This window comes from Buteo buteo, chromosome 2 (genome assembly GCF_964188355.1).
Source record: "Buteo buteo chromosome 2, bButBut1.hap1.1, whole genome shotgun sequence".
Classification (NCBI taxonomy): Eukaryota; Metazoa; Chordata; class Aves; order Accipitriformes; family Accipitridae; genus Buteo; species Buteo buteo.
The window spans coordinates 49,241,961-49,372,089 of record NC_134172.1 but is presented as its reverse complement, the minus strand read 5'-3'; the positions used below and the strand labels follow the sequence as shown (position 1 = coordinate 49,372,089).

The 130,129-nt window shown below is 37.9% G+C and overlaps 1 protein-coding gene across 2 annotated transcripts; it reads left to right on the top strand.

The window, feature by feature from the left end:
- Positions 1-20,286: 20,286 nt before the first annotated feature.
- VPS41 (VPS41 subunit of HOPS complex) lies at positions 20,287-129,748 on the top strand. Of its 2 annotated transcripts, none has more exons than XM_075054169.1 (29): positions 20,287-20,352; positions 24,348-24,386; positions 41,780-41,887; positions 44,839-44,916; positions 63,500-63,574; positions 68,192-68,254; positions 69,382-69,447; positions 79,723-79,842; positions 82,949-83,095; positions 84,289-84,355; positions 92,618-92,715; positions 95,124-95,253; positions 96,971-97,086; positions 98,608-98,664; positions 100,965-101,026; positions 101,800-101,881; positions 106,071-106,163; positions 106,664-106,791; positions 107,571-107,715; positions 108,965-109,006; positions 109,133-109,183; positions 110,441-110,578; positions 113,505-113,559; positions 114,635-114,775; positions 116,305-116,441; positions 124,646-124,745; positions 125,551-125,595; positions 127,042-127,121; positions 128,442-129,747. In XM_075054169.1, exons 1-29 carry the CDS (start codon positions 20,332-20,334, stop codon positions 128,520-128,522), a joined length of 2,565 nt encoding a protein of 854 aa, XP_074910270.1. In that variant the 5' UTR covers positions 20,287-20,331; the 3' UTR covers positions 128,523-129,747. The 2 variants fall into 2 exon arrangements, with proteins under 2 accessions (XP_074910270.1, XP_074910282.1); XM_075054181.1 differs by lacking the exon at positions 20,287-20,352 and adding an exon at positions 21,626-21,645 and having other exon boundaries at positions 128,442-129,748.
- The last annotated feature ends 381 nt before the right edge of the window (positions 129,749-130,129 follow it).

The window sequence follows — 130,129 nt, the reverse complement described above, 5'->3', positions numbered from 1 at the left end:
TTAAAAAGAGCATGTAATTAAATTATGAAACTCTCTACCACAGGATTTTATGAAATCCAAAGGTACAAGATGATGGGTATGGAACACAGTACTCTGGTTGCAAAGCCTGACCAAGTTCTTCATTGTAGGAAGTCAGAAGGATCACTTTATGTGTACCTTATTTTTATACTATTTTGCTAAACACCTAGGAGCAACCAATGCTGAAAACACCTGTGGTGTGAACTAATATGGCACTTACTACGTTCTTCAGGAAGGCAGAGTGGCCCACAGACAAATGTAATTGCTGTCTTGCAATCATTGGGTTTTCCTTACAATTCCAGGAGTCTTTACTGCATGGGAATCTCAGATTTCATCTGAAAACTTAAACTTCTAATACTGATATGTGTAGAGAAAGCTTAAAAATATGACTTCACTGTGCTATATGGCCTGAAAAAAATGAGAGAAAACAATCATATGCACATTTCCTTTCCGTAATTTAAGCCAGTCTTATAGTCCTGGCTCATGATTTCAGAACATTTTGGGGACTTGCAGTTTTGTTCATGCTTCAGACTTACCAGTAAAGTAAATATTTAGGCAGAACATTATCAGAAAATAATATATTTCCAGCACCTAGTTATATAAAATATCACGTTTTTTTTCTTTCAGAACTTCAAGTAAGCATTGTCAAATTCACTGAGCACTCACAACTTTTATGAAAGTCTGGTCTAGGGTTCCTTCATGAAGAGCCTTGTGTGTAACCATCCTCAGTTTTACTGTGTACCTTGAATACCAACAACCTTATAACAGGCCAAGAAACACATAGATATTCAGGGTTTGAGCAGAAGCACAGAACTGTTCATTTAGAACTTGTAATGGTCTGGTGGACTCACGGGCTGGCTGAGCGGCAGGGAGAGGAACTCAGCCCTTGTTTCCTGAACAGGATCTGTAACCTGTGTTGACAGCACTGCTAATATTAGTCATCTGAAAGATGGGCTGCTAATGACTGATTTTGAAACACTGCAGCTTTGTAAGTCTCCTGGAGTAGAACTGAACTCTGGTCTGATTCAGAAAAAAATGCCAAAGGGGGTAAGCTGGGACTTTTTTGTTGGTGTAATTTCATGCTTTGCAAGACAAAGAAGACAGCATTGGCATCACTTAAGCAACAACAAACTGTGGCCCACCTTCTAACTATTTTACAGGCGATTTAAAAAAATATCCCAACATTTGATACTGTAGTAAATAAAGAAGGAGAATGCACAGATGATCTTTTCTAAAATTTCTGTTCCAGTACTGTCCTCAGCGACGGGTTAAAAGAAATTACAGCTATCCAGTCTAGTTACTGTCCAAGACACCTGAACTGAAAGGTGGTATTTGTGATCACAGTCAGTGTTGAACCAGTTAAAAGCTTTGAATCTAATCATGCCAGTTGCTTGGGAAAGATTTAAGTTATACAAAAGCACAACAGAATAACAACAGTAAAATAATATCTCTTGACTTTATATTGCTGTCTTGGCTGCAGTATTTAAGCATTAGCAGAAAGTCAGGTAAAGTAACAATTCAAACCCCAAAAGCATTACTGAAATTAAAATTGCAAAAGTCTTACAGTGAAAACATCAGAACTTTTGTTTTCTAATTCTTACCAGCATTAGTGAAATATATTCACTTTCAATTGCAGGATTTTAACTTTACTGAGTGTAAAATCTACTTTAATTTTTTCATTTGTTTGTACTTTTTTTTTTTTTACTTTTCAGTGATCATTTTTTTCATGATCTTTAAGTGAACAAGTTTCTATGCTTGCAAGATAAAGTAATTATTTTTATCAAGGAAAGAGGTAAATGGCAGAAGAAAAATTTAATTTCTTTCTACAGGCAGAACAACTAGCTCATATAATTGCTTCTTTTCTCTGTAACAGTTTAACAGCAAGATTCATAATTATTTTAGCTTTTTTCACATTCTAGAATTTGGTTAGATGTTGCAGAAAACACCATTATCAGCACTGTACCAGTTCTGCATTTAGTACACAGTATACCAAGGGAAAAAAGGATTATAAAGTGGATCTCTGAAGTCAAGTTGCAAATGGTTAGAAAGTTGCTATTGCCACTTCAGAAAAAGAATCATGATTTTTTCTGTCCTGTGGACAATACCCATTTTTTAGCTGTAAAAGAGTTTTAGTTTTAGTGACTACCCAGGCTGCTTCCATAACATAATAGTGAATTTCATTTTGTCACTTCTCATTTTCAGAATCAGAATTTTGGTTTTCTGCTTCTGCTCCTGTGTTTGGTTAACACATACAAACTACAGTATCATCAATGACATCCTGCAATAAAGCTGTGTTTACAGATATAGAGGCTTAAGAACTTCCTTTGTTTCAAACATGGCTTTTAATTCTCACAGCAGTGCAAGTCCAGGGATCTAAGAATCACAGAATCATAGAATTGTTTAGGTTGGAAAAGACCTTTAAGATCATCGAGTCCAACCATTAACCTAGCACTGCCAAATCCACCACTAAACCACGTCCCTAAGTGCCACATCTACAAGTCTTTTAAATACCTCCAGGGATGGTGACACAACCACTTCCCTGGGCAGCCTGTTCCAATGCTTGAATCTTGTACCTGGCACCAGGCTACTAAAGCTAATATTTCAGCATTTTTCACAGATTTTGAGTGTCACCACGTAAGCATCTAGAGAGATATAGCCTAAAGCTGAAGTCAGTAGAAGTTCAACATCTCACAGTAGTTCAGATCAATGGGCCCAGTTAGCCACCCAACCCACCAGTGTAATTGTTTCACTCAGATGTGGTCTCCTCTCTCCTAGGTTTCATGAAGCTTGTTGAGTAATGATCAGGGAAAGAATATGGGTCTCCTGCTTTTCTGAAAAGGAGAGAAAGCATTCCTCTGGCTTATGGGAATAATATTTCCCCAAAGTCCTTCTGCTTCTTGAGCAGTGTGGGAAGGGCTTATGCTTCAGCAAAGCATACTTTATTCAACATATGATACCACCAGCTCACCTGCTGACAAAAGCCAGCAGAGCTGGCTTGATGTAGAGCACAACAGATGGAGCACAGACTGCTGCCTACAGTTGCCAGGACTGTGCTTTGGTTTTGTTGCAGCGGAAAGGCAAAATAGAGTCCTCAGTTTAAAAATTTATCTATAAATTGCTGAGACCTATGGGCAAAGAGTTCTGTAGAAATGCCTCTAGATTAATAATGGTGTTATTTCTAATTCAGCTGCCATTAGCCACCATCTGTTTTCATAATTCATCTGCACTGCAATGTTACTCTAGTGAGACTCTCTGCTAGTCAGTATTGCTGCAGAGCTGTTCCTTCTCTCTAATCTAAAATATCAAAGGGCCAAAGTGACACGGCACCAGAAAAGGTATTTAAAATAAATTAACAAATGAGTCATGCATTTTAAAAGTGTCTTTCTGTAAATTTTAGCACTTCCATGCATGAAAGCTTAAATTGCATTTTGCAGTGGTGCAGAAAATAATGCAATTTTAAAAATTAATTCTCAAAATCTACCTCATCCCGTTGCATTGGGAACTTTTGAGTGGGAGAAGAGTAGAAGGGAGTCACACAAAGGTAGAAATTTTCTGCATAATTCAATTGTTTTCAGGGTTTGTTTTACTTAGGTTAAAAACCTAATGAGTTAAAACTTTAGTCAGAGTGGAACTTGATGGGAGTTATTTCTATTGACTTCAATAGACTTTAGATCAGACCCAAAGAAAAGACTCATCTAGCTAGTCTTACTTGACTAATGAGTAGAAAAAAGAATACCACAGCATGATATCAAAGTAGGGCAGAGATCAATGGTCCTTGATCAGCAAAAGCACAAACCTTCCCAGTCTTTCACAGCTGACCTTCTCTATGCTCAAGTATACACATCTGGATTACGTTATACTGGAACATACTCCTACCTGCACTTATCAGACCTGGGTTGGAAGCTGGTGGAGGGATGGGGTCCAAAGTGTCAGAAGCAGCACAATACTCAGGTGGGAAGGAGGCAGACTGAATGTTTCAGAAAGCCAGGAGGTGGGAGAGTTTTCTGCCTGTCGTGGTTTAACCCCAGCCAGCAACTAAGCACCACGCAGCCGCTCACTCACTCCCCCCCCCACCCAGTGGGATGGGGAAGAAAATCAGGAAAAGAAGTAAAACTTGTGGGTTGAGATAAGAACGGTTTAATAGAACAGAAAAGAAGAAACTAATAATGATAATGATAACACTAATAAAATGACAACAGTAATAATCAAAGGATTGGAATGTACAAATGATGCACAGTGCAATTGCTCACCACCTGCCGATCGACACACAGTTAGTCCCCAAGCAGCGATGCCCCACCCCCACTCCCCCCAGTTTATATACTAGATGGGACGCCACATGGTATGGAATACCCTGTTGGCCAGTTTGGGTCAGGTGCCCTGGCTGTGTCCTGTGCCAACTTCTTGTGCCCCTCCAGCTTTCTTGCTGGCTGGGCCATGAGAAGCTGAAAAATCCTTGACTTTAGACTAAACATTACTTAGCAACAACTGAAAACATCAGTGTTATCAACATTCTTCTCATACTGATCTCAAAACATAGCACTGCACCAGCTAGTAGGAAGACAATTAACTCTATCCCAGCTGAAACCAGGACACTGCCTTCAGCCCTGAGCAAGGCAACGAGAAATACCTCTGGAACCTCTACTAACCTGTGGATTTGTCTACATTTTCTGTGTATGTTTAAACCAGAACATAAATACTGAAAGACATTTGGCTATAGCACAAAGTTTTTCTTAGGTCTGTGATCTCCCCTACCTCCTCTCCTCAACCTCCTATGCATACACAATTTTCTTCTGGGAAAAAAAGATATTGATATAGAGCTTTTTAGAATAGCTATTCCGTAACATCTATTTCAGAAAATATCTAAGTTTAGAAAAGCCATAGGGATGTCTTCCTTTGAGGCCCAACTCTGTGAGGTGCCAATGTCCCTTAACTGCTCAGCATGTCAGGAGTCTCTTCATATGCATCTGCATTGCTCAGTCTCTGTTTAATATACCACCAAGACACAGAAATAGCCTATAATTCCTGAGAAGCTGAAACAACAGAAGCTTCCTGTGGTCCTGTATTAATGCTTCAGAGGGAAAAGCTGCAGGTGGATGTTTGCTCATTGCAGATTCTCATTCTCCAGCATGTGCCTGTATCAGTTATCCTAACACCTCTGTCGGCTGGAGATTTCCTGCTATTGAACTTGACCTTGGAAGGTACTTTGTACATTGTTTTGCTTGGAAGGAAGGTCTTAGAAGAAAACATAGATGCTAATCTCAGTAAGCTTGTATCTTAGGTATTCATTCACTAGCAGACATGATTTGGTGCTTTAGAAGAAAACTTTCAAAGGATAATAGTGGTGTTTATTACACATTGTTGTGATCAGTTTGACACTAGAAGTAGTACTCTTTATATGAGCAGAAATAAAGCAAGTAGGATGCAGCAGGAAAACAGGAAAAAAAGATAATCATTAAATTATCTGTTAATCATTATGACTATGGCTATAATGGAACCTGTGCCTACCTGGCTAACATAACCATGTGTTTGCAGCAGATGCAGTACAAATGGAAGGGTAAGTACCATATAAGAAAAAACCAGGGGTTGCTAGGGTAGTGCTGCACAGTGCCCTGGGAGCCTTAACCTTCATAATGCTAAGGGCCTTCCATTTGTATTTCCTGAGCCATGTTTATTACAAGATGAGAAACTTAATTTCTGAGCCATTAACCATGATGTACATAATTTGTTTTGTCAGTATTGCAAAGAAGTGAATCTAGCATATGACACAGAAAGCATGGTAAGAAGGATTCTGGAATTATCATTTTTTTGGTAAATTTTAGAAGCATGAGGTTCACTAAGATATTTGTTGATATCTCTATCACATGTTTTCTCATCCATTTACTTGCCTTGGAGAACCTATTCCACTACAGATTTAATTATATATTTAGAAAACAAGGTCTGTCATTACCAGTTTTCCTTTGCTCAATCCAGTGATGTGTTCAACACACCATGAACAGGAACGATACTGTACATTTTGCTGACAAAGCTATTCTGCCCCTGACGTTAACATTAGAGATACTTTCTTCCTCCCTGATGATTTATTCAAGCTCTAAAAAATTAAGTAACCTTAAGGACCTTTTGAGTGAAAAATGAATCCACTGAGTATTTTATTATCTTTTGCTCTGATGCAACATCAGTTGAAATTGATGGGAATGTTTCTAGTACTTTTAATAGCATCAGATCATGTTCTTAAACATAACAAAAAGTGCCAAAATCTTACATACAAAGAATTCTGAAACAAGAATCCGAAGTAGAGAGGGTTGGCCCCTAGTTTGAAAGGCCTCAACTTGTAGAAGAGTTTGGATATAAAGTTGGAATGTCACATTCTTCCCTGCAGTGCCTGCGACTTCCCCCCCATACTTCTGTCAGCTCAGATCTCACAAAAAGAAATGTACCTTTATATCATTTATGCGTATATTTTAAAGCAAGATTGTTCACTTTGGAAAAGTCCCAAAACTCATAAAATAATTGAAAAATAAAAAAAACAGGAGAAAAAGAAAAAACCCTCCTGTTTACATAGCAGATACACTAGGAAAGGACATCTAGGATCAAGCCCAGTCTCATGATACTACATACTACTATATCATGTATTCCCACTTATATATTCATCTTTATTCTACTACAATCAGTTTTCTGGACTTAGCTTGATTAGTAATTAAAAGTGGGTCCAGTGCAGTTAAGGACATGACTAATTTAAAAGTGTTTATGAGTGAAGTGAGAACTGGATTTCTATCTACTTTTACATGAGTGATCAAGTTCGTGATATAGGCTCAATTAAAACTGTGCACCCAAACTCATGTGGGATAGAGAGTGTAGCTTATAAAAGGATTGAGATGCAGGGGAAGAGTGCACAAAGAACTTTGATAACGTGGGAGCTGGATGAGAGAGAACACTGAAATTTTGCAAGTGTGCTGGAATTGAGCCCAATAATCAGGCAACAGTTGTCCAAGTTTCTCCAAATAAGAGAGGTGACAGACATAGGAAAGAAAGTGATCATGATTTGCCATTTATTATAAAATCTTGCCTTCAGCTTGGTAATCAAGTAAAAAAGATAGCAAGAGATATTTCATTGTAGGGTTTTTCAATAGCATCAGCAGTTTCAAACACAGTGTTCATCATGCTGTTCTGGCCAGAGCTCAAGAAATAATAAAACATCTAAGGCTCTATTTTGATGTACGGTCTACATCTGGTTAGAGGGTATACACTCAAACCTGTTGACTAGTATTAGATCTGGAAGCAGGGCTCCAAAATAAATAGTGTTGGGTTAATTCCAACAGCTCTTGAACAGTCAAAGTTCTGACGAAAGTAAACTGGAGTTTTGTACTCCTGAGAATTTAAGCTTCTTTGTGATGCAAAATAATGACCTGGCAGGAGAAAAGGAAAGGCTTCTGGAGAATGACTAGCTGGCATAATGCTTTTTAGATGTAAATCTCTTCTTATACTCTTTGTGTATTTTCTATTCTAAAAGTGAAAAAAAATAAGAAAACTGAAGAGTTAAATTATTTTTCATCACAGGAAGTTTAATAAAAATAAATGTAAACGTTTCCAGTAATCACCAGGCTTCTGAAGTGGTCAAGAAAGATTCATAAATGTCCCTATGGTATTAATCCCATTTACCAGATACCTGAGCTGAAGCAGAAAGAAGCTAAGTGGCGTATACAAGATGCAGGGAATATGTGGCATAGCAAGAACAGAATGTGTGTTTCCTGGATCTTTGACTTTAACCAGTGCGTGGATATTTCTGCTTTGCCAACAGCTAATTCTTTCCGCTCCCAATTATATATATACACACACATACATCCCAAGAACGTGATACATTACAGAAAAATGTGCTGAAGACAAGTAATGCCCCATCACAGTTAATAACCTTTGAAAGCTTTAATGTGAACAATAGTATGTGTCTGTTCTGCAGATTTTTCATTAAAGTACATAGACCAATCTTGAGGAAAAAAATTAAAAAGAGATTTGAGGAAGTAATAACCCAGAGGTTAAAAAAATATTGATTAGGAAAAATATTTTCTTCATAAAGATAATACTTCTCTTTTAGCAAAAGGAAGCTGCTTAGTCTCCAGAAAAAGAAAATAAAGTATGTTCTAAAGGCACCCATTTCATTTGTTGTGAGCTTTGTTGAATAATGAGCAAAACTGTCATTCGTCTTACAACCTTCTCTCACCTTACCTATCATGCTGAAAGATTTAAAATTCTTCTGGAAAGTCTGTGCCACTTCATTTATTATTTTGAAAAAAAAAATAAACACCAACTTTTAAATACTTTTAGTGGGTTTTTTTGCAATCTAACTACCTGCCCTTTGGTGCCTAATATCTTCTTAGAAGATACAACCTGGTAAATTTAGTATGGATTACCACAGACTGCATTTACTTCTAATGAGACATAGTTTCTCCTGATCTTTTTCATCTATCTTCAGAGAAGAAAGATAAAAAAAAAAGCTTGTTTCTGTCAGAGTTCGTTCTTTGGTGTCAGGGAAACATGCTGGGTTTTTTCCTTCTCCATCTTCTAAGTTTTCACCTTGATCTTGTAAAATATTACAAATAATCCAAATGCATATATTGCACTGCTGTTTTGTAAATTCAAACTGAATAGTCAAATAGTCAAAGATAATGATAATGATTACTTGAGAATATATTTCTCCATCTTCAAGAAATGTGTTGGGTGGTACATTTCCAAATTTCAGGAGACTGGTAGGTGACTTGCAGACTAAGGCAAATGCAAATTAAGATAGCTGAATCAAGGGCCTTCTGAGGACTTCAAAGGGCTTTGGATTGAGCCTCAAGTTCTTAGGACTTTTCATCTCTAGATATCAAAATACTTCACAACAATCAGTACATTTCATTACTTGTATTTCATTGATGGGGAAACTGAGGTATAGAACAGTGAAACAGTTCTCTGCCTATCATTTAGTGAGTCTGTGGCACATCACAGGATAGTAGTCAGCTCCCATGACTTTCCCTTTCTGCCATCTCAATCAAGTTTTCTCACAGAGATTGCCTTAGGAAATAATAGTTAGGCTTGTTACCCCAGTAATTTTGCCCCCCTTCTGACTAAACTCTGAAGTAACATGTTATGTATCACTGGACAGAGAAGATCTATATACTGATCCCTCAGGATTAGTGCTAAATGTATTAGTAAACCTCCAAAATCCCAGTGTGCTGTGCCTGCCACCACCAACTCTCATCATAGCAGTTCACTTGCATCTTTTCCTATCACCCTTTGATCCTCCCCATCTCTTACTAATCCCAGCTACTTCAAGGGATTAGACGGAATTCAAATGAGATCCTGTGTTGATTTAGAAGTCTGTTCTTTCAGACAGAAATTGTATCCTCTCATCTATGTTCAAAAATAAGTAGCATGCTATCGTCAACACCACAATATAAATGGCTAATTATAATAAGGAGTCGGATGCTCATAAAATAAATAACAAGATCTTTGAGTACCCCGTCCTGTTTCTTCTAAATCATATAATCTGTTTTATATGTCGAGGGCTGGACTGTCTGCATGATGTTAAATAGTTAAAGGGAAAGCCTGGGACTTTGTCACGGAGGAGCATTCTTAATAGCTGCTGTTTAACACATACCATGGGAAAAAAAGGTTGCAAGTGCCCATTGGATGAGCAACAGCAGTTAACTAATAAATACTATTCCCAAGTGATTCACAAACAATGAAGTAACCAAAAAGAGCCATGTTAATTTCTATTCTGTTTTCAAGCAGGAGAACAAAATCAATATTTGCTTAATGGAAAAAGGCAATACTTGAGGCAGGCCATCAAGGGCGGAAGGGCTAACCTGTAGCCAAAACATAAGGCTGGGAATCAGGAGACAGAGATTTTCCTTTTGAATTGCTTAAAATGAGTTAGTATTGCTCTTTGAGTCACTTTCTCCACTTGAAAAAATGGGAAGTTGCTCCTCATGGGTGCTGCATGAAGCAAACAGGTCATAACAGTTTTCAAGCACTATGGGTGTTTTCTGGCTTGAGAGTGAACACTGTGGAGAAGTGTTGCTGGTGACCTGTCACTATCACCACTGACAGAAATCCAGGCACAGATAAAACTGAGGCTGCTTCTTAGCACTCTACTAAAAATCTACTTAAATGAAGTGGGAAGGTAAGGACTGGCATTCTACTGCTGCTATGCACACTTAGCATGCAATGGGTAGAGCCCTTCAATATCCGACCCAACAGCTCATAAAAGTGTTATTATCCACAAAATACCTTCTTGGGGGCTAAAGAATGAGAAGAATGGAAAGAATTTATTTCAAATTCAAAAAATGGCTTTTTGGGCAGCTGTATTTATCCAGATCCATTGTTGAGACTGATCATCTTGTTAACATTTTTATACTATAACCACATGCTGTAGGAATGCTATGTATAAAAGCTGTGTGGCCTTTTCTTCTGTGAAATACTCATATCTTTTAAAACCTTTGGAGTTGAATCACTTCCTCAGTAGGGACCATTGACTTCAGCAGGACTGTTAATGTTTCATTAGTTTTATTTCCATGTCAGAGGTTGGTGGATTGTACAGCATTTTTTAAATATGCAGCCTTTGGATAACATAATTTCAACAGCCTTAGACTTGAATTTGCTGAAATCTGCTGATACATTACCAGAGCTAGGTATGTTAGCTAGACATGTTTCCCACATCAAAATAAAACTCACTGAGAATGTATTTGACTAAAAAGGTATTCCACTCCAAGCTGAAGGGAGATAAGAGGAGATACTTAAACAGTCTATATTACCTCAGGCACCACTTACAGGTACTACCCTACACCCCAGGGACCTGGATTTTTACTCTGACATTGCTTCATAATTAAGGATTGTCCCAGGGTGAACTGTCAGACTTCAGCTACGTGTTCTAGGGTCAAATCCTGAGGGGATGTAAGAGGATGGGAAGAGATGGCAAGGAAAACATGGCTGTGCAAAGAAGCGGGTTGATACACACAGCTAAAGAAGTAATGAAAGAAAGAACTGGTTTTAAGAGTTCTTTTCTAAGCTAGGTGATGATTAGAGCATCAGAAAACAGAACACACAGTGAGGATTGTGCTTTCAGTAAATGGAGAGATTGTCTCATAGGTACAGGAATTTGTAATTAAAAGGCCCAATGGCAATAAATTGATGGCCTGATCCTCAGTTACACTGAGGTCTTTTTTTTTTTAAGTTTCCTGTGAGTGTAAAAAAGGGTGTGAAACATAAATGATTATTTGTGTGAATGTCATACACAACTGGAAAGAAAGGGGAGCTCATTGAGACAATCAAGTGTTTATTCTACTGGCCAGGATCCATTCTGCACCTCTGCTCAAACAGTGTCACATCTTGGTATGGTGGTAGCACCAGTTAGAGGGGCTGTACAGGCTTGTGACACATTTCATTTAGTGTTTTGGGCTGCAGGAAAGTTAACTGGACTTCTCTCATGAATGAAATTGCAGGATCTGTACCCAAATTAAGATGGTTCAGTTATGCTCTAATAACTGAGAATGAAGGCAAATTTACATCATCAGAAAATACATGGACATTTTTTTTTCTGTTGTAACCAGCTCTATGCCTCTAATTTCATGTCTTCATACCTACTGAATGTTTCAATCCTCTGTTTAACAAGGAATATGGAATATTTGGATGAAGTCTTAACCCCTTTCTGATGAACAGCAAAACCCTTATTCAATTTAGTGGAACCAGAAGTTTATGTCACATCTGTCAAATGGCAGTATCAGTAGCTATCTGCCTGGCAGGAGTCTAATTGTGGCTTAATTTATTTTGTTGCTTCTCCTCCCTTTTCATGTTTTTAGTTCTTTCCTTCCTTCCACTCTCTGGATCTCAGTTAAGCAGTATTACAAAACATATATACAAAGGTGGCAAAGCTGAAAATTCACTTCAGAATGTTAGTGTAATATGCTCTATGGTTATAACCAGAATGTTATGCATGGAAAGCATACAGTATTCCTGAGGTAGGAACTCTGATAACCTCATCAATCATTTCCTGTATGTTATGTACACTATTTAAGTAAGTGGAAAGCTAAGTATTTTCCCTTGAGGTTAAGTGTATGTCAAGAAGAAGAAGAAGAAGAAGAAGAAGAAGAAGAAGAAGAAAAGTGTTTTTCACTGTAAATACAAAACAGATTTTCCAATGATCTGTTTAACATTGACTCCATTAAAAACCTTCAGTAACAGAGCAGATCAGAAGAAGTGAGGGAAAATAATTATCAGAAATAACACTTGTGAAGAAAAGGAATAGGAGAGAGCTTTACTAGGCTTTGGTGATTTGACTCCTGAGAGTCAAGGGCAAGATACAACACAGCTGTAAAGAAAATGGAATTTTCCATATCTATATGCCAATATTTTAAATATTTATTTCTTATATATTAATTATTTGAAGAATAATGATTGATATTTTCAAAAGCATAAAATGTTGGTCTAAATCTTTTCCTACTGAAATCAATAATAAAACTCCTATCAACTTCACTGGCAGCAGGGATAAGCAGCTGCTTCTGAAAATATTACTTTATAGGGGCTTTTTTTGTGTGTGTGTGGAGGGAGAAGATTATTTTGAAAATAAATGTAATCTATAGTTTTTTCACCTTGAAATCATACAAAACATGACAAGTTCAAAAAGAATACCACTTTTGTTTCAGGTGGAAAAGACTTCCAAAAGAACTCCAAATCTTTAACAGTGAGAAGATGTGGCATAAACAAACTGATATACTGTGTCTTCACAACACAGCAAGTGAGGCAGCCCAAGCCTAAGACAGAGAAGCTTCATATTCCAGTGACTACTTATCTATCCACTATATATATAAATATACCATATTACATTTTCTTTGGGATTGTATTTGATGAAAATGTCGCTATTTAGGTAGTAATCTGTTCCTTCACTGTTTTTGCAAAATTCTTCTCTAAGGTATTGGAACAAATGTTGCTACTGCTGTCCTTTTAATGAATGCCTCTTAACTAACCATGGAAAAACCTTCATCAGGCATGAAATTTAAGATTAAAAGAAGAATGGTTTATGTTCTATTAATTTTGTTCTATTGTATCCTGAAACTTCCTTTTCCTTTAGATAAAAATACAAGTAGACCAATTATATCCAAGGTATGTCTGTGTATCACTGTAATACAGTGTATATAGAAGAATGTTACCAAGATTTGGAAAAAAGAGATTTTTGTGATGTGTCAGTTTAAATAACTGCAATTTAGATGCTTTTCAAATAGGTGGTCTTTGAAAGGAAATACACACTGCACAGAGCTGTTGGGAAACTTACTACTACATCATCTTCTGGTTACCCATGATCAATATCTGGAAGCAGCTGTGGTGGGTGTGAATGAAAGCAGCAGTATATTACTGAGATTCATGCAGATTTGTAACAGCCTAAGCAAAACAATAGCAAAATACCTGGGTAATACCACCTGTATCTAGAAAGACCACAGAGGCACAACAGTATTCTTCCTATGGATCCATACTGCTAGCTTGGCTCACTTTTTATCTCCAGTGCCCCGTTGCCCTGATCACCAAAACTGTTCACGTGGCTGTTCACATCCGGGCTCCCCTCTGTAGTGAAGAAACTAGTGCCTTCTGTGACAGTTTGCTCCAGGGTCTGCTATAGACTGATAATACCATGGCAGACCCCATCAAGTGTGGCTCCTTCCTCTTGAGACAGTCCTCCAGAGCTACCCCAGAAGGCTTTGTGCCTTTGCGTGTTCCTTTTTTTCTCCTTCCTGGTCATGAAAAATCTCAGCATAAAGCAAGACACCCACCTGACACACAGAAAAACTATCTTTGCATCATTTCAGGTACTTAAAATTGGAAACTCACAAGAAGCAATGCCTCAGGACAGTCTGCACCAATCACCTTGGGAACCAGGTTTCTCTTGTTGGTGGGACCTATAACAAGAATATAGACAGAAGTATCTCGATAATTCAGTAATGACAAACACTTCATTATGCCAGTAATGTACACGATAAACAGTTGATCATAATGAACATGATAACTTCTGTTAAAGTCACGGTGTAAGACAGATAATTTGTAAAAAACAACCTAGATGATTGAAGTTTTAGAAATTGGGATTCTGGATTTTCAATTTCAAATTCCAGAAATGTTAATAAAACTATAAAATCCTGGCATCAAGATTTGGGGTCCTACCTAAATATGTATTTTCTTTTAAGAATTGGTCTCACTTATAAAGATGGACAGCAGTTCTCAATACACAAGAAGGAAGTCCAACTGCTAAAAGCTAACAAAACCTAGATATGAACAAGGGGATTAAATGTAAGCTTGTTCTTGAGACTCTTGAACCAAACAGTATCTTAAGACTGTTCTAATCATTACACGTTAATTTCAAATTAGATAAAATCTTGAGTGCTTTCTTTGATGAAAAATGCTCATTACTCAAATTACATTTATGTTTCACAGTGGAATATGGCTCTTACTAAAAACAAACATTAATGCTGCTTTAAAAAGATGAAACTAATGAATAACCAGATAGGAGGAACATAAAAATGGGAAGTGGGAACTCTTAAAAGAATAGTGAGGACTCTACAAGACAACAAACCACAAAATATCCTTGAGGAAGACATGAAAGCATCCATTATAGGTTTATATCTATAGACTTTCATTTTTATATTTTGTTTCAAAGAGAAAAAATCAGTGGCAGTAACTGTCAAGTAAAACGTAGGAAACATAAAAATACATATTATAGGAAACAGGAAAAAAAATAAGTCAACGTTAGAAGAATTAAAGACAAGGAGTGTTTTGATTCTATTAGGAAGGAGAAGGAATCCTAAAAATGGAATGACAGCTAGGAGTTGTACAGTTACTCACAATAATAAAATAAATGCAAGAGGGGTGAGTATCTTCCATTAGTTTAACATTAATAAAGTCATGTCCCGCTAGGCACAAATTAAAAAAGATGGTAACAGATTGGAGGTATAGCACACAACAGTCACAAAAATTATTTGTAGGATGTAAAACATATTTTGTAAAAGAATCAGTGGCATCTTTCTATTTAACTTAACAAATAACCAGGAAGTGATTTCATGTTAGGCTACGAGTATTCACATGGGGAACAGAAATCTTTTAATACAGAACTTTCAGAAGCTGCTGACAGACAATGCCATAGTGGACATAATAGAGTGGCTCAAAGCTGAAGTAAGACAAATTTAAATTTGCCATAGTGATAAGGAAAACCGATTACATACCAAGTTCTGCAATATTAGAACTAAGGGGCACTTATGAAAACTGGTAGGAGAGCCATAGCAGACCAGTTTAAAACAGGAAAAAAAAAAGAACTTCTGTAAGCAGCAGGCAGAGAACTTCTGGGCTTCATTGCCTCAAGAGATTGTGGAGGCAAGCAGTATCAGCAGGTCCAAAAGAGACAAATTCATCAACAGCAGATTCGTTAACAAATACTAGAAGGAGCAGTCAGGGATGTGCCTTCTAACATCCCTAATTCCATGCCAGTACATGCTGGGGTAAGACAAGGGGAGTGGAGCTCAGAGGTATGTGCTCTGCCTAAATAGTATCTGTTATTGCCACTGTTGAGGACCAAGCACTGGGCTAGATGGACCACTGTTCTGACCCGGTAAGACATTTCTTTTGTGTTCTTTGTTTTTCTAGCAGTGAGTATAACTGCCCTTGAAATGACTTATCAGAAGTGCAGGGAGTTTGTGTAATTGGAAATGTTATGTCAAGGTATGTTTTCTTTTAAAAAAAATGGTACAAAGAGGAATTAATTCAGGTAAATCTCATGGCCCGTGTTAGGGAGGAGTTCAGATTAAATCACAGTGCTATTCCCACCTGGCTTCATAATCTATAGATCTATGAAATTTTCTCGTAGTATAATAATTTTTCAATTTCAGACTCCTTCTCTACTAGGCCCTTTATATTTTTAACTATAAGGTTTTTAAGAGGGTCACTTACTACCTCTCCCTTTATATATAGCCCTTGTTTATCTTTAATAAATGGATAATTGTACTGGTTTTATGTTGTTTACTGTTCTTCACATTTTTTTCATCTTCTCTGTGTGCTCTACCCAGCACAAGAAGGTATCTTTCAATAAAGACTGCCTGAGAGTGAAGATGAAGAAAGGGAGCAGAAGCAGCACAGACAGGGAGTGAGGGTCAGAGAAAGAAAAGACTAAGGGGAATGTTATTCCTGAGGGATTTGAAAATAATTCACTATAATTTGGAAAAGTCTTTATATGTCAGAGAACACAGATCAACTATTTTAAAGAATTGGTAATAATCTTTCTGATATTATTACTACTCTTATTTTTATAAAAATAGCTGACCATTTAGACTTAATTTAAATATGCTGCAGTGGTGGGACATAGTGGTAATGTATCCTTCCGTTTCTTACCTTGCCTTTTTGGTGATATCACAGGTTACACAGGGGTAATCTTTAGCACCAGTTTAAGAAGGCAGTTACCATGATGCTCATATGGTACTACTATGTTTAACGAAAAGATATTTATTTACCCTTGTTAATGATTATCCTATGAAGATTTGCATGGGAGCTTAGCTTTGTAAGCATGGTGCATCTAGCTTCAAGTCATTGAAGTATGTTATTTGATTTTTTTTTTTTAATTTATAATTGAAATGGTCTTTATAGTCATTGTCCTGATACCTATTTCAGGAAGAAATGTGATAAAAAATTTTAGAGGTGGATTAAGAATAAAAAAGTAAACAACTGCAAAACAATATAATGCTAGCAGGTGAAATAGGATCTTTTTTAAAGTATGACGTTCCTGAACATTTTCAATATTATATTTGTGGAAGCTATGGTACAAATTGAAAGCATCTTCACAGAAATAATTCTTTGATAGCAAGAGGGAAAAAAAAAGCCTTTGCGAGTTTATTTCTACAAACAAACAGAAAGAGGAAAGCCTTTGAACTTCTGTTGTTCTGACAATAGTAGCTATGTTTTATCCAGCATAGTGTTTTTAAATGCTATTAATTTACAGAAAAGACCGCCTTTTTTTTTTTTTTTTTTAACTGAATAAGTGGTGGCGAGAGTGGCGAGAGATAACCCAGCTGAATATTTTGTTGGATGAATCAGTCCTACTTGAAAGCAACTGAGAGCTCTTGGAGACTGAAATACAATAATCTCTACCAAATGGCATGGATACTTGCTACTTGTTATGTTTCACAGTAGTCAGGAGAAAGTGTGTTGAAGCAAGAGATAAAAATTCTAGCAGTATTTGGAATCTGCATGCTGGTCAAGGTCCAAGTTTCAATGATAATTCTGATTTCTATGGCAAAAGATAAATCAGAAACTCCTGACAGACTTGAATTTTAGAAAGCTGGATGGGGGTGTCAGCATCCTGTTAAAAGTGTCCTGTAGAATTCCCATCAACTGGAAGCTCTGCATTAAAGTAGACACTATGAACATTAAAAGCATCATGGTATAGCTTAAAATCTTCATTTGAAAAGACTTATAAAGAGTGCTATTTTCAGTGAACTGAGTTAAAACTAAATGATAAGGTAGAGCCAGCCTATCACTTGAGATGGATCTGAGCCAAAATGCTCTACCTAAACTTCAAAGCATTCATAATTGCATCAGGGGTCCCAAACCTCTCTCTCTTGTAAAACTGACTTAATCCAAACTTCAGATCTATGTGCTGGCAGACAGTGAGAGAGAGTAGTTTTTATGGTTAGGACAAAACATTTACTTCCCTTAGGCAGTGCTATATTTTCCACTCATGCTGCCCTAACACTTAATTTTTTTAACTCCAAAGGTTGACTGGGATATTCTCAGGCCTGAGTCCATAGGATGCTGAGTGCTTTGCGGGAGGTGCTGAAAGATTTTAAAACTCTTTGACAACATTTCTTCTTGATGGCTTTCAGCACTTTTGGAGGGCGGGTGTGGGAGGGATGGCAGAATCAGATGCCAACATATTAAATTTTCCTGACACAATAAAAACCTATAATCATGGCAGATTGAATTCATACCTTAAGTCTAAACAAGAAAAAAAATTAGGTTTGTGCATTTCTGCCAGAAGTAAGTAGCACACTGTAAGTAAATCGCATTGTTTATACCACTTATTCTATGTGCAGTGAAAACAAGAACAGCTGTTCCTTGACTGCTCTGCTTCTAACAAATGTGCACTGTTAGCTGTTATAATAGCAGAGTTTACAAGATCTGCCACCCTTTCCCTTACACTCTGTTTTTCTTGGCATTTATAAAGTCAGTTATTAATGTTCCTTCCAGTTTAAAAAGTGCCACAAAATGTCTCTGTTAAGTACAAAAAAAAAAAAAAGAAAAAAAAGAAAACCAACCCTGAAACCCAAAACCTCTCTACAGTTTTTTTTCCCCTGAAAGTGTGTGTGTGGGGGGGGGGAAGTCTTCCTTTCACTAGATATACACAGTCTCCAAGTACCAGATAAGATAGCTTGTGCATTACATACTACAGGACAAATCCTGGCTCCATTGACAGCAACAATATCTTTTTTCATTGATTTGAACAGGACTAAGATTCATGGAAGTCAGAATGGGACTGGAATGAGTTCTCTGGATAAGCAACACAGCTGTCAGCAAACATCTCTTACAGTCTTTTATATAAGTTTATTAAGTCTCATCTTGAAATCAGTTAAATTTCTGCCAACAAGGTTCTTCTGAGGACCACACATGTCTGACACATGGGAATCTACTTCTCATTTCCAGCCTAAATGCGCTGAAAATAGCTGATACGTATTTGATCTCATACTTTTTACTTTAATAGCTCTTCTTCCTCTTCAGCTCTTTTTTATTTCTAGACTGAAGAAGCCAAGCCCTTCTTTTTTTTTGTCTTCTCCAGTAGAACAGACCCTAAATTTCTGTTGACCTTTTCAGTGGTCCTTTGCCCCCTTCCAGTTTGAATTCATCTTTTTTGCAACAAAGGTGACTTGAAATTTACTGTTATATCCAGGTGAGGTCTTAACAATATATTGTACAATGGCAGCCAAACATCTCCTTCTCTGTAGGTATCTCTTGGCTTATATGGACAGAGTGACAGTTACAAACTCCTTTGCCATGGTACCCTGGTAGTCCATAGACATCTGGTAACGGACCAAAAAAAGGAGGTTTTCTTATGTCATTTGCAAATGAAATATATTAATGATAGGTTCTTGTACTGACAGTGTTAACTTTGGTAGCTCTCTCTCACGCCAGTGTCAACATCTCAGTGTGATTTTAAAGGACAGTTCTGTCTCTTCTCAGTCAAAATTCTGGCAGTTAGTTTCTAAAGGTATGGCAACGATATACATGATTTTCATATCCAAGGTAATACTCTCTGCAACTAACTTTAACCGTATGGCCTTATGGTCTTCTAGTATAATATTCTAAGATTTCTCTTTTATTGCCAAAGTTGACCTGCACATTTTTAAATTCTTGGCTTTGATCCCAAGGGTAGAGACTGGGTACATTAACACTGTAGCTCCACTTTAGATTTGGAATAGGTCCAATGGCAAAACCCAAGCGATAAAAAGTACTGCCTATTGCTTTATAGCTTTGGTTTTATTTTTAACATATATAAAGAAAGTAATTCGGGTGCAAGCAAGGCGTTCAAGTCTTGTTTTAAAGTTTTAAAAGAGAAAATGCAGCAGCTCCTATAATTGTAGAAAGATATTTAGGCTTTCTAAAATCCTTCTCCAGACACTAAAGCATGTGGGCAGTTTCAATACTGACAAAGTAAGAACTACAGAGAGAACAGAGGCTGCTACACGTCACCTGAGGATCTAATGGAAACTGGAGCTGTGCTCCACCAAGTGTGGCTCAGATGGGCCCCAATAAATGGGCCTTGTCCTGGAGAATTGGCAGTCCAGTGCACAACAGGTCGGCGGACACATATATGCTGCAAGTGGCTCTCGGCTTCAGCTACACCCAAACCCTCGCTAACCAGGGGCCATCTCCTCATTCACCACGGTGGCTGCCTTCAGTCTCATCACAGCTGGGTGTACAAAGGTCTCCCTGAGGGCATCGAAGGAATTGAGCTTAAAAAAGCTTCTCACTTGCAGCTAAGGAGGGCAGAAGGAAAACCTGACTGAGATGTGTTGTCCCTGTTGGGTCCAGCCTTGCCTCTGCCCTTGGTGTAGGTTGTAAGGCAACGCCACCATACCCACAGCTGGGCAAGAGCCACTCCCACCTCCCAAAATAATCAACCACAACAACAACAAAAAAGAAGAAAAAAAGGCGGAGGGGGGGAGAAAAAAAAAAATCCCACCCCCCCGAAACTACATTTCCCAGGGTGCCTCCACACTCGCCGGCTTCCTGCCCCTCACATGACAGCTCCCTGGCCGCGCCATGGCGGAAGCCGAGGAGAAGGTAGAGGCCGTGAGGGCACTGTCCCGCCGGCGGGGGCGAGGAGCGCGGCGGGGAGCGGGGCGGCCCTGGGGAGCAGAGGGGCGAAGGGACAGCGCGTGTGTGAGGGGGCGGAGGGCGTCAGCCAGCCCGGCGGGGGCTGCGAGGACCGGCGGCGGGACGGGAGCGGCGGCGGCGGCTGGAGCCTCGCTGCGCCGGGGCGGAGGAGAGAAGATGGAGGCGGCGGTGGGAGGCCTCGTCTCCCCCGCCGCGCTGCGCAGATGGGGCTGCCCGAGGCTGCCTGTCGGGTTTTGTCTAAAAAACCTGATAGACGAGCGGGGGAGGCGGCGCGAGCCCCGAGGGCTCCGCTTTTTGGGTAACACTCGATGCAGGAACCGGGAGCTGGGCGGGAGGGAGGGGTTTAGAAATACAGCTGGTACCGCTGTAGAGCCGGGATTCAAGAGCTGAAGGGTCCGTCTGAAATGATTGAGAAGCTATCGTTTAGCAAGCGGTACAAGAGATATGAGCAAGTTCATCTCAACAGGGGAGTTTTCTCCTGAGACAAAATTTGGGGAGTTTGGTGCTTGTGACCCGTGCTTCTCTGAAGTGGGTGTCCTCCTAAAGCTCCCCCTGCCTAGACTGCTCCTTCCTGAGGAAGAAAAATAAAGTAAAAGCAAGAAGTGAAGTTCTCGGTCCTTCCAGATACTTTCTGAATGTTTCTTTGCTGAGCCAGGATTTTGAGGCACAGCTAAGCTGTGCGATGCTTGTCTGTCTTGAATGCCTAAAGGTGGGAGAGTTAGAATTACTTCAAGGGAATTGGGCTTAATTGCAGATTGGCATCTGGTTTCCACTTTCCCTGCTATCTGGGGTTTTGTTGGGAGGGGTTGGCCTCTTTGGGAGAGGCTTCATCCCCTGGTTTGCTGAATTTTTAACTGTGGCAGCATTTGAAAAGGTTCTCAGGGTAAAACCAACTCTGAACAAGTATTTTTGTTTAATAATAGATTAAAGCAGCCTGCGTTTTGTTATCTTTGGAGTGTGGTAGGAAAGTTACCTTATTCATTTCTGTTTATTTCGTGCAGGGAGCATGCCTGCCCTTGCTGAGGGATGTGTATGTTGGGTGTGTAGGTTTCTTTGAAACCCAAGTTTCACGGTTTTCCCCTGCCAGCAGCTTTAAGTAATTGGCCTAAACATACAGTGGATAGCATCTGATGTTTGTAAAGGCAGGGAAGGGAAAACCCTATATCCATCATATTGGAAGACCAGCTTAAGAATTTATTGAGAAGTTATGTTGGATCTGCTAAGTGGGAGATTATAATGGTGAGAGATTACTTCACATTTCTGTGGTTTCCTCATCCGTGTTCCCTTTCTCCATTCTTAGGCTACTTGAGCAACAGCATTTGCCAGCTGGCTGAAGTGTACTGCTGATTTTCCCCTAGAGTCTAAGACGTACCAATGACAGCTATTCCTACATGATTTGGGATTCTGGTCATCTACAAAGCCCTGTTGAGGGATTTCCTTCTCACAGTTACAAGGCTACTAAAACGTAGAAGTGGGAGATAATCCTCTCTGCTCATGCATTGGGAGGGAGGGGAGAGGAACCTAACAAAACCCCAGGGCAGTCATAACTGCAGTTTACTCTTCCAGTTTGCCTGCGCAGGTGGGAGAAATCGGGCAAAAAACTTTTCATAGTAAGTTGCTAGCAAAGTGAGTTAGTAGGTAAGCGTCAGTTCTAAGCACCTGCAGCTAAGTTCTTGTCAGGGAACACAAATACAGTTTCTGCATTTCTTTCCCAAGCCAAGACTCCCTCTGAATTTTTGCATGTTATTTTCTGCAGTAAAACATAAAGACCATGAAGCATTTTCCTGAATTTGTATGCCGTTTATGAATTTTAGCAGCTGCAGTTGCAGTGGCTTGTGAATACATTAGGAATACCATTCTACATGTCCTAAATCAAAACAGATTGATTATTTGAATCAAATTCCAGTGTGCCCTGATTTTGTAGGCCAATATTTTCCAAGGCTGCCTTTGCACATAACAACTTGCGACTCAGTTTAATCTTTAAGTGACTCAAGTGGATGTAAAGGATCAGCTGCTGTAACAGCAAGTGGGCTGTTACTCCACCCTGCATGTGTGTGAGTCTGTCTGCATGGTGTTAGACAGTAAACTCATCCTGAAAATTATTATTGCTGGCTTTCCCTACATTTATGTTCTGAATAGCCAAAGCAATTAGAACCGGGGGGGAATGTAAGCAGTGTAGCTGCACTAGAAAGTCTTGTGTGTACCAACAAAAATGTCACTTGCTGTAATTGCTTATTTTGTTTGGCAGAAGAGATTTTATTTTTTTAAAACGAATTATCCTGTTGTTACAAACTATGTGAATCGTATCAAAATATCAAAACGGTAGTGCCAATAGTTTTGATTTATTAAGGAGTTGAGTAGGCAACTCTTGGTATTCAGGAGAGAAAGGCAGGTTTTTTTACAAGGAATCTGGTGATATTTTGCATTGGACTTTGTGTTACTCCAGCTCGTCCAATAGGCTGGCAGTGTTAAACCACAATATTTTAGTTCTGTCCTCATTCGGTTATTGCTAAGTAGACTTTAAGATGCACAAAGGTTATATGTAACAAAATTTTTATTTCCTGAAAGGTAACTGCATCTTGTGAGTAGAGACTGTGAGACTGATGGAGAAATAGTTTTACTTGCAAAGTCAAACCTAATCTTGAAAGGGTGCCAGGATTTTACTCCATCTTCTCTTGATGCCCATGTTCTTTCTCCTTGCGATTTCCCAACTCATATCATACCCTTCTATGGTATGTGTGTTTTAGAAGTGGACCTGGCTGTAGTGAGTAAAATGGAGGAAACAGATGGCAGTAATCATGGTAACACATTGCACTGAGTTTCAAGGAGCAAGTAGAAATGCTGCTTTTCTTCTTCCCCATCTGTTGCAATGGTCATTATGGTCACTAAAGGTGAACCTCCACCAATGCAAAGGAGGCATTTGCTTTTTGCCTAGAGGTCGCAATCAGTGCATTTTATGAACACAGAAATAAGTGTGATAAACTAAAAATTACACTGGTTGTCAGTGCATTAAATTTTCTTCTTTTTCCATTTCTCTTTAAATTGTTGGTAACTGTCTCTTTTTTTGCCTTCTCTGGTGAAATCCTATATCTATTTATCTTACTGTCCAAATACTACTTCATAAGATTTGAAATGCTGCCTTCTCTCTTGCTTGTTCTTTGTTTATATCATATTTTGTTGTTAAAATGCTTACATTCACTGTCAGCGTATTAGTTGTAATCTTTTATTGCTATTGATAACTATAAATACGTTAAGTAAATCTTCATTTTGCTGACCTCTTTGAGGAGGCATTGCATCAGCAGATTTTCTCAGTGGACAGGTGAGAGATTAGCAGGAGTTGACTTACAAAATTTTTTTTGTAGGACAGTAAGAATCATTGTCTTGCCAGAGAGAGATGTTTTAAAGGTACAGTTGCTTCAAAGGCAAGAGAAAGCCACATGGCTTGCATTGACGGAGAATGGGAAGGAGTGTCATTAAGTGCTGGATTTCTATGGAAAATGGTTTGAAATTATTTAAGTTTAAAATAAGCCTATTAACAGCTGGATAGTTGAATACCAAAGCTAGTTTGTGGATGACATGAGAATGCTATTCTGCCTTGCAAGTTGAGACATGGGCAGTTGCTTTGCACAACTTGCTACTGCTTCTGGAAGGAGGGAAGCTCTCACAAGGACAGATTCTCAGGTGATCCAATCATGCTTTTTAGGGTAACTGATGATAGTATCACAGTTGACCGGTGCCACTGAGTGTCAGTGTGGCACTAGATTGCAAGTGCAAGCACAAATTGGGTGTGAATGGAAAGGATGGAAAACTGAACTTTGAGTTGCTTCCACTTTGTCTTCTGTTTCTTAATAAAGGTTTAAAAAGTACTTTAAAAGGGGAAATACTGCTCAGTTATATATGTACTTAGCTAATTTCCCCTTTGTTCTTTGTGTTATTTTCAGGAAACCAGATCTAATGAGGAATCAACAGATGAATCTGAGGTAAGCCTGCTTAAAATGCTTCACCCTTTAATCTGTGTCAGTGCTGGTTCTTTGTCAGTATGGAGTGAAAAATACTACCTTGTTGGTTGTTTTTAGAAGTTTTGCTGGTACTATGTAGCAAGGAACAGTACTCTGGGCTTAAACTATTAAAAAGGAGCTGTGATTTGGTATTAGAAGCTTATTTATATTAAAAGAAAACAGAATTGCCCCATTATAGTAAAATAAATTCTGTTGAGAGGCAAATTTAAGTGCATGCACTTCTGTTTTGATCAAATAAAAATTTAATTGTCAGTATAATTATATATACAGTAATACTACATTCAGGTAATTACTGTGTTATTTTAATAGCTTCACTTCATAGTCTAGTTTTAATCATGTTCTGTAGAGTCTCTGTTCTTGAGATGACATTTTGTCAAAAATTGTCTCACGTTTTGGAGAGGTCAGCCTACCCTGCTGTAGGTGCTGGAAAAAGTGGGCTGGGGGTAAAGAGAGGAAGGGAGCTACAGAGGGTTCAACAATTTGTCCCCAAACAGCAGTGCAGTAACTCCAAACCTGCCATCACTGAAGGAACCATGGGAGATCTGGAAAGAGATAATTGACTTCACTGTGGTCTAGGGTGGCTACAAGAAGGAAGAAATAAGAGTGGTTGAGCAGCTTCAGTTGTGGGCACCAGGAAGAACAGATGACACAGAGCAGGGTATTACCTTGATGGAGTGTTTTCACCCATAATGTATCTAAGTGAAAGTGGCTCCTAGGCTTCCAAAACTTTAATGGACTTGCTGTTAGGAAGATTTTCTGTTCTTCACCTAGGGACAAATCTTCATGGTTGGGATCTGGGTTTAAGCACTAAGCAGGCAGAAGTCCTAATTTCCAGGACAGTGGGTACTGCAGAGACTGCAGTGGTGGATTCTGAAAAAATCTTTTCACAGAGGATGGTGGCTTTGTTTCTTTTGGGATAATTTTTGTCCCCTCTGCCTTTGAGTGGCTGTCTGCAGTGGCACTGCAGGGCGTTCCTGGTGAGAAGCAAGGATTTCTTTGGCCCTTTAACATTGCTGTGTGGAACAGCCGCCTGGACCAGACTTTTTTTGCCCAATGTGAAATGGTTTCATTCTGGTTGTTGCTTTGTGGTGCGAAGTGTGCATAGGCAATGACTGGGCAAAGACTCAGTATTTAGTAGAATAATTAGTAGTAGTAGAATTTAGTAGTAATCCTGTCAAGGGTTGACATTCACAGGACGGTGAACACAAATACCTACCTGCTAAGGTGTTTTTTTTTCTTTAAAGCCTATTGCAAGCAAGAACTTGTTTTAGTGGCCTTTCTAATGGCCTTTCAACATTTTAGCCTGTAGTGAATAAGTCTTTACAGCAGAATTAATCATAAATGGGTTGCCAGATTGTTGGGGTTTTATTTGTTTTTACCTTAAGTAAAAATAGGCATCATGCAGCTTTCACAAAATTGACAGTCATAAAATTTCAACATGACCTCTGTTAACGCTGATGTCTATTTTTAATGTTAATTTCACATGTGTCGAGAAGTGAAAAGGAAATTTTCATATTGAGAACGTAGATGTTGGATCAAAAGGACAATCCAATTGTCATTCTAATGCCTGTGAAAATGTTTTTCATGAGTTGTCTGCAAATAGCAAGTCCAGTCTGTAGTGTCTTGACACTACACAGGTAGCTGATGAAATGAAACTTTGAAACCATGTTTAGAAAGTATTTAAAGGAAGTAGTGAACAATTTTTACAGTCTTAGTGTTTACATCACTTGTTAGACTATTTCTAATGATCATTCAGATAGAAACAAAAAATAGTGGTAGGCTCACAAAGTCTAAATGTTGTCAGTGCTTGCTTATGTTACTTAAAGTATGGTCAGAGATAAGATTGAACTGATGGCTTCACTCTTAGCTGTTGTGATCATAAAATTGTATTATTTCTTTTGGGTGGCCCATAGTTTGAATAATCAGGGATAGATTTTTATGGTGGCAGTACTAGAATCTGAGACCCTAATCCTTGCAGCCTGTGTCCAGTTTTACCCATTAAAAATAATATATTTATGGCGTGGAATTTGTAGACATTTATCATCATAGTAATAAAGATTTTTGCATATACAATTGGTCTTGCACTTAATTTAATTTCTTCCCATAAAATGGAAAGTTATTACTATTGGTTTCAGAGGGCACATGGCATATCCAAGTTATACTATAGAAGTCTTTTCTGTTATGGAGGAACACAATTTTTAAATTCCTGGTTTTGAATAAACAATGTCACTGTCTGAACTGGACATGTAAACAAAATATGGAAACAAAAATTTTCTGTATTTTTTACACTGCTATGCCATTATCTTAGTAAAGGATCAAACATACAGTGCTTCTGTTTTGTGCAGCAGCTCTTTTAGTATCATTCCTTTAGTACCTCATATTAAATAAGATGCTAATTCTAACTTGCTGCTTGCTTGGTTTGTTTTGAATGATAGGCTCTTTAACAAATGCCAGGGTGCTTATTCACACAGACTTGGTATTAGAGCTTTGTAATAGGCCTCAAATGTGGGAGTCTGCAAAAATTGACTGTCTTGAATGTACGTCAGCTAAAAGCCCTTCATTTTAAGTTTGGTTCCAACTCATGCTTCTTGGGAAATTGAGTTCCTAAGGCTGCTTAAGTGTTTAATAGTTTTCAGCTGTTTTGTCCTGGTTTCAGCTGGGATAGAGTTAATTGTCTTCCTAGTAGCTGGTACGGTGTTATGTTTTGGGTTCAGTATGAGAAGAATGTTGATAACACTGATGTTTTCAGTTGTTGCTCAGTAGTGTTTAGACTAAAGTCAAGGATTTTTCAGCTTCTCATGCCCAGCCAGCGAGAAAGCTGGAGAGGCATAAGAAGTTGGCGCAGGACGCAGCCAGGGCAGCTGACCCAAACTGACCAACAGGGTATTCCATACCATGGGACGTCCCATCTAGTTTAGGAACTGGGGAGTGGGGGGGCGGTGGATTGCCGCTCGGGGACTAGCTGGGTGTCGATCAGCAGGCGGTGAGCAGTTGCATTGTGCATTGCTTGTATATTCTAATCCTTCTATTATTACTATTGTCATTTTATTAGTGTTATCATTATCACTATTAGTGTCCTCTTTTCTGTTCTATTAAACCGTTCTTAACGCACGAGTTTTATTGCTTTTTCTGATTTTCTCCCCCATCCCGCTAGGTGGGGGGGAAGTGAGTGAGTGGCTGAGTGGTGCTTAGTTGCTGACTGGGGGTTAAACCATGACATGTTTAAAATCAGAATGTGTAAAATTCAAATGTGTTAATTAGCAGAGGTGGTGCATATGTTCAGATGTTAAGCAGACCTTTCAGCATGGAGATAGTGGTAGTTACATGTGTCAGCAGTTGTAGAAATGTAATAGATCTTTCCTGGTAAATACATTACAACTTACACTTTTATTTCATATCCTTATATACAATAGGGGGTATTATAAGCTTTTTCTTTTCCTATAGACAGACTGCTATATATTATACCACGTTATGATGGGGAAGCAGTATATCTAACACAGTCTTTTAATTCTCAAGAAAAAACCTACTTGGTTTGCTAAGTAATTCTACTGCAATCTTGAAGCACAATTATTTTCTTTTTGTATCTTATGGTTTTGGTTGTTTGTTTTTGCTTTTTAAATTGTGCTTGTGAAGTATATTTGCTTTATTTCTACCAACCCTGTCTAATCATCAGATATGCTACATTTGGGGCTAAGCCTGAGCAGGTTGGTTTGGCTGAAAAGTCCTAGTACAATGTGGTTTCACTGGCTTATTAAAATTTATTTTACAGCACCTGGAGCTACATGTTTGGACTGTCACATTTGATGAGATCTTAAAAATAGACAACAAAGTAATCTGACTTTTGGCTCTTTGTAAGCTGTGGAGGGAAAAAGTCTGCATAAATTATGTACAGCCTGAATCTGAATTTCTGTTTTCAAATTAATTTTCTTGCTTGCAATGTGTCTATTTCTCTAAAATCTTACTTTTCTCAGTTGAGCTGTTTCTGTCAGGCAGATACTTACATTTTGCCAGCTAGTTAGCAAAAGATGATGCTACTAAATGTATAAATAAATAGTTAAGCTTTCTTCAGTAGCAGTGCAATGTGGTGGTAAGGTGAGATGCACAATGTTTTTTTTTCTTGCTTTTAAGTTGATGCTGCCGCTCAGCTTGTAATTTTGTCTTTGAAAGTTTTGCTTTTAATGAGAGAATCCTGTTATATTACAGAATGGACTGTTGTGGAGTGGTTTAAATAAATTTTTATTTTCATTTAAAACAAGTGACCTTTAATTTAAAACGAGGAATAATTAACAGTGGAGTAGCGCACACAACAGCATGTATTGTGAAATGCAAAATGCACCTATGAATCACTTGCATTCTGTGAAGAAAGGAACTGGTTTTGTATCTCTTAATTCAAAAGAAAGCTTATTAAAGAGCCAGCTTGAGTTTCCCTGAATGTCCATGCTGCTCTGCACCGTATTGCTATAGAGTGTGTTTATTTACAGTGTGTTATAATTGCACAGTATGGCAGAGTCACCATTCATTATGTTACACTGTGAAATCTTGTGAGGTCAAGTGAATGTTATTTTTGTTTTCACTATATATGTAGTGCACAAAACATTCCTACTGAGACTTAATTTGTACTGATAAAAGCATATATTGCATCCTGGAAAATTACTGGTCTGCATAAATTAGTCATGGTTATTTCAGCTAACTTGCATGTAGCAGAAAAATGTTTGGAACCATGCCTCAGTGTCCCAGGACCTACAGCTTCTGTCTCAGCCTCAGAATTCATGTACAGGTTAATTATGGTCTGCCTCTTTCTTGCCTGCCTGCCACCCCCTGCCATCCCCCCCTTATAAAATGGAGCTATAGTTTCCTACCTCTGAGAAGTAAAGAGAGGGTTTCAAACCCTATTTGTGAATGTGAGGTACTTGTAAAATTAAAGTAATGATATATCAAAAAACAGAACCTTCCTACCTGATGAGGGAATCAAAGCTAAGTTGTCATCCTGGAATTTGGTTAGCTATTCGTTAAAATTTTCTGCTCCTTTCTAATTTACTGCTGGGGATATGAGCAGATTGCCCTGATCCAGGATGCATCTTCTTTACAAGGAGCACTTTTTCAAGAAAAAGTGTCACTGGAATCATAAAATGAATGCTAAGTCCCATGAAATGTAATTATGGAAGGAGTTTCAGTGATTTTTTAATTTTATGGTTTTTTGTGGGTGCTGCACTACAGGGTAAATTTTTTGTTTTGTATTGTTGGCCTCCTAAAGGAAACCACCAAAAAAAAAAGGCAGGTGGGTGCAGTTGTAAATTTTCTGAAAAAAGTTATTAAAAATAATAACATTTTTAAAAAAAGTTGCATTAATATGTGCATTGCTGGTTTTTTTACTAGGTACCTGTGTGTGTTAGTCATCAGTGTTGCGTATGTTTCCATTCTAGCACTTCCATTTTTTTATCTCTTGGTCTTAATTTTTTTTGGCTGGTTTTCTGATCTTTGATTGCTGGTACCCTGTAAAAGGGATGTGTTTGTTCATTTAGTTTATTCTTTTAGTTATTTAAACACTACATTAATAAGTTCTACGAGAGTTTGTAGAGAGGAAAGTATTGTAGAAATTCTTCGTTAACCCAGTGCTGAAACAATTTCTGGTGGTTTAGAAATATCCCTCACTGAGACATTTCTACCACTGAAATTGATAGCGGTTTTGTTCTTCAAGGTTTTGAAAACCGATCAGAGCAGGAGCACAGTTAGTAAACATGTAAGCCTTAAAAAGAGGCAACTAAAAAGCCTTGATGTTTTTTTTTTCCTTTTCAGTGCACTCCAAATCTTAGTCTTGTTGGTTGGGTCTGGATTAGGTCAAAGCAATTAAATAATTTCAAGTAAATAAAGTGTCTGATAAAAAAGGCTCCTTGTCATACTCTGTTTCCATCAAAATGTTCTCTTAACATAGAGTGTGGAGCATTGGGCTGGAAGAGGTGAGCTCTTCTGTGGCTAGTAGCTTTTGAAGGGACATCACCATTGCAACAAAAAATGGATGGTTGAAAAGTACTTTTGGCTGGTGTACCTCAGTCCAACTTGCCTTTTTTTGATCTCCTATCTGACCCTTGGCAAAGTACTTCTTTTCATCATGCCTCTTTTCCTTATTATTGAATAGCTGTACACTAGGTTGCCATTTTTCTCTTCCAGTTGTTTTAAAAATATAAAATGGGAGGAAAATGGTCAAAAAGCATATTCTGTTTCACATACCTGAGCAATCTGAAGAGAGATTGCTTCCCCCCGCATGCCTTTAAGTGAAATTGGCCTTTTAAATGGGGAGAATGGAAGGAAAAGATATATAAATTCCAAATAGGAAGTTCTCCTTATTAATGAGAAAATGTATCATGCAAATAATTTATCAATTTGAGTCAGTAGGATGAGCATAGTAAATTATTTATTGAAGTTTAAATGGAATCTTTTAATACATTAATTTGAAAAACAAGTTTGCAGTGACTAGTAACTAACGTTATAATATACATCGTTAGAGGATTGACTTGCAGGAAAAATGGATTATTGCTATATTCTTCTAATATCTTGTGGTTTTGAGTGAAAATTAGATACTTCATTTAATGAGCTATTAATATTAACCAGAAGTGCCTGTTCTATCTGTGTGTTGTGGAATACATAAAAAGTAAAAATGCTGCTGTGCGTGCCACATAAATTAAATGCAATTGCAAAGCTAGTGTGTTAAGAGAGTATGCAGATGTGACTTTTCCAAAATACTAAATGTATTCATCTGGGTGGAATAATGCTCTGGGCTGAAAAAAGGAAAGTTGCAGGGAAATTCAGCTATTTACCATCTTGCTCTTCCACTGTGGTAAATGGGTGAACTTTAAAAACTGCTGTTCCCAAAACTGCACTGTAGGATTTTCGTATGCTGTTCCCAAAACTGCACTGTAGGGTTTTCATATGCAGTACATCACAAGGTGGCAACCGGGCTGCTCAAGTAGTGTTCACAGGGGAAACAAATGTTTGCCCAAGTTCCTTACTCAGCAAAAGGAAAATACAAGTAGAAATGTGTAGTTTCATTGAGATTTGAACTGTTTGGATTTTTCAGTGTTGGAATTGGATTTGGATGTGGAAGATAAAACAGCCTATCCTGTGCTGCCTTGGTATGTTGCACTTGATGTAGATGGACTGATCCTGTGCTTTTGAACACTGAAGTGGATTTGAAACTTTTCAGGTGTTCTTTGCCACACACAAAACTACCAGTAAAATAAAGCAAATTGATGGGAGTTGAAATGAAACCAAATTGTACTATATGGACTTCTTACTACTTTTTTTTTTTTTTTAACATGCCATTTATGATGATTGCTCATGTGCAGTATGTCATCTCTGTGTTACTTCTGCTTCACGACTTGGCTGGTGCCCAGCTCCTTCAAACCTGGAGTGAATCTTCAATTCGTGTTCTGCAAATATAGTGTGATAGTCTGTATACCACAACAGTTTTGTGAAGAAATAAAATGCTCTCTGCTTTGCCTTTCATCTGTGTGTCATTTTATACTGTGAATGCAGCCCATTTTGATACATATTCACAGGAAGCCGTATCATCTTAATTCCTTGCTCCTGGTGTATGTCTGCATTTTTCCAAAGAGGTCAAGGTATTAAATAAATCCCTGCAGAAAATGCATGGGGAGAACAGAAAACTGCTGTGTGAAATGTTACCATCCTAATCCATATTTACCAATTTTACAGCCAGGTACTGGGAAAGTATTGGTGATTTGCCTTGTGAGGAATCATAAAGGAACTGGATGGGAGGTTATTCACTTCACTTCCTTCACTGAACTAACATTACTGTATTTCCACCATAGAATTAGGGGAAAATATTTTAGCAGCATAAATCACAAATGTGTGTTCATGGTTTAGAAATTTCAGTCTTCATGCGTTTTGTTGTCTTGTGTAGCAATAGTTGCAGAAGAGAAACTAATTCTCCTACAGGTTGGACACTTGAATAGGTTTTTAGTATTTATTCCGAACGATTGTAGCATTTATTCCAAACTATATTAATTCTCACAAAACTTATGTATATAGGGTTCAAAATACAGCAGCCTGTGCTCTTTCACACTGTGTCTTGCAAGTGTTCTACAAAACTTGAGTAAATAATCAGGTCTTTTACAAAGAGAATGGTATGTCCTCCATGCCTGCCTCAGTAATTTGTTTGTGTCTTTGTTGAAATTGCTACCCAGGTGGTCACTAGAAAGCAGTAATTTTATAATGCCTCTCTTTATAGGAACTTTTTTGGTGGATTTTTTTTTTTTTTTGCCCCAAAAAATTTTGGCTAAGCAGGCTAATAAACAAGACTATTGATGTTTCTAGCTTTTATTCACTATTGCTCTGCCGGCTTTTGAACCAGTGACTTAAAGATGAAATGCTCTTTGCTATTCTTATTCTTAAACCAACTAATTTATTTTTTCTGGTTTGTTAAAATTTTCTTGTAGGAACAAACTTTTTAATATGAAAGTAACAGAGGAAAAGAGGTTTATGCTCTCTCAATAAGTTTTAGTCTCCAGAGGGTCTGGTAAAGTGCTTAATATTTAAATTCAGCACAGTAAATAGAACAAGAACTTGCAATAAAATTGTGTTCCAATTTGTGCACAATCTAGCAAACTGGGCTTTTGAAGGTTAAAGGCTTTAGTCTGAGTTTTTCTTGGCATCCCTTTAGTGTTAGAGATTTGTTTGCTTTGAGAGAAACTGAGTCAGGATCCTAATCCTGAAAACAGCATAGGTAGTCCCTTTATCATTGAGACAGGAACCCAAGTCTGGAAACCATATCCTAGGGATGAAGAAAGAGTAGTGATGAAGCTGCATTTTGTAATAGTTATGTATTCTTCTACTATAATTCTCTTTGTTTGCTCTGTGTCACTTGTTTCTTCAACACAAGTGGATATATCTGCCAAAACAGCAGAGGACAGAGTGCTTTCTTCTGGTTTGCTTTTGGATTTGTTTTTTCTTTTAAAAGAAGGCAGGGCAAGACCTAGAAATGGGAGGCAGGAAAGGTGTGGTGTTTGCATCATTTTAGAACACAGGAATCTTTTTCTAAAAAGCAAATACAGCTAGATCTATTTGAAGATCTTTAATACATGACTTTGAGGTTTTATCTTTTTAAGGACTGAATGGGCTTTTAAATTGCACTTTATGTGTTTCTTGATTATAAGAAGTAACAATCCACTACTGTTTTTGCAACAATGAAAACATAAATTTTGGCAAATCTTTGTATTGTGAATTTCCAGCTATTTCTATCAGAAATAATGATTCCTTAAATTATTTTTCAAAACCAGTGTTTAGGCTCCAGTTCTGAGGAGAAACCCGAGTTGGACTAGGGGTTTTTCTGACTCCCATGTCAGAATGGCAGGCGATAGGTTGTCCTGTGGGCAGTTTCCTTCAAAAATGGTGGCATCAGAGGCAAACACTGAAGAAGTCACATGTTACAGCAGAAGAAATTTGAGTAAATAACTATGTCTTTTACAAAGATAGTGATATGTCGTCTTTGCCCGCCTTGGTAATGTGTATCTTTTGATAAATTTGACTTCTAAAACTTTTCAAAGGCAAACCTCCCTCCTCCCACCATTTCTGACCAGAACTGGTCATCACCTTCAAATAAGGTGAGCTTTCCAAATGGTGCTGAGTAAGACTCTGCTGGCATGCACGCTCAATGCAGTTAATAGCAAGTCAGGTTACTCAAAGTTGCTGTAAGGAAACAAAAAGCATGTTTGCTTTTGGGGTAGAGGGAAGTGGACAAATGTCCAAAAATATTCTTGGATCCCTTCTTATATCAAGTAGATGATACACCAATTCCAACTTAATATGTGGGTTTCAAAGCTTTTACCTCTCATCTTTAAAGTACAAGTGATAATCTGATGCCTGTGATCTTAAGGCAAGAATAGGATTTATGAAGACTGAGTGTTTCGTGACTATTAAATGGGAATATAACAAGGAAGAGGGGGAGAAGGCTGATTGACACCATCACAGGTATAACCTAGGTGTTATTGTACTTAAAATTATGAGTATGATAAACTGTTTAGTAGATAAAGGTTAGGAGTTTTTCTTCATTTTCATGTTCTCAAAAAAAACAAAACAAAAAGCCTATTCAGTGTTATTACCAAACAATACAGGGACATTAAAATATGATCTGGAATGGAAATTGAAGGGATCTCCAAACTGTGTTGCGACATTGTGATGTTACTTCCTTAAATTCATCAACAGACATCAGCAATTTGTTACAACTTGCCTTTTAATATTTTCTAAAACTGCTTTAGGAATATTCATTCTCCTGCATGTGTTATGTCACATGCTTCTCTGGTGTGATGTTTTCACTTGCAGCAGATTTTTTGCTTAATTTTTTAATTCACTAGCCATATTCCTGTGTATTACAAATGGGCAGTGTGTTCACTTGCATATGTGAACCCTGTATTAGTAAGATGAAATTGCTTTTTCCTTCCATGTATTTGAAGAACATCTATGCTGTTAAAGCATGGAAGGAGGACACGGAAGTACAGGATGGTAATTGTCTGCATTTCCGAATCCTCTTGCTCAATGGTCAGTCTTGATCTCTGTCCCCCCGAGTGTCTGTGAGTTGGCGTGGGCGTGCTGCTGGGATGGGAGGTGCGCTCTGCGTTTCCTTAGCTGAATTTAGTGTATTTGCTGAGCTGTTCATTCTGGGTTCTGCTGTCTCGTGAACAGCTGTTTCGTGCCAGACTGTAACTAGTCATTAAAAACTCTGTATAATAGGAAAGGTGCTCTGCCATGAAGGTTGCCTGGCTGGAAGTGAGCTTCCAGCTGAGGACATGGTGGCTTTGAAGAGTAAGAAAACAGGGGTCCTGGCAGGCACACTGGAAGGTGTTGAAATTGGGATGGGAGTCGAGGCTGGGAGGATTTGGTGAAGTGTTTGAGAGGAGTTAGGGTATCAGCAAAGGTCAATCTGAAGGTTGCCAGGGGACAAAGCAGAGCAGGTTTGGAAGGGGGAGTCTAGGGGAGTGCTAGGTTGTATTTCCTCTTGCTGGTGAGGGTTCAGGACTCTGCAGTCTTAAAAGTGGAGATTAAGTGTTACACTGGGAGCCAGCACCCTCAACCTGTTGGTTTTGGATAGTTGGATTATAGGCAGGATCAACTGGTGCTTTGAAGGCAGGCCACACCCTTCAACCTTCATCTGATATAATATTGTGGCGAGCAGAGTCACTTGTTTCCTTTTCCATTGGTGTCCCAAAACCCAGAGTAGCCCACTCAGCAGACCCAGACCCTGCAGAGAATTGCTGTGCCTGCATCTTGCCTTGCCCTCCAGACCAGTCTGAAGAAACTGCTTGTTGTCCTAACTGAGTAAGGGTGCCTAAACTGAAGCAATATTTCCAGGGTGGAGAAACTATACAGTTTGTCAGGCCTAATTGCTGCCTTTAGGTACAAAAAATATGGGAAGTCTCAGTGTTCAAGCATACAGCTATTAGAAAAAGTAAGTATCTTTGTGTGAAATAGGGTAAATCAGGAAGTGAGAAATGATGCATATGGATATTCCTGGGGTGGTAGTGGGAATGTGGAGGCTTCTTTCTGGTCATCTGGATTACCAGATTATCTGGGCCACACTTAGCCTAAACACGATCTGGGTAGAGAGGACTAGAGATGACATTAATGGAATAGCGAACCTGTTTGTCTGAGGGACTCGGTGTTAGGTGAGTATTTTCTCTGAAGATTTGGAGAGTGGTGTTCAGCAAACCTAAAGTCAGGTTGATTTATAACTCAGCGCTTCAGTATCTCTTGATCTTGAATGAAGGGAGATAGTCAGGTCCTAACAAAGCTCTGGGATCTGAAATGGAGAGGTTAAAGACTGAAAATAATCATCATTTCTTTACCAGCCCAAAGGAGGCATTACAGCCCATTTGGTACAATTCCCAGGTGTGGTAATGAGGTGAAGGTTAAATAAAAAATTTTAGCTCTGTCTTTTGTTGGGTAGTACTTGCTTCCTCGTGGAAATCTCGCGACAGTTATCCTACAGTTTGTAAGGTGCTTTTTGGGCCACCTTGTCCAAACTGAGGTTTGCACCGCTCCCTGGTGCAGTTCTGCCCTCCCAGGCAATGCTGGTGATAGGAAGGGTTTGCAGATGGCCTGGGGGTCGGGTGGTGGTGTAAATCCCCACTGATGATGTGCCTTTCGTAGCACTGTGGTTAGAAATCACCTTCCCTTTCTCAGCAGGGTACCAGCCACTCGGATAAGTACTCATTGTTCCCATGTCAGTTAGGGGATTTGTAGAGGAAAGATCATTCCCAGCCCATGGTCCCACAGGCCCTCAAAACCAAAACTGAGACAACCAATCTGACCCCCTGATTAAGACATCATTTCCATTAAAAAATTAACAGTTGGTGATGGTTATGCTTTCGATCAAGCCAAGACCAAAAAGGTAATACATGATCTTGGCAACTGAGTTCTGCTGGGTATTTTGCTGCACTTTGTGCTTCTGTACATACAGAAGAGAAGTAAATAATTTTGCCTGGAGACTGCATTCTGGGACTTGAGGTCTTTTTATGTTTGGTTTGGGTTTTTATATATTTGTTGTTGAATTTCTCTAATAAGTAAAGCTGCCTCCAGCAGAGCACTAAGGATGTGTTTATTCATTTTTGCATAACTGAGGATATTCTGTGAACATTTATTTTAACTCACAAATAAATGGAGTTGGCTTCTTTGGTTCTACTGGAGATTTTCATATAGTTTGTAAACTAATAATTCTGGAGCTCTAACTAGTTATATTTTTTTTCTTCTGTGTGATGTGATGACTGTTTAAATAAATAAAAATGCTGATTTCTTAGTAGGTTCTTTCCAAAGATCTGGCCTGTATTAAATGTCAAGAAAAGTTACTCTCACAAATTGCTAAGTAGTCTCTTCTCACTTTTTTAGCAGTAATTGGGTTTGCGCTTTGGCAGCAGAGTGTTTTGCTGGTGTTTTTTTTTTCTTTTCGTTTTTTTAAATGAGATTTTAGAATACATCCTAAACATTAACTATGCAGATACACAGAGGCAGAGCACTTTTAATGGCCTTTAAGCTAGGAGGAAATGAGCTAATTTAATATTTTTCTTATAATCTCTGAAATCGACATGAACTTGAAAGCAAGCACAAAAAAAATGAAGATGAGCTGTGTGTGTTTCTTTGTTTGTTTTGTCTTTTTTTTTCAAGACATGGCCTGTTAGGAAGGCTTTAGACACTGGGGCCTTGTTGCAGTAGGATGTGGGTGTAGCTCCTTTGAAATTGCTTAAGTGATGGACCTCAGGTATCTTTGTATTTGAGTTTAAATGCTTTGCAGGGTTAAAACTTGCAGGCATAAACAAGGCTGGAATGGCCACCTATAGTAATTGGAATTCTAGCTGGGACTGGACAGAAGATGTGCAGCAAAGAGGAAGGGCACTTGCCTTATAATGTATGCACCGTTTATTTCCATAAAGGCTTTGAAGAACTTTGAGGGCAAATCGTGTGGGAAGGATGACACTTTGCTGTCAGTGCCCGTAACGTAATTAGAGTATCCGCAATCAGTAGAGCATGTAGTTCATGTGACAGACTGTCCTGTGGGCAGATCCTCTGCTGCAGGAGCAAATGTGGGCTAATGGAATAACTCCGGGAACTGCCCACAGGTTCCATCTGGAAATTTTCTTCGTGAGGACCGATTTCAGATTTTTTTTTTTTCTACTCGCGAATTCACCACAGTTGTTCATGTAGGCAAAGCTAGGAAAGATGGGGCAGAATATCTGAAAAAGGTTGCGAACCTGCATTCAGAAAGGCAGATGAGCATCTGTCGCAGTGGCCCTGGCCTTTTGAAAGCTTATTGCACATTTGCAGCTCTCCTCAGTTTTGTACTTCTGCTCCAGGAGAAGAGTTGGTAGCGAGTTTCAGACCTACTAGGTGTTAGGTTTTGGAAAAGGAATTTGTTTTCAGTTCAGGACTTCAGCAGTGACAAATGGAAGAGCTCTTAGTAGGAAAGAATTTGTATTAGTCTTACTGGTTAATTAATTAGACTATTTCATTCAATTGGAAATGTGCTTTCAATGTTTATGGATACCTGTTCTTTACAAGTTCTTTACAGCATATTTTTAGCAATTTGACTGCTAACTTCAGCAGCAAAAGGCAACTAGAAAACTAAATGGAATATGAGTTTCAAATTAGCATTCCTGTGGTTGAAAAATGGTCATTATTTATTTTATAACACTGCGAAGGTAGCTTTCTCCTGTCAGCTCTGTGGGTCTCCTTCCCTTTCAGAATTTAAGGCTACCATGTGTGGAGCGCTTTGCACATTTTTTGCAGTATATATTTCTTTTTCTCTTAATACATTTGTTAAGAATTTCAAAATTCAGTGTTGTTGGGCTTATTTTGTTTTGGGTTTTTTTTAGGAAGAAAATATGGAAGAAATGTTAAGTGGCGGTACAAGAAGCAGTGCTATAAAATTCTTTTTCAAATGTTTAGAAACCTCTAGGATGGTTTAAAGGACTTCTTTTTAATTAAAAGTACCATACACTTAGTAAAAATCCATGTTAGTTGAGCAATTTTTTTCTTTTTTTTCTTTTTTTCTTTTTCTTTTTTTTTTTCTTTAAAAAAGGAATGCTGTGACTTTTCTTGTATGGGGTAAATGTCACTCTGTTTATATCTTAGCTTTGCTGCAAGTCAGGACTTGTACTATTCCTCTAGGTTGTCATAGAAACGCAGCTAACTGTCATCTCAACTCAGACTGCTCATGGTTTTATTTGTAGGTTTTCAGGATTATTAAAATTTAACAAAAATTATTGATTTGCTTTTTATTAACACTGGCTTATGTTTACTTTAGAAGTTCAGACTGCATAAAAGCTTTTCCTGATAGAAAAATACCTTTAAAATGATTAAATTCTGATACTCTGAATAAGAGATCATCAAATGCATTTAATATATCAGGTAGAGTCTGAAGTAGTAGAGAAATCTCGCATTTTTGCAAATCACTTTTTTCACTTCATTTTGTGTACAGTGAAGTGGCCCCACCCTGTTTCAATTCACCTTCTGGCTTGACTTTTACTTAACATAAAAGATACCTGTCAAGAAAGCGTGAAATGGGTACATCATCGTGCCTAATATTTGAAGTTTCATTTTACTTACTTTTTTTGAAGCCTGGCAGAATGCTTCGGTGACTGACTTTTGAAAGTATATATTTTTTGTATATCCATGTGCAGGAAAAATTACTTAGTTTTCACTCATAAACAAGACAGGCAAAACTTATTTACAGTAACTTTATCTAATGGTCCATGGATGAATGCTTTTATGCAAACTGCTCAAGAGACTAGAATTAACTTTTCATGTTGGTTGCACATTGGATGTCCAGATTTCAGCAACATGTGGAATCTTAGAAAAACTAGATGACTGGAGTTCAGTTTTTACTTTTATGAATTTCTTCAGTGATTACCCATGCATTTCAAGTGTAATCTTTGTAAGCAATGTATAAAATGCAGTAACGTATTAATTGCTGTAGAATGGATGCATACTTCCTTATGCCCACCTTCCATCACATGTATGCTTTTTTCTTTGACTTTATCTCCTCCCTCTACCTTCTAGTCATTTATTAAGGATCTGTAGGTGCACAGAATTTGCCTGATTTATATACAGCCCTGTAATTTGACAATGCCATTCTGTCTAGTAACAACTTTGTTCAGTGTTAGATTTACTGAATAAAATTGTTTCTTGGTGGACAATTTGACACCTCACTTCAGACTGCTACGTCATGGACTGCTGACATCCCTATATTAATCTCGTTTCTATTCTGTCATAAAACTCTCAAATAACATTTTAAAAGGGCCTCTCTTGCAGCATATTTATGTAAGCATGGGGCTAAATATTGAGTGTTTCCATAGGTCTGTGTGGCTTTTATTTGTTTTGTATCAGGGTATGTACATATTACTGTGTGTGATGGTAGCACACATGGTAAATGGCCATAATATTTAACTTGGGAAAGACTGGCTTTAGTACTCCAAAGGCAATTTAAACAAAATATGTTTAATTAATATGTTAACATGTGTCTTTTTCCAAATTTATTTTTACATCATTATCTACAAGAAAATGTTGCACAAATAGTTCTTCTGCCATAGGCTGACACTGTACATTTTTATTTTCTCTTCTAGGGATTGGAAAGCAGTGGTTGGTGGGAAGTAAAGGCACTCCTTTACTAGAGCACTGCACTGGTATATTCTGGTTGCTTAGGAATGAAAAACATGTTTTATGTGGGAAACACACTCAATGTTGATGTGTTCATTAGAACTAATAGTGAGTGTAGGAGGCTATTATTGCAGGTATACTGTTTCCCGGTGAGGACCAAGGGATATATATGGGTTTGTGTATTTCTGTGCATGTATAGTATTAACTGAGGCTTACTGAAGCTTATGAAATCTCTCTCTGGCATTTTACTTCAGTAGACCATCTATTACAGATAGATGCCTATGACCACAGGGCTATTTTGCACCTTGGATTTTCTTTTCCGAAGAGATAAACATGTTGGGTGTTCTTTGATCAATGAATTTGCTGCTTGTGTTTTTTAGCTCAGTCTCCTTCCTCTTCACTCTGTTCTTGATGCATCATCTTTCTTTGCATCTAAGTAGTGATTTGGTGATGATACCTAATAGACTTGAAATGAGAGAGAAGGAAGGTTCTGTATTTACCAGGAAAAGTTCTGAACATGCAGATGATTATAGGTGATCCATAGGAACATGCTGTGTCCGGATCCTCTTCCCAGACAGTTCTGCAACAACATATTTATACTTTTTTTTTTTAACATAAACCCATTGGTGCATTTTATACAATTAACTTATTCCTAGTGGATTCTTTTGTCTCTATCCGTCCTACAGAGGTGCAGCATCTTGTAAAGGTCTTGAAGTTTTTTGTAACCTGCATGCTTCAGCTTAGAGTTAATTGTGGCTACAGTGGCACACTTTATTTTATCATCATCCGTTTTTCCATATCCATCCTTTTTATATTTTTCTTCTAAATTGTGAATTACTAACTTTAGTAACAATGTACACATGTACATTTTTTCCTGCTTTTGAGACACCAACTAAGTGCCTCTTACAGCTGAATTGATACGCTGCTATACAGTCTTTGTTTGCACCCAGAACTTTGGAGTAAAAAGAGAAACCAGTAACAGAAAAGCACAACCCAAGTCCCCTCCAATGATAAAAATGTGGAAGTTTGGCTTTTGATTGTAATGGCTGTTGTTAAGAGATAGCAGTGATCCGTCTTCGTCTGTTGCTGTGTGATAGTTTTGGGGTATCTTTTAATTTGTTTTTATTTAAAATAAACTTCTAAATGCTTGTTTTTTCTCTTGCTCCCTTTTCCTTACACTCTTAAAAATTTAGGAAGATGAAAGTGAAGAGGAACCTAAGCTGAAGTATGAACGGCTTTCTAATGGAGTGACTGAAATTCTCCAGAAGGATGCAGCCAGCTGCATGACGGTGCATGAAAAGGTACTATGTGACTTTGTGGCAGAGAGAGAACTTCTGCGTGGTTTTATATATTTCTGTGCTTATAATGCATCAGTATATTTCTGTGTAGAAGTGCTGCCAAATCTAGAGGTGCAGTGCCAGCCAACACTAATATAAACAAAATTCATGGTAAATCTGTGTTGAACAATCCACACTTTCTCAGTGAGAAAACGAGGTGAGAATTCAAGATGCAGGGATGGGATGTTTTCATAAGCTACTGGGAAAATGCTCACTCGATTTTAATTATAAACAGTATTATGAATTAGAATTGGGATACAGTCCTAACTTTCTTTTATTCAGAAAGGAAGTTGGCATATACTGTGCTTATTTGTACAGCCTGAATCACTGAAGACAGACTTGATCATGCCAGGGGCCAGCTTAGTGTATATTCAGCTGCGGAAGACAGCAGAGTTTCTGTTAATACAGTGTAGAAGAAAGTAATTACAATATTCCTTTTTTGCTTGGCTGGGTTTTTTTGGGGGGGATGTCATACTAATACTTCCCCTTTCCCCTTCCCTGATTCAATATGTTAAAAACAAGGAGATGGAATGCTCATGCTCTAATGCTGGTAAGGTTCGAGACATACAAGAGAATGAAAGGGAGAAAGTGAGTGAAGGACAATGCAAAGTAAAGAAATTTTACAAAGAATCATTCCTTTGTTATTACAAGGAAGAAACTTCATATGTTTCTTTAGTGATTTAAACAATTGCTTTTTTGTTTTCTGAGTTTTCTTCTCTCTTATAAATACTGAAGAACATTTTAGAATATTGAGGAATGCTGAAGAGCATCTGAAAGTATGAGTTAATGATTTGTCAAGTAACTATTAGTATGTAAAACATAATAGCTATTTATTGAATGTATGATTTTTCACAGCCAGTAATAGCTTCTTAACAGTTATTGTTGAGGGATCTATCTCTATTATTTGGCTATATTTTTAGATTGACTTGTGCTGTGTTTCTTTTACTCAAAGGACTGTTGCCATGGCTCAAGAGGCTCTTAAGATGAAGCTTGTGTTTTAACTGTGCGAATGAAAACAATAAGTCTTTTTAAAATGTTTTTGACAACTTAGAATTACAGATATTTGGAAAATTGGCAAGCATTTCCTCCTGGTCTGTGGCCTGTTTGTGTTACCGTTTTTTCCTGAGCCTCAGGTGAATTTTGAAAGCTGAGAGTTGAACAGGATTTTCCTATAAGGATGTGCACGGATACAGCTTTAACTATAGTGTCACAAAGAGTGGCAATACGGGAAAGCTGTTTAAGTATCTCAGCACTTTTAGTTTTCCAGCAATCTAGATACACTATTTATGAGAAGAATCAATAGTGTTAGAAGCCAGGTACTGGAGTCTTTTAGGAGTAGGTCTTTTACAACAGAGAGCTTGAAAATGGAGCTGGGTTATAGGTTTTGTGAGGGTCCTTTCTGTTTTGTTCTGGTTTGCGGGTTGGTTTTTTTTTTTCCCCTGCAAGAGCAGGAAAAGCCCTGCTAGAGTCATCGTTAGCAAAATTTTACAGTACTATGTAAAATATGCCTCTGATTAAAGCAGTTTAACTTTGCTGGGAATACTGAAAATCTGGATTCTATATTCAGACTAATTTCCCCCCAGAATTATTTTTTTTTCTTTTCACTGCTAAAGCATCATATTTTCACCAGGCTTGCTGTCTGCACTGGATGACTAATCGTCATGGCACCTGGTGCATTCAAGCAGGCCTGTGCAGTGGAATAGTCATACCTAGTTATGTCTGCACACCTGATGTTTTATTAACCAGTATTGATTTTTTCACCCGGGGGACTTTTTTCTTCCTGAAAAAAGGCAACCTTGCAGGAGTGAAAGGCATTGCAGGGGATGAATTTCTAATGAACCCCTTCTTTTCCTTTCTTGACTCCTTTTAATGTAGCTTCATATTTTAAGTGCCTGAACTGAAATTTCATTTTAAGCAATTCCATTTTGATAAATCCTTTTAAACCTTGACTTTCTGTAAGGTTATTTTTTAAAGATTGTGCTGCCTGACTGACACGCTTAGCAGTGCCTGTAAATTTGAGCATTTCATTATAGGTTGCAATGAAGCATGCTCACATGCAGTGAAATACAGAGAATTGAGGAGCCTAGACTATTTGAGTAATGCTGAAAGGAGGGGGGGAATAAAAGAAACCTCTGTCATAAATCAAATAGTACTGAAGTTCTTCCTTTTCTGTTTAGGTGTAGTTCACATGGTTCAATTAACAGCAGATCTCTCAGAATCAGTTCCCCTCTTGTTTGTATCAAAATAAGTTTGTGAGAGCATGCATTCGTGTGGAGATTTCTTTATTTTGCTACTGTTTTTTAGAATGAAACTCCTGAGATTTCTGAGGAAAAGTGTATTTGTCTTGAGAGTGTTCAATGTAGGAGTGTTACTACGTGAAGGGAAGCAAACCCAGTGGTTATCTGTGTGCTTAAATGCACTGTCAGAGACCTTCCATAATTCAGCAGTATTTTACCAATGGCTTACTGGTGGCCTTTTGCTGTGTTTGAATGTTTTGTTTTTATGTTAACGATGGAGAATTAAAATAAAGCCCAAAAGAAACCATTATGATTGAAAAAAAGCTGAACTATTTCAGGTCTGTGTTGGTCCATGCTTTCACGCTGCATTTTTAATTTGCTGCCACAGTCCATCAGGCAGTGTGTACAGACTGCAGACACACCATTAGTTGTCAGTGGATGAGGGTCCTCATGACTCATTCTGACAGCTAACTTGCACTATCACAGTAATATGGGCTTGAAGCCCTGTTTTATTCTTTAGGTGCAGTTAAAAGAACCTTTGTCTGTAGAAGGTGGTGGGTTTTTTCCCCCAGCGCTGCTAATCATTAATCTGGTAAACGTCCCAGAATTCATTTAGCATTGCTGTAGTTTTGGTTGCGGTGTCTTTGTGTTTATGTAATCAGTCTCTTTCTTTTACAGTTTTTGGCTCTGGGAACACATTATGGCAAAGTTTATTTACTTGATGTCCAGGGGAACATCACACAGAAGTTTGATGTTGTAAGTATGGCATTATTCAGCACACATCTACTGGGATGTAAAAGTGCTGTGATATACTAAGTAATAAATAAGTTAATGCTCTTGTTACACCTGAAATTTTACTAATGCATTTCATGAACTCCCTCTCCATAACATAAAAGGCAGTATGTGGTCCTCGCAAAAAGAAGTTACACTGGATGGTTTTGTGATGAGCACATCTCAGTTTACATATAATAAACTTTATTCCTCAAGACAGAAGAGGAAATGCATATTTATGATTGTAAATGGCTATTATTAATTATGTAGCCCAGAGGTTCATGACTTCCATAAGGCATGAGCCTGCTCGTTAGGTGACTGTTGTCAGTTGTTAGTGTGTGCACTATCATCTTATCTAGTTGCCACAAGTAATTGAAAATTGATTGATTGCCTTGCTGGTTCAGTTTATCTACTGCAAATATATAACGCTAATATTTTATGTGAATGTTTTGAAGCTTGGACTCTTAAGGGATTGTATTGATTAAAGGAGAAGCAGCAGACTTTTTCCTTATTGTGGTTCCTGATATTAGAAGATGAATGAAATGCTAAATTTAAAGCTCTGTTGTAGAGTATTAAATGTTCCTTTTAATTGTGGATATTTGTTGATTATTTTTGGTTTTGTTTTTTAATATCTCATTTTCAAATTCCCTGTCTTCCATGGGAGTTGGGAGGAAGAGAAATAGCCATTTTTTTTCCTCCTGGCATTGTCACAAAATCTAGTAGCCAAGCATTGGTTTTTCATAGCAGTGTCAGCACTTGTCAGAGTATCCATCACAAGATGTTGGCATGTTTGCAAAGAGAACCTATGTTCTAAAGCTGACGCAGCTAGCTGCATGGGAGGGTTGAAAGGTTTTGTTTATATTTTTGAAAAATCTAATTATGCAATTGTGCAAGGCAGGGGGAAAGTCATAGCCAAAACCTGGACTCCTAGGCACAACCTTTGGAAGAAATTTTATAGATAGCATTGGCCAGATTGACAATGACCTTACTGGGTATTAATGAAAGTCAAGCTAATTGTGTTTTCTATTGCTTTTAACTTTGTATGTTCATCAGCCCCACAGAGGAGATGCTGACTGCGTTTCAAAAGAGGAAAATCTTTTGGTGTCTCCCTTACAGTTCTGATTACTTTACATGTATGCTACTTGCTAAAGATACAGTTTCTTTCTCCCGAAGTAATCTATTTGGGGCAGGCCAATTAAAGTGTACCTGAATTCTTCTCTTCCATCTCTGCAATAAAAGACTGACTCAAAAACTCACTCAAATGAAGTGGAGTTTTTCTATTGAGTCAGGCATTAAATGTCTTAGACTTGTATTTGTGCCACTCTGTGTCAGGTGCTTGGAAGGGTTCATTTGTAGAACTGCCATTTTTTTCCCAAGTGCATCACCAACACCCTGTTCTCCCACACTGGTTCTGAAAGGTGAAATCCTCCTGTAAAGACTTAGGACACTGCCTAGGCATAGAGCAAGGAAGAAGGGGACCTGTTGTCTACTAAAGACTATGAAACAAAACCCCTGCATACTCTTTATACCAACCCACCCAAATGTGCTATTCTTTTCTTTTCCTTAATAAAAGGTCCTACCAGTGCCTGCTGGGAGAGTAGTTTCTTATAGTGAAGTTAAGGTTGGGCTATATAAACCACTTTCTGCTATACAGCGTTTACTTGGTTATCCCTTTTCCAACCTTAGCCTGCTTCAGGATGAAGATTTTTGTGCCGTGTCTTCTTACAGAGATGGCAATGATTTTTTTTTTAAACTATTGTTTAAGTACAAACTGCTTTTTCAGATGGAGAATGGGAAAAAGAAATGTTTCTTGGATCCTATTCTTAATGTTGCTGTCTCTTTTTGTAATGTACGTGTCTCCAGTGCAACAGATAAATTGTATCATGGATCAGGTGGAAAGGGTATTTCTTTTGTTCTTTTTTATAGTTTGAAGAAAAATGATTTTGATCTAGAACCACTTGTCTTGGAAGGAAAAGTTTTCCAAGGAACTACTAAGTGTTGTAGAACAGAATGGGCTGCCTATGTGAGAAACAAAGCAGCTCTGCGACATCCTTGGCTGCTTAAACAGAGAAGTTTTCTGAATGAATATTGTTGGCTGTTGAACCCCTAGAACAGTTTATTCTGAACTGGCTGCTGTATGTCAGAATTTTTTCCTTCTAACCTGAACTTTTCAAGATCTTGGACTGCAGACTAGAGGCATCGCTATCAAAGCATTTGGTGGGGTGTTCCTTCTGTTGTCTCCTACCAATGCATGTTTACTGTCTCTTTTCCTGGGGGATTTGCATTGGAGTGTTGCCATGTTGTAAATCCCAAATAAAACCTAACCCTTTCTTGAGAAGAAAGTGAGTCACTTTCTGAAGTCCTATAGAGGCAAAGCATTCCTTGTAAATGTGCTGGGGCAAAGAGTATTTTCTCTAGTGTTGTTTTCTCTTGTTCTTTGTTGGGTCCCAAATTCCTTCTGAGAAGTGTTTCCACTAGTGGAATAGCAGATATGGTTTTACCTTGAAGTTGTAAATAGGAGAAGTAGCTTTTGTTACTAATTTCTGGAAATTAGCAGCGTATAAAAATTGTTCTGAGTAAATAAAATTGTCTCCCATTAAAGAGCAAGCAATATTACCACTGAAACCTTTTATTTTTTTGCAGTAGACAGTGTACCCGGGGAGTGACTTTTACATATTTTTCTTTTTGAAAGAATATTTTCAGCAGATGTTTTCTGTCTTGTGAGATGGCAGAAATGAATAATAAGGATAGCAACATGAAGCCCTTTGTCTGGAAGAAATCAGTTATGTGATTCAAGGAATTGTTCTGCGTTTGAGTCTATCTGTATTTTTCAGGGTTTTTTGTTTTTTGGGGTTTTTTTTAAGCCAAGTTGGGGAATAAAAGAATTAGTTACTTTTCTGTACATCTGAGTCTGTTAAATGGGTAAATAGGAAAAAAAACAAACCATGCACAGGCAACTTTAAAAGTCACTAGATCCAAAATAGTGTAAGTATGTGACATAAACCAGAAAGGTAGGAGGGTTTTTTATTGTAACCTTTTTAAAAAATTTATTTTGATGGCAAGTTCATATTAAGTACATGTAGAAAATACCCTTACTGCCACCGTAGTCCTCTTGATTTCAATTTTTTTTCCCTAATCTTAGGTAACCATATTCAATAATATAAATGGGCTTGGAAATTGAATAAATAGGAATTTTGTAGAATAAATCACTTATTTTCCATATTGGCTTACATCTGGATTTGCGCCAAATTGTAAAACAGAAATAGAGACTGATCTCAGAGGATTTGCAGCACAATTACTTTATTGTGTCTCCAGCTCCTGTGAACTTTGAGGGAAGAAACTCACAGGTATGTTGCATAATCTCCAAAATGGCCAATTTTTGAATGATGGCCCTCCTGTTGAAGACTGAATGTGTTTAGCATTTTAAATTGCTAAAAACAGCTGTAGGAAACACTAAAAGTCTGGCATCCCTAGAAGTTCTGCTATTTTAACATGCTTTTTTGTTTGTTTGTTGTTTAAAAAAAAAAACCAAACCTTTTAGGACTTCATTCTGTAATGTCCATAGCAGCAAAACAATGTGGGTATCCTGAATTGCCAGTACTGGCCTTAGAGCTGCAAAGACTTAATCATGTACTCTACTTTGACCCATAAATGTTCACAGAGGCTTCTGTGAAACTAATGTAGACAACTAAAAAGTCTTTTCAGAAGAGAGTCTTGCTCTCATCCTGCTCTTAAAATATCTGATGCTGGATCCTGTGCCAGGTGGATGACTATTTTCAGGTTTGCAATTCCTCTTGTCAACAGCAGTGGAAATGCATGCTTTGAAACTGGCATGGGAGACTTTTGATTTGGGGAGAATTGAGAGACAGGTATTTGGGGGCTTTGGCCTTGTGTGGTGCTGGTATCTCAGCAGCCACGCTTGTGCTCTCGCATGATCCCTCTTTCCCCTTTTCCTAGCATTTTTTTAGCTCTTGCCAGTGTGGCTGTCTTTGACAATGTCAGCTGCCTAAGATTAACGGATATGCATCCTCAAATAACGTATGTTTGACAAACTGGCGTTCTTCTGTATTAGGGTTCAGTGCATTGAGTGAGATGAAATGTGTCAAACACACTGAAAATTATTACTAAAAGGCAACAAGAAGGGGGGAAAAAAAGCCCGCTAATGCCACTGACAGAGGATGATGCAGGACTGATTCACAGCATGTTAATTCCAAATGCCTCTCCATCTTTCTTTTCTTCTTAGACTGTCTACAATTTATTAATATAATTATTGCCTCAACTGACATCTTGTGGATTAAGCACTTGTAGATATGAAGAAAGCTGTACAAACGTGTTTAGTTAAGTAACAAATCAGAAACCTTTCAAAGGGCAAGAAAAGCTGCCCCCATTCTGGTCTTCTAATAAACATCAAGCTTAAAGCAAAAATGGGTAGAAGACTTGGCTGGTGCCAGTGATATTCTGTGAGAAGGGGAAACATTGTCTATTTTACAAGTAGGGGGGATTTAAATGTTTAATGCATTGGAGGTGTTTCAGAGATGATGCATGAGCCTAGAAAACAATGTAAATAGTGTTTTAAAGCTTCTGTTAGTGCAAAGAAATTGAAGTCCTGTTAGCATGCAACATTTGTGAGCTATTCAAGACTGCTGGAATTTCAGAAAGAATGAAACTTTAAGTAGAGGCCCCTTCTTGCAGCATTTCTTTTTACCACGTATATCTTTCCTGGCCTCACCATTTTTTTCTAATTGTCTCACATTGTCTAGCAATAAACATTTCTTTATGTTTTTTTAATCGGAGTGACAGAAATCCAAAATCACTAGGTCATCTCTGCTACCTTGAGAAATTAAAGGGGAGTTCTTTCTGTGGTGGTATTGTTGCCCTTGGGTGTATTAAAGTTACACCACTCTCCAGCCTCTGGTGCAAGTGTGTTGCTTGAAGGTCAGTCAGTGGCCTGTTGGTTTTGCTGATAACTCAGCAGGCTGCAAATAAAATGTCAGAGGTTTCTGTTGATTTGATGTGCTTTTGAAAGAGTTTAATTACTGACAAGAAAAGCATATTTCTAATGAAGAAACAGCTGTTGTTAAGCACTAAATGCTGTTGCTATAAATGATGTGGAGCCCACTACCTGCTGTGAGAGATAATGCAGCATCTTTCAATGGGGAAGGTAACTTTTAGCATTTGATTGTATAATGAAGAAGTTACTTTGAATGGAACTTTACATGAGAGTTTAAGACTAAGATGATATAAATGTCACTTATTTTGACAGACTACTTAAAATTCCCTGTTTATTACTTTAACTACATCATTTTAGTTGTCACTGTCAGACTATGAAAGAAGACTTAATCGGGAAACGAACTGAAGCAATAGAATTTAGAGTAAAGATCTGGGTAGCTGTGTGTTAGTATTTGCAGGGTGTCACTGTATCTGATAAATTTGAAGCTGAAATCCTGTGCTTTGTACAAAACCATGCAGGCTGCTATAAATGTAGGCTCCAAAAACCAAAGTAAAAATTAAGATTTTGATAGGATCAAGTGTCTATACGGGGACAGGTTTCCTTCCCCTCCATGGGACCTCCCAGCCAAATGGGTGGTGCAGTCCTATGGCTTAAATGCTTTAACTCCTAGCTCTGCCCAATGGAAAAACTGGAGAAAAGTGATATCCTTTGGGATTTTGCTCTTAGACTTGCATGTCTACACCCAATTTAATAGCCCTTCTTCTGCTTCTGTCTACCTGTCTTTTCATTTTAACTGCAGATGATTTGGAAAGCCAGAAGTTTTTACAGTAGTTCTGGGAGTAACTCAGATGGCCTTTTGAGTCTGGCTTTTTGAATGTTATAAAGGCTTGGAAAGAATGTCTTATGATGTTTGTTCTGGTGCTGTGCTTATTAGGTTGTTTGTGACCTGGAGTGTTTCCAATGGGAACTGTGCAGCTATTGAAGATTAGGACCTTCCTTGGCAGGATTTGTGGTGTATCTGGGTCTCTCTGTCTGGATGAGAAGTGAGGTAGCTTGCCTAGACCAGCAAAAATTGTGGTGTCAGGGCCATTATTCCATAGGTCTAGAAAAGTTTCTTGTCTGACACAACTGAAACATAAAAAACCTTTTCATAGTTGTTTTGCATATCATCTTTGTATCCACTGTATCTAACTTTCCTTTGAAGGGAGTGTTACTTAAATTTTTACTTAAACAAAGAGACCAGATGGATGTGGAAGGTGTTCATTATTACTAGAAATGTTGCTTAGAGTATGGATGAAACATGAGAGTTTTAAATAATTGTAGTATCATGTATGACTAATTTTTGTAAGCACAAAACTGAGGAAAGCAGTTCCTCCATTATTCTTTCAAGCTTGTAGCTTGCAATAACTCTGTAGTTTAGTGCAGAATAATATAAAAAGTTTAATTGAGAGTATTAGGTTCAGCTACAGAAGGTCTTGTATGGTGCAGCCATTTATTTCTTGAATGCTGTTAGCTCATACAAGTCAAATGCATGCTTGTGCAGTCACAAAGAGTAACATGTATGCTGTAGATTAAATTCCTTTCAGTTGAAGTATAAACCCTATGTACTTTATCAGCTGTTTCTGGGACTGCAATTGTTTCTGCCTTCTGTTTCTGAACTTTTCACTAGCAGCTATGTTGCCCATGTCTTTTCAGAAGGATGTCAGCCCCATCCTTAGGCTGAGTGATCTTTCTACAACTTCATTACTCTCCAAATGCATATTGGTTTTCCTCTATTTTTTGACATAGAAGCATAGGAAGAAGTTTCATTTTTGTTCTCCTGTATCAATCACTTTTCTACAGAGTGGATATCTTGTCTGTCAGTTGCATTTCATGACCAACTCTAAAGGTATTACATTTAAGGTACCTTAGCAGCCCTCTTCAATGTCACTGATTTCAGTAAGAGTTTGTTAATGTCACCTCTTAATGAGGTAAAGGGCTTTGACTCAATACTCTTTTGTCACAGTCATCTAAACATAGCAAATAGTTCAGTTTCTCTTGACTTGGTAGGGTCCTATCATATTGTGTGTGTTTTCTCAGGAAAAAAAGTTGAAATCTGAAAAATTATAGGGGGAACAACATCTCATTATGGGAGAATGCTAAACATGAAGGACACTACTACTCTAGTAATTAATATAGCATTGTTGGTCAATGAAAGGGCAAAGCTTCCAATTTTTATTTATTTTTTTTTTACCAGACCTCGTAGGAGCTCTGAGTTTATTTCTGTGAAAGATCAAGTAGAGGACCTTACTGTAATTCTGCTAAGTGAATTTACATGTGGCATTTTCAAACATTTTTGAACAAAATTATTTATGACGTCAAAATAATCAAAACAATTCTTTTTTCTTTTTTTTTTCTTTTTTTTTTTTTTCTTCTAACTCTTTCACCATCCAGGTTTGGTAACATTTGCTGTTTGAATGCATACATCCTGTGATTATTTAGAAAGTGTAATTTGTGTTTGCAACTATTACTGACCTTTTCTCTAAAAAATTGCCCTATGCATCATAATTTGACAATATTAGGCAACAAAGTTTATTTGCTTTTAAGAAAAACACAGAAACATAGTTTCTAATTTCAAAGACATATTAAACCACCATGCACAATAATATTTTTTTAACCTCTGATTTAAGCAAAAGATTACTTTTCTAGAGTGTAATTGACTCTTAAAAGAAAGCCTCAAAAGACTCCCAACAAATTTCAAACAAGTCTTAAATAAGGAACATACTTTTCTGTGCCTTCCAGAGGCTTAGTCCCTGACAAGGAATACTAGATGCTGCTAGGTTGTTCTGTCTCTTACTCCTTGTTGGTATTTGAAGAACCACAGATTCTCACCATCACAGATGTCCCTGCCCTACTGGGAACTTTCTCATCTGACCAGGTGATGTTGACTGGCATGAGACATATGTTCAGGGATTCACTGCTTTCTTTTTCCAGTCATCTCAGAAGCAAATTGTGCCACATCTGTCTCATACTCCCCATAAATGCTCTTTGCTGATATATAGCTGGACGATTGGGCCAAGTTGCTCTAGGGTTTTTATTAGCAGCAGTCAAACAGCTAGTTTCCGGTAGCACTGACGAAGTCTTTTCATAAAAGACTGATAACACAGATGTGTATTTTCAAAACCCTAACAACCTTTAAAAGCATAGAGAGGATTTGGAAAGGTTTGATTCCTAAGAAACTAGTATACTGCTGATTCCTAGAGCTGTTTTCCTTTCAAATGGCATATTATACCTGCATGGCATTTTCCTCTATACAGAAGGCAGGCACTTATGTGCACATATACAAAATAATAGCAGTTTGCTTGTCAGAATTATTCAGAGTTCTGGCATTAATAAAATATTATTTGCATTAGAAAATGTTTTCCTAGTTAGAAAGTCCAAAGCAACTGAGTTCTGGAGGACAATGTTTTATATACAAGTTGACATTAATGATAGAGCTACAGCCCTTTGTTTCCATTAACAATAAAAATGCAGCACTATTAAAAACACAGAATGATATAACAGGGGCATAATATGATGAACAAAACATGAAGGCAAAACTAAACATTTTTTCCCATAGGGGGTAAGACATTATTGATAATGGACTTTGTAAATCTAATAAAAATTCCTTTCTGAAGGATGAGACTTATTTGTTTTAAAAGACATGACAGTTTATATAGCAGTTGTTTATTGCACTCCTGATAAAATGCTAAATGTGGACAGACCAGATTTGACCAGTCTTCGGTATTAATACCCTGAGTGGCCACTGACAAAAAGTTGCTACTTTCAAGCTGGCCATGTCCACTGTGATCCTGCTGAAGGAGCTAGTTCCACTCAGTGTCCTGTGACACAGAGAAATAAAAGTATAAGAAATTTCAGAAGTCAGTATTTTGGTGTTGGAAGGTTCACCACTGTAACCCTAAACTGGCTGCTAATTGAAGTCTGTAGTTGCTGCAGGTCTTTGCAGTTTTGAAGACAGGAGCTGTGAAATGTGAGCAGTGTAAAGATGGAGGAATGAATTAATCTGGTTGCTTTTTGATCTACTTTAAATAAAATTTATTATAGGCAATCATGTCTACACTTCACTGGTATTGAAATAGAGCCTCTTTGTATGTAAATGCATTGAGAAAGTTGCACGGGATCACTTCATCTTCACATTTAGCTTTCCCTCTTACTGTCACTGTGAGGGTATGTCATACAGTATGCTGCTTACAGTAAGTTACAGTGCACTTCATGATCCATAGTTTCTACTTGTGTGAGTACTCTCCTCCCTCTCCCCTATCTTTTTGATTTGCACATGTTTTTAGGATCCTGTCAAGAATCAGACACCCAATGTTGATCATTGTTGAGTATCTCTGATGGGTTTGTGAGACTTTCCCAGATGATATAATTGCAAATAAAGGAAGTTCCAGAGTTGGTGTCCAAAGAGAATACAATGCTTTCAGTAAGCAGGAAATGTGTCTATTATTGCATATAGCTTTGACTTATGCCAGTCTATACCAGTGTTGATAACTGAATGTTTACATGGAAAATGGCACTTCAGCTCTCGCTATTGGCTGAACTTCAGCATTGATCAGCCAGTGTAATATTTAACTATGCCAGGAATATGACCAGTTACGTCATTTTCAGCCAGGAAAGGGAATTCCTTCTCTTGTAATATTTCTGCTTCTGTCCAACTCCATCAGTGAGAGATCTTTTCACTGATTTCCCTAGCTATCGGGTTGGGATCATTGTCTGTAGTGGAATGCTTGACAGGCTAAAATAACTGGAAAAAAATACTTCCTGCAGTTTTTCATTGCAAGAGCTGGTAGAAGGAGGAAAACTATGTAGTCATGGAGAAAATAATGGTTATGTAATGGAATGTAAGGAGAAGCAGGAATACTAGGCTCCATGTGGTCATGTCCTCTGTCCTGTGTTAGGTCAGGGAGGGGGATGAGCATCATGGCTGTTGTGAAAACCTTCCTGGAAATGATGTTGGCACAGCAATGCATGATCCCTGAGAAGAATAGTCACAAGCTTCTTTAAAAGTTGCTTGCTCAAAGCACCAATAAAATAATCTCTAAAAAGAAAACCTGTCCTGACAAGAACTTGCAGAACTGTGTGATCTGGTTGGCCTTTCTCATCAGTCACGTCTCTGAAATGTGGTTTATCAAGAAATGCAGAAAAATCGCATACTCTCCACTTTGGGGGAGCAGATTTCTACAAAATCCTGTTAAATACATTAATGACAGTGGCGGTGGTATTCTGTTGGAAACAAGCTGTGAAAACACCCCTGTAAGTTCATCCTCAGAGGTTTAGATACATTTTTTGGCTCATTCTTCAAAGCCCAATTTATAATTCAGTAGCCTGTGTGGAAAGTTAATGCTCAATGATGAATTCTCCGAGTTCATTGTGCTTGGGGAACTGTTCTGAAAAGAAAGCAGTTAGTGAAATCGGTGAGGTGAACCTCCAGATTGCCTGGAATAGTCTTCTCCCACGCTGTGTTGCGTCTTCTGAGGAAGGTGTATGTAGTCATTGCCTGCAGCCTTTCCTCAGCCCTCTACCTGTACTTCCACACCTCTACATGGGTGTGTGATGGGGAATATTGCTTCATATTCTCAGATGACTTTAATACACAGATAGCAAAAAAGAAGTAGATAGAGGTAGGCTTAGGATATACTATCATTGAAACCCTACAGTTATACAGTGGATGGTGAAGGGGACCTGAGGAGAAGAGGAAACAGGAATAATTTGTTTACTTTGGCACAGAGCTCCTGGGAGGATATCTCCTTACACGCCAATGTTTTAATAGAAAAAAGATTCTACTTTGGATCCATCAGGAACTAGCTAATGGTTAAACTGCTAGGAAGGAGTGTAGGCTTTCAATGTAGATTTGTTTTCAGTACTAGTTCCATCATTCCTAGACAAGCATTCTGATTATCTAGTAACTACTGCAGATTTAGGGAGATCCCTTGTTAATTTTTTTCCTTGAATGTTTGGGGTTTTTTTTCTTTTTTCTTAGTCCCTGTAGTTGACAAACAAGATTAAGGGATTCACTGATGTGGAAAATATTGAAATCACTGTAGGCTTTTTGTTCTTTCTCACTTTCTCAGACTGTATATGAGAGATTCCTTGTCCTCATATCCCCTTAGTTTTAGACAAGCTGTTGAGATCTTTCTTTTTTGTAGGCAAGGTCTGCCTTCCCGCAGACAAAATAAAAGTTAATGTTGTTATTGTTCTGTGTCCCAGACCTTGTCATTCTCCCCAGCTTTCCCCCCTCCCTTTTCTTCTAACCAATATAATGTCCCATTTTTCATTTGGAGAATGACAGTTTCAGGAGTGTTATAGGAAAAGCACTGGAGCAGGAATCCTCACTTACTTACCAGAATTTGGCTGCCAGTATTGTTGAACAAAACCTTTTAGGTGTGGATATTAGTAAATTTTCATCATATGAAAATTTAAGTGTTATAAATTCAGAGTATACTACTTCTATTGCAGGCAGAAGTGAACAGCTTGTTCTGTAACTTTTAAAGCTGCCTTTTCAATTTAAACCTTTGTGTTACTACATTACATTTCTCAGTTGTGTATAAACACATAGGTATGCGTGTACTTTTACCTTGTTACAGGTAAACCGTAATATAGCATCAGAATTTGATTTTCTGAGTTGCTCTTCCCTCTATGGTATCAGTAAAACTCTACAAATATGCAAAATATGCATAAGTCAGCGCAGCACTGCAGCATCTGGGGGCAAGAAAAGTACATGGGTTCAATTTCTTTTTAAATGTAGTTCCTCAGTACAAGAGATCTCTGGGCATCAGTGTTCTGAAGTCAAAACAGATGGGACAAACAACATGTAATACACTTGTGCTTAGCTGTTGCACACCTTCCTGTTTTTTGTTTGGTTGTTTTTTTGTTTTTTGTTTTTGTTTTTTTTTATAAATAGTTCAAGACTCCCTCACTATCTGGTTTATTTGCTGTCACCTCCTATCACTTCCCAAAATGAAAAGACCCTGAAAAGTAGAACTCCTTTTTTGACAACTTAGTTAAATTAGGCTTCCTTCTAGGTAGATTGAGGGTATAATTTTGGATTGGAAAGGCACTCTTGAAGAAAGAGAATATTCAGTACTTGCCTAGTTTTGTGGGTTTTTTTTCCCAGTAGTCTTAATGGCATCTGTTTCTCAATTCATTGGTGTCGATGCATATAGAATGTCTAATTTACAGATGTAAAAGCTAAAGAGTTGGGCCTCTATTCAAAGCAAGTTCGTCGTCCTACATAAAGCAAGGCTTGTGTTTTGAGAGGATCTTAGCTTAGTTATGACAATAACTAAGGCAGTTTCTGTTTACTAGTATTTTGCACTTAGATACCTCCACCATGGTGGAAATAAAATAAAATGAAATAAAAACCATAAAAATGGTAGTCCTTACTTGAGTGGGCTAACATTTTAAGCAGTGGATTGATTGGTCATATTAATGTACATTGGAGTGTTACATGCTTGTTTATGTGAATGTTATGCAGATGGAAACATATGAATAAATGAAAAATACGCATGTGTAGGAGATAAATTTATTTATTTTTTTAATTACAATTCAAACTCTGTGTATGTATAATTTGCCTTAGTATGGAGAGCAGCTCCATAGTGGTTATGTAGATCCAGATTGGTACTAATGTAGCAGAAAAGACCTGTGGGTGTTTTTCTTCTTTGGGTATTTATATGTGTGTATGTATAGATAGATAAATACAAACATTTGGGTTAATTTAGGAAAAGTTTCTGAAAATTCTTTTTAAAGAATGCGTGAAAACGCTGCTTAAGGGGGTTGTATTAGCAATGGGAACCTCTTGAAGTAAAACGAGCTTTGCTGTAAGTATGGTTGAACACTACTTTGCTTTTCACACTCCTAATGTGTCTGTTGCTTGCCTGCTAACCATGGTTAAAAGGCATGAAGTCACAGGCAACTATTAAAACATTTAGGTTCCTAGCTTGTAAATATTGCATTTCTTACAGAATTGGAGTGAAATCCAGTCTTGTGTTTCTTGTTCATCCACTTCATATCCATTGGGATGCAGCATTTGTGAAAGAATCAATTATCCATTTGTTAGTCAGAGGAGCTTTACAAATTATACATTAGCAGATTGATTTCTCAGGTTCACCATTGGGGGACTGATAGTGTAAGGTGGGTTGATGATGAGTGTCGGGGGAGAAGGAGTTGCCACAAAGAACACAATTAAAAGAAGCTTCCTGAGTGGCCGTGAATTTACTCCTAATTGAAGAGCTGATATAATCCATACTAAGTGTGTTTATTTCAAGCATTTTACATTAGGTAATTGATTATCGCATGAGATACATTTGTTGGTAGGTACTTGATTTTCCTTTCCTTTAAATTTAGGATTTAGTAAAGCCTGCATTTAGATCTTTATGTGCAAGGTGCTTGCTAGCTTTTTCTCCCTCTCCCTAAACTTTTTTTTCTTCCATTAAGGTAACATTTTTTTTGTTCTATAGTGTCAGCTTGACATTATTGATTTTGAACAGTCAAACTTACTTATGTTGTCCAGAATTCCAAACATGTCTCCATCAGAAAGAAAACTGCAGCTAATGAAAATTCAGCTGAAGGCAATTCTTCCTTCTTTGCCAGAACTTCCACACTGTATGAAATTCTGAAGCTGTTCTCAGGTTAATCATGTCAGTGTATTTCCCTTCCTAACTAGCAGGATCCTCCCTATTGCCAGATTTGAATTATGTTGTTTTAGAAATACTATGTGTGTTGCTATTACTTATACAGTGCTGGAGATATCATTGTAAGCACAAAAGTTGTGTGTTTTTACTTGTTTGGCCTAAAGCTAGACATCCTGATTAGGTTAAAAAGAGATTACCCAATGTAGAGCTAGTTAAATAATTATTAGTAATTTCCTCAACACTTTATATGCAGCTGCCTGTGGTTTTATGGCATGGGGTTTAAGTCTAGATCGTCTCTTAATTGAGTAATGTTTACATGGATTATTGTCCTAGTTTCAGCTGGGATAGAGTAATTGTCTTCCTAGTAGCTGGTACGGTGCTATGTTTTGGGTTCATTATGTGAAGAATGTTGGTAACACTGATGTTTTCAGTTGTTGCTCAGTAGTGTTTAGACTAAAGTCAAGGATTTTTCAGCTTCTCATGCCCAGCCAGCGAGAAAGCTGGAGGGGCACAAGAAGTTGGCACAGGACGCAGCCAGGGCAGCTGACCCAAACTGGCCAACAGGGTATTCCATACCATGGGATGTCCCATCTAGTTTAGGAACTGGGGGGAGTGGGGGCAGGGGATTGCCGCTCGGGGTCTAGCTGGGTGTTGGTCGGCGGGTGGTGAGCAATTGCATTGGGCATTACTTGTACATTCCAATCCTTTGATTATTGCTGTTGTCATTTTATTAGTGTTATCATTATCATTATTAGTTTCTTCTGTTCTATTAAACAGTTCTTATCTCAACCCGCGGGTTTTACTTCTTTTCCTGATTTTCTTCCCCATCCCACTGGGTGGAGGGGGAGTGAATGAGCGGCTGCGTGGTGCTTAGTTGCTGGCTGGGGTTAAGCCACAACAATTATATGTTCCTAATTTTTAGATTGACACTTTGCCCTCAGATTGCTGTTGTAATTCTTAATTTTTTACTTTTTTTTTAAATATGGCGCCTGTAAATTTGGACAGGTTTTTTTCCCCACCCATTTAAAATACCTTTAAGACAGTCAACTGACCAAACCCCAGAGCATATCCTGGTTCCAACTGTATGAAACGATCACTTCTCCAGGCTGTGATGAGTTAGTGACTACCTGTGTCCTCTCTAACCTTGAGCGGTTCTTCATCTTTTGTCAACCTGTAAAGGTGGATGTTGCAGGAAGGACATTTATTCTCTATACTGTAAAAACCAAAACCTGTTTTCTTTTGCCAGGCAAATTAAACTCTTCAGTGTGTTAGCTGGAATAAGGTTTAAAAAAACCCCACAAGACAGTTGTAACTCCATGACTGAGTTGGTAACATTTAATAAAAAAATAAAAGCAGGGCGAGGGAGGTTAACCCACAAAATTATCTGTTCTTCTCTTTTCTGAAATATCAAAGTTATCCACAGGGTGTTGGCAGGGTATTAATACTTACCATTTCAAATTTAGCTGTAACTTTGCTGACTGGAACAGCAGTATATTTATAAAAATAATTGATATGAAAAGATGAATTGGAGCTGATTCTAGAAGAAACACTGGTTTCGGTAACACATGTATCAATTTTATCAGTGGTCTTTTATTTCTGATTTCCTGGATAGTTTTAGACACAAATCTTAAACAGCTTTCCAGTGGAATGTAGTTCTGGAAATGGTAGGCTTGACTGTTACTCAGCTCTGAACAAGAAGATCATGGCATTAGCTATTCTTGCTGGAACTTTGTTTTAAAATGCATTTAATATTCAGCCTTGACTGCTTTTAAGTTCATGGCCTTTCATCACTTTCTGAGCTCCATAGAAGGATCTGACTGGTAAAGTCAGTGAACAGGCTAGTAGCCAATAGTGCCAATTCAACTTGAGTGCTGAAAAAAATTACTCTGTGTTTGCTTTGTCTTGTGTACATCATCTAGAATAGCATCTCCTATTGGAACTTAGCTGGAGGTTTGTGTAAGTGAGCAGCTCTGCTTTTAGTTGAGTGTATTTGTCTTCCCTGATTGTCATCTGTGTATAGTGCAGACAAAAGGAAAAAAATAATTGGAGAAAGGAAAAGTTAAAAGCAACTGATAGAGGTGTTGGACCTGCAGAAGGCTTGTAACAAGTTGCTAGTTATACACAGCATTACAAAATACTGTATCATAAAATTTCTACTCAACAAACAGTTCTGAAGTATTGTGTGCAATTTTGCATGTAGGAAAAATGCAAATACTGTGGAATCACCTTTTCCCCCACCGACAACGTTCTGTGTGTATATAAGGAGATGTTTGGCCTTGCTAGGCACTGTTTGGTTACCTGAGTGCGATCACATATTTAATCACCAAAGCAGGCCACGTGGCTTTCAAACCACAGCATGACAGATAAATTCCATCATCCTGCTCCTTGTCTTCAACTTTTATGTGAAGACAACTTACATAGTCACCTTGCCTACTTCTTGCACTTCATTTTTTCAGCATCAAACTTTTTCCAAGCCATTTGGCAGCAAAGTGGGAACAGTGTGGACTGTAGGACTGAGCTGTTGACTCTTCTGGTATGTCCTGGTTTGTTTCTTGTTGTCACTTTATTGCAGTAAAGTGTCTCCAAGAAGGCACATCACACAGGAGTGCTGCTAGATCTGCTGTTGCTGTCATGTCAGCCCTGATGACAGGTGTAGGTGCTGGAGAGATGAGAAGAACATGGCCAATTGAACACTACCTTAGTGTATGACCCTGTGTCAAAGTGGGGCTATTCAAAATGGACTTTTTCCCTTTCCAATCACAGAGTAATTAAAGAAGAGAAGAACCTTTGTGAGAAAGTTGTGGTGATGGCAAGTTAGATGCAGCCCAGAATAAAAAACCATGCCGCTTCCATGATGAAATCAGTTGAACTTTCTGTGCTTGTCCTTTCAGAAGGCCAGAGTTGTTTCTCATTGTAGAGGGAATGGTGGAGAAGTGCTGGCATTTATTTTTTTTTTTTTTCCCCCATAGACAGAGACAAAATCTCCTCTTGCACCTTGATGAGCAAACCAGAAGTTTAGAAAGGCATTTTCAAGGTAAAGCAGGAATAAAAGAGCATGCTAACAATTTTTATGAAGCTTCTAGGAAGTGAGACTGACAACTGACACGTCTTGCTTTACTCAGCATCCTCTAGTCCTGGAATTAGCTGACTGTGTGTATAGCATCTGAGAATCAGAGCTTCCTCAAGGATGTTGACCACACCAGCAGGCTGATGGGCTTGAGCTGCACTCCTCAGCTGACACCCCTTAAATATGTTGGGAGGATCACAGCTGGGGAATGTGCACCAGCTGCCTGCACTGCCAGTGATGCTCTTGCTTCTGATTTTGAAATGCAGCAAGTCAGTGTAACTGCCCTGTGGTGAATGAAAATACTTCTGGAGCACATCAGGAAAATTAGTTTGACTTCTTCCTCGGCAGTGCACTTTTTGGCAAACAACACACTGCAGAAAGACCACTTCATGATAGGCAGTAATTGCAATATTTCCAGGTAGCATTTGTGTAGGTAACACAAAGTGAGACCGAGAGTGGTGTCTTCTGCAGGCAAGGAAGCAGGAAAGCAAAAGGGCTGGCAGCATCCTTTTCTCAACTCATCAGGCAGCTGTTGCAGTGCAGGACTCAGTTGTTCAACCTTGTTTAGAAAGAAGCTTCTAGAAAATGAAATGTGATTTGGGCATATATTCTTTTCAAGATGGAAGAGAGGAAAACCTCATTTCCCTGAGTTGGAATTTTTGTGTGTGTGAAAGATTATGGGGGAAAAGTTTTCCAAAGGCTATGAGAAGACCTCAGTTTATCTCCTGTAGATAGTCCATCTGGACAGTGTGTTTTTATATAACTTCTTATGATGTACTTTTTACATAATTCCCACTGCCATAGTGTATATAAGGACCTGTGATATTTTAGACACAGTTGTGTAACATCTAATGTGACTGCACGACTCCAGTGCTGTTGCAGCAATGCTTTCTTTTCACACAAACATACCATGGATTTCTCTTTTATCATGCTCGGAACCACAGAAGTGATCTGTTTTGTGGTTCAATCTATTCGTAATTTTATGAGAGTAAGAAAAGTTGTTCTTAAATGTGTAAGAGAGACTTCCTGGGGTGAAGATCCTTCAGTGATGCTTGAAATGATGAGGTATTTGTTACAGAGGGTGAAATCAGGATCATGGTACGTAAGAAGGTTCTTGGTACTTGAATATAATTGGATTGGGTTTTGTGTGCGAGAGGATATGCGTCGCGTTACCCAAATGATGTTATAAGTTAGTCCTCAGTACTTAAGGCAAGGATAGAAGTTTATGCTAAAGTAAACAGCAACAGATGCCATATAACCCTGTAGATTAGAACCAAAAGTGTATCTGGATAGGGAAAGGAAAATTTATTAAATTGGGGCAGTCTTCAGGCTTATCTCAGTATTTGTCAGAGTACACCTATGTCGCACTTCAATACCTTCTAATACTTGCTTCTGAGAACACTATTAGAAGCAAAAATGAAACCAAGAGAAGGGATTTGAAGGAAGAAATAATGACCAGTATAGCCATCAGACCAAACCAGAAGAATTTTCAGTTGCCTTGACGCCTGCATGGTCAGCGTGTTTTATGCTGAGTTTTGATAGCGGGAGAAGTTCTTAACAAACAGCTGTGGTGCAGAGGTGCAGAGGCTTAAGGTCCGGGAGCCTAGCGCTTCATGAGAGCTCCAGAGCCTTGAAGCACGGAACTGCAAAAAATGTCAAATTTCTGGGTTAGGCAAAAGGAAGGAAAGAAGGCTGTCTTTTGGCATCATTGTAGAAATACCTATTCTCTGGGGTTTTTTTTGATTCATGCAACTAAATATTACACAACCATTAACGCATAAATCTCAGGTAGTGCAGGGGGTGTTAAAGCATGCGATTGGTGATGTAGCTTCGAAGTCAACTTTAAAAGTCTTTTTTCTTTCTTTTCTTTTCTTTCTGTAGAGCCCAGTGAAGATAAATCAGATCAGCCTGGATGAAAGTGGAGAACACATGGGTGTTTGCTCAGAAGATGGCAAGGTACAACAAACCCATTTATGTATTAAATGAGGTAGCAGGTAGTCCTCAGTATTACACTTGAGATAATTGTGATACCTGTGGAGTTAATTCCTGCATTTAGCACCACCACTTTGACCATCCATTTTGAGAACTGAGCTCACCTTTGAATACTCAAAATTAAAGTCAGATATATTTTGCACAAATGTGCCGTACGAAAAGTAATTACAAGAATGTCAATAATGTAACTAGTATTAAGCTGATTAACAGCTGTGGCAGGAGGACATGTCACCTTAATCATTACTGCTGTGCCAGTTATACTTCAGTGACTACTCTGCTGTTCCTGCAAGACAGTAGTTTAATGCCTTTCTGCTATAAATCCACAAAATTGGATTTTGTGGGCATGATTTCTGTGGGCTGGTGGTTTTCATTTTCACACACGTTATGAATGTTTCTCTTGAATTATAGAATCTTTTGATAAGCAATCATAGTTTATCAGAAGAATAAAGTGTCTTACAACAGCCGCATTAAATAAATGTAAAATCAATATATGTACAGTTTCCTAAAAAACTGGCACCTACTTCCTTGACTGAGGACATATATCATTTGTGCAGTGTATAACTAACAATTATCAGTGCTTCTCTGGAATGTTGAGCTGTGACATTTAGTGGGTTTGGTGATTGATTTTCCACTTATAAGAATGTCTTTTTTGTTTTTAAGTCAATGGCAGTCTTTTCTAATGTTGGTTTGCAATGATAAAATTCTAATGCACAGGGTGTATTTAAGCTTCTTTCTTAATATAATGCTCATATACAAATGCAGTGCATTAAAAATCATTTAAATAATTTCTCAATATCCATCTGACTTACTGAGGAGAACATTTCTTGTAGACTTAGGGGGAGGAGGAATGTCGGTGATCCTAATGGATGCATCCCATTCAGTAGAAGTTCTATAAATTAAAAATAAAATTGGATTTTGTAGTAGGCAAAGTGGGAAAACAATCTCTTTAGACTGTATGTGCTTGCGTTTTTTCCTCAACAGGCAGGCATCCAGTTTATGTATCCAGGTCTTTTGTTTCTCAGAGATATCTTGATGTCAGTATCTTGACACAGTAATTGGGATACTAGTGCCTATCAAAGTGGGTTGTAGAATTTTACAGCCTCTGAGAAACACAGCAAGAGTGTCCTAATTGTCTAAGCAAGATAAGGGAAGGGTCAGTAATTGTGCAAGGTAATAAAAATGTTGAGCTAGCATTGTTGGTTTGGGTGTTTTGAATGGTGGGGGGAAGCAAGCACTTGCTGTAAGGGCTCCTCAGATGTGACTGTGGATTACTGACTCAGAACGTGTATGTTGCAGTGAGACTACAAGCCGTGCACATCTTTCATATATTAAATTAATATTAAAAATAGGTATTTGACTTCAGAAGCATTCAAAAATCCATAATCCCTACTGTGGTGTGGCTGTATTTGAAAAGACCCCAATACTTTAAATGGTGAATCTGCCTTCATTTAGTGAAATAGGTATTGTGGATCCATTAGGTGACATTACATGCTATGCAAGGCAGTCTAAACTATGGTCCCCAAGCTACCAGGGCTAATTCTGGTAATGTTTTTGATGCAGGGCTGAAGTATCACAAGTTCAGTATTAATCATATTTGCATTCATAGAGTCCAGGAGTGAAGTTTTTTTACGTTTTTTTTTGCCTGCTTGTGTGCTGTCTTGGAAAACCTGGATCTGACTGCCAGTTTTGCTAAAGCTCTCTCTTGTCATTACATAACAGTGATATAATTTGCACCCTTATTGCCTTGTAACTTTTTTTTATCTGAAGAAGTATAAATTATACTGGAAACCCATGTGCTTACATGTTTTAGTGTCACGTTTAATGCCTGTAATGACATTTATGTTAAGAATATCCATAAAGTATTACCTTGATCATTTTTCAAGAAATGTGGCTTGTAGGTAAGATGTTTTTGTTTTCCTGCCTTTTGATCACTGAAGGTTGGCTGCTTCTTCCACATGTGGAAGCAAAGAAACAGCTAAGTCTGGATACACTGGAGTGATGGGTTCTGGGTATTTAAAATCAGACAGGACTAGCAAAATGTAGTGGACTCTCATCATTAGATCCTTTTTCCAGCTACCCAAAACCATCATGAGCTGAGTGGGCATAGAAAGTGGAAATAGATAAATCCAATATAGGTTTGTAATATGAAAAGAATCACTTTCTCTCTGAAGAATAAAAGACAGTAAGAAGTAATAAACTGTTATATGGTGTCCCTAGAGTAAACATGATAACATGTATTTTATGCTGAGTTGTTTTTTCCTGTTTAGTTAACTGGCTCTATTTTGTTTTCATACTCTTAAAGGAATATCATATTGCCATGTTCAAAGCAGTATTAAGAAAATGTCGAAGGCACTATTGCTAATGTTAATTTTTATTAATTAGTTTTAATTTGAGAGGGGTGTTTTGTCATTTTTGAGGATTCTGCTTCCATGGAGTTTGCAGTGTTGTGTTTTAACCACGTCTATTCTTTTTCTTCCTCCTTTCTTCTCTCTTATTTTCTCTTTCCTCTGTTTCTTATTTTGTTTAGTCTGTTGCATTGGATATGGTGTGCCAACTGATGAAAACAAAAACCCAGAAAACAAAATCCTCTAGACATCAGCCCGAAGGTTTTCTAGGCTTACAGCCAGGCCCAACTCAAATACAACCCTTTGGTTGACTTACATAATCACAGTTTTGCGGTACATCTCACTGTCTCCAAATATTGATTTTCTAATCCTTTGGAGAAGTAGCTCAGCCCTGCACAGTGCATGCAGCAGTATTTTTAAAGCGTGTTGTTAGAGGCAGTATATTCGCTAATGAGTAATGGACAGAGCTGATAATGCTGCTTAGGAGATGTATCCAGGAGACGAGCTTGAAAGGGAGATGAGGTGGTTTGAGATGTTTTTAACTTCACTGAGACTGCTGAACTTTGAGCCACTCTGAGAATGGCTTAGTTCCTTGCTGATGACTTAGTTCCTCTTGTAGTTTACCTAAAGTCTGATTTTTTTACTCTTGTCTCCTTGTCTGTCTGCAGGAATTTTGGGGGTTCTTGTCCTCCGAACTGATCTCTTTAGAGCCATTAAGCCTCACATTTTGTGGCCCTTTACTGGTATTTACTGGCTTTGTTCTGCAGATCTTTGTCTAGTGGTTTTTTTGTGGTTTTTTTTTTTTTGTGGGTTTTTTTTTTTTTTGTTACTATTGTTTTTTTGGTTTTCCCCCGAAGGGATCACAATGGGAATGGGGAGAGGGAAAGAAATAAGGTTAAAAGATCTCTTAGATCTTTGAATCCAATTTGTTGAGCGTGCAGAGCAGTGTTACTGAAGGGATTACCTTTTCCAGAAAATAAGGATGAATACTAAACCTGACTAATCTCTACCTTCTAAAGTAGATTTGCTGTCAGATACAGTTTTCCACTGATCACTCCATGGGATGCTCTTTTTTTCTCCCTTCTCCCACCAGCAGCGTCCATCCCTGCTGGGGTGATTTTGTTCAAACAGCTTCTGGCAGTGGGTGGAAACCTCTTAAAATCAGAATGAAAAAGCAAACCTGTTATTATTCTTTGTGGAAATCATAATTAGTAAATCAATTACTAATTCCTGGCTCTAAGTCTTCAGCCTGATTTTGCTTCTAAGTTCTGCAGGAACTGAGTTGTCAACTATCTCATCTGAGAATTGGGGAAGGTAATGTTGCATGTTGGATGAAGAGACGTGAGCCCAAAAGAGGGTTGTACTTACGAAAAGCTTGAGAAACCCTGTTCTGTAGTCATAGCATCTAAATCTAGTAACATTTTTTAACACTTGATACCTCTGTACCTGTTCTGTAAGTAAAGGGAAGAAAACATTTTAAAAACTGTTAATGCTCTTGATAGTAGAAACATACTTTTTGTTGGTTTGGGTTGGTTTTTTTAATGTTGACCCTTCTTCAGATGGATTAGTTCTGATAGATATTCTGATGGCCTATGGTTACAACTTCAGTTCTGACTATTAAATGTACTGAGACATCAACGTAGAAGAGGAGTGAGGAATCTTCAGAGAAAGACACTTCCAGTGGTCATGGAATAAAACAAAATAGCACTGAATGCACTTAGGAAGAGGAGAGGATGCCAAGAAACATATGGGACTTGGTTTTCAGGCTGGTTTTGCTTTATTGTCACAAATTTCTTTTTTCTTATGTAAACCCTGTATTGCTCGGAGGGGAAAAAATCCTACAGTTCTTTCTCAGAAAGGAAGGGGTTTTAATTTATCTTCTTCTGAATGTTATTATGTTGCTCTTCCCTTACTTAGATCAGTATCTGTTAAACAGATTTGTTCAGCCTAAAGCAAAAGGAACTTGTAGTTTTTGCTGTGTTTGTAACAAAAAAGACAAGAAAAAGATTCAAATAAGTATTTTTGTGCTGCTGCGAATATTTAGAGATATGCCATAATAGAAGCCCAAGATGTCTCAACTCTGAATTGTTAAATACAACTTTTTTTTTCTTTAGGGAAAAAGATGTAACTGTTAGCATTCAAATTAATCTTCTAGTTGTTAGTGATTTACATTCATCTTTAATTGTCAAGTTGTTATTAGGTAAATATTTTGGGGTTTTTTTATACACTTCTTTAGGTGCAGGTGTTTGGACTGTATTCAGCGGAGGAGTTTCATGAAACGTTTGACTGTCCCATTAAAGTAAGTGCTTGTTTTAATCTTTAGTAATTGTGTTGTTGTCATCTTTAATAACAGAAAGGTCACATTGAATCTAAATGAGAGAGAGGAGTACCGCTTCCTTGTAATGTTATTCAGGTCACTAGAAAATAGTTATCTATCTCAGTATAAAAGCTTTTGATCTGGTTAGGCAGGAAGAAAGCCTATCTTGGTTTTGTAAGAAGTATTATTGAGTTTTTCAAATACAAAAGGCAAAGTGAAAGAGAAATTGTCCTGTTTCAGTTGTTACCTGTCTCAACATATTTCTTTCTTTGTAGCTCTGTGATACAAATTCTGAGGGTTCTGCTAACTGTGAGGTCAATATTTTGCAACCAGTTCATATCTGTTAAACCTACCTTGGGATAAGGTGGTGATGCTGATGTACCCTGTCTGAAGAGAAAACTTCAGCTATACTTTGCTGGAGAGATGTGTGGCTGCCTGGCTGTTGAAAAGATCTTGCTTTTTTTAACAAGAGATGTTTCTTACAGGATGAAAGGTGGTGTGGGCAAATGATTGCATTTTGCTGCTGAGGGTCTTCCAAATTGCAGCTGCTCTTGTGCGGGGAGGAATGAGGTCATGAAGTTTTCACACACATCAGATGCAGCTTGCTTGGTTCCTGGGGCCTTACCACTCCTAGAGCTGAATCTCACACACTTGACTCATAACAAGTAAGGCAGAGAGGCTCTTTAAGGTGCATTGATGCTACACAAGATTGTCCTGCGACAGACCTGAGGGGTGTGTGCCCTCTAGGCAGGCCCCAAACGAGACTTAATCGGGGTAACCCTTGCTTGTGGCAGTCCTGTACTGCACAGTCCTAATTCTGCTGCCTACTGTGCAAAAAAGTAGTTGTTTGGTGTATAACATGGCCCTTGGTGTCAGGCATGTGACTTATCATGTGCCATATAATATAGAGAATTTTCTTCTTTTCTAGGGAAAGCATACAGAGATGTCTGAAACAACTAGGCTCTACTTCAGAGAAAGAACTCAGCAGTAATAGTTGATACTTGGCAAAGGGTTATCTAGTTTAAAAAGTGATGTGGTGCTCCCTGTAAACTTGTATTTAAGCCATAATCCTTTTTTTTTTTTTCTTCCTTCTCCCTGCACCCCCCCAGATTGTTGCTGTTCATCCTCATTTTGTAAGATCCCACTTCAAGCAATTTGTAACAGGAGGGAAAAAGGTAAGCAGTCCTAGTGTAATGAACTTAGGCTATCTTTAAACGGCTTTTAAAAATAGCTCCGAAGGCCGTGTATGTAATTTTTAACACCTAGAGCGAAGAATTCTTCTGTTTCCTTCTCTTTATGCATTATATTCCAAAACATTTTTTCTTAATTAAGACTAATTCCAGGGTGAAGGGGAGAAGTGCACTTCTTACGTTAAAAACATGTTACAACAAGTTGAACTTCAGAGTAGAAATATTTCTGTCTACATAGTCTGAAAAAAAAAGTCAATTACATTTCTCTATTCATTTTAATTTGTTGAAGTGGGAGCAGAAGTTAGACCTTAATACTGATCTTTGATAATGCATGTTGGTTTTCGTGTTTGGGATTTTTCTTTTGCTTTACCTGTGAGTGACTTTTGTTTGTTTGGGGGAGGGGGGGGGTGTTGTTTAAGTAAGCAAACCCAAGTATCTTCATCAGTTCTTGTTCCTGGTGTGGGGGTTTTTGCCTGTTTATTTTTAAAGTAATTCAGGGGAGCTCTTGCTAGAGTAGGGCTCCCACTTTTTGAAGTACTTATATCTGTGTAGTTGAAGTCTTCTACTTGGGGCAGTTGTTATTTTAAATGTGCATTAGGTGTCTTATTGGTGTAGGGTGCAATTCTGACTTGCAGATTACAGCTGTGTCCAGTTCCTACAAGTATCTTGTATCACATCGCATATTTTCAGTCAAAATATGAAAGGTTTGATTAGGAACAGTTTCTTGAATTCATGGAATTTTCCTGTTGCCTTCTCTTATGAATTAAGGATGAACAATCCTTGCTTACAGATGCATCAAACTGAATGCCATGCTCTCCTTTACCAGCGTCTAAGAAATATAGACTTCTAGTGCTGAATACAACTTAATCTTCATTAGCAGTTCAATATGTTTCAAAGTATAGCTGTGTTTTATTTTGCTTTTAAGTGGCACGTATGCTTGACAGCTTTTGCTGGCTAGTCAGAGTTGGTGGTGCCCTTAAAATAATGCACAGTCAGTGTACGTCTTTGTCAGCCACCAGTTTGTGAAGCTTTTTACTGCTGATAAAAGGAGTATGGAAAGAGGGAAGCAAGGAATTAATAGAACAGGGCTCCGTCAGGTGGTAAAAGAGCTTGCATTCACCTGATGCCGAACAGAAAAAAACATCAGGGAGTTAACACATTCTCTTTGGTTATCTTTGATTACTTGACAGGTTGTTTTATATTCTGTCCTCTGGGGAATGGTATACTCATTCTTAATGCATTCATTTTTTGCTGAGGAACTTTCCTCTTCAGGAAAACTTTAATTGACATCTTAACATAAGGTATTTCGCACGGAAATAAATGTTCCTCGACACCTGATTTTATTGATACATAAAACCAACAAATAAAACCTCTTAGCCTCGTGGTAGAAACCCTTCCCCTTTTCTCCTTTCCTCCAAAAGGAGCATACATGCTTGTATAAAGGCAACAACAAAATGCTCTGTGAAAATTCAGAAAGTTAAATTCCACCTACTTATTTATTGAATTTTTTTTTCTTTTTCTGGAAAGAAAAAGGCCTTGAAAAACATCCCTGCTTTTTATTTACACCTCTCCTTAAGTGTAAAGCCAAAGAGCTGTATGGGGGCAGCAGGCAATGGGGAGTTGGTCCACAAGAGCGAGGAGAAGCAGGCTGAAGCATACTACCACAGGCTGCAGACCTCGCATCTCTCCCTGTGTCTGGAGGTTGTGTAGTTGGGTGAGCTCCTTCGGGGAGGGGAACAGGACCTCCTGTAGCTCCTGAGGTCTCTGCGCTTTTAGCCTTTGCATGGACACAGTGACTTCACAGCTGATAGCTGGCAGTGGTGGGAGGCATGCTGTCTGTCTTCCCCACCCACACCAAGGCAGGGATAGCAGTAATGATAGAGGTAAGGCTATCCTCATTTCGGATCAAGCTTAAGAGAAAAGCTTTGCTTAAAGCCCTCGTGCTATGCTCCTTGCCTGAGCTGCATTCAAAAACATAGTGTGAAGTGTGTGAACTCTTCATCCAAAGGGTTGCAGGGTCTGTCTTTTTTTCTGTTATTCTGGGAGATGGTGACATAATGTATATTAGCATTTTAAATGTTGGGGGGGGGGGGCGTTAAATTGTTTGCTAAGATAATTTGAGCAGATAAAAGGACGCAGAAAGAAATTTCGTCACTTCCTCAAACCCCTCTAGTTGCTTTATGAACATTGTTTTCTTGGAACATGATTTCCTTCTTGATCTACTACTTGAATTTCATGCTGGTTTTGGTTTATGGTGAAACAAAATAAAGAAGCCAAACCACAGATGCATGCAGGAAGCAAGAACTTGCTCCCTTGACCTTAACACTCTGTTTTGTCTCATCTCAAAAAAACACTTTCAGATCTGCTTAAATTTATTGATTTTATAGCCAAGCATCTGCCTCAGTAGGATCCTTAATGAATTGGGGGGGGGGGCTATAACTGTAAATTACCACTTCCTTAATTTTTTGAGAAATATGCAGTTCTTCATAACAATATAAAAATGTATAAAAAATTACACTTTTCAGTTCAAAGACCCACTGCATTCTGCAAATGTTCAAGGTGAGCAACAATCTCTTAAATTGTAGAAAGGTAGGGGAAAAAAGCTAAGTGATGTGCTTCAGGAATGTGCAGGACAGGTCCTCGGTTCCCAGTACAGGTGGATGTTTGGAACTTGGGTGAATTTGTGTGTGATGCTGAGATTTGCCACAGTTTAGATGCTCAGCTTGACCTAAAGCTGCCTTAAGAGCGGTGCTCCCTGGGGTAACTGTTTAAATCGTTGCAGATTGTTGGAAGCCTAACTCTACTGTGCATATGTTTATACAGTTGCTTAACTAGGCATGTACTAGAGTCCTTTGAGAGGTTTTTCTCTAAATTTTATTATAAACTAATTAACCAATTTAAATTGTTTGCTTGCTAAAGCACTGGGTTTTAAAAGTAAAGAACTTTCATTAAGCTTGGGTTAATATCATTGCCTTCTATTTTGTGCTGGAAAAGCTCCCCCCCCTCCCCCCCCTTTTTTTCAATGAATGAATGTTATCTGTGCCTAGTAGAAACAAGGCAGGTACTGTGGAAACACAATTGCAGTGAGAAGCAATAGGTACCATCCTAAATAGAGGCACTTCCCTGTTCCCCTCCCCCTTACCTCTGCAATTAACTACAGCACCATTGTGATGACTTGGCAGATTATGGTAACCCTGAAATAATAATACCATATATTGTAAACAACAGGGCATTCCTGTCCAGAGCAGACAGTAGAGCTTCAAAGCAAGGGAAAAGACAAATACTGTGCTATTGAAGGCCATAACCTTCCACCCTTTAAAAAAGGATCTAATCTTAAAAAATAATAGGGTAAAAGCCAACTAAATGAGGGTGGTAAAGCTGAAAACAGGGTGTTCTTTATTTAACTGTTAGAGTGCTGGTCTTTCCCAAAACATAAACTAAATGAATGTTACGGCAAAGTCCAAGTATCCATTATATCCAAAGGGTTAAAGAGGCAGAACTAACAAAGAGAGAAGACTGAAGGATATTTTGGTTCCAAAGTCAAGTTATCAGCTACTGCATCTTATGTAAAGGTAACTTAGGAGTGCAGGACAACTTGAGGTTTCTTTATTGGGAGAGGCATTGATAAGACTTCCTATTTCATGTTTTGATTAACATCAATAAACAGATGCAAGGGTTTTTGTAGTAAAATTCCTATGAGAGTGAATCCTCTGGAGTGATTGAGTCATTCTGCTGAATGTGTGGTAATGAAGGGGTTTTGGGGGGTCTTCTACCCAGCATGGTAATGGGGACCCAGCACAATTAAGCAAATGAATTCTGAAACCAGTATGGGAGTAGCACATTCAGTATCTTAAAAGATTGGGCCTCCTCATTTGCCTAGGACATGCATTTTGTATAAGTGTTGATTTGAGTATCTAATCTGAAACATTTTAACCTAGGGAACCACGACAAAACTGAAAATTTACCCTGTGACTGTCAGCAGTCACATCTTTATAGCTGTCTGTGTCTGTATCTACACAATTTATTTATGTTATATATATATATATGGTGGAAATAGGTATAAAAATATATTTTAAATGGGGTCTGTATTTCTTCTACTGGAGAAGATACACTATAAGAACTGGTTTTCAAATGCAGATGTGTCTGAACATGTTTGTCCCATTTATCCTCCCAGAATTAGCATCTGAGCATATCAATGCCCATGCTTAAGCATTAGACTCTCTTTTCTTTGTCTGTTACAAAAACAGAGAGAATTTAGTGTTACCCGGGGCAAATTTTGCATTATTATTAAAAAAAAAAAAAATCTTAAATACTATTTTGGTGTTAGAATCCTGGGCTGGATCCACAGTATCTCCTGCCTGAGATGCGAAACAAGATGATCTAAATTCTTTCCACTCCAGGTAGAGCAATGTCACATACAGAGAAAGGATAGCGATTGCAAACAATTCACAAGCAGGAAGAGAAATAGCATTCTTGGGGATCTGCAGCTGCTGTTGTGGGTAGTGGAATTTCTATGTTAAAGTCAAGTCTGCCACAGAATGTCTCAGATTTATTTTTTTTTTAATTGTCTGCCTTTTAGTGTCAGCAGATGCACTTTGCTTTGTGAGTAAGTAGATGATGACCTTTACCTCTGAACCCTATGATATGTACTTCATAATAACTGGTTGGACTACTTTGACAAATTATTAAATTGTCAGGATGCTGTTTGCAGCACAGTCCATTTTTAGAAAGCAGATAGTCAGCTGTTTGGCATTATGTTGGGTAGAAGAGTACCAGACAAGAAGGGCAGATTGCTTTGTAAGCTATAAAATGTCAGTCAGTAAATACTCAAAGGTCTGGTTTAAGTGAAGAAAGAGTAAATACTATGGCAATTTCTATCCATGCATTGGATAATTTACCATAAGCAGGGAACAAACTGTAGCAGCAAGCAAGCCACAATAATACAGGTCTGCGATTTGCTTGCTGCGATGTATAATGCCCGGATGTATATTCCATGTTATTAAGCAGATGAGACTTTGATAAGTAGTGATGTGCTGTTTGCTTAATAAGCAGATTATTTGGCTTACATTTCTTCTTTATTATTATTTGGATGTGCATTTCTCTTTATCATGAGAAACAAAACATTCTCCTTGTGCTGTAACAAACAAATTTGGTTTGTGTAAAGAGAGAATGGATTGTAGCCCTGTGTGCGTGTAATCTATAGTCGTGTATTTTGCAAATATCTGTGTAGAAAACTTTTTTCATTGCCTGAGGTGGCAAGCAAAGAGCATCTAAATATATGAAATGTGTGAGAGCTTGTGTCTGCCTGCAAGGCTGCGGGTCTTGCTTTCCAAGGTGTTAATTCTGTAGCTCTTTGTGAATAGGTGACAGCTGGAATCTGGCAGTTGAGTTATTAAAAGTACAGCCTAATAAAAGACCTATGGCATTTGTTTGTATTGAACATCTCAAAATTTCTAGCTTCTTTGTCCATGAACTACAGCCGCAGCTCCTGTTTCGTATCTTGCCATTGCCATCACTTACCTCCCAATGCTGCTGTTGTCTGCCACTGCCTCCTTGCTTGATTTCCCTTGGCTGCACCTCCTGCCCTCCCCTCCATCCACACCCCAGCTTCTTAGACAACAGCATTTTGTGATGATATTTTGAAAACTCATCTTCAGTTGAAAACTTGAGGCTTGCATTATTCTCTGCCTCGTTTGAGCTCATCCAGTCCATCGCTGTTCCAAACAGAAGTGATAATTTTTTATTGTTGCTATATATTTTCCTAGGGATGCACGATTAAACAGTAAGTCTTCATGTGGCATACTGTTCTGTGTTACTCTGGGATACCTGTTAATCTTGACTGTGCCTGTAAATGTTATTTTTATGCTGAAAACAATAAATTTCTATAGTGATCACTTGTAACCATGGCAGTAGCATTTTAGGTTTTTGTGATCTTGCCTGGCAGAGGGGAGACTTGCTGACATATGCACCAAAAACCAGAACAAATGCCACAGGTAGGCACATCTTCACATTAAGGCAAACAAAGAACAGGACAAGGAAAATAAAGGGAGTTTTTTCCTAATTTTTTTTTTGTGAAATAAAAACTAATCTAACAGTGCTGCAATAGGGAAGGGAAGGGTGGCTCTTCAGTTACGGATTGAAATCTCAGCCTTTTTCTTCTGTACAACATCTCCAGATCTTTAAAAAGAAGGTGCTGTGTTGAAACAAAGTAATGATGCTGTGCATAGTGCTTCAGTAAAACTTATGTTTCCTTTGAAACTTGTCTCTGTGTGAGAACAGACATCTTTTATTTCAGTGTTTTGAAGGTGGTATTTGGTAGTGGGGTGAAATTGGATTGAATTACTTCACTGTATTGATACTACCAAAGCTGCAATCATTGGCCTCTTTGTTCAGAGGATTGAGAATTCCTGTATATAGTTTAAAGACTGGGATTACATGTAATTATTGTTAATGCTAATTGCGTGAGAGGCTCCATTAAATGCAAGCACTAGTCTATTCTCTTTAGCAGATGCACTCTGAAATAGAGTTTTGAGCTCTTTTTGGAGGGTGTTATTCTCTTGGTAGTGAAAAATAGAGAAAGATGTATTCACTTATTCAAGAGAATTATATCCACTTGTTTTTAAAACCAAAAAGTGTCCTGCACTGTCCACTTGTCTCATGCATTTCAGTGTGTCATTTTTCTTAATGATTGAATGGACAAGTATAAGCAGTTAAGATGACTCGCAAAATAGTAAGTAGTGAACTATCCGAAGTTTGCAATATACTATGAAGGAGTGTAAGTGGGGACCCTTGAACTCAAAGTTTATTTTGTTTTAGCTATATTATCATGTTGCAGTACATGCAAGAGATGTTGGAAGTGTGTTCTAAGCACTACTGTATTGTAACAAAGGACTAGAAAGATTTACCAGAGCAAATCAAAAAGGGGAAAATATAAACTGTATTGCAGAGAATGCAAGAAAGTGATTTTTGTGGCTGCGGTTGAAATATAAGTACTGTGAATGCTGACTGCCAAAATATGGGATTTATGGGAAATAAAGCCCTAAAATATTTTTCCCCTACCAAAAAGAGAGGGTGGTGGTAGGAGGAACCCCTCCAGAAACAGTGGATTTTTGTTATGTGTCTGGCTTCTCTTGAAGTTTTAAATGGCTTTCTGGTGCAATAAACAGTTCAATGTGAAGACAGAAAGGAAGACTAAGAAATAAATTAGGCTGCTTATTTTGAGAGAGATGCATACAGAGGATAGCAGTTTAAAAATGCATAGCAAAGTTCTGGGTTCAGTAACTCAGTTTCCAGGTGTCATTGCTGTAAGAAATAATAAATAAATCACATTATGTATATTAATAAAATGCAGATAATTGCACTGAAGATAAATTAGTAAAGCATGTTCTGAGATTAATTTTTTTTTTTGAAGCCACAACGTTGCATGTCCTTTGGCTTCAGTGTTGGACCTATTGCACTTGCTGATATGAAGCAGGGAATTCTGGGTGCTGCAGTGATTCAGATTCACTTTCCATCTTGTCGTGGTTTAACCCCAGCCAGCAACGAAGCACCACGCAGCCGCTCACTCACTCCCCCCCATCCAGTGGGATGGTGGAGAAAATCGGGAAAAGAAGTTAAACCCGTGGATTGAGATAAGAACGGTTTAATAGAACAGAAAAGAAGAAACTAATAATGATAATGATAACACTAATAAAATGACAACAGCAGTAATGAAAGGATTGGAATGTACAAATGATGCGCAGGGCCATTGGTCACCACCTGCAGATCAACACCCAGCCAGTCCCCAAGCAGTGATCCCCCACCCCCACTCCCTCTAGTTTGTACACTAGATGTGGCGTCACACAGTATATGGAATACCCCTTTGGTCAGTTTGGGTCAGGTGCCCTGGCTGTGTCCCCTCCCAACTTCTTGTGCCCCTCCAACTTTCTCGCTGGCTGGGCATGAGAAGCTGAAAAATCCTTGACTTTAGTCTAAACACTACTGAGCAACAACTGAAAACATCAGTGTTATCAACATTCTTCTCATACTGAACCCAAAACATAACACCATACCAGCTACTAGGAAGACAATTAACTCTATCCCAGCTGAAACCAGGACACATCTTTATTACAGGCAATATCAGACTGTTGTCTTCTACTGCCTTGGTCTGAGAATTTAATTAAGCATGTGCTTAGACTTGAGCATAGACTGAAGCAGGATTTTTTTTAATTTTCTTTTCTCCTCACCAGTTCTTTCTCAGGTCATTTATTTTCTTTGCAGTCTACTCAGGTAGTTATGAAAAAGCATGATGTTCACAAGCCATGAACAGTTACAAAATAGCTGCAAAGTGTCATTCCAAGCTCACTCTGGATCTTGTGTGTAATAAACTTAAATCACGATTCAGTCACAAGCAGAAAAGATTCAAAGTTCAGTTAATATAATTGACATCAACCAGTTTTAACCTTTGACATCATCCACATGAATTTTTGCAGCCTTGTCCAGTAAATCCAGATGAAAATACTATGTATTTTGCCGTTGTCTTTATTGGACAGTATTGAAAAAAGCATCCAAGTGACAGTTCTTTCCACTGAGCCTCTCCTTAAGAGTTTGTGAACTAGGAAAAAAAAAAATAGTTTTCAAGTCTGGATCAGCACAGCACTTAGATTTTAATGACATCCTCAGCTTCTGAGTGGAGCTAATTAGTTTGGGCTGAGGGTTGCTCCCCTGTTTCACATCCACCTTCCAGCCTGCTAATGGAAATCCCTCTGTATGGCACTGCCTTGCGAGTGTAGATGTTACACTGCTTTCAGTGCCTTGCCTTGGTTGCTGTAAAATAGCGTGTTCTGTAAGAGTTTTATTGAGTATTTTTTCATAGGTGGAAAAAAAACCCCTAGACTGTCTAAAAGGTGGGCCTTCATGTGAGACATGTGAAGGACACACAGTCATTTTGGGTGGGGCTGAAGTGGCAAGATACGCTTGAGTGAGAGGTTTGATGTCTGCAGCATGCTTCACGCAAAAGTTTGATAGACTGACTTTCCTAGATAGTGACCGCTTTAAACTTTTGGACAAAATACTTGTCTTCTGGTGCCATCTTGTGGCTTTAGGAGAGAGAGGCAGTCTGTAATTACTGTTAAAAATGCCTTATTTTGTTAAAAGATGTTACTTTAAACAACTAGTGTCTTACATTTGACATATTTATGCAAATATGGGAAACCATGTATAAAAAAGCATGTACAGCTCGATCTTAGGTAGGAAATATTAGCAACATAGATACTTGATTTAGGTTTTAGCATGGTAAAAGTCCTTGTAGGTAGCAGTTTTACACCTCTAAATGGTCATCCTGCACTCGTGTGAGCTCAGGTTCAGGTTGAGCAAGTGTCTGTATGTGGGTGTGCTCATGCAAAAGTTGGCAGGACTGGTACCTTAGAGTATAATTTTCGTAGATGCGTTATCTTCTTACTTAGGTATCCCTCCAAGCACTGCACTTTGTAACGCTTAAAATGATTCCACATTATAATCCTATCAAATAACTTCCTGAAACTATACAGGAACCAGTAAAAGAGCTGGACTGTTGTGCAAACTGTCTGCATGTAGTTGGGTTTTTCTTTGCTGCTGCAAAGCATTTCATAACATCTCCTATGCATTCAGATATTCTAAAATACCTTCCTTATTTGCAAAATCCAGGATTCCCAATCACACAGATTTTACAATCAGCACCACTTGTGGTCCAGTGTAGTTTGCGTATGTGGGACTAACACGCAGAATCTCTAGAGCCCTGTGGAAGGCCATGTAGTTCCACGTGGAGCCAAGCAAAAGATCACAGGCTTGGGGCTCTTCAACAGTTTTCTTTGACCACCTGTGTTTTAGAGGGAAGCAGCATCTTATCAGGAGATCAGTGGATAGGTATGAGGTGGCCTGGTTTCTTTACCAGCTTTCTAAAGCATTGTCACCAGTCCTGTAGGCTTAGGTTCTCAAATGGCTTAATTTCTTTATCCTTAAAATGGAAATAATTATGCTTACCGTTCTTTGGAGAAACTTGATGGAAGGTCTGCTTATTAATATTATTATTAAAGTAACTTGAATGCTGTAGTATACAAGATTCTCAATGTATATGTACTATATGAAAATGTTTGATTGTATTTGCTTTTGTTTTATGATAGATGTGTATTTTTCCTTGCCCTTGAATCCAAGCAGAGTAAGGAATAATGAAGCAAAAAATATCTCCCATGTTTACATACAGCACTGCGTCACAGAAATATTTCTTGTTGTACTTCTTCATAGTTGCTGTTATATGAGAGAGGTTGGATGAATAGATGGAAGCCTTCAGTTTTACATGAAGGGGAAGGAAATATAAGAAATGTGAAATGGAGAGGACACTTAATTGCTTGGGCCAATAACATGGTAAGTATTTGTCATCTCTGTTACATGAACAAAAATACCTGATATTTGAAATGTTTTGATGTTAATTGCCAAAATATTCCACTGAAAAATGGTACATTTGAAGAATTGAGTATAAAAGGCTTTGAAAGATATGTTTTAGATCCCATTTCTTGGTGGACATTTCTTCTGGATTTTCCTGCTGGCGAGTTAGTGTTCTCTATATGGTTGCCACTTCTGAAGAAATTAAGAAAAGTAGCTCTACATACCACTGTTGGGGATGATCACTACTGTACACTATTGTATAGCAGAGTTTTGAGCAGTGCAATTTATTGAAGCAAACTGTCTGAGGAAGGAATACCAATGTAACTCTTTATAAAATTAATAGAACGTCTCCACCACCTGCCACCCCCCCAAATAAAACCCCAAACCTGTCTGGATTTTGTAATTTGTACTGAAGTGACATTATATGCACTTCTAATGTTGCAGATTATAAAAAAAATGACATTTTGGTAGGCCACTAGAAAAGGCTAGACTTAGGAGAAAATGGCCTTTTTTGTTCTAAGTGTAATTCATATTTTAAAGGGAACCATTGCTTTCATGCTGAGTGTTGCATTTCACCTGTCACTGTATATCTAATTGATGGGTCAAGGTCTATGTTTTAAAGCTCAGCAGTGAGGGATATGTTTTTAAGTGTGTATCATGTCTACATTCCAAAGTCTTATTTTAAAATATGTGGTGAAAGTACTTCTGGAACACTAGCTTTTTTTCCTTCTATTGTTTTTCCTTCCTGAAGGTAAGCATTTATTAAAATATTTTAAAGCCATTGTTCTTTTATTCATTTCAAAACCAGTTTGATATGAAATTATTAGAGATGGACTTTTGTTTATTTGCTCCCCTTTAATAGCTGCATTAGAATTGAAACTTCAGTGAGTGCTTGGTCGACGTAACATTAGCTTTTTTGAAGGTTTTGTTCTTTTCAGAGCCATAAAATTAAAATACATATTCTAGGTGAATCTGCTGGGAATGGATAGGACAGTTGAGAAGAGCTATCCCTAGAGATGATGAGCCACATCAGAACACAGAATACTAATAAAATGTTGAGAGCCATCTGTCAGAGACAAAAAGCCATGGTCAGGGCCTATCTTTCAATGAAAAATGAAATGACACTTGCCCTCCAAAAGATTAATATATTTGGTTATTGGCCTTTCCCTTCCCCCTTTACCTTTTTAAAAATTTCTTCATCGTCGAGCAAGGTTTTGTGTTTCATTTTTTTCTTTCAAAGTCAGAGAAAATCTTTTATAGCCTTGCTTCTTACTGTCTGTGCGGGGTTACCCAGTTTTTATTTTCTTACGCCTTTTTTGTTTTGGCACACTGTATGTGACCTTGTTAGACATTGGATATTCTCAGGTTATTTAGGCAAGGTCTAATTCTGCTTTTCAGATGCTCAGATAACCCATGTTTGCTGCTGTGCCCTCTTCTCCTTCCTTCATGGCCAAGAGTGTAAGTTTTACAGACTGAGACACCTGAGGACCAAATCCTTAGAGGCATTTGGCTGCCTGACTCCCATTTGAACAAGTTTTCAGCTCCTTCTTGATAGGAAGTTGACTCTGGAAGTCCTTTCAGTTCATGATGCAAATGGCATACTTATAACTATAGGGGATTCTATGCTATTGGTTTGAAAGGCACTTTAAACATAAGCTAGTCTATGTCATATAGGATTTGCTGCCTTGTAGAAAAACAGTGTGATATGGGTCACTTTTATCTGAAAATCATCCTTGATGACAAAGTGGTAAGATTAATAAAAGACAATTTTATTAAAATGCAGTTCAAGCAAGACTGCACATTTTATCAGATGAGCTTAGAAAACACAAAGCATAAACTCCGTGTTTATGTTACCCAGAGATCTGGGCTCTGTACGTTGCAGGTGCTATGTGCAAGTTTTTTTCTGAAACCTTGATGACTGTTAACCAAAGAGATGCCAATAGTATGTTCCATGCTTACAGCTGTTCAGTGACAAAGATCACTGAAAAAAAGAAGCCAGCCTACCCCCATACCACTTACTGCTCCTTGTGATTTAAAAACAAAAAACCCAACCAAACAAAAAAAGGCTAAACCTGGCTTAGACTATGACCCCCATGTTTAGACTCTTTGACTTACAAACAGCTGGTGACGTAGAAACTCATGGTGCGGGGCGGGAACAGAAACAGGCAGGGCAATCTTTTAAATCAGTTTTGTCAGTAGAAAAATCCTAACATGGAATGGCATCCTGGACGCTGACCTTTCAAGGTCCCTTCCATCCCCTTTTCTGTGATCATGAGAGTTGTTCTTTAAGCTCACTGAGCAGAAAAGAAATATGTACTAAAATACTTTGTTTCATTTTGGGGACTTTTGGTTTTAAATTGCTAAGAACAAGTCATTACTTAACATGAAATTAATCTCTATTTTGCTATTAGAAAGGTTATAGCTCACCTTGTCTAAATGGCATGGAAAAAATCTGATTAATGACTCTTCCTCCCCCACCCCACCCCCCCAAAATTACTTTAAGCTTCCTTTCTTTAAAATTCTTGTTCTATTAGTTTAGGGGGTTCCCTTAGGAGGCAGTGAAAAATCACAACATACAAAACCAAGCGTCATTTAAATGTGCTTGCTTTTCTGTTTTAATGTAAGAGTAGAAATGCATTTCTGGAGAAGTACAGATTGGCTTCATTTGTCTTAATGAGCTGTTGCTTCACCCCTTTTCTTTTTCTGAGGTGGAAATTTCTGCTTCTCTGCAGGGGCTGTTGTGGAAGAGCTGGGATATTTTCATTTCTCCAGTAGTAGCACCAGCCCAAGAATCTGAACTAGTTCATGACTGGAGTTGCTAATCTGTCACACATTCACTTATTATATCTTTTCATTTGACATGTGAATTTAAAATATCTAACTTACTCTAATCACTTTGTTCCTTCTGTCACCCCCTGGGTTAGATGGGTCTTTGTATCAACAGCTTTTTCTGTTGGCACACTCAGCCTACCCTGAAATTTATGCCATAAACTGCTATGACTGCCTTAGCATACAAAATAATACGGGATGTGGTGAGTAGGAGTTTGTCATACTGAATAAAGTTCTCTTGTATTTAAACTTTCAGGGCGTGAAGATACTTGACATGATCTCCAAGCAAAGAATTACCAATGTGCCTCGAGACGACATAAGCCTTCGCCCAGATATGTATCCCTGCAGCCTTTGCTGGAAGGATAATTTAACGCTGATTATTGGCTGGGGAAATTCAGTAAAGGTGCAATTACCTGTCTTTGTAATAAATGCTTGCTGTTATCACAGACAAACAGAGGATTATTTCTGAAAAGAAAAGACAATCGAAAAAAATAGAATTTGGTTTGACTACAGTGTGCAAAACTCCTGCTGCCATAGAAATGTCATTGGACTGACCCTCATGAGGAGAAGGAGTGATAGACACCCAGCGGTCAGACAGATCTCTGTGTGTGAGCACGCAGCGAATGTAATCCTCAGGGACACTTCTCTGTGCCTTGGAGAGATATTTCCTCTTTTGAAAGCTTTTAGTGGGCTGTTGAATTCATTTCTTTTGATTAGCATTAAGGAAGAACAACTTACCATAAGGTATTTTTGGAGGGGATTGTTTTGGGGGCTGAGGAGGTTGTGACTGCTAGAACAGCCACATGATTTCAGTCAACCATAGAAAAAAAAAGACGTGGGGGGACAGGCTGCTTGGGGTTTTGTTCTGCTTTCAGCAGGCTACTAGCATTTAGAACTTGTGTGCTGCAGACTGACTATGATTTGCTCAGACCAGCACCTGACATGAGTTTGTTAGAAGCGTGTTAGCTGTTTTCTAATAACAGACTGCTACATCACTGCACAGTGGGAAATTAAAAGCGCTCAGTAGGAGTAGATGGAAAAGGAGGGTAGAATGAGGTAGGTGAAATGTAAAAAAGCTTTCGGAGCATTAAACTTAGAGTTTTACAAATGAGGAGGTTTGTCCTAAGTTTGGCATCTGTCTTCTCCCTTGTATCGTGCGTGCTTCACAACATTTGGGTATTTGCATTTCTTTATATGTACATACTCTCCTCCTGTTATTGGGAGTTGCAATAGCATATTCTTACTGAAATTGTAAGGTAATGAGACGCGAAGTGTGAGACGATACCAAAACCAAACTCACATATATACTACTATGAAGAAGTCATAGTGAGCAGATGTTTTCAGATTTCTCTCCTGTGTTCCATCTTCTTTCTCCTCTCCCAGCTTATTTATAAGGCTGTGGACTACAGCTACAACTTCCCTGTCTGGTTTTCTTCTTCAGTGATGCATTGTCAGTGTTTTACAGCCTGTGTTTTTCAAAACACAGAAATGCATGTCTGAGAATGCCTCAGTAAGAAAAGGAGTTTCGGGGAAAAGTTAGTATCATTTTAGGAATTACAGTTTGTTCATCATAATGATCCAAATCTCTGCTCCTAGATTTGCTCAGTAAAAGAACGGCATGCCAGTGAAATGCGTGACCTTCCAAACCGCTATGTGGAAATAGGTATGATTGTACCAACGGGCACTTTTTCAAAATTATAAAAGCTTTAAAGGTCTGTTTTCGCATTCTAGCCTGAAAAAGCTGTTACAGTTCAGAGGCAATATGTAGTCATAATATAAATGTCTCCTCATTTTTAGTTGATGAGGTTGTCATAATATCCTGCTGCATAGTTTGTTGGTTTGTGGGTTTTTTTTATTTGTAGAGAGTCTTAAATTCTGTGATCATCTAAAATCAGAGACTCTTGTGTGAACAGTGGATGTCTTAACTTTCCCTTCATGCAGATTCCTACAGAGAACTTTATTTTTTATCTTGGTTAAATCATGATCAGTGTAGTGGTAAGGAGAAAATAGATGCTACTTTATTTGATTATGTGTTGTTTGACTACACTGCTCATAAATTTTTTCTCTTTTTTTTTAAGTATCTCTTTGGTATAGTGCTAGAAAATTGATTTGAATTTTTTTTTTGTTGCCTTTTTTGCTTCTGCGTTTTATATTCTCCTTTGCTTTCTTATTTGTCTAGCTTAGGTGATGTGAATAAATTTCATTGTGTGTATTAAGTAAAGTGTAAAGTGGAATTCAAAGGAAATTTGTAGGGGAAGAGGGGATGTAAACAAAAAGTCACAACTGTCCCCAGAAGCTTCTTCTGGGGAAAGGAAATACCTGTGAAAACGTAGTGCTGGAAAGATAAACAGGCCCTCTGGGACTCTGCAGACCAGAGTGGACAATAGTTTGTAAACTTTGGTGTTTCCTTGTCTTGACTGTAATGACATGAGATTGTAGACAAGAGTGTTCAGGCAAGATCCTGACTCATGTCAGGTTACAATGATGCATGGCATAGGTGTATACTCTGCTTTCTGATTTCAGGAAAGAACTGTTTTAAAATAGCTTCTGAAAATCAACTAGGAGACTTTTTAAACTCTGTAGGAACTCTGGATACTGAGAGATGGTGGCATGCCTGACAATTAACTGAGACCTGGAAGCTATTTGTTGTTTAAGATTACATAGTCCCAACAGAATAATTAACTCTGGAATTCTAGGATATTTGAGAGAATTTTGTCAAGAAGTTCATTCTGAAGTTTTAGCCTGAGACCTTTTATATAATCTTTTCTGTACCTGTAAGTAGCTTTTAGAAAATAATTAAATGGGGTTGTTTACATAGTGACAAGTGAACAGAGGCAACTTCTACTTCAGCTATAATGTGTCTGCATGGAGGGAGCTTCTCGTACGTGACTGTCTATTGGAACTTCATTTAAAAAAAAAAAAAAAGCTGTCATCAAACTATTTAGGTGCAGACCTGAAGGTCAGAGATTTTTGTGGAAGTAACTTTTTCATCTTGCAGTTTTTAGCCTAAAATCTTCTCTGTATGCTTGAGGACTGGTATTTTATCTCACTTAACCTGTTAACAGCGTGCTTGAGATTTGTGTTTCTGGTTTCAGGTCAAAGCACTGAAACAGGTCTGCCAAATGCTGTCAGCAGCACTCATTGGAACATGCGTATTTGGGAGGGAAAAGAGGGAAACGTTATTTGTTCAAGCCTCAAAATAAATTACAACACCTTTTGATGTAGTCACATAGAAAGTGTTCTGGAGAGCTCTGTGTCATGCCATAGTATCTATTTCAATTTTATTTCAGCTTTACTTTTCAAAGGCATAGCTGGAAGGCCTGATATTATTAATGGGCAGACCAGCAACCAGTATAGTTTTTTGCAAGACGATTAATATCCTAAGTGGATGAATAAGTTGATAGACTTTCAGAATGCAAAGAATTTATACAAGGCAAGAATATCCTTCAGTGGCAGGATAGCTGAATATCTTTCAGGTGTTTTGACTCATAAGATCTTGGTAACATACTTACATGAAACCCGTAACACAGTCTAATTTTTGTCATGTTCAGTGGTGTGGGTTTTTTGGTTCCCCTGCCCCCCACTTTTACAATTTTGCACCTGGAATGAAACCCAGAAGTGAAGTAGGAGACTTCATAGTCGCTTCTCTGCTCATCAGGGTAATGCATGTGAACTCTATGGTAATACAGTGTTTTCTCATGTCTCAACAGTTTCACATTTATGCTCTTTTAGAGCCATTCTGAGGGCCTCAGAGTTCCACAATAGTATCATAGTAAACTGTGATGGCATTAGTAGATCATGTATGTTTCTTCAGTGGTTTGCAGCCCAGTGAATAAGGAAACAGAGCATTCCTGCATTGCAAGTTCAGTACATAGGACCCTGTGTAACAAGGTCCTCCTCATCTTCTGATTCTGTCTTGACACATAGCTATACTTACTCTGAGGCAGGAAATAAATACAGTGTCTACTGTGATGCTAAACCCGATGGCCCATAATGAGGGAAAGTAACACCATTGTACTGTTCTAGCTGTTTTAAAGAAGATAATGCTGTGATTACCTGTAAGAGAAATTAGATTAATTATACAGGTCTCATGCACTGAGATCTGCGTGGCATTGCTGATTTTATTTACATCTTTCAGTATATTAATGGTGCTTTTCTTCAGTGATCTTTTCCATTGTCTCTGGTTATGTTACAGTTCATTGCCTCCATGGGTCTTAATTCAGTATTGAAGATAAACTCCAGTGAAATGTTTCTATTTAGGTTTAAATGTATGTTAGCTGAGCAGATCCTATCAGTTTAGCTCTGTCAGCTACTGCTGTGAAGTAGTGTATTGATTAGAAAGTATTGGTATTGAATTACAGGCTTAACATGGACTAAATGCTGTTGTGATCCTTCTTAAAGAGTGCTTGACCTCTGTACTTGCTCCTGATGCGTGTACAAAAGCTGTAATGCTGGACAACTTCGGGTCTGAACAGGGAACCCTTCCTCAACAGGACCCCGTGAGAAGGCTGGTTGCTAAAGAACTAATTAGCACTTACAGTTAATATGATGCCTTTTCAAAGTGAAACGGGGCATCTAGTCTTTGATAGCCTTGTCAGGTAGCTTGGGATTTTATATACTTTTGTGGAGAAGTACTTCATCTCTGCTTCAGTTACTCAGGTTGTTAATGGTAGTGGAAAATAGAGATTAACACTGGAAGTCAGTAGAAGACTTGAAGTCTATTAGACTTCCTATTCAATTTATTTTAGCCCAAATTTTATCTGAGGAATCTCAGCTTAATTCCAGGTGCCAACCAGCCAGCAATGCCTCTTGAGAACTTGTCTCCCTTCTGCATTCCCCCAAATTCCCCACAAAGTAGAATTCTGGTTTGAAAATTACATGTTTTGTGGATATGCTTGTAGCAACACATCTCTATGTTTTGTGAGGGAATAGCTGTGTAACTGCATGGCAAGTTACCACCAAGCATTGAGATTGCACATTTTTATCTGAAAAGAAAACATGGGAATATTTATTTTTTGGTTTGTAAAGTGAGATACTGGAATCTATCATACCAGCATTTTTCTCTTTATATAGACAGGAACCTAAAGCTTAATTAATGAGTGTGATGATGATGAGCAGGAAATTAATTGTGACTAAATGTCATCATCTTTATATGCTGATTTATGCAAACATTTCATTGGAGCATGCCTGCTACACCCTGAGAAGCAAATTGCCAAAAAAAAAAAAGGCAGAGGGGGGGAGCCCAACCCATTTATATAGCTGATTCCACTTAGACTTTTTCTCACCTCGTTTTGCCAGAAGCCAAACTGATAATTTATAAATTTCTTGATAAAATTAGTCATGACTATCAGACTGCTGAATATTTTCCCCGTTAGTTAAGTTTTCTCAGTTCAACATGTAATGGAAAAAAGATTTTTTCAGAAAATCAACTTTGAAGCTTTGAAACTTAAGCTCTTGACTTTCCAGTTGTCATCAAGGATTCTGCGGGATTTCCTTAAAGGTTGCATGTGTCTGTAGCTAGAGAGTTGTACAGGGAATTGCCGTATTTCTAAAGATGATTTTTATTGCTGTGTGAGATGGAATAGGGGTAAGACAATTCAAGCACCATGGTAGCACTTCTATTACACAAAATATGACTGCAGGTAAAACAGCAAATTGTAACACTGCTTACAGTAGACAAAACATTTTTCTAATTTAATTGAAAGAGTAGACCTCACCAGCTGGATGATACTAGCATGATGAGGTAGTGGGCTTTTTTCCTGATGTTTCTGATTAGTGTAATACTATAATTGAGAGAAATTGTTTTGTTTTGGTAGCGAAATTCTTGCTAGTTTCCATTCTGTGCTGGTAGCAAGTAGTAAGGCAACAGCTTTCAGTGACAGAGGCTTTACAGAGTTTTGATTTTAAGCCTAGGTGGGTTTTTTTGTTGTTCAGTGATCATATTCAATTAACAGTATCTTTTTTCATTGCCCTGCTTTGCTTTAATGAAAATGCTCATCCTCTTTGCTGTGTGGCTTTCAAAGTTATATAGAGAATGATTGATTAATGGTTGCTAAATTTTCTCTAAAGCTTTTCTGAACGTTCAACATTTGAACAAAAATAAATATGAATATGACTTTTCCAAGCATTTTGATTATAAATAAATAGTAGAGGGTGTCAATTCCAAGTTTGGAAGCATCAGTTTTTGCTAATTCTTGATGTATAGGACCCACCATTGATTTTTAGTCTTACCCTACTGCTCTTCCTACTGAAATTCAAGGAAAAAGTCAATTAAAATGCCATCACAATATATACATGATTAGGTAAATAGTTGCTTGATTTCACATATAGTAGTACAGGTAGAAAATTTGCAGGGAGTTCTGAGGATATTCAAGCCCAAATAAAGGACCTTCATGTGGGTTACTTCAGTGCTCCTCCCCAGAAGTTTACAGTTCCTTTTGAGTCACAGTTGACATTTCTTTAACTGAGCACATCCTGAGCTTTCTGCTCAGGCTTCTTGTCAGAGGTAGGTCTGCCCTGGAAATTTGAGTATATGAAGGCTGTTATGGAGTCGTATGGGAGATAGAAACCATTTTTTAGGAAATACTTAAATGCTGGGGCAGGTGTTCGAATATGAAGATTTTCAGAGAAAAATATGAATGTTAAAAAAATATGAGATTTGTATTTTCTTCAAGGATTAGTTGGGTAGTACTAAAGTAAGTACCTAAAAGTAAGAATATTCTTTTATTTCAATAAAAATATACCATGTATATATATTTATGCTTTGTGATTTGCTTCTATCCATCTAAAGACAGCTTAAGTGATACTTATATGGGACCTTTTCTGGTCCTCTAGCTGGAACTGAATGCACATATTGTGGAAAAAAGAAAAAAAAAGGTCTTTTTATATTTTATATACAATGCAACTGCATGCACATGATCTTACCTAATCAAAAAATGCAATTTTGTATTATATTTTGTTTTGCATAAATAACCTAGTTCAGTAAAAGCAGTGGGGGTGGAGATACTGTCTTGAAAACACTGAAGGCTATGCTGTGTTGTTGCCTACAGCAATGACTGCAAATTTTGCAGATGTACCTGAAGTAGAAGGTTAAAAGGTAATTTGGGAATGTGTAGTGACATCACCCCAGCAGCTAACAATGCACCAGAGTTCTGGGTAAGCTTGGCCAGTTCATGGTGCTTTGTGGCTCTGCTGATGTTGATACATGATTGGGCTACCTGAAAATTAGCTTGTGTGTTGGCTTTTCAATTTCTTTCATATATTATATGGAATTAAAAAAAAAACAAACAAAATCCTTCTTTTTTTCCACACATTAAGTTTCATGTTAATTCTCTGCATGCTAGTTCAGCTTCCTGCTTACTTTCCTAGAAGACAATGTTGAAACCTTGTCCCCATTGAAATCAATGGCAAAAACCTCTGACTGTAACCAGAATTTCACTCTATAAATCTGCAGTGGAAAAGCAGGGGCTGCTTTTTGAGATTTGATAAAACAAAATAGACTTCTTTTAGTTTCAATCCACCGTGTGTGTGTATATCTTGAAATTTCAAAGAAAGTTGCTTTATAGAGTTTGGGTAAATAATGTAGCTATATATTGTTTTATTTCTGTAATGCGATATATTTCATACATTTAATTTAATGAATAACAAAAAAGATGTACAGATTTCTTCTTTTTGCTTCCTGGTAATTTGTTTGACAGCTATACACAGATGCTGAACATGGAGTAGATCCACTGTCAGCATATCTTCCATCTTCTCTTATGACAGGCATAAACATGTATGACACATGGCCGTACCTCGGTCATTCCCATTTACTTCAATACTACGTTTGTTTTAATTGTTTTGGATTCTTTTCAAATTAACAGCATTTCTGCAATGCCTCTATCTTAGATTTTTTTTTTTCCCCCTTGACCACAACAAAGTATCCAGAGAGTAAGTCAAATTAACGTATTAGTGTTCTGTGCAGCTATAACTTCTGTAATCTTTTTCAGTAAGACTTTTTTGATTAGCTGCATCAAAGGTTTTTAGCAGGTCAAGAAGCACTGTCTATGCCAGCTATTCTTTGTTCAAGGCTGTAGCAGCAGAGCTAGAGCATTGTGTTTCAACAAGGCCTCTTGAGGAGGATGAGCTGAGAGAAAGCTGAAAGTGAAACCAAGGAAACTAAACTCTATTTAAAAACAAAACTTGAAGTGATGGTTTTTATTTATTTGTTTATTTTTTCTTGGAACACTACTACTGCTTGATCCTAAATACACCATTACGTGGACATTACAAACATTTTCACTGGCAAAGGAACTAAAGTTCCAGTGAAAGTCAAAGAAACACACGTGTTTTTTTTAAAACTGTCCCCATAGTCTTTATAAATGTACCATTCACCACACTGTTTTCCTGTCTAAATTCAAACCACAATATCTTACATGCCTATGAGAGCCTTCTCTTGTCACTTTTTAAAGCCAAAATGAAAGTTTCTTTGCTTGTTCTTCTAGCCAGCATTATGGATTTCACTTTGTTTTTTCTTTTCAATGTTTTTCCTCCTGCTTTCCATATTCTTTTAAAATGCCAAATACTAAATTGTAAACTGGGAATAAGATATATTATGTAGATGTTTCTGACATGGGTTGTTTAAAATCATTACTCAGTGCAGTATGTGACACAGTCAAAGTAATCTCATCAGTCTTGCAGGCTAGAACAAAATAATTATGTACAGGATTACAAATGTAAACCTGTTCTCTCCTAGAATAGATTGAGTGTTCTAGCCTTGTGCCGTGCTTTGGTCCCCCAGTGATGTCAAAGTGTCAGCAGTCATTAAGAGAAAAACAGTATTTGCTTATTCATTGAGAGACAGGTGTCAAATCCGTACTTTACTTGACAGTATTTTTTTCTCCTTTAGCAGGAGGACGATTATTTCTCCTGTTCCTTCTTATTAGCTAAAGAAAATTAGCTTTATTTTTAGTGTCATTATGCTGCATTTTCTGTTTGCTTTGCTAAAATAGTAACTGTTTTAGTAAACAGTAGATACTAGTAATGTAGCATGCTAAGCAGTAAGCAAGGAAACTTTTTTTTTCTACTTACGCTTAGATTCTCCTAAAACAATGTTTTGGGAGCAAATGATGATGTATCTGATATTTTTGTAAAAGCTTATAAGTTTTTTTTAATATAAGCATTTGAATGATTCCTGTTCTGGGCCCCATGAGAGAGGAGCCCACAAAAAGGGCTGCACTGTAAATCCAGCAGAATAAAACTGAATAGCTAGTTCTGTGGCAGAGTTCTGATTTAATTAGCCTTTTTGTAAGTACAGTTCAGCTCTCTTTTTCTTTCTCAAAATAGTCATCGCATAACTGCCTCGATTTCAAGAGCAATTTTAGGAAATTACATTTTCAGTTTTATGAACAAGGGACTATTCAACTGTATGTTTTCTTTGTAATGAGGGTATCTGTGAATCTTCCTGTGTTTATAGTGATGATAAATAAATAATGACCTTTGTGTTTTCTTATATCATACCAATAGATGTAGCAGGTGTTATTCTCTTATGGCCACACGAACTTGCTGCGAATATGCAAACCAATGAAGTTGTTCTATTTATTGCCTGTTTTATTGAGTTTAGGTTTGGTTTTGCTTCCTTTTTTTCAATGTGATTACTAAAAATCAGGCTGACCATTCATTTCAAATGTTTCATCTCTAGCATGTCCTGGAGCACAACCCTTTATTCTTGTAAGCTTTAATGGAATTTAATCTGTTAAATGTAATTTTTCATCTTGCTGATCCAACTGGGAAGTCTGTAGGTTTGTTATATGTATTGAGTCTTTATTTCTCTGAAGTGCTACTGCATGCTGTTGATTGCCACTGAAAATCGGTTGTGTGTTTTTCTTAGGAAGTAGTGCATACACATTCACTTATTTAACAATCTGTTGCCTTTCTTGTATTTCAGTTTTCCAGTTTGACACCGAATTCTATATCAGTGGACTTGCACCTCTCTGCGACCAGCTTGTTATACTTTCATATGTAAAGGAGATTTCCGAAAAAACGGTAATTGTTTTTCTGTTAGAGTTTCTTCACAGCACTAAACTGCCCTGTGAGTTGGGCCTTTAAACTAGTCACACAAATCTGTTTATCTGTGAAAAAATTTGTAGTCTGCTGGTAGTGAACAGTGCTTGAAACTTCTTTGACCTACAAAATAGGGTCAGTGGAGGTGATGTTGAAGACCAGTGTACTTAACCTTGCAGAAGTCCTATCTGCGTTCCTTTATTTCTTGCAGAAGGCAGAGGAGGTCTCTAGATAGTCCTTCTCTCTCCTTCCCCTCCCCCCCTTCTCTCCTTTTCTCTCCTTTTCTCTCTTTTTTCCTGCTATTTCTGCACCAGACAAAACAAAGAATCTTTTTTAGCCGTAAGAGGGGCTTGCTGACACTGCATCTTAGAAGAAATGAGAGTAGTGAAGTTGATCAACTCAAGCAATAAGAGCCACTGTGGCGGCATAGGATGCACGATTGCGAGGAAGTGGCATCATCTCCCTTGCTTCCAAGACCTTTAGTTGTGTACACCCAGATACGTGTGTAGATAGGTAGAAATTAGAATTCATGTCAGCTGTTTTTCCTGTGCGCAGGTGAGTGCCGTGTCAGTCTCCAACATTTATTTCATATTGCCAAATAAAAGGCGAGGCAGTGGAAGAAATCCTTGAAGTTGCGGTGTGAGAACGGCAGATGCTCTTGATCATCTCTTTGATAGTAGGTCTGCATTAGACAACCATCACCATAGTAACCTTAAGCAACTGGGTGCACAAGTTGCTAGGCAATGAAATGCTGTAGGTTCAAACAAATGCTCAAGCCTGCTGAAATCAATAGGGTTAGCTTCCAGCTCTGCTGCAGGATGTCAGATTATTATTTCTTTATTTATATTAAGGAGAAAAATAATGTCATGGCAGTGTCTCCCAAGAGAGCCAGTGCGGTAGTCCTCTGGTGTGGGAGAGTTGGTGAAAGAAAAGGAGGTAAACAAATGGGATAAGGAAGGGGGAGGAAGAAATGGGTTGAAATGCTAGGGAGCAAGGAAATTGGGAAGCCACCGTTAATGAAGTAGCAGCATGGGAAAGGAACTAGTGTAAAGGAGGTAGTGACTGATAAAGGTTAAAGTCATTCTAACTGCTTCAGGAAAGAAAGATGAAAAGAGAATTTCAGGTGATACAATGGTAATAGAACATAGGAAAGAGATTTTTTTCATGTATTTGCTCTTAATTAGCCTTTTAAACAAACTCCAAATGCTGGATTTCGATAACTTCTCAGTCCTCTGGGTAACTCCAGTAAGGAAACAAAAGTACTCTCCTCCCTGACACCACATTGGTGCCCTAGTCTGGTGGGAACCCCTCTGTAACTGTCTTGGCTCCATGGAGCCTGAGCTGCCTGAGCTTGCAGCAGAAATGCTACTTGCTACAAATGCTGTTGGGTTGTGAGGAACACTGTTCTTCCTACGCTTGATTTCACAGCTTTCAGAGGACAGCTTCCTACTTGTTACAAATTGGATCAGAATTGAACTCATGGCTTGCTTTGATACTTTTTTCTTTTTTATTTTTTTTTTTTTTCTCACTTGCGCTGGAACAGCACAATTGAGAAAATAACCTGAGTGGTGCTGCTGCCGAATGGGTAGGCTAGAGCTGTGTAAATCCACTTTGTATGTCTCCTTGCTCTTTTATTCTGCATTTTGTTATAATTCACAGCCAGAAGTAGAAATTAGGGCATTGTCTTGGACCTTGACTTAATTAAAAATAGAGCTAGTTGAAGACGGTGGTTTCCCTTGGATGGAAGATGAAAATCCATTATGTCTTACCAGTACCACCTACATTGCACTTTAAAGTTCATGTTACTCTAAAATCGTCGGCACAGCAAGGGTTTTAGATTATTCTCAGATTAATTTTTCCCTCCTGCTGCTGGATGCTTAAAAGTGCAAACTTAAACACTAGCTAAAAACTCCCCATGTTCATCTTGGTACCAGAATATCATTGATTCACAGAGCTCTGTCTTTTGGGGCCTGGGCCCAGCTGAGAATGTGTCTTAAATTGTTCTGTTGCTTGTTGAATGCAATGGTTGATGATCATCTGTGATAGCCCTGACAACTTCTGTGACCAAGAGCAGAAAAATAGCAAGCAAACTCAGGGGAAGGGTTAGACCTGTGTCTTGTCTAAACCTCCTTCTCTGTGCTGATCTGTTCAAGGGAAGCAAGCCAAGACTAGGAATAACGTTCCTGTGTGTTTCAGATGTGATTACAGCTACTCTGTGGGGCACAACTTTGCAGGTTGTATGGTTCGCAACTGAGTACCCAGTACAAAGTACTGGGCTTTTGGGAATGTTTGCAGCTGTTGAATTTCAGCCTCATTTTTAGATGACCATCAGTTGGCATTGCTAAGGTAAATCGTGTAGGATGCAACTAAGATGTTGGTGTTTTTTCTAGGAGGTGGAGTGTTGTGCAAGGCCTAGACTGGATATTGTACAACCCCTACCTGAGTCCTGTGAAGAGATCTCTTCTGATGCACTAACAGTACGAGGATTTCAGGAAAATGAATGTAGAGATTATCATTTAGGTAGGTGTTCTTAATATTGTTTTGTTTTATTTTCATAACTTGGTTAAAAAAGACTTGATTTGGGAGGACTCAGCCTCCTTTTTCATTTTTATGCCATCTCATTGAATAACTATCTATAACTGCTTATGACACTGAAGTGTAAAGTGGAAATCCACAAGAACCAGTCACATGAAAGAAAACAAATGTGTATATTTAAACATCATGATTTGTAATGCCATCTATTAAGTCAGACATACTGGGGAAGGCAGAAATATACATCTTGTGTAACATCCAGTATCGTGGAAGGCAGTATCTTTGATGGAGATGTATTCAATATGTGATCCATTGGAGCTCTTGTGTCTCTTTGGACTCAAACAGCTTCAGGAATAGTGAAATGAGTGGTACAGTGTCTGGAAAAGCTCCTTTAGAGACAAAGATGGAATAAATAAGATGCACCTGGATCAACTTAAAAAGGGCACACTGATATTTAGCTTCCCTGTACTGACAAAGCTGTCGGTGTATAACAGACCCCAGAATGCTAAAATGTAATGAATAGAAACTGGAGTTTGGCAAGTTCAGCCTAGAAGATAAGTTTAATTATGTAACAGGCAGGAAGATTAAGCCCTGGCACAATATATACCAGAGTCTCTTAAATAAGGTGGGAGGGTGTTCTGATATATATGTTGTAGTTCAGAAAGATGAATGGCAAAGCTGATGCAGATTTCCTTGGTGAAGATTATATAGCCTGTGTTATACAGAAACATTCCTTCTGCCTTTTAAAATCCATGAATCTGATTTTTAAGCATCTTCTCTGGCAGCATGCTTCAAATCATAGGCTTGGCAGGCCTCTTTGTGTACATCAATGCCCTTAAGCCACTAGAAGTATAGTATATCTCCTCCTGATCTCCAAAACATCTCTGCTGCTATCAATAGAATTGGGATTTCTTTATACCTGTCCCTAAGCAGAACATTGATGTCCACAGTTGTACTTTTATGCTTAATGAGTGTTCTAGTTAATCTGACAAGGCTAAATTTTTTTGATGGCTTTAAAACAAACATTATTATGTGAATTGCTTATCAGTTCAGGAGTGTATTTGTATGCATGTGTAGATACAGATAAAGGATGGGAGGTGGGTTTTTTTCCTGTACCTACAAAATATTGATGGTGTTTCTTCATGGGTTCTGTGGAAGTAATAACTATTCTGAACAGTCATCTTCTGTGTCTGATTTTTACCTTTAAGTACATTTTTACTTTGAGCTTACTCAAAAATAAAGGCTTATGGTATAAGCAAATGCATTATACATAAAACCTTAACTTATAGCATTGCAAATGCATTGCTGTAATGATGTGCTGTGTCCCCAGGGGTTATGGCATCTATCATTTATGCTTTTGATGGCCTTGACCTTGATGGGGAGGATAAGTTTATTGCAGGCTATGTAGTGTAATAGTCCTCTAAAAGTATAATAATGTGTTCTAAACCATCATAAAGTTTACACATAGTGGATGAATCAGAATTTGCAATAAGCTGTAGTGATTTTTTTTTTAAAGATATTTTGCCATTTAAACCAGTTTTAATTTATTGGAGAATACAGCTTCCCAAACAAGCATGTTCTGCAGGAGTAGCCTTGCTGTCTTCCTTGCATCTCCTCTTTCTAAATTTCCCTCAAGGGTGTACTAAAAAGCAGGGCTTTACTTAAGGAAAATATAATAATAATAAAACTGTGTATGCATTTGCAGAGTATTCGGAGGGTGAATCACTTTTTTATATCATCAGCCCAAGAGATGTGGTTGTGGCTAAAGAGCGGGACCAAGATGACCACATTGACTGGCTTCTTGAAAAGAAGAAATACGAAGTAATTTTTACAACATTCTTTCCTTCAGGCTTTCTTGGTTTGGAAATTGGAGTGGCATGATGAACTTTGCTAGGTCATTTGGATTGGATAGTTTCTGTTCACGTAGTCATTAACAAAATGCTTGTAAAGGGTAGGAGTTGACTATACATCTCTTCATCTCTCTGGAGAGTTAGTCTTCCTACTGAAACAACTCATCAGAATTGTACCCAAGTGAGATAGCTGAATTAGATGCTGTGAATGCTGCTCTCAGCATCAGATATGAAATGTATTAGCTGTCACTGAAAATTACTAAAGCTGGTTTTTGGCTTTAAAGCAGCAGAACAGTTAACTAATGAGCTATGTGGACATTTTTCTAGATCTATCCCAACTAAAGAGGGAAGGCAGATGGACCTGATGAGTGATATTAGATTTTTCCCATTCTATATTACTTCCACTATAAAAGGTTGTGTTAGAGTACTGTGCATTGCTCTGCGTTACTTGCCTTCAGTGTTGAAGCTTTTAAGAGTAAAATAATATGGGCTCGAACTGTAGGTATTGGTGCTCAAAGTAGTGTTACTCCCCAAAAAGCAGAGCCGATATTAAAAAACAAGGATATACAGCTCCCTTGGAAAAAAAGCAGCTCAGTATTTGGTTGCATAAATATTGGTGTGTATCATGCACCTAGTGTTCCAGTTTCTGATGTCCTGAAGTTAATGACTTAGAACACTTGTTACGATGCATAAAGTAACTTGCAAATTCCTATTTACGTGTTATTTGTTGGATGCCCATTATAGAAAAAAATATGCGGGAAAGCCATTCAGCATGTATTCCTTTTGTTAATGCAATCACGATATTCCTCATGCAGATTTGTTTAAATCCTTGTGGATGGTTTTGCATCTGAATGGCAAACTCATATGATGAGTGCAGTTGAGTGCAGTTTTGCAGTTTATGTAAATCACAGCATTTGGTCCCTGAAGACTCCAGTAATTTGCAAGTGACAGCTGTGCGTGTGCCTTTATGAAAGCCATTCAAGGTAGTAGATAGATTGTGTGTTATGATGTATGTTAAAGTTTTCATTTTGTTTGTAAAAGTGCCAGCTTTGTTTCTCTGAAAGAAGTAGAATGGCAAATGGTACTTAAATATAAATCAGTCTGGAGAAGACTTTTGGTCTGCGGAAGTGAAAGGTAGCCTTCCCCCACCCCCTTTCCTGATGATTTTTTTCACAGGTTTTGGTAGTGAAGGGTTCTCATTTGAAAATGATCCAATGCGATTGCATTGTCTGTTTTGTTGTAATCTTGCGATTTGATCCTAATATAGTAATGTGGAGTGAACCCAGATGGAAACAAAAGTAGTTTTCTCTTCGGTTGACTGCTTTTGTTTGAGTATGAATTCAAAGCTGTTCATCCAACCATGGCATTAAAAAATTCTAGTGCTTCAAACACCCTGCTCTGAAAAATAGTTGATTTATGCAGTTCTAGAGCTTTCTGTATTGAAAGTTTGTGTATTTGGCTAGTATCTCCGTTTTCTACTTTTTTAATATAGGAAGCTTTGATGGCAGCTGAGATCAGTCAGAAAACCATAAAAAAGCACAAGATTTTGGTAAGTCTCAAAACTTCTATTCAAACAAAATATCTGACGTCTTTTAGAATGCTGTGAGATACTACAAATACATTCCCTGTTCTGTATTGCACCAGACAATAGCTGTTAGGCATACTCCAACTAGCATTCGATTTCTTGGTTTCAGCTGCAGAACAGGAATGCTAAGATGTGAAACACGAAAGGATCTGGATTTTATGAAGGTGCTATTGACATGAAAAAGAAGAGAATTCCACTTCTCTGATTGCTGATGGGGTTTTTGTTTGCTTTTACTTCTGTATTAAATTTGCTCTTGTTTCAAGTAACACACAGTATTGCAATATTAAGAGATTGGGTGGGGGGTGACACATTTCTCTTTAACTTGTACATGTGACAGGGTTTTGGCACAAGTTTAAAAGGTGCAATTGGAAGACCTTCTAAATGCTATTGAAATTCAGGTGCAGTTTTACACCTAGCTCTCTCATATTGCTTTGCAATTCTCATTATTTTGCATAGTTAAGCTCCTTTTCTCCTGTGTAGTTATTTCCAGTGTTTATAGTCCCTTCACAGAGCAACAAAGGCTATTGATGTTTAAGACAAAAGAAGGGGGGTAATGTAATAGCCACAAAAGCATCGCTAATTTTAGCTCTTTTTTTTGTTTGTTTGAATTGACATCAGTGTGATCACATTGGTATTTCATTAATACTGCTGCATTTTTAAATGGAAGTTTGTATTTAAGTACAAAGTGTTAGAAAATGTGTTTAATTTTTAGCCATATCACTGCTATAATATATCCACTGTATATCAGTATGTCTTAAAAATTCTTCTTGTGTAGTCCAGAAGTTGAATCAAGACCTAATAGCATGCCATCACCTATCACAGAGTTTGTATGATTTAGCTGCTCCGTGACCCTTGCAAAAGATGTAAAGAATTCTTAAAGGAGGTCCTTGGCAATACATTAGGAGAAGAAAGAAAAAAAAAAAAAAACTTTTCTCTTGCTTTGCAGAAATTTGCTCTGCTAGGATGAAATTCAGTGTGGGTATATACAAGCAGAGTTGTTGAGTGTTTGGTCTCTAATGCAAAACCCACAGAACGTGTTGGGGGAAAAAATGTTGACATCAAGCCCTAAGTGGAGGATTAGTGGTACAGGAATTTAAAACAACTTATGTTCTCACTGCCCAGCAGCTATCAGACCAATGACACCACACTCACACAACCTGTCTGGTGGTCTTGAGGATTTTTTAGGTTGCAGTAATGATCACTGTCCTTCTGCACCTCTTGAGCAGAATGCAAGGGTCCTAAACAACCACAGATGTACAGCTCCTTTCCTTACACTGTCTTCTCTGCTCACTGAGGAGCTGGCCTGCAGGAGAAAGAGGCTGACAAAAATCTTCATTCTTGAGAATGGTGAAGTTGAAAATACAAAGGTGGTTCCTATAGTGGAATGAAATGCTAAAATCTGGTGTATGTGCATGATTTTTTTTTTTAAACTTTGTAGTAGATTGGCCAATTGAAGTTGTTGGATACCTCTGTTCATATTCTGCTCCACTTGGAACTGTCCTTGATATTGATCAAAAATTTATGTTGTGCCTCAGAACACCCAAATGTTTATTTTTGTAGGAAACAAAGAGTTGTTTTTATTGTACAGCTCTTTTTTTTTTTTTTTTTTTTTTTTTCCTGGAAACAATGTGCTTTTAGTGATGTGATTCTTAAATTATGCAGTGGGTACACTGGGTTTGAGACCAGTGTTGAGATTACAGCAGAAGGGATGGTTATTTTGCCAAAATTTTAATATATTAAATGCTTACCAGAAAAATTTTACAGCTGACCTGTGTGATAAACTTGAGAAGGGGAATTCAGTATGTAATATTACGTAATAAACTTGCTAAATTCTCAGTAGTGCCTTTACTTTATAGAGCAGCACTAGGGTTTATATTCTCAACCAATGTTTTTCCCACCTGCAGACTTTGTGTTGACAAAGTAAGTGTCTCATACCATGGCTGGTAGTTTTCTTTTTGAGGTAACTAATGCAAGCACTGAATATCAGCTAGTTGTTTTGAACAATCCTTAATATGTCTTCTCAGCATTTATGAGTTTATGAGAATTAATTAAAAGAGCATCTTAATTTGAACACAAGTGGTCTGTGCAAGTATTGTATTGACTGTTCTGTGGGCCCTACATCTAAAGGAGAACTCAGGGTATCCACTTAGGGCCTGGTGCTTGACTTAACAGCAGTGCATACAACTGGAATGATAGTTATTGTGAGAGTCAAGTAGCTGACTTCCAAACTTTTATAACTAATTCTTTATTTTTATTCCCTTTAGGACATTGGCTTAGCCTATATAAATCACCTAGTGGAGAAAGGAGAGTATGACATGGCTGCTCGGTAACTTAGTATTAGATTTTCTTTGCTGGCTAAAGTGTGTCGGAGGGAGGGGGCACAAAACAAAAGCAAATTATTGATTCTGAAGTATTTTGTGATATTGATTTTCTATGTGTTCTGGAGTTTCTGAAGTTCCAAAACATACAGATGTATTACTGTTCCCTATGTTTTCTTGCCTGTAGTGACTCAAAAGTTACTGTAAACTTTCTGAAGTTTAGCTAGAATTGAGGCATATATATTTTTGAAAGACAGCCTTGATTTTTCAAAGTCACACTAGATTTTCAAAACTAAGGTTTTCTTTGGATATTGATAATCTAAGTTTATTAGTGTGTCATTACATGTAAGACCATCAGAAAATAATTTGTGGTTATGTGGGTGTAAACAAAAATGTCAAATATGGGTATCTAAAGTAAGGATCAGAAATTACCTGAGGTTTGTGTTTTCATGTATGTGTAAGCGTAAGCATATCTTTTTAAGCGCTCAATTTTTCTCAACTGAGATTTAAAAACTTCACTCATAAAGCTAATATGGCCCTAATCAATAAGGGTGAATGCATAGTAAGCAGTTAAGTCCTCTTGGATGCAACAAAATTGTAAGATCTGAAAGGAGGAATACCTGGTATGCTCTGCTTGAAGCGATGGTTGCCAAAGTAAGTCACCTTTGAAAGTGTCTGTATAGGGAGAAGAAAGAAAAAGGAATCCTTGCAGTAATGCTGTCACATTTGTATTATTCTATGTACCTACTTTTGGTTCTCTCCCCTTTCATCTTCCTTCCAGAAAGTGCCAGAAAATTCTTGGCAGAAACACAGAACTCTGGGAATTTGAAGTTTACAAGTTTAAAGAAATAGGTCAGCTTAAGGTAAGTTAATTTCTGTCTCTGCACTCAAGTAATTGGTATGCTGTATTTACCGTATGTTTTGACCAAGTATCTAAAGGCTTGTATTTAATGGCCGTAGTGTGGTAGCAGGATACAACACTGCCCTTGAAATTCCTGCCCAGACCTCTAGTTGTACAGTAGTCTTTCAGATTGATGTGTATATGTTAACATGCCTCAGAACAGGGTTGGAGGCATAGCACATCCAGCTACTCAGCTACCTATTTTTAACTTGTTGACAGCCCCCAAGTAAAAGACCCACCCCTAAGGCCTTTACTTGCAAAGATGGTCACAGTTAAATTTATCTTTCCCATTTGCTTTTCACTTCCTTCCAGTATGTCCCGAAAAATCCTACCCAAACTCCTAAGGAAAATAGCCTCTGTGGGTGCCAGCCTTTCCTCAAAATCCAAGTACCTTGCAACAGAGCTTTTAAGTGTCAAAGAACAGTTAAATTGCAAAGCAACAAGGAAAACCTATGCTGTGTGCTAGAAATGGTGGCAAGAAAGAGGATCAGTCTGCCCTGTCTTGTGTTTTCCCTGGTCGCAAGCCAGCTACCATAACAGTATACGTTTAATGTGAGATTCTCAGTTAATAAATTGCCCAGGACATAAGGCTATAGCGCTCTCACTGCCAAACCAGTAGAAAACATTATGCACACTCCCTTTGGTAACACGTGTACATTTATTTCTGAATTTTATGTCTTCCTATTCAAACTCAATGAGCCAAAAAGGACATATTATTAAGATCTCACAGCATGCAGTCCCTTGCTAGTTTTAAGCTGTTTAATTCTGTTCAAAGAGCGAAAATGTTTCAGCATTACAGTTTTCAGAAATGTCTGGCTTTTGTTTTAGAGCCAGTCCAGTGCAAGAACAGTCTTGCCTTTTGTATGAGTTCTTAGTGGTTCGGTGCACTCTTTGCCACCTTGGAAGATGAAATCTCATGTTTCTCTCTCTTTATTTCAATCCAGTAAAGGACCTGAGTGCAGGTACAGGTGAAATTTTGATACACTGCTTCTTAGTCCTTTTAGGTTTATTTTGTTTTTTAGATGCAAGTGTTTGGAATGGATGTTTTTTCTTGTCTCCACTTATGTCATCCAGCAGACTGTAAAATATAAAAATATTTGCAGGTTTGCTGCAAAAACATCTCGGCTAAATTACTGCCTTTCTAAACAGTTGGTTGTTTTCAGCCCCTTGAAAGTGGACTTAGAAAAATATAAGATGCAGTCTGTTACATTATTCCAGCTTCAAGTTGCAGTTCTAGATGATGCCTCTCTTATTTTACTATTTCAATTGCATATAACTTTTTCCCAAGTTCCTAAAGTTACCTGAATATCATAAAGGATGAACTAAGTTAAGCCAAATCTAAATGAAGCCGTTGTTGTAATGCTTGGGGTCGCTTGTATGCTATTTGGAATTTTTACCTATTTACCCAACCAGCAGGTATTAAACACAGTAGTGTAATTGGGCTATGATGGCTTTAAGCCCTGATGAGGAGACTCTGTTTGAGGTTTGGAGACAAGATGTATTTTGAAAGGGAATTTTTCTTAAAGAATTTGCACTGCAGGTAAGTGGTTGCCTGAAATCTTGACGTTTCCAATCTAATGTGATTAGCCAATAGCTAAGGTGGTAGTAAAATGAAAGGTTTAAACTTCCCTTCCTGCAGAGGGACTAATTAGTGATACCCCAATGTGGGGCGAGTGTCTTGTTTGTTTGCTTGTGGGTTTAGGGGGTTTTTGAATGTTCTGTACTAAAAGACCCTGTTTGGCTACCAGAGGCTGCATTTTGGTATCTTGATGTCTCTCCTCTCTTCAGTGAATGTCCTCTGGCAAACCTTGTTATGGTAGTTTCAAGATTTTAGAGCCTTGCAATGATCTGCTCCTCTCCTCCTCCAGTAGCGGTGGTTTGTGGAGTTACATGTTAGTGCTCAAGTCACTTCAGTGTAAAATCCAATGTCTCAGCTCAAACAGCTGAGGAAGGTGGATTCAAAGGAAGATGCCAAACTCTGTGAGTGCTGGCCGTTGTGCCATGAGGGATACACTCCATTCTGTTGACTCTGCTGTGACAGCAGTGACTTTCAGCAGGGGTGTAGAATGATCAGCTGGCGGCAGCAATGCTTTAATGACCAAAATGTTGGCTAGAGGACACATGAAGGACTTCACCTGACTGTGGTGGGCATAGCATAGAGCAGCATTATCCAGACAGCCTCTTTCATCTCATAGGTATCCTCTGAGGAATAAATAATTGTGGTTTGGGCTTATTGGTGAAATGTTTTAGGCTATCCCATGTCAACTTTTATATGGGCTTTCTTGTGTATACCCTGTCCTTATACCTATTGATCAAAAGTCTGAAAGCAGGTCTTAAGAAAAAAAAAAAAGAAAATATTTCTGTGTACGGTATACTTTTTTTATTTAAAGTCACTTTCACCATGTGATTCGGGAATTGATACAAAGGCATCCTGATTCTGGAGCTTTTTTGTCTGACCTCGCTCCTTAACTACTGCTTAAAAATAAAATAGGAAGAGTTTTTAACTTCCAGCATGGGTCTTAGTTCACCTTTGTGCCTAGGCTTAAAAATAACTTGGATGCTTCTCAGTCTTTATTGAGCACCGGGGCCAAACTGCAGGACGTGGTTGTGCTTTACCTTCAAAGCAGTGGGACTTGAGGCAGGAGAGATTTCCTTCCCAAGGCAGCCTGGCCCCCATGCAATGAGGCAGCTGCACTGCTCCTCAGCTCGCTCTGCGACCAAACCACAGCCAAGAGTTGCAGCAAAGCCTGCCGGGTGAGGCTGTTCATTTAAGAGGTGGCAGGAAGGTAGAAAGTGGGAATGAAAACAGCTGTTGGAGAATGTCCTCTGCCTTCGAGTCTCCAGCTGATGTCCAGCCTGCTTTCTTTATGGCTGGAAGAGGCTTTTTTATGAGGCATCAGGAATATGATTCCGCAGGGCAGCTGGCAAGACTATGCCCTGAGTTAGCTATTAAATTCTGTGACAGACGGTAGGAGCTGATCTTGGCAGCATGCTACGTTGTGAAGTCTGCCCAAGCTCGAACAGCATGGGGAGAGAAGAGGTCTCCTGTGAGCAATGAACTTCTAATTTTTGCAAAGTCATTAACAATGCTTTTTTTATTGATCTTTTATTTTTCCCTCCTTTTTCACCTACAGATGGAAGACTTCAATGAAATATGTAACTTAGGCAATTGTTTTGATTTAAATACTAGGAGAATTTGTTGTGAATAGTCATTGCTGTCTGTAAAACTGCAAAAAAATTTGATGTAGTGAGGCATTATTTCTCCTGCTTTGTTCCAGCAACTTCAGTAACAAAATGCTACTGCACCAGGTGCCGTTAGTGGGCAACAGGCAACATCTCTGAGTGTTTGGAGGAATTTCATCAGTGTTGGGCCTTCAGCTACAAACCCCAAAGTCCCAACACAGCTGGTAGCAGTAGGGTTTATTTTGGCGGGTGGTAATAACCTTGGCCTCTAGTTGCATGGAATAATAGTGCTAATAAGATGCTGTGCTGAAATTCCAGGGTATGAGCTGATTCATTGTGGCAGGTTCTTGTCTCCTGGCAGCCAGAATGCAATTCCTTAACACCTCCTGTAGAGCAACAGATCACACGCCTTCACCCTTTCCATGGAGAGATGTATTCTCAAATTAATTTTCATTTGGGTTCGTAAAAATAGCTGGCAAAACAGAACTCTTCATAAAATGTAGTGACCTCACATTAAGTCTTAAATCAAAAGTACCCATTTTTCAGCTAATGAATGCTTATACCTTTTTACAAGATGTAAGACCAAGACTGGACAAGATGGATTTTGAAAACTTTCTTCTTTTGAGGGGTCTTGTATGGGTTTTATTTTCTAGATGACTAACAGCAAATATTCCGACTTCTCTAAGTGTAATGACTGACTCTCCCATTCTAACTAGTACCTTACCACCTATCTTTCTAATGATAATTTCAGAGAAGTAATACAATTCCAATGTGTGCAATCCTAAAGTAAATAACTTCAGGATACTGCTTACAAATATGAATATACAGCGCTTCCAGGGTTTACCAAGAGCCATGTTTTGCGTGTAGCTTTGGTTTTTTTGTTTCACAATTCTTTTTTTCTATCATCAGTGTAACAGGATGTTACATGCCATTCACCTTCTGACACTTTGTTCTCTTTGGTCCTATAGGCAATTAGTCGTTACTTGCCCAGACGGGATCCAGTTTTGAAACCTCTGATCTATGAAATGGTCCTGCATGAGTTTTTGGAGAGTGACTATGAGGTACTGCAGCCTGACGTGTCCACATGTAATGGCTATTGCCAGCCAAACACCCTCAGCAATTTAGAATTCTGACAGCAAATTCTCTGTTGTATTTGAACAGATCATCAATGGACAGTTCCACAATAATGAAAAGATTAAAAAGATGAATTTTGGTTTTGTTTTTTAAGAGAATAAGTAGAACGTTCTTAAGAGTGCGCAAATACTATGAGATGGCTTATTATAAACACTATTATGTTTAGTTTGTTTAATGTAGCATAAGTGGTTGAGGTGCTGCACGAAGCCTACAGCACCTGAAAGAGACTCAACTTCATGAATCTTAATGACATTGCCCTAAGAAGGAAAATCTGTGTTCTACACTGTGCACGTCTGTGGGCACGTAAAAGTGGCTTACAGGTGAAGCACAGCAGGTATCATCTCAGAGGCTTAGCTGAAGCTTTGATGTTTTGAAACGTTCCTTAGGCAGTTCTTTCTATTGCTGTTACAATCTCTTACACTTTTAGGGTTTTGCAACCCTGATAAAAGAGTGGCCTGGAGATCTCTACAACAACACAATCATAGTTCAAGCTGTAGTGGATCACCTGAAGAAAGATCCACAGAACAGGACTTTGCTACGAACGCTTGCAGAATTGTAAGTACAATTTTAAACTCCTGTTGCAAAAAGTAAGCTTGAAATAGTGTACTGTAGTTGATAAATATCTGCCTAACTCTTAACAGAAATACCTGCTTTGCTGCAGTCTACAGCATATCGACGCTCTCTCCTCCACTCTGCTGATTGCACAGCTTAGCAGTTCTTTTCCCTTCCTTACAGAGTGTACACTGAGTATGAAAGCAAAGAGTTTAGTGTAAGATTGTATTATCTGCTCCTCTTTCCAAAGCAAATAGCTAGCATTCTTCTTTGCTGTCAGAGGAAGCCTCTTCTGTGAAGTGTGCATTTCAGAATTACCCACAGGAAAATAAAATGGTGTTTTTTCCCCACTATTTCAAAAGTAGTATATTTAGGTTTACTGCGTGGCTGGAAATATGTGACTGGAAAATGTGCCAAAACTGATCTGGTTCTAGGCTATGTTTTTTAGCTCTGAAGAGAGTTCCAATTAGTTTCCAAAAATAGAAAAACTAGTGTTTTGTGTGGCTTCCCCTGTGGTCTGAAAACAGGAAAATGAAAATGTAGAGAACCAAGGTCAGAACACAAATGTGGTGGCTGGTATAAAAGAGTTGAAATTAGTGTTACCCAGTGTTTTATTTTCCTTTAACAAAAATTAATCACAGCAACTATTTAGATATTTATCAAATCAAGTAGCATCCTAACAAGCTTTGTATCCTAGAGTATATTTATATTTTCCCTCACAGGTGATTTTCCTACACTTAGATATGTAAGATCACATGTATTATAACATTGTTTTTTATCAGATATACTTACGACCAGCGCTATGGCAGAGCCTTAGAAATTTACCTAACTCTGAGGCACAAAGATGTCTTCCAGTTGATCCACAAGCACAATCTTTTCAGTTCTATCAGAGACAAAATTGTTCTGCTCATGGATTTTGATTCAGAGGTATGGTGATCCTAATGATTTTATATTCACTTTCCACTAGAGATATTTTAACAGATTAAAAATAGATGAGCTAAAGATAGTGTTAAGGCAGAGAGTGTGTTTGCTGTGTCTGGATACATTCTGATGTAAGGAAGATGACATTTGCCTAGACTGCAAAATAATTGACCCAAGGATGATTTTTTTCCTTTGTATTTCCATTTGAGTATCACTCATAGTGAGAAGAGTGCCAGATCCAAGATCATTGTTGTGATTCTCAGGTAGACTTTCACCACAATATTCTTTTTGCATTTCTAATCAAATAATGCTATTAATAAGCCAAAGGAAGGAGGCAGTGAATTTATTGTGAGGCATATGTTAAATATACTTGCCACTTCTCTTTCACTGCAGTCAATTAATCTGCTTCTGAAAGTTTGCAAGGTTATTAACCCAAATTCCAAAAATCAAGAAGTGTGCATTTTGTGCTGAATTCAATCTTCTTTCTTCTCAGTTGGCTATAAAACCTCAGCAAATGAGTTTTGGTATGATCCTTGGGGGGAAACCAAGTAGATCTCCTCTTTTTTCATTGCAGTGGTTGTTTAAGCACTGGAGTTAAAATATGGAGACATCTGTACCAAAGATTATCAGCTTTGGTACGCGTATTCTAAACTACATGGGGGAAAAAAGAGTATAATTTGTTCTTATTAAATAGATTAAATCGTATCAATCTGTGGTTTTGCATTTTTTGAATGTGAAGCAAAGTTTGCTCATGTAAGAGGAAGCAGAACTGGAATCCCAGTGGCCACTCTGCTTACATGGTCTTGTCTGCTTCTGTTACAGTACTGGTGTGCAGATAGTTTGGGGGAATCCAATTGTAAGGCAAGTTGGGTCGCGTGTTTCTTATACAGCCATCACCCTGCAGTTCCATTTTGCAATGGGACAAATAGTATTTCTACGTCATTTGACAGTGACTGCCTGTGACCCATGGTTCAATGGGTGTACTTCACCTGCAATATAAGTGCACAGTATTGATTGCTATTAGTGTGGAAACTTAGGAGAAGTATTCTGAAAGAATACATGATGTGTTCTTTTGTAATGCTGTGCTATCGGGGAATGCTGATGTTATGCAAACTGCTCTCTGAATTACTGTTGCTGAAAAGAGTAGGTCTGCAATATCTATCCGACACCCATCAGTGAACAAGCATAATACTATATAGAGTGTGAGAAAATGTGTGTACCTGTTTCATAACTGGGTTCTCTTTCTTTACTTTAGAAAGCAGTAGACATGCTTTTGGATAACGAAGATAAAATTTCCGTAAGTATTACAAGTTCATGGCATGCCAGTCCAATGCTTGCTTGTATTACCCGTCCTTTCAGTCCTGTAAACATGCTGTTCATCACATGTTTGCTCATCTCTTGGGTTTTGTTTGTTTTCTTTCAGATTGACAGAGTCGTTGAAGAATTAGAAAACAGGCCTGAGCTACAGCATGTGGTAAATATTTCTATATTCTGTTGCTTTCAAGTTGAGCTGAATAAACCCTTAGCTGGGCATATCTTTTACAGATGTGGTTATCCTGTCAAAGTGCACATGACACTGAAATGTCATAAATCATCAGAGCCAGAGTGGCTACTTTTGCTAATCCATTTTTTAACATGGCCATAGCATTTTTTACAATAGTAAAATAATTTTAAAATGTGTACCTGTGAGAATTTCATAACGTACTGCTTACTTGTTAACATACCATGAGGTACTCATTATGGCATTGCAGACACTTTTCTTCTCTGGTCCATTACTTCTTGCTTGTATCCCTCCTCTTTCCCTACACAAAAATGGGGTTGGATGGTGGGTGTAACTCTGAAGCACATTTTGCTGATCCATAGAGACAGTGAACTGCTTTTCTTTCTAGAGCTGTTACTTCCATACGCTGCAGGAATGTTCTTGTTTGTGCAGAGTTATAATATCACTGTAAGGCCGTGGCTCCACATTGCTATTCCAAAAGCACCTCTTCGGTTTGAATGTGCCATCAGTGGAATACGTAATGTGTAACTGTGGGCTTGGTCTGTATTAGTGAGGGAAGTTTAACTTGCTGCTGGGTACAGGTGTGGCTCAGGGCATCAATCTGGTGGAGAGCAGGTTTGTGTGTTAGAGATCTGATAATAGGAAGCAGCTCTATGAAGTGTGCAGCCTGCAGCCCAGGAGCTTTGCAGAGACGACTGACTGTCAGTTTATGGAAGGGATGCATCAGTTTCAAAGTGTGAAGCCTACTTCCCTTTGAATAAAAGTGACCCTCATGATTATTCTCAAGGCTTTTCTGTGCTCATCTAGGGAGGAAGGAGCTTTTCCATAGTATCTATAATACAAGGTGCTTTGGTTAAAACATTTCATGTGGTAAAAATTTGATCTGTAGTTATCTGCAATGATCAAGCATATCTAGATATCCAAAATGTTTTATTTGACATATTTCTCTGAAGTTTTACATAAAATTCAAAATCCAGTAGCTACTTCAAATGTTAAAGAACAGTTACTTAAGTGTAGCTGAAAACCTGTTTTACGGAGCTGGTTTTGGAGATTGCTGTGATAAGTGTACTTCAGAAAAATATAGTTAGTCTTTTGTATCAGGATTTAATCTCTGTGCCTCTTAGTATGTTAGCATATTCCTGAGGAAATTAGGAGGGTTTTTTTACTGGTGGAGAATGAATAATATTGTGTAAGCGATTTTGAGTTCCGATTCTCTTTTTTGATTCCTAGTATTTGCACAAGCTCTTTAAAAGAGACCACCATAAAGGCCAACGATATCATGAGAAACAGATCAGCCTTTATGCTGAATATGATCGTCCAAACTTACTACCATTTCTCAGAGACAGCACGCACTGTCCACTAGAGAAGGTAAGCCCCCAAAATCTAAAACACAGATCGTCAATTTTTATGTCTGTAGCTTGTAGTGTTGTGAATTTGTAACTGGGTCTGGTACTGCCCTCTGCTGCCGAAAGGAGGGATCCTTTGAGTTTGTGACCATCACCTGCAGAAGTTTGGTTTGCAGAGCTGGCTGACAGCTGAGACCTTCCTCAGCTCACAGGGCAGGAATTGGTGGGGATTTTTAATGCAGAAGTTCTGAATTCACACTTGATGCGTACCTACAGCATATCTACTCATCAGTGCCTGGCCTGACTGAGCAGCACATTGTGGCTGCAAGAAATCAACAATCATTTTGCCAAATCTAGGACTAGTCACTGTTAGATCTTGAAAAATGAGTAGCTGTAACTGGAGTTTTTCTAACTTTGTATTCTAATGTCTTAGTTGCTTTCAAATAATATGCGCAATGTAACAGTCACTGAACTAGCAGAGCTAAAAGTATTTTGTCTTTATACTTCCACCAGCAGACTTGGAATTTTACAGAATACCATCTTTCCACCTTCTTTAACCTTTCTACATTTTCCTTCCTTTCACTTTCTTGTCAAATTAAAATAAATAAATAAATAAAGTTAAGGGCAGTCTTGGGGTTTTTTCTTCTGCTTGAATTAAAGTGAATCGAATGGAAATTTCAGTTTTCCTTTTTAGTTGGGCCAGTATTTTATTATTTCTGTTTGTTGCTGTTAATGGCTGAGCAGAGCAGACTCTGTGAAAGGATGCCTCTCTGTATGCAGCAATAATGATGACAGCAGTATTTTTAAATGTTATGCTGAATATCACATTTTACGTGGTAGACATTTTAAAGAGAACTAGTGTTGTTCCTGGCACCTCTCTTATTTTGCATGCTTTTGTCAACTTTACTATGCAGCAGCAGGAAACAACTGCAAAATACTTTGTTAGGATTGCAGGCTTGGTCTTTGTTGAAACTGCCACATGAAACTAGGTTGTCTCAATGATCTTTTTAGGCAATGAGCCTGAGAGGTTTCCAGCCAGAGACTTTTTGTCTACAATGTTTGGTTTTAACTCTCTGATTCTCTCTGAGTTTTTTGCCTTATGTATTATTTGCGTGGTCATGGTTTTATGTATAAAACCTTACCTGCACTTTTTTTTTTCTTTTGGTGCAAATTGGTTTTAGTTATTGCAGATCTAGCCACCTATCTTCAGTGATGCGTGGTGCAGAAAAGTGCTGTGTGTAAATGATGCAAGCACATTGCTGACACTGCTTTGCTGAAGTTATGGGCTGTGAGCAAAAGTATGTCAGAGACCTGTGAACCTTTGGAAGGTCTGGTGCAATAATCACTAAAGTCAGAGAAAAGGATGTTAGAAAAAGCGTCGTTCTAACCTTACATTAAAATGTTAATATGTTTCAGTAAGAAGCTAAGGAAATGAGGAAAGATATCAACACTGTATAAAACTTAGTTGAATTTACTGTCACTGCTAATTCTGTAATTATACTTCTTACAATTCATATCATATAGTAACACTTTTTGCCACATACAAATCTTTGTTCTAAGGAAATAAGGGGACCAAGAATTTCCCAGTTACCGGTATTTTAAGTTCCTGTTAAGCAGATTCCAGTGCAGTGTATAAACTGCAAAAAGCCATGATATTTGAACAAATTCATGCTCATTATTGCTTTAAAGAAATTATAAACCTGGCAGGAAGAAATAATTCTTGTTCTTTAAAAGTAAGCCACTTTTATTTAAGTGCAGTTCAGCAAATGTTTTATAAAATGAACTGAAAGAGAAGTATGAATGTTCCATGTTTTCCTCTAGAGGGAGCATGACAGTCAAGAAATATGCAGCATCCAGAATTACTGAATACCTGGTACTTTGTAGTTTAACTTCTAAGCGGAGAGAAAAAAGTCTGTCAGCTGTGTTTATAACTTATTAGTATTATTCACACCTTCATTCCCCTGACGTAGCTGGTTGGTAATTCACTTATACCTACTCTGAAATTCATTGCCCGTATCTCTAATCTTCATAGTAACCCATCTGAAATAATTTGAGAATGGAAGGAAAAGTTAATTCCTACCTACATCTCTAGCTATAGCTGTATCTTATGCATTTATAGTTTTGATTTCCAAGTATGAAAGTTTCTATCAGTGAACAGTTGTCTTCACAGGAATGCTGTGAATCTTGAATTTGGTTTCTGCTTCCAAATTGAAAATGGACATGGCATTGTTTATAGCATACCAGCCCTGCCAATTTTCTGTTACTAAAAACTTGTTGGTAATCAGTTTGGTAGTTTTGGTGATTGTGCTAAGTATTTTTCAACTACACTCAGATTCTGTAACTGCTTATGGTATTTAGCCCTCGGGTCTTTAAACCAACTTTACAAGAAATGCTTCCTTCTTATTCTTTCATATTTGCACTAGATTATTTTTGTATTGTCTTCTTGGAGGTCACTGGTACAAAATTTGGAGGGCACTCTACCTCCCAAAACCATTCTGGTTATCCTGAGGAGATCTACAGTCTTGTGTTAGGAATAAATGTCAAGCAGACCTCCATCACTACAAACCTTGTAAGTCCACCCACAGGAAGCAAGTGACAGCAGATAACCTTAATGCTTTTGGACTAACCAACTTTTGGAAGCAGAAGAAAGAAGTTGCCAGTAGATTTAAAGGTAGAGATTGGCATAATCCAATCTGAAATACCTGTCTTGTCCCCAGATTTATTTCATCTTGGAGAAAAATTAAAAAAAATGCCATGGAGTTTCTTCTCTTAATTAATGCCAGAGGACCTGACAGTGCATATTAAGGGAGCTCTATTCCTGTCAAAACGAGTAATGCAACTTCATGGAAAAATATCTTTAAGCCTCTTGCAGCATTTGTGATCAATAAAATATCATGTTACATGGTTCCCTGTATTCTCTTTCTTTCCCCCCTTCCCTTAAATTCAAGGCTCTTGAGATCTGCCAACAGAGGAGCTTTGTAGAAGAGACAGTCTATCTTCTAAGTAAGTAACACTCAATGTGACAAATTACAACATGCTTTTAATCCTGTCGTAAAGTTTATGCTGCGAAAATATATGATGTATTGTCTAACATCGTTTAACACTTTCCCAGAGACAAAGTTGACATGCAGTCAGTACAACTGAATAACATGATTTAGAAAATAAAACAAAGCACTGGATTATTCATGTGATGTCTTAACTCCATATATTGTGTTACTGCATTTCTGATTTGATTTTTCTGGGGTTTTGGAGGTGTTGGGGGGCTATGGGGAACAGGTTGGGGGGCAGATATTTTTGAGACAATCTCTAAGTGGAGAGTAATACTGTCAGTTTGAAGAGAGGGGAGAAAAATGCTTTATTCTGAATACTTCTCAGAAGCTTAGTATTATCTTTTGCTGAGGTGGAAGATTTGCTTATGTTGCCTTTTTTCTTTTTCCTTTTCTCTTTTTTAAATAAAATTAATTGTAAATTAACTCCTCCAGCAGGCCAAGGAATCTACCTCTGAATGGGAGGCATTGTAAGACTTAAGATTTTTATGTATGTTTATGTATTAGTCATGAACAGAATGGAAAGTGGTTTTTTAATCAATGTTTTAGTAAGAAGAATGTTTTGTGGACCGTTTGAGAGCAAAGTAGGATTTACTCATTAATTAGCGTTAGCGTTTCTACTACTTCTTCCTCTTCCCTCCTCTCATTTTCCATGGGTGTAAGCTGTGCTGTACTTAATTAAGAGTGCCCATGTGGGCTCTTAAAGGGGGCATTTCATGTCATAGTTCACATGCATACACGTACACACACTCCCCCTTACGTTAGATGTTGCTGCAGTTCAGAACCCCTAATATGACCCAAGACATCCTCAAGAAAGGCTCCAGGTCCCAGTGCTCCAAGTGCTTATTTAGATTATACTGATTGCTCTGGGATTTGTGTTCCTACATCAGATTAGATTAGATAGATTAGCTTTTGGTTGAATTAGTCTGAGGCAACTTCACACTTATAAAATTTATATTGAAAGACCTTCTTAAAGCACTAAGCATTGATAAGCGTTTAGGATTTATAATCTACTTATTTTTTACTCCTAGGCAGAATGGGTAATAGCCGCAGTGCCTTGAAGATGATAATGGAAGAATTGCAAGATGTAGATAAAGCTATTGAATTTGCCAAGGAACAAGATGATGGAGAACTTTGGGAAGACCTCATTTTATATTCTATTGACAAACCACGTAAGTGGGATAGTTTCTCAGAAGCCTTGCACGTGTATTTTTTTGTGGAATGCTACTGCAGTTAAAGGATTGAATTATCCACGTGCATGTTAGCATGTTAGAGAAGGTGCTTATGGATGGCCAGGGAGGTGTTCTGGTTTGTAGAGTACAAAATAGCTGTCCTCCTGTGAATAAAAACTTCCAGTAAGGCAATGTGTGGGCATGCTACAGAATGAGTGCTTAGGGATTTAACATTTGATTAAGTTCTGCATAGTTATGTCCTTAATGACAAATCAAGTGGAGAATGGTGTTTTTAATTTGGCAGAATGAGGCTTTATTTTTAGACAGCCTCAAAACACAGTCTGCAGGCGTGATGAAGATGTTGTGTAGTGTGTTTATTGCAGCTACTTCTCTTTGAAATTCTGAAAATGAAGAAAGAACATACACCTTTCTGCCCCTCAGTAGAATATCTAATTTGTTTTGTTTCTGTGGCATAAAGGTAAGATCTGTAACAATGAGTGAATTTTGTCTTTCATCCATTATATGAATAGCTACTACAGTTTAAAGTTTAGATGGACTCAAAAGCTGTCAGAATCTCATAAGCAACATCAATTTTGTTCAGGAAGCAGATCCAGAGGAGTTCATAGGACTGAGAAAATAGGGAATTATTTTAACTATCTACTCCATTAGTTTTGCAGCCTCTTCTGGGCTTTAAATCAAGGCTTTAAAGTCTCTCCTGGGATCTTTTTTCTGAAGCATTGAATGTCTTGTAGGATTAGTGTCAGAATACAAATCTTTTCATCCCTTTGCCACTAATTCTGACAGGAAGAAGCAACTAAAATCTGTTACTCCTTTAGAAGAATGGCATTCTCAACTTACCCATACTTAAATGCAGTGCATCACTGAAAGTGATGCTACAATTACTGACATCTTTAGAGCAAAAGGGATTCAAACCATATAGAATTCTCTCAGTTCCATCTGCCCATATGCAGAGCAAATCCACTGATAGTCCTTCGTTTTGGGGTCTGAAGAAACACAGCCTTGAGGTTCATTCTTCTAGTGTTTCACTTAGGCAGGTGCACTTCAAAAAGCAAAAGACTTCTTTTGTGTCACTCTCACCAATGTTTAGAAACATGTTGGAGTTACGTTAAGTGCTTGAAAAGTTGTTTTTAAACCCTGGAACTGGGAATGGAGTAGTCACATAATGTAGTTAATTTTCTGGCTCTGTTTGCTCGAGTGCCCTTTTTATTGAACTGAAATGCATTATTTACTTGTGGATTTGTGCTGGATACTGTTACCCCTTTTCTGAATACCTTAGACCTTCTGTGAATTGCCAAACTGTATCTTCCTCTCTTCCCCAAAGGCCTGTATCCAAGTAAATAACAGCTGCAAGAAATGTATGAAGGCTATGTAAAAGAGGCTTAGTGTTACTGCGTAGTAGAGAACTGTCATAGAATCAGCCAAAGCCTGCAGCTTGTGACCAAAGCATCCTTTAATCAGGTATTTTGCTAGATTTCTTTCTTAATTCCTTTGCCTCTTGGTTTTCACAGCTTTTATTACTGGTTTGTTGAACAATATTGGAACCCACGTTGATCCCATTCTTTTGATCCACCGCATTAAGGAAGGCATGGAGATTCCTAATTTGAGAGACTCACTAGTGAAAATTCTTCAGGACTACAACTTGCAGGTGAATGTTGTGTTCTTCCTGTGATTCTCATTTTCAGAGAGACAGCAAAACCGCTTTGCCACTGAACAGCACGAGAAATGGCTATCATGAAGGTTTGTTCATTTTGTTCAGACATCTGTCATTGGCACTGTGGGTTGGTACAGAACTATGACAAAAAGGGTAGAAATTTGTCAAGACAAATAGTCTCTTCTTTTGATGGCTTCTAGCACTTCTGAATCTCTACCATGCTATCATAAGCCTGGTGGCTAAGTAGAACTGGAAGGATCTTGGATGATTCAGACTATTTTTATACTGTCTGACTGTCTAATATTGGAAAGTCTCATGACCAGTACTTTTCATTCTGTTTCATATATGAGGAGCACTCACTAAAACATTCACCAGGTATTAGAGCCGTACGTTAAGTGTCATACTAATTAAAGGAAGATGATCTTTAAAAATCAAATTCATATCTGTTGTGCAGAATGTGGTGACGTCTATGCATTTAAAAAAAACCTGCTCATTGTATTGTGGGACTTCTTATCCCAGCATAATTATACAGATATGTGCAGTTCTCCACATGAGTGATTCTGATGGGTGTTTCTAAGAAGTTACAAGAAGCATGCCCTTCAATGTTCCTGAAAGTAACAACAGAGTGTTGCATTGCATACTTTAAATCTCCCTGCTACCAAAGGAGGCCCAAACTTGAGTTCTCTGTGATGCTGCTCTGCACCTTTCTATTGAGAGACATGAGGGTATAGAGCAGTTTGAATGCCTCGGTGTGGGTGTGCGGAGTCCCAAGAAAACGTAGCCCAGAAAGCAGCTGAAACTCCAACTTTCTGAACCTCATAAACATTTGTTTCCCATCTGCTATTAGTCTTTGGACATCTCTAGCAAATAGATGTCCAATAGATGGGCTTGACAGTTTTCAGTAAGGTCGTGGTTGGTCTCTTACCAGGCCAAATAAAGCTTGTATCTGCTAGAGCCTTCAGTGATGTCAGAAGGCCTTTTAAAAAGGCAGGGTTTAAGCCTTTCGAAGGCTTTTCCATTATTTTATTATCATAGGGGCTTTAGATTATGACTTTTCACTTTGTAACATTCCTTTCAGTTTTTAATTGAATTCATGAGATACTAATATCCTTCCAAAATGATACTAGCTAAATAGCATGCTGCATTTGAACAGTTGCACTTTTATCTTGTTGCTGTCAGTACCCTGCTCCTTGCACTGCTGATCCTCCTCTTCCTGCATTCTCTTGAAATCAAAATGTAATTTTTGGTGTGTCTGCAGGCAGACTGAGAAAGTGCTTCGTGCATAGCCGCAGCTTTACACGTATGCAAAGTATATTGCGTGGCTTCAAAGCTGATGACATCATTTGGTCATGTTTTGAGGGGGGGAAGAATCATTTTGTCTTCAAATACCTTTTAACAAAATTACTTTGGGATTAAAAGTATGTATTTAACCTTCAGAGTGATAGCTAAAGTTATTTGCTGTTAGCATTGAAATGCTTCATGGATTTCGGATTAATTCATTTCGAAGTAGATTTGGATAGCTCTAGGGCTAAAATTTAGATCTCATAGGAATAATAGAAATTGTGCTTGTCTTGCTTGTATGATAGCAAAACAATATAGCCAAAAAAGGGGGGGGGGGGGATGACACTATTTTTATTTAGAGAAATGTAAGCTATAGCTTAAAATAAGACTGTTCCTGAAGTGTTACAGGCGATGTACAGTGCACCGTTTATGAACAGATGGTGTGTCTACACTGAAATTTAGATATGCAGTCGCAGCTCTTGCACACTCACCTAAGTAGCTTTAGATTGGCAAGCTCCTATTTTATATAGCAGGACTGTTTCTGCATTCAGTGTAAGCTTCAGGACATGGCTGGAACTTCAAGTGTCATAAGTGGCCTCTCATTGCTGAGGGCAATTCTGCCCTAGCTTCATCATTACTGCTGCCTCATATAGCTTTTTAAAGCTAGCCTTTGGTGTGTTTGCATGATGCCTGGTCACACCTTTGCATCATGTTGTGTAGGTTCATGGTAAGACGTCCATGTCCTCTATTCTGGCCTGGCACAACTCTTTGGATTTTGGTAAAAACTTCCTGATTTGTATCACCTAACGTACCAGACATTTTGAACTCATACAGAAGCCCAAATTTCACTGGCTAGGACTTTCTGTAATTTCATCTCTTTGAATCTCAAGCTCTGTATGCAAGTAAGTTTTATTCCCATTTTCAAAGACAAAAAAGGAAATCTTGTGTCAAGATCCACAAAGGAGGCGTGCAGGTGAATTTAGAACCTGTTGCTTGGCTTGCAAGTCACTGCCTAAAGTGAAAGCTATGCTGATCTTTTCATAATGTTGGTTCCCCAAAAGGTATTAGAGCTTTGCCATTATATTTAATTGTGGCCTCCTTTTGCAAGCCCTGATAAGACTGTTTTATGCTTATGTAAGTATGTGGATGCAAATTTCCTATTATGCTCCTAAATTTCCATAGCAGTAAACTCTACATTAGATGTGATTTGAAATATGAGTAGGAGCTAAAAGCAGTGCCTTTGACAGACTTTGTCTTTTTGAAAACAATTCTTTACATCTCAGCAAAACCAAGTGAATCAAATTTGAGTGGCTGCCAAAGCATGCCATATGTGGCTTACAGTGTGCATTAGAGAAGCCAACAAGGAAGTCTACTAATGCAACAAAATTTGTTATATTTTTTTTTAATCTGGGATCTTCCCTGAATAATTTATGTTTTTATTAATGTTGCCATGTTGCAGACTAATTGCTTCACTTTAACAAATTACCACCTGTTAGATGAACCACTGCAGCTGTTCTATGTGCTACTCTAAGCTCACCTCAGCTCTAAAGTAATGTGGTTAACTTACACCTTTGAAAAGGAGTTAGTATCTGTTCACTACCAACCAAGCATGGCACTAAGATAGAATTAGGTATTCTGTTGGGTAAAAATAAAATGTAGATCACATGAGACTTTGTTCTTAGGCTACAGCTTCAATTAAGTACTACTAATTTGCTTTTGCTCTGGCATTACAGCTCTGCTTTAGAAGTAGGGATCTATTAAGATGCCTTATTATTCTTCAAGAATACCTATTTTTATTTTCCAGTTTCAGGAAATGCAGTTCTGCCATGAACTTAAAACTGAGCACACTCTTAAGTATTCTCCTAAGCAGGAAGAGATTTAAGTACTCATTTAAGTGTATTTCTGAATTGGGATTAAAACTCCAAGTGATTTTGTTTGTTTGTTTTTTCCCTCCTGAGGATCATTTATTATAATGTTTTCTCTTTGTTATCATCTGAGATAATGTATGATAATGTAGTACATAATCGAGTGACACTGATTTATTGTAGCGATGAAAGCTTATTTACTGCTGAAATAATACTGATTTTAGGGTTTATATGCAGTAACTTTCACAGACAACAAAGTTATGAGGACATAGGCAACAAAGACAAAGTTATAGTTGTCTGAATTTTAGCAGGAGTATTTATCAAGTAAAGTGTAGTCTAAAACTTTTTCATTATATTTTATATCTTAACTCCTGAAATCTAGTTCTTTGGTGCCATAAATTTATAGATAAAATTGACCACACACTACTTCCTTTGAATTTATAAACTCCTGAAGATGTGTTGTCTAAAGGAGAAACCTGCTTATTTATTAGAAATGACACATTCCTAGCACATTTTTTTTATTTAATGGAAAATAAATCACCATTCTTCCAACAACATTTTCAACATAACTAAATACCATTCAAATCTATGGCAAGCTAACCAAATTGAGTCAAGCCATATTGATACCCTGACAAAAGTTTAATAATTTTCATCTTTACTGCTTGCATTTAAAAGTGCTTTCAAAGACACAGAATCAAAACTCAACTTTATCTCCATACAATTGAAAAATTGTTGTCAGTGTAACTTTAATTTGGTTCCCACACATAGACATTGCTTCTCTGAGACTCATACAGAACCTCTGTTCCCATTAGGAATTTAACAATTTTTAAGAACTCCCTTAGCCAACACAATTAGGACAGTGAAGCTGTTATTTGAAAATTGTAGCAAAATCGGCATTTACTAGTATTGCTATGTAAAATATAAATTCAAACTATTATTTTTTTTCAGTGAAACCAGTGCTACTAAAGTTGTTTTTATACAACTTTTTTGGACTGAAACTCGTCAGTGGTACAGTGATTTGATCTTAACAAAGACCTTCTTTCTCAAATGTACTGTTGAACTCTGTATTTGCCTTTTATATTCAGTTCCCTGGAAATTAAATTGAAAAAGCATATGAAATGGTTCACACATGTTTTAAGTCTGTGGTGTCTGATTACACAGTGGTCTTACTTATGAAGGAGGAATGCAGGAGCCTTTCTTAAAATAAGTCAGGTAATCCAGGTTTCTAAAGCATTGTATCACACGTCTCACAGAGAAGGCTGATAGAAAAATCCCTTATTTGTGCACTTGTGAGTTACAATTAAGACTGTTAAACTTTCCAAATGTATAACATAGCTGTCTTTTCAGCTGTGGTCTATACCTGAGTGCAATTTAGGAAATGCTTGTGGTGTTGGAAGAGGTTTAAATACCTCTCTCATTTCAGAAAGAAATGCTTAATTTCTCACCCTTTTATGACAGTTGTTAGAAGAAAACTTGAAAACATGTCACTATTCCAAGACTTTTTTATCCCCTAGTTTTAAAATATAAACCCAATTTGTTCAGATGCAGTACCTCTAGATTTTGTGGATTAGCCAATTTACTCAAATGTTGACTTACTAGTTTGCACTTTGATTGAACCTGCAGTAACTGTGATGGATAACAGAGATTCATCCATTCATAGAACTCACATCTATCCATTCATCCCCCTGTATTCGGCACTGGTGAGGCTGCACCTCGAGTACTGTGTTCAGTTTTGGGCCCCTCACGACAGGAAAGACATTGAGGTGCTGGAGCGTGTCCAGAGAAGGGCAACAAAGCTGGTGAGGGGCCTGGAACACAAGTCTTATGAGGAGCGGCTGAGGGAGCTGGGGCTGTTTAGCCTGGAGAAGAGGAGGCCGAGGGGAGACCTTATCTCTCTCTACAACTACCTGAAAGGAGGTTGTAGTGGGGTGGGTGCTGGTCTTCTGTCAGGTGGCTGGAGATAGGACGAGAGGAAATGGCCTCAAGTTGCGGCAGGGGAGGTTTAGGTTGGATATTAGGAAAAATTTCTTTACTGAGAGGGTTGTCAGACATTGGAACAGGCTGCCCAGGGAAGTAGTTGAGTCACCATCCCTGGAGGTATTCAAAAAGCGTGTAGGCAAGGCACTTCAGAACATGGTTTAGTGGGCATGGTTGACAGTTGGACTCGATGATCTTAAAGGTCTTTTCTAACCTAAATGATTCTATGATTCTATAACAGAGTTTATGAACTGATAGACCCCGATGATGATCTGATGAATGAATGCTGCTTGAAACACCACCTGGAAAAATTGTTGGGTTTCATTCCTGAACATGAATAAGCTGCTGTTAAGACACCTTGGAGGCACTAGGGGGCAGGTGGCAGCTTGCACAGCGGGACATACGCCTTTTGGTTGTAAAGACTAAAAATAATGTGCTTTTAATTGTGGTCACGATGCCATTTGGAAGAATTTGGTTGATTATCCTTGAGAAACTTGGACTTGTTTGAGTGCTAAGCTGAATCAAGGCCTGAATTTATTCCCAGAGCTTTGAGTATACCCTTTCAAATTAACTGCATACTGCAGTGTTTTCCTTTAAAGATAATGTTAGGCATTTGTAATTCAGGATTTTTTTAATTAGAAGTTTTTATGGCTTCTGATTTTAATTATGCAGTGGCATCTTCCCTAATATAGTCAGAAAATGAACTAGGGTTCTTTTTTGCAATAAATATTTCTGTTTCAGCAGTTTTCATTACTTTAGTAAAAAGCATTATATCTGCCTAAAACTTCTTTCTGTAGGTGTACTATGCTGTCCTGCTTGTGCTTAGAATTATGTGCTTTTAAAGGGTAAAAAAAGTTCAGTTTCATCCTCTCCGAGTCCTATTTCTTCTCCCCAAAACAGGGTTTTATTACAGATTTGTGCCTGAATGTCAGTTTTAACTAGTTTAGCCTAATCTTAGGGTGCACAGTTATATACTTATCCCTCCTTTTAATGTAAAGTAGTTAATTCAAACATTCTTTCTCCCTCTGTCTCACCTGCAAATTCCCTTTCCTGCTTCTCTTTCTGTAACTCTTAAATTATCCATCTCATCTTTGAGCTCTTCAAATCTGTTTCTGCAGAAGCATTGAGTTTTATTACCTTGAGATTTGACATTTTACATTCTCCATTGTGACTTTTCCTTTTATATAACAATAGCTGCCTACTATATTCCATTTCTAGCAAAATAAGGTCTGACAAATGGTCATTGAATGTGGTATGGAAAAATGTTAGTGGAGTTTAAATAATGGGGGAAAGATAGTGCATGTGTCTTATAAGATATTTGTTACTTCTGTTTTTTAAGGCATCAAACAGTATTGAGGTTTTCCAGTGACCTAATGATGTCTATTGTTTCCCTCTTTATTTTTCTTTTTTAAAATGAAGTTTTCCTATTGGCACACTGTATTTTCAGTAGAAAATAGCAAATCATGCTCCCTTCTTCCCATTGGATCTCTGTTCCACACCTCTCATTTAATATGCTTGTTTTGCTCCTTTTACTTAAACATACTTTGCGTATGCTGAGTGCAGCTAGCAGACTCCAGTATATAGCCGAGACCTCATCTGCTCTAAATTATTTACCTATCTTTGGGATATAATTTGCTGATTGAGAATATTTTGAATCAGGCAAGCACTCATTCTGAAAGGTAGTCTCATTCAGTTGTCCTTGCAAAAAGTTTCTAGTGTATTTTTCAAAGCTAGTGACATTTTTCTATATTTAAAATAAAATTTAACATTCTCTCTTGACCTTGGATAAAGTTGGGAGGGAAAAGACATACTCAAGTAGTTCCTGAGATTATCACAGATAAAAATGATTAATTTTCTAGGTGTCTTGTAGAGCTGCATTCAATTTCTGGTGCTCTGAAATGTTTTATAGCTCAGTGTGTCTAATACCGGAGAATGTCATTTACCCACTGACATGCCCAGTTTGAAATGTTTAAAGTGTTACTCAATTTTAATTTTTTTAATGTATTTCACATTTGCAGTCTTAACTGCATATCATTCTTGGCAGTATGTCCTTATTACTTCACGATGTGTATGTGAGAAGATAGGGATTTGGACAGTGTTCACCTGGCTGTAAAATCTATTACTATACTTCTTTTTAGGTATTTGAATTAGCTGTATCTTGGACTATTTTAGAATGCTCAATGTCTCCTGTAATGCAAATAATCAGGAGAAAGGAATGGACATTGCCTCTTTATACCACTTTTTTGGTAGGGTTGTTCAGCTTAGAATTGACTGTGACCCTCTTTTGAAAGCACTTTTCAGAGGAATTGTTGTCTTGGAAAACAAATTTCCAAACATCAGTTCAGGAGGAGGAAATAAAATTCCACAAGACTTATTTGAGTTTGTCATATTTTCATACTTACTTCATTAAGTATTGTGAAATAAGGCTCTGTATAATTTTGATGCCCTTGATTCTTTTTTGTGTTTCACAACATTGTCAGGCAAGGACATGTCAATCTAATGAAAAATATTAAATAAGTAGAAAAGGGGCTGAGACTTTTGCTGAAGAGGAACGAACTCTGAACCTTTAGTTAGTTGTATGGACATTTAATACTGCTTACAAAGTGACACCTCAGCAGGAAATATGTTTGAACAAAAGAAATTTCAAATTGCTGTGTTTACAAAGGTTTTATTATTATCAGATGCCTTTCCTAAAGAAGACAGGAAAGATACAGGTAGAGGAAGTTTTGAAATGGTTTGGAAACCAATTGTGAGGGGCACTGCAAAATCCCTCACCGTTGTATTTTGTTAAGATGACCTCATGGGAAGAAGATCCTCATTTATGACAATAATATATTGGTAAAGGATTTGATGTTTTTGAGTGGTTTGGGTTTGGTTTTTTTATCATGTGGGTTTTTCATTTAGGTAGTGGTGATGGTAACAGGAGGTTCCTCCTTTCCCTCCTTTATAATAGCTTGAAAAGCCTTAAACATTCCTTGTGCTATCTTTGGCAGCAGAAACCCAGTGGAGACTTGCCAAGGTAGTTGATATGCCCATCTATTCAACAACCACTGTGTTTTGTGTTCTTTGCACCAGATCTTGCTGCGGGAAGGTTGCAAAAAGATACTTGTTGCCGATTCTCTTTCTTTATTGAAGAAAATGCATCGAACTCAGATGAAGGGTGTTCTAGTAGACGGTGAGTACGGAGGAAACATGGTGACTTTCAAGGTTTTGAAGTCTTTCACTTGGTTTATAGACCCAAGCCACATGACTCTCCACTTTGGAAGCTGCCCAAAAGACTGAGTGTTGTACCTTATCTGTAGAGTGTAGTAGGATACTAGCTGCTTTCCCCGTTGCATAGGAGCGACTCATATCTCAAAAACTACAAGACCCAGCATGCAGCTTTTTCTCTTGATCAATCTCTGCATAGCCAGTAATGTATTGTGTTTGTCTATAAAGGTGAAAATGCTGTTCAGTGGCAATACAGATAGTCAGATAATAATAATCTGTAACCAAAGCAAAAGCTACAAGATAGTTTTCAAAAATAGTTGAAAATATTTGGTAAGGTGCTAATGATGCATGTGAGCAGTGCTCTAATTCACATCAGCTGAGTGTTAATACTAAGAGGCAAAAGCTGACAGAAGGACAGATAATCAGAGCTTCTGCTGCAAAATGCTGCAGAGATATCAGGCACCTATCCTATGTTCCTTTTTCTCAGTTTGTCTTGTGCCTCTATAGCGCTGTTCCTAAACAGCCTCACTCCTGCAGTTCTGCCATCATCAGAATCAGAAGATCTAAGCATTTCTCATGCTGTTAATAGAAATGCTGCTTCAGTATTGCTCTTCAATTTTGAATAGACTCTGTTAGGCATCTTAAGTAAAAACTTTAAGACCAGGCTCCATTTCTGTAATAGCAGTATGTTTGTGCCTGCTTTGTAAAAAAAGTAAACATGGAGTTTGTTAACAAAGCTATTACAAGTTTGTTTTGTCTTGTTTTTCCAGAGGAGAATATCTGCGAATCATGCCTGTCTCCAATACTTCCTTCAGGTAGGATGCTTTTCTAGAAGAGAAAGAGGTTGTCTATTTTTTTTATTTATTTTTAGGGGAACTACTGTGTGCTTTTATTCATAGAAATGTGTAGTAGTTTCCCTCGGTAATAACTGTATAAATTTCAGTCTCGTGTGCAAAGCTTGCTTATGAATTCTGACATGGGAGTGGTGTCTAGTTTGAACTTTTTTTATTGCAGAAAAAACAGGTTTTCTTTCTTATTCATCTTTGGCTTCCTTATTTTCTGTTTTGAAATACATGAAATGCAAGACAGCTTTTAATTCCATCAACATACGTATTCTCAAAGATTATTACAACCACAAAACTAAGGTCTTGACACCAAATCTTGTCCAACTCTGTTGAATAATTTAGACTGAACTTGTAGATTATAAAATTTTAGTCTGAGTGGTGGAAAACTCTTGGCTTCAGTCACTGCTGTCATATTTGAAACAGCTTAGACTGTAGTTTTAAAACATCTTCTAAACTTAGTTTTGAAACAAACTCAGTATAGTATTTTGAAGATGTATATTCTGCAAGGCAACTATAGGTCAGAAATACCAATAGAGTTGCTGGGAATCTTAAGAAGAAATAGTGTTACTAGGAGAGTATCTGTCATGGCATCTTCAAACAAGAATACATAAGATGAAGTATATGTATGGACCTGTTTTTTTTGTTTGCTGAGTGTGTGTAGGCCAATAGAATCACATGTTTTTTAACCTGGTTTCTACCATTTTTCACTTAAATAAATAAATAAAAACAACTACACTATGATCACATGCACCAGCATACAGACCACAGCAGTCACATGGTGATAGAAAACCTGGCAGAGCTGAATGTGCTAGTGCCTTGAGGTATGTGTGTCGAGGGAATGGGAGCCAAGGAATCGAATGTGGATGATGCTGATAAGTGAGATGGTTATTCTTTGGATATGTGGATGTTGTACGTAGGCCTCTAACTGGGCTAAATATTCATGTGGGAATCGAACGGCACGTTGTGCACTTTGGCAGCTTCTTGCCAAATTTTAAGATCACGGTGTGCAGCATAGGTGCTAGAGCTGCTTAATGTTCTGGTTCAACCTGCACTAGTGCTAGAATCTTTTTGCTAGCTTTTCTTCAAAACAGCTGAATTATTTGGTGGTAGTTTACTCTTCTCCCTCCCCAAATTTAGCACATAGCACACATTGACATGAAAAATTTCTGATGAAAAGGTATACAGCATTTAAGCCACAGAATAAAATTGTCTTGTAACTCCATCACTGGGACACATTACCTGAAACCATCAGTCTCCATGGTTTCTATAAATGAGCCAGAATAATTCAGAAATTAATATGACAGCTGTTACTTTATGTTTCTATGTGTATAATAGAATGCAGGCATATACAGCTGTAGCCACTGAATCATTTGTTTCATTGCCCTGTTGTGATGAATTTACTTTTCTCTTTCCCAGATGCATCCAAGTCCTTCAACGTGGTAGTGTTCCACTGCAGACATATGTTTCACAAAGAGTGCCTCCCAGTATCTAACACAGTAAGGAACTAGCTTAATCTCTCTGACACCTTTGCCAAAGATAAAAGGACAAATTATTTCCTTTTGTCAACTATGGAGAAGGGCATGGGTCTATCGGGAATTATAATATGATCACAGTAATAATTTGTGATGATACCCCATAGTAGTATGTGACTAAATAAAGGGAGCAACTAAAGTTCATCCAATTTAGAAAGAAATTGCTGCTGTTTGAGAAGTATTTTATCACTGTCTGCAATCTGAATATGCAATGCAGCTTTGAGACATACAGGGAATACAACCTGTTGGATTTTTTTATTAATTCTTTTCCATTGCAGCTCTCACTTTAAGTATGTTTAATTAAAGACAAGAAGAAAGATATTTTCTCAAGTGAACCATATTAAATGATTCTGACCTGGAAGGAAAAAAAAAAAAATCAATCATTTCAGAGTAAATATTCAAATATCTTTGTAATCATCTTTATGCTCAGAACACGTTTTTCTTCACCAGGGAATGCTTTTTTTTTCTTTCTTTCCTTCTTTCTTTCTTTTTTTCTTTTTTTTTTTTCAGTGAAAACGAACCAAAAAAGTAACTCCTAGATACAACCAGTTTTGAATTTAGGAATGGTAACAAAACATCAGAATGGTAACAAAATTGCAAAGAAAATGAAATTTAAGCTTTTCTGATTCCATATCTTTCTCTGAAAATGAACATCTAGTGAATGAATACACAGGTATCTGCGTATATCTGAGCCAAATTCTCCACTGCTATGGTATTTCTTGGCCTTAGATAATCAGTTGTGTTACTGGTACTTGGTTACTGGTGACATACTGAAAGGAAAGTAATGCATGCATAAAGCATTGCACAGAGCTAAACACAGGAGTAACAACAAACACATATTTGATATCAGATGGACAGTATTCAGGCCATATTCTCAGCTGTTGGAAATCTGTGGAGCACTATCCAAAGACGGTGACTAAGCTGTGACTAAAGACATCCAGTGGTCAGTGGAGCTGACCAAGTGACTTACTCTCTTCTTTATCCATGAAGATAATAAGTGATACTTTTGACTCTGTATTTTTCAATTTTGTTGGGGAGGAAATCTGACCTTACTCTCCTGGAGGGTGGTGGTGAGGTGTACCGCCCTCTGACTCCAGAACAGCCTGCTTTTATTATATTCTTCTATATCGCCTTCCTACATCTGTCCATGAATATGTTGACAGGGAACAGCCTGACCGTGAACAGTGATGTTGAGAAAGACATTAGCAATTTTTTATTCATCTTCCCACATTGTAACGTGGCTACATTTCTCTAAGAGATTCTTTTTTTCTTTTTAATTTCTAGGTATCTCCTGTCCAGTTCTGCAACATATGCAGTGCCAAACATCGAGGGCCAGGAAGCGCAATCCTGGAAATGAAGAAATAGCAGTCCCCTAGTTTTCCATGCCAGTCTGTGACACCAAATCTGTTAGGACCATGCAAAGCCACTGTAGTTTCTGTTAGTTATCATTTCTGTATAATTGTGATTTAAAACTGGTTTCTATAAGTTATCCAGCTTATTGAACATTTTCAGAAAAGAGAAGATGTGAAAATGTTTCCCTAGTAAGTCTTTGTTATGCAATTCTTACGTCACTGTTCATTTCCTGAGCTCATTACTTAACTCTGGAACAGAAAAGAGAAATAAAATGGGAAGGAAAAAAAATCCAGTTTGGAGATTTGTGCTTGCTATCAGTTAATGTGCTTTGCAGTTTGGAGCTGTGTCGGGCTCATGGTTAGATATCATAAAGAAAAATTAATTGCTGTGAATTCAGCTCACCAAACTATTTTAGTCCTGATTTAGTTTATTAGTGAACTGTTTAACTTGAGACGCACAGGACTCTTGACTGCTTTCAGTGGAACTGCTTCAGGACTTGAAGCTAGCTGTGTGCTGACTCGTACATTAAATTAACAAACTCGTTAACTGTGAATTCCACACATTGGCAATTTACCTTGGTTGCATGGTTACACATTCATAGTTTGTTATAAACTGGTTATTATCTCAATTGATCTTCACAATGCAGTAGTTTAAGGTGGGCTTTTCTCATATTAAACTCCTCCAGAAACTTTATTTTTAAATGTTAGTAGTAGGTCTTAACACTTACTTTATAAGTGTGGTTGTAGTGTGTGGTTTCATTTACGTATGGGGGGGGGGGGGGGGGGAAGCATCTAACCCTTCAAAGATCAGATCTCTAGGAGTTTCTTTTGGCCTTAGCAATTTAATAGCTAAGTTAAATAAGTGTATTTGAATGTTAACAAAAAACATATTTATTTTTAATTTCAACAGTGTTCTGTTTTGTTGATCCAGAGGAGAGGATCTTTCAGAATGTCTTCACAGTAATGTAATCTCCTTATGATGTTCACTGATTAAATTAAATGTAAGCATCTTTTCCCTAAGAAAAGTCATTTTTCAGAACACACATGATAGTTTTCCTCCTTTTAATAACTGGAGTTTGAAAGTAAAAATACATTGTTTTACCATCAAATTGTGAGGTTTAAACAAGTAGTTAACATCATAAGCTCTGAAACAATGGTATAGTGATACTGCAGTGTATCTGTAAAACTGGAAAATGTAACACCTCTAAGTTCTTACGTAGCTTATTGCCATGTAGGTACACCTTAAAATAATTTATATTTTAGAAAACTGAATTTCTAGTTTATGTAAATTCATTATTTTCTTTTGATATCCTCCAGACAGTTGGCTGAGCTGGTCTAGCAATCTGAAGAGTGATTTTTGTTGTCCACTGTGTGGATCTGTATAATACTGGAATAAAATTTTAAGTGTATTAGAAATACTACGATTTACTCTGCCTAGTTACGGGACAAAATTATCATTAAAAGGATAGATCTCCCAAGAACATAGCAATCATATTTTATTGTGGTAATACAGACAGCTGAAGCAAAAATAAAAAATGGTGCAGATTATCTATGGACATGCAGTAGATGAAATACCAGAAGGATAGGAGCTTTGTAGTGCAGAACATAGTCCGCATACAT

What these genes read in the sequence shown, in the direction of transcription:
- VPS41 (XM_075054169.1), top strand. Translation starts at nt 20,332, where the DNA reads ATGGCGGAAGCCGAGGAGAAG. An exon ending in CGTTTGACTGTCCCATTAAA is followed by an intron (nt 68,255 to 69,381) that starts GTAAGTGCTTGT and finishes GCACCCCCCCAG; the next exon opens with ATTGTTGCTGTTCATCCTCA. An exon ending in GGCCTGAGCTACAGCATGTG is followed by an intron (nt 109,184 to 110,440) that starts GTAAATATTTCT and finishes TTTGATTCCTAG; the next exon opens with TATTTGCACAAGCTCTTTAA.